This window comes from Rhipicephalus microplus, chromosome 1, assembly GCF_043290135.1.
Source record: "Rhipicephalus microplus isolate Deutch F79 chromosome 1, USDA_Rmic, whole genome shotgun sequence".
Lineage (NCBI taxonomy): Eukaryota > Metazoa > Arthropoda > Arachnida > Ixodida > Ixodidae > Rhipicephalus > Rhipicephalus microplus.
In genome coordinates, this window is record NC_134700.1 from 237,581,072 (window position 1) to 237,704,690 (window position 123,619).

Here is a 123,619-nt window from a genome sequence, read left to right on the forward strand (position 1 = left end):
CAATGTAATGAACGATAGTGCGCTTGCTTTAGGCTCCAAATGCAATCCCGGTCGGCAGATCATTACGATGACGTGTCTGTAGTGCTGGTTCGTTGGCTGTTCTCTTTGCCTCGTTATAGGAGAAGCGAGGCGTTGGTGTTAACGTTAGACAGGCAACTTCTTCTGAAACGACTCCCCATAATTATAGCGTATAGGAGGAAACCCTCTTTTCTCGCGTCGCCCAGCGCAGGCCCGCGCATCGTGCCTTGTCCTGCCCTTTTTCCTGCCCACCTCAGAAAAAAAAAATACATTGAGTGTGTGTGAGTGTGTGATGTTCGAACGTCAGCAGAGGTGCCACTGTAGGCCGCGTTCCCCGAAAGGTCCCTGACACACATGGCGCTACGCAAAATGTCCTTTCTAGTCAAGTGAGTTAGCAAAGCGTAACTACTCGAACCACCATTTATGAAACGTTGAAGCTGCGATGCTTTTGAATGCTGCTAATGGATACTTATACACAACTGGCTACTATCCTCCGCTGCCTAGTTACCTTCAGAATATGTCTGTAAAGTGAACTCATTTCTGTAAAGTGACATTTAGCGTAGCTCGTGTAATTCGGAGGGGCTTAAATTCCTTGCGAGAGTGTTTATGTTTCAGAGAACCTTGTTTGCCACGCACCCGAACCAGGGCGCTGTGGGATGTTTTGTGCCTGCACGTTGAATAGTTGTGAACAAGGCCAGTGCGTGCCATGCTGCAATGATATTGTATCCTCAAGAGGAATTGTTTCGGAACACTCTCTTGTTCAGCATTACGTTTCGCATCGGCCATTGGTGCTGATAGGAAACCTTTGAGCGAGTACCAAGCGAACGCATGCGCACAGGCAGACCGAATGATCCGCTGTATAGGCTACAAAAGGCCAGAATTAACTAACACAAAGCAGAACCTTCGTGTTCACGGCGAAACCAAAAAACAATAATAGTTAACAATAATAGCAGTAAACAGACAATTGATCTCGACTGTAGGGATGAACGAATTGTCGTTTCGTGTCTATAGTTTCGTTTTTGTCCACGATTAGATCTTGTTTGACGTATGACTGAGGTGTCGGGTAGCGTCGACTGCTGTGAACGTGCTGCAGATCAGTTGTTCGCCACGAAGACTAGAGAGACTAAAAAAGGTGAGCGATCACCCGTTTAAACAAAGGAACGAAGAAGAATAAATCAGTTACGAGTCGACTAAAACATACACGAAATTTTGTTCAAGGGGCTGTTATTTCCTGTAACTGTATGGCCCGCTGGATAACACTCTTTCGGCTTCGGTTATCTTCGATAGTTGTAATGATCGAGACCACTCCCAGTGGGCGAAGAGTACAAGTCCAAACTGAGGGTGACCTGCCATGGCGCACGGTCGAGAAAAATAAATACCTCAAGAATGCATCTGTTCCTTCCCTTCCTCTGACCTCCTCTCAGCATGTTTTTCTTCCCCTTTGTAAAGCCCGTTTCATTTTCCCGTTTTTATTTACGAGCGATACAGCAGAGAAAAGCAAAAAATTAAGACCGTTACCTCTCTGGATATAAGGACGGGGAAAGAAAGCAACACTCACTTAAGCCTTTTAAGCTTGTACTTACTTTGTAAGATGTTTTCAACTTCACAATTTGTACCACATTTCCTGTAAATACATCATTGAATAAATTTTTAATAATTTATCACAACAGAACTCTACTTGTTATTCAGTTGTGCACTTTCGATAACTCGGCGACGTTATGCGGACAACCGAAGTCCCTGGCGAAGCGAATCGTGTTGCTGACAAGTGCCACGTCCCGTCAAGTGGATCGGCATACGCACCTGCAACACAAACAAGGTCTACCGTCCAAACGCTGGGTCAGCGAAAGAGTCCGGTATGCCCTGCAACAAGAGCTAAAGATCTTTGCAGCCATACATGCCTGAAGCAACACGACTGAAACAAAAAGCAAGACAGAGATTTGGCACGCGGCTCTCATCTTGGCAGTTCGTACATTTCACTCATCAGTTCTGTGGCCATATTTTACATCAGATTTGTTATTTACAGCTGATCTTGAACCTTCCGAGTTGACGTTCGCAGCATGGCGAAGCGAGCATACGCGCCAGTAATTGGGCAGGCACCACTACTCATGTCAGGTTTCCTAAAAATGAAGACGCTGTATATATAGCCTAGCGGGTCCTCAATAGCTCCTACCACAGTGAAACCATTCACAGCATAGAAGTGTGGTGGGAAATGAAGCTGAGTGTGAGGGTAGGTAAGAAGAAATGTAGTAGAGAAGTAGCACAGCATAGGCATGTATATAGTGTAACAAGGCGGTGGGAAATGGAAGTGGGTTTAAAGTGGATTTAGGAAGAGATATGTTAGGATGAGGTGGGAAAAGAGGAGGGGTGGGAGCAAATCATAACTTAGTCATGTGTAGCATATATAGCAAGTAGTGGGAAAGGAGAGTGAGGGTGAATTATGGAAGAATTAGGAGTGGGAGAGAGAAAGGACAACATAGTACAGCGGATACAAAATTTGAAGACGTGCTTGTGGCCAAACGGAGAGGAGGAGGGCGCGGTCACAGATGAATGGGTGCAAAGTAGCCACCGCAAAGTAGCCTTGGTGGGTACTTGCACCAAGCTGGCTCTTCTACGACCCCATCTGGTGACGCCAATTTCGGGTTGGTGCCATGGCTCTGTGGCCACAGTGAACCTCCATTATGGCGCGTAAAGTAGCTGTTTCATTATTTGCACATAATATACAGAGTACGCCAAACGACTACCTTTGTTCTAAGCTTTTATGACGTGTCAGCCGGCGCATGTGCTTCCCGCGCCAGCTGCCTGGTGCTCATCGATGCCCCTCAGCTCAACGCCTGCCGCGCCAACCAAGACGGAGTGACGCACCCTGCCGTCAAAGCCGTCGCCGTCGAAGCTCCCTGCGCCGGGCAAGAGCGTCAAGCAAAACTCGCAGCGGCAGCGCAGGCGCGGCGCCAGATGGCTCGCGCTGCTCCGCGCGCGCCGCCACTCACTCGCTTAGTCGTTCCCGCTGTCCAGCGCGTCAGACACTCTTTCCACCCGCTGACCACCCGACCACCTTCATGCAAGACAACAGCGAGACCAGGCGCATAGTCGTTAGCGTCCCATTTCTAAGGAGCTTCGCTCATCGCTTGTATTCGTACATGGAACTGCCAGTTTTTTCAGCTGCTTTTCTCTGTTATATTTAGGCCCGCAAGGCTATCTCAAACAACAAAAACTCACTTTTGTTATGTTCCGGGAACATCGAACAGTTTAGCGACAATGCGATATTTTTTTATGTGCTTCCTTGGTCTCATTGCAAACTTAATCTGTGATGTTAACTCTCGAAATAATCATCCACGTGAGTAGAAAGTAGTTCCACTCGTCAGCCCATCCGTCATCTTTTCTATACAGACTGGCGTGACAGTGGCAATAGAACCACTTCCGCTTCTCTACCTCTCAGCGCTCTTGTAGTTGTCTTTGTTGAACGCGCCCCCAGAAGCACCAACTGACTTTGCGTGGCTTCTCTTGAAGCAAACCAAGTAAATGAATCCTGTACTTACTAACAAACTCATGTCTGGAGCTATGAAGGTACGACCAATGTCAACGAGGTCCCTTGCACCACGCAACAACAAAGCATATTTGGTTAGTAACGGCGTAACGTCAGAGCACGGTGATAGTCTGCTTGGATTTCCCATCACTCAACTTTCTCCCATTTATGTGGGCGCGTCGGCACGCGTTAGATTTACGACTACACATAAGAACTTGGAGGACGCTTAAGCGTAATGAGACCGCCTTCACCAACTTATCATTCGCTTCTTGGCGGACACATCAACCATGCCGCGTTGAAGGAAACCTACACAAGTGTGTATAACTTTGTTCGTTTGAAACTCTTCTCGGATGCTGCAAGTACATTTACGAAGAGCGCATTACACCATAACTTAATATTCTGCGGAGTAGCATGGTGTACACCTATAGGCATCAGTGAAACCTTACGCGCATCAACTCAGTTGGTTCGTGCAGTGGCTGACGATGATGCTGTCGATGAATTGTACCTCAGCCTCTTGTAATGACTTGGCTCGGTAGCTTTTAACCACCCACTCAGTGCTCAATTCAGATGGCTAAAATGGTACGATGTGCACCTCGCAATGAGTGACGCCGCGGGGTTTTAGCGCGATAGCTTTGAAGAGCTCGTTTCGCAAAAATGTCAGAGTCGGCGTCATTGGTTGTGCGCGAAAAATCATCAACTTATGCGTGACCGAAAAATCTAGAACGATGCAAATAAAATAAATGATAAAAAAATTCCCGGATCAGACTGGGGACTGAACGTGGGTCCTTTGGGCACGAGTGGGTATCGAACTCGGGTCATTTGCGTGGCAAGCGGATGTTCTACAACACAGTTACGCGTCTGCTCGTAAATTCAGTGAAACGAACTTCCTCTGCTTCAAAATGCAGTGGAAGTATACCTTTCATGCTTTAAAACCACACGGATTCTGTATACATGCTTCACAATGCAACATGAACTATTGCAGTAATAATACGCGGTACAAGCGCTCATTGCCAGCGGGCGTCAGAACACATGATTATCAGAATGGCTCCGTGGTTTAAAACTGGTCACCCATACTACAAAAGGCAGACACGCTACTGCACATATTCCCTTAAGTCAACGTATAGTGGGCGCATAGCAAGTTCGAAAAGGTTTCGTGCACTAAGTGTCTGAAGTACGCACATAAGAACAGGATATCGCTGTCGCGTTCAACTCCCAAAGGCGAATGTTTTAGGGTCCCCTAATTTTTGTTTTTGTCTTTTATGAACGGTACTGGAAATGCCGTCAACTTTTTATTTAAAATTTTCGCAGGTGACTGTGTCATCTGAGAAAAAATGATTGCGTCATCTGCCTCCTTTTCCACTTAACCCCAGCTCATTAATTAGTGTAAGTCACTGCCATACGGCAAGACATAGAGGATTGAGCTAATGTGGAGCGTTTGTAGGAAGTGCCCTTGCAGTTATGTCTCGACCTGCAAGGCCAACTGGAGCAATGAGCGGAAGACTTAGCGAAAGTACAACATTTCACCCCATTCTCTCTATTTCGCCTTCTCTCACTTTCATTTCCAGATAAACAGGATGAAACTCCCGCCATGTTTGAATGGGTTTGTTCACATACATACGGGCTTCTATGGCATCATGAAAGCGGGTACAGGAACTACACTCCAGTGGTCAAGCGAGTCGACATCCACCGAGCGCGAAAAAAGGTATGCGAGTGGTCCGTCCCAATTGTACGCCCCATGAACTATGTAGCGTCGACTGGTATAATTTAAACAAAATCGAAATGACACTCAAGCCGATTGGCAAAATGAAACTGAGCGACCGACGAAATGACAACGCCCGTCTTGTTACATTGAGAGACGCCACATTTTCTTCGGAGTCTCATGGGGTGCGTAGGCCACCACTAAAACTGACTAAGTGATAACACCGATAAACTGGAAGGAATCGACGGAGGCGCTGGTTTACATTGACCATGTGGCCAACGCAAGCACACGGGTAATGACGCGGACCTTCCGCGCTGCATAAGCCCCTGGAATCGAGAAGCTCCGAAAAAGGTTCCGGTTGCATGCAACCGATGAAAACGAAGTAACGTCAAAGTTAACGCTAATAGATAACTCTTATTTTTACTCATTGATTTTTAATTCAAGATACTGTTAATATAATATGAGATCTAAACAGGGAAAAGGGGTTCCAGCAGTTAGAACAATAAGGAAAAGAATTCAATTACAAATGTTCACAAAGTAACATAAAATGACGACTTGAAACAGTGACACATAGAAACAGGAGAAGATTACAGCATGTTCTACGAGAACGTGTATAATGACAACATTAATGTAAACGTAAATTAAATATAGGTTATACAGTGCACAAGATGTTCAAATAGAAACGGAATGAATAAAATAGTTATCATTACAAATAAATGAGTTATTAGCGTAGCTTTCCCATGCTGTGTTAATAATAAAGCTGCGTCAATTATGGCTGTAAACTTGTCTAGCGAGTTAGTGTTAGCAGTTGAGGAAGGGTTGGGGTTCATTACAGTCTCTTATCTCTGTCGCAGATTAAGAGTATTTATAGCAGTTAGGCTGCTACGTATATTCCCCGAGCCTTAAGGCGTTAAGGGGTGTTTGTTACGAGTACGTTTTGCTGTGGTTATCGAAATATATGTATTAGTGTCAATATTTAACTTGTTTTGTAGGAGGTGATGCGTAAACTTCGATGGTGCTACTTCGGCTCTATTTTCTATCATAAGGAGGCCAGACCTGTCTATGATAATGCGGTAGGTGAGTCTTAAATTATATATTTGTTAAATACCAATCTGATGGCCTTTCTTTCGAACTTGCAAATAAAGAGGGAAAATAAACAAACTGTCTTTTTTGCTTTTCTTTTCTAAGAGAAAGGAAGGAAGAAAGAAGCGGAAGGATAGGGAGATTAGCCAGTTCCTAGACTTTATGGCTAACCGGTCCGGAGAATTGGTAAGGGGAGTAAAATATGATATAAAGGATATGTCGCAAAAAGGGGGAGGGGAGGAAGGGACAGCAAAATAAGTAACATAAAGAGAATACTACACTGCTCTTAAAGTCACTTGGGCACGAAAAACGTAATAATGCTTTCAAAGCCTTCTGGACTGAAGACAGACTCGGTCAGTGTCCCAGAATCCTTTGTTCCGACGAAGGGCGATTATCTAGTCTATCTAGTGCATCAGAAAGTTCTTGTCTTGGCACACTGAAGCGGCTATACAAGAAAATGGGCAATAGTTTCTTCGCAGCTGCAGTTGTATATAGTTGCTGGCCATTCCAACAAGAAATGAGTATGCATTTGTGTCACAGCTGAGGAGACTCTTCAGTGCCTCCTGTGGCTTGGCGTGGCCTTTTTTGTCTATAGACTTGCACATGTGTGCAGTGCTGTACGCATGCTAGTTAAACACACCCCAATGTAAACAGTTCTAGCTAGGTAGACATGAAGCATGTGTTTAACTACAATAATAAATAACAGCACTAATCAGCAGCCGTAAATGGTACTGAACATCACTGTCATCATATCCCTAAAAATCGACACATACTAATTGTAAACCTAATAGGTACGTCAGCACGCTTACATATAATTCTTTTTTACAATTTTCACTTGGTGCTGCCTGTCTCTTTTTTAAGCTAAAATATCGTCAGAAATAGGGTAGCACGGCCATCATGTAATACGAAAACGTGTGTACACACTTAAAGTTGTTTATTTTTATCTACCGCAGAGCCATAAAGTTCACATACTGCCTCACACTTTGTGCGAATGTTCATCCCTCTGTCGGTTCATGGGTCCTGCCGCATGTCGGCTGCGGGGTTCAGCGATTTCAGCGCCCCTCGGGTACTGGGTGCCGGAATCCTTTCAGTTCAATGTTCGGCGTCCCATTTCGACCGGTGAAACGAGCCAGCAAACGTCCCAGTTGGCGCGGCACAGCGAAGCGCAGTTCCTGACAGCCCGCGGGAGCTAAGCTATCGACACCACCCGCACGCACCCCACCCCTGCGACCCTCGCACACTGAGCTGGCTCCATGTCACCCTCCATCGTGCGTCGCGGCAAATCCGCTCATCTGCGTACGCGTGACGGTAGACGCCGAAAACGAAAACCCCGGCGATGATGTCGAAGTCGTTGTCGCTGTTCATGATAGCTCTGATCACGGCGACATGTCCTCTATCGGCCCAGGTGATCGACATCGGCAGTTGTCCGGCGGTCAAGGTGCAGGAGAGGCTGGATCCGAACAAGGTTAGAACTGCCTGCCACTTTGTTGGTGTCAGCGCGGTCCGAGCACGTTCAACATAGACTCCTTCCTTTATTTAGGCGCAAGATACATATTATAAATGAACTACCAGCGGCAAGTTCATTGCCAGCGGCAAGTTCAAAGAAGAAGGGAAACTGACGTCGTGATCCTGTATCTGAACCATAAAGAATCCTAAATGTAAATTGCCGAAGTGTGGTAAACAAAGCAACTGAATTAGAATTATTGCTTCTTACTCATGATCCAGACTTAATAACACTTACAGAAACATGGTTGCATAGTACAATATTTGATAGTGAAGTAATTCCACCTGGTTATAGTGTGCTAAGAAAAGATCGCGAAAGTAAGGGAGGAGGCGTTGCAGTTGTACTTAAGAAATGTCTCAAAGTAATTAGGATGCCAGATATTCCTCAAGTGGAAGGCTTATTCTGCAAAATGTACCACAATAATATTCAATATATTGTAGCTTCCATATACAGACCCCCGACCTCGTCCATTGAAGTCATCAATGAATTAAAAAAATATCTGTGCACTCATGCAAAGTCAGGAGCTCGGATAATTTTATCAGGAGATTTCAACCTACCAGATATGGATTGGACCTCTCTTTCAACTACTAAGCATAACAATATCATAGGAGAAGCAATGCTCGACGTTGCTTTTACTTTTGATTTGTTACAAGTTGTTCACGATTTCACTAGGGTGCAGGGAAGTTCGAAGTCAGTACTTGATCTCTTTTTTGTTAGTGGATGTATTTAGTCTTCGGCCACCTGTGAAGTAGTTCCTGGTATTTCTGACCACAGTGCTGTACTGTTGACCCTAGCAAATGGCTCTATGGCACGGAAACAAAAAAACGTCATGCTTTCAAAATTTTTTGCAAGCTGACGATACATCAATTATAGATCTACTCTCCCTCAACTTCGACTCGTTTTTAAACAGTACTGCTGATGTGCAAGGCCACTGGGACTCATTTAAAGATTTGGTGAATGAATGTATTGATCGCTTCGTTCCATGTGTTGTTAAAAAGAAGAAAGAAAGGAACCCCTGGATTTCTCGGGAAACGTTGCATCTCAAAATGAAGTTAAAACGATTAAAAAAGCATCGTAGTCTTGGGAATATCGCTGGTATAAACGAAGAGATTTCAGAAATTGCCACTAAACTAAAATACCGAATCCATATTGACAAACAGCTGTATTATGGTGAATCATTACCAAACTTCATTAAAACGTGTCCTGAGATATTTTGGCGGAGCATTACGCCTACATCTACTGAATGTAATGTTTTTGTAGTTGATGGAGTTGATGTGCATGATAGTAAGGTTATTTTGAATGCCTTTAATCAACAATTCAAATCGGTTTTCACCATTGACAATAATGTTCTTCTCTCATTTGATGCAGATTATCCACCTATACCTGACGTTGTTATCAGTGAGCACGGCATTCTAAATATGCTACTTAAACTCAATGTTAAAAAGACACCCGGACCGGATAGCATTCCAAACGCATTTTTAAAGCGTTATGCCGAGTGGATCGCCAAATATCTGTATGTTTTATTTTCAAAATCGCTACACGAAGGTCGAGTACCAGATGATAGGAGGGCCGCCACAGTCAAGCCTCTTTATAAGTCGAGTAAAAAGCAACTTATCTCGAATTATCGTTCTATTTCATTAACGTCAACTACCTCTAAGCTTATAGAACACATAATACATACGCATATCTCTGAGTTTCTTAGTAAGCATAATATCTTAACAAAACACCAGCACGGATTCAGAAAAGGCTATTCAACCTGTACTCAACTTGTCGAAACAATTCACGATTTCGCAACTTCAATTAACAATGGGACACAAACTGACGTCATCTTTATGGACTTTTCAAAAGCGTTTGACAAAGTCTCACACAAGAAATTACTTTTTAAATTAGAGAAAACACTTAAAAATCCGCGCCTAATAAGATGGATAGCAGACTACCTTATAAACCGCAAACAATTTGTTGTTTTTAATGAATTCTGTTCAGAAGAGGCAACCGTTGACTCTGGCGTCCCACAGGGTACGGTTCTTGGACCCCTTTTGTTTTTAATTTTTATCAATGATATTGTGAATGAAATTCCTGTAAAAATCAAGTTGTATGCAGATGATTGTGTCATATATTCTGAAATATCCAATGTAACCAATCAAATCATTCTGAATAGTGCCTTTTATAACATTGTGAAGTGGTGTGATTTATGGCAGATGTCAATTAACTTCGATAAAACAGTATTTATACGAATAACTTACAAGAAAAAACCCCTACTATTTAATTATTCCACCGCAAGTTTCCCCCTTTCTGAGGTAACTAACATTAAGTATCTTGGCCTTTGGATTACCAATTACCTTAGCTGGACTAAACATATTGACTCCGTAATTACAAACGCTAACTGAAAACTATTCTTCCTTCGAAGAGCTCTAAAACATTCTAATTCCACGGTGCGTACTCTAGCGTACAGGACTATCATTCGCCCAGTGTTAGAATATGGAGTGATTGTTTGGGACCCCTTCACTAAAGCTAACATAACTAAATTGGAAAACGTGCAGAAAAAGGCAGTCCGCTTTATCTTTAATAGCTTTGGACGCACCTCTATAACTGAACTCCTACATCGTGCCAATGAGCCTTCAGTTACCGAAAGAAATCGTTTAATACGACTGCAATTTCTTTACCAAATAATTAAAGGGCATTACAAGCTTGATGTTTCCAATATCATTTCCTTTTCTTCTGGGTACGCCACCCGCCAAAGGCATCAACTTACAATAACCCCTTTCCGGTCCCGAAATAACTACTTCAAATATTCCTTTTTCCCTCGTACAGTAACTCAGTAGAATGGACTAACTAATAATCAAGTGATGGAGCCGTCCTTAAAGTTGTTTGCTGCAAATTTGACCTGATCGTTCACATCATGCCGTTCTATTTTTTGTTTGTTTGTTTGGTTTATGCATTCTTGAGTGCCAACATTGTGAAAATTATATCTGTAAACACCCTGCTAAAATATCTGTAATAGGGATTGCAGTATTAATAAATAAGTAAATAAATAAATAAGTTAAAACTATAGCCGTGCGAGGGTTCCATTAGAGGGATGGGAGGGGGTAAGTTTTTTTCTCACACTCCGTTGGTAAGTCCGAACGAAAACGATATGCGCAAAGGACGCAAAAATGAAAATGGAGAGATGACGTGCTTTATTCAAAGATATATTTCCCAGACTTATCGAGGATGTGCCATTGGCCTTAGACTTTCTGAGGTAAAAATTGAAAGTAAACCGTTCTTTAGATATGTAGTAACTGGGGTCCTTAGTCGCTGTCATCGAAAATACATGCGCAATAAAAAACATAACCGTGAAAGGTCCGAATGAGTCAAGGTATGGGGCGAAATTGGCGAATCCGTTTTAATGCGTCCTACCCCTCTCCCTCTGTGCGCACGCGTATGACAGGAACGCAAACAAGGCGAAGAACATCAAAACCAATGACCAAGGAAGCACAAATGGCGCTACGACCGACTGGCTCCTTAAGAAAGACAAGGTAACTCGGTAGAAGACGGACCGAGTTCAAGAGCCTTAGCGTTGCGAGAATTCCGTCCTCTGCTTCGGCCGCAGCGCCACTTGTGGACGGCGTGCGTAAAATTTGTCGTCATTACACTGGGAACATCTCAACAACTATTAGCGGAACGCACTACACAGCAGACAACTATAGCCTTCCCGTATATTTCTAGTGGCTGTCTGTATTTTAGCTCACCTTTGGCACCCTTGGGATGGTGGCCAACGTGCTTGAAGCCTTGAAGTTCGTGCTTGTATGCTCCGACACTCCGACAAAGCTTCAACGTATACGCGCGTGCCAACTTACAGAGTCACAATGTTTTCAACGCGCACCAATCTTCATGGTACAGAAAACTGCATGTGCTTGACGCTGTTGTCTTCAGCATGACAATGCGGGCGCTACTTCTATGCCACTAACATGGCAACAACACTTATACGCGTGAATCATTACAAAGTAGTCGCATAAAACGGACTACATGGGACCGCGTGCCGAAATGGAGACTGCAAAAGCGCGAGCGAGTTATCTGCTGTCCGGGGCCTTTCTAGGGGAGATGTCGCCTTTTTTTTTTTATGCCCATATATGGACATGCCCGCGGTTATCACTTCTACGAGTGGTTCGTGGGTTATCACGATTTCGGCGCAAGAGGCATCATCGAATAATAGAGCAAAGTGAAAGATGCTAACGTTTTCAACGCTCCTAAGACAGAAAAGAACGGCGTCATTCATGGTATACGCCTATATCGTGATAAAAGACGACCTGTGATGGAAAGCGATAATCTGACATGCCAGCGAACACAGAAAGTCACGTATCCCCCCAAGTAACGTTTTTCACAGCATACAAGTTGAAGTTGATGTCCCAGACGGTCATTTCGGTACTCGTGTGGTCCGCGTTATCCTGCAGTCGACTGCTTCGCTACAGCAATGTCTTCTGGCGATATTCTTGTGGTGTCGGTGATTTCGATACAATTCTCAGATCACTTTCAGCAGCCGTGACTGTAATTTTCGCGAGACCTTGGTATACTAGTGTCAGACGCGCATGGACGCCTACGGCTCGAAGTAGTTTGGCATTGTGCCAACAAGAGTATAAGATGGCGGCCCAGAAACGTCGTCGTTGACATGGTACGCTCGCCACCGTATCGTTGGGCAAGAAGCATTAAAAAAAAATTTCTCAATGCATGTGAGGAACACACGATAAAGTGCTCAAAAGCCAATAAAAACAACTTCTGCCAAATTCCATGGCGGAGCAAAAAGAATCTCCCCTGGACATATGCGCACTGAGCTTTAAAAGAGTTGATGACCGTGTGCTCGTAGCTGATTACACTGGACTCACTAATTACACTGGACTCGCTAGACGATGACACTTTGGTGATACCTCTAGGGTATAGTGCTAACAGCCCCACATGAAGCCAAAGAGGCGTCGAATACGCTATAGCGAATAACGCTATAGCGTTTTCGACACCTCTTCCGCTCTCTTTGAAGCAGAAACGTTATTGTTTTAGCGTTATTCGATAGCGTGGATTTAATTAGACGGGCTCAGAACGTACTGAAGAGAACAGTGCACCCACATTTTTTTTTTCATTACTGCAACGTAATTCTACATTGTACCGCTTTAAGTCAATAAATAGACTGCATGCACTCCCATTAATTAACGCGGAGCAGTACTCTGTATAACAGAAGGCGAGTCGTAGCTGCTCTATGAGTGTGCAAACATTCACAGTGCTTGTGGAAAGTAAATTATAGCTCTGTAATGGTTCTAGCGCGCTCGCATCTGCCAACTGGTCCGTGTGGTTTCTGTCGCGCCATGCCGGGCGCAGTTTTCAGGCAAGTGGTTCGAGATCGAGCGCACCTTTGTCAGGCGAAGCAATCAGCGGCTGCACTGCGTCAGCGTCGAGTACTACTACGACGGCCAGGGAAAGTTCTCTGCGGTCAACAGCGCCGTTCTGCCCAAGTAAGCCTTCACGGATACGCACGAAGCACTTGATGCGACAATTATCTCACTCACGTGACTGTCTTTTTTCCTGCGCCTAAGAAAAATATTACCAAGCAACGCATTTTAGACAAGGGTTCAACGTCACTCACCGTTGGTGGCCAGTTTTAAGAACGGCTTTTGTACAGATTTAACTTTTCGCAAAGCGTTCTCGTTGGAAGGATGAACGGACAGCGGCATACCGTTCTGTAAGGGGTAATGGATTTAGGGAGGCACTAACATAATCCACTCGAGGAGGGTATAGTATATAGGTTGAAAAGCGGCAAGCTTCAGACAGAAGGGTTTTCTTTCCGCTGTCCCACTACGAGGCGAAGCTTACGCATCTGTGGCATTCTAGTCTCGTGTAAGTGACCGGTGTGAGATACATTACGTTCATCGAAGACTGCCGTAAACTTTTTTTGGCTAACACCCTTCCACAAGAAGCTTCCACTTAGCATCACTGCTTAAAGGGATTATAAATTGCATAAAGAATGATTATATCCTAGAAACCGCGTGATACGTTCATAATTATAATATATATGTTTCTGCATTTTTCACTTAGTGGCCACACCAACCGCGTCCTGGGTGAACTGACGATCCTCAACCACACAGAACCAGCCAAAATGTCAATGAAGTTTTACGCCAGAAGTAAGTATGCCATATAAATGACAAAGTTGAACTGTCTCGGACGCATTCAGCTATTCGTATACTATTCCAAGATATCGCAATAGAATAATCTCCGTTTCCAGTGTCACGCCGTTCTTTTAGAGTAAGTCAGATGTGTGGTTACCAGCCATCCCAGATTTCGTAGGACCGTCCCGACTTTTCATACAGCGTGACAGCTTGGGCTAGTTGGTATGACATGACGATATTTTTAGCGCGAGAACAAAACGACGACAAAGAGACAAGTCGGACACGAAGCTTGCTTGCTTGCTTGATCCTTACTTTTGTGGCTCTCACCCACTAAGGGAGATTAGCCAAGAAGCCGGTGCTTAATGCAAGCCAATACCTTTAGGTTATCCAGGCTATGAGAATAGGATTACTTTGTTTTGACTGTGGGATTAATTTGGCACAATGTGAAAAAAAGGGGGAAAGAGAAATAGCAGAATTTGTTGAGTATCTGAGGTGTGATCGTTATATTAAATTCTTCTGAAGGTTAAATCATTACAGTGTAATAGATAAATAATAAATGTTAGATTGGCTAGTGGAAAAAAAATCGAGAGCTGGTCGATGGCTCAGCAAGGTAATCTTCTTGTGTTACATAGGAATTCGCAGAGAGCCCCGCAGATGTTTCTGTCACTGTGTCCTAATGAAGCGGCCCCAAAAGACAAAATTTAAGAAGTAGTAAGAGATATTCCTAGTTTTTTAAATAACATTTCGAAAAAATTTTTTTCTTTGATTTTTGAAACGGTGACATGTGAGAAGAAAATGGTCGATATGATCGGGTTCATTACAGCTTGAGCACAGAGGGGATGGCACCAGACCAGACCTGTTTAAGTAGCGCTCCTGTATTTCGTGTCCTTCTTGTCTATTTGTCGCCATTCTGTTCTCGCGCTATAACTATCGTCATTTCATAGAGTGCCCCGTCACGGTGGTCTAGTGGCTAAGGTACTCGGCTACCGACCCGCAAGTCGCGGGATCAAATCCCGGCTGGGCGGCTGCATTTCCGGTGGAGGCGGAAATGTTGTAGGCCCGTGTACTCAGATTTGGGTGCACGTTAAAGAACCCCAGGAGGTCGAAATTTCCGGAGCCCTCCACTATACGGCTTCTCTCATAATCATATGGTGGTTTTCGGACGTTGAACCCCACAAATCAATCAATCAACTTTTCATACAGCGTCCCTAGTCTCGCGCTGTCCCTGTCAGGACATCTACACGTGCCGGATTTGTTTTGGACCGATCAATTGGAAACTTTTGCGCGATCCAACGTACGTCACGCTACGGAATACGAAGCTCCACGAATCGCATGGCGGAAGCAGTGTTGTTGTGGCTAGCGGTGGCTGCGAATGACCTAAGCAAGAATAAAGGTTTCGAGCTTCACGTAGCCCGCTGAAGTACTCCACTATATAGAAAAAAGGCCACAACTATAAATAAACAATGAAATGCTCTGGTGGATACCACCATGAGGAAAAGTGATTTCGCTGGCTCCCTATGTAAGTGTGCGCCCTCTCCCCTCCTCGTCCTGACTTCCTTCACTAAAGAGTCGGTAACCATTGTCAGATATCGCTGAATACGACCCGTGTGCAGCCTAATGCTCCATTTTTTTTATTTATTTATTCCAGATCCAGAGCAACGCCCTTTTTGGGTACTTTACACGGACTACGACAAGTGTTCCATCGTTTACCGCTGTCGCCGCTCACTGTGGCTGCACACTAGTACGTGAGTTCAAACCAAATCAAATCAAAGTTTAGTTTCGCATAGCGTGGTTAAAGCGTGAAGGATACACAGAAGAGGGTACCAAGGTCAGGGGCATACTGGGACAATATTGGGGCCCTCTTCTGCGTTTATACCTTATAACGCGATATTAACGTCATCCCTTCCCTGTCCAAAGCGGTGCCAATTTTTTTTCCTTTTACCGGAGGGGGGGGGGGGGGGGTGAGTCATTGACGACTAGTGAGTTCCTTCACGGGTGCATGGAGGCTGGAAACATATGCGTTGTGTTTTGAATATGCTTGCTCTTGTGGGAGAAACAAGGACAGGAGGAGCAGACGGAAATTTGGAGTGGAGGCTGCAGCCCCCTCTACCCCTGCTTACACAGCACCTCCTGGTTTTTATTTATTATTTCTTTTTCCGCTCGCTATAGACCGTTTTCAACGTCTAGACATACAATCTGTGAGCATTTATGCTGGCGCACAGTCAACTACGCTGTAACAATGGTTTTAGTTGATGACTGGGAATTTTTGCTCATGTTTGTGCCATTGTAGAGATATGTTTTTATTTAAACTTTCTTTAGGAAAGCTGCATGGTGTAGAGGTTTGTTATGGTGCCACAAAGAAGATAAATAAGATTAGGCGGGAGCATTATGTCAAGCAGCTACCAACCTGTGTAGTTGTCGTCCCCCGCGCAAAGAGTAAACCACTTCTCGGAGGGCTCAATCCGACACCCTTTCCAAGAAGGCCTCACTTGGTATACGCACTTGCACGAGGCCTTAGCGCACCGTTCTGCACACGTTTCCTCCCACATGTAAGCAGGGGCACTTCAATTAAGTTGCTTCTCTCTCTCTCTCTCTCTCCCACATACAGTTAAAGGGCCCCTTACCAGGTTTGACAATTTTGAGCCGACAAGCGAAATGCGTAGATGAGGCGTTCGCGATCACGTCTGCCAAAATTTGCAACGCTGCGTGCCGCGAAAATGGTGGTAACGGTAGTGGTTAGAAGGAAGAGGAAAAAGGCACCTAATTTCTGTCTGCCTTCAGGCGACACGGCGCAGTGCCTTATAGGGGTGGGGAAAAGGAGGGATAAAAAGAACAGAAGGAAATAGATGAAGAAATAGACAGGCAAGCGACGGAAAAAAGAAGGAGATAGGAAAGTGGGGATCTGGTCGAAGCAGTCCAAGGGCGGGGCGCCACAATGCGAGAGCTGCACGGCGTCAGGAGACCGCGGAGGGCGAACCAGTCAGCGGGAGCTACGCGAGGGCACAACCGTCCAGCTTGAAATCCTGCGAGCGAATCGAAAATGGGTCAAATTTCAAGATGAACGTTGCTCCCCCTCCCCTTTGTAGAGAATGAGGGCATGACGTGCGCGTATGAATGGCTTCTAGTACACTCTACCTACGTACACGGCAATGCAGTGACGTTGGTCTTCTACGCAGACGACCATGCTCACGTTGCCAACAGTGGCACGTGACATGGCAAAATTATTTAACACGACATGCGTAGTTTATGTATTCGTTGCTTGAAGAGATCAATAAATCTTTCGATAAATAATGAGACGCGATAAGGAAATGAGAGCGTTCTTTTTTTTTTTTTGCTTTTTTTTCCCCCGTGAATTGCAACGAGATACGGGGCTGATGTGCCGGCGTTCCGCATGCGTTCGTGTCCCCGCGGTCAGCGCATCGTGCAGACGACAGCCGTGGAACGCTCCTACACGTTCGCGCACTCATTGTGCTCGTCTATTCTACCGCGTCTGAGCCAGCGTTTCCAAACCATCCCGCAGAAACAGGCAGTGAACCTCAAAACCATAGAGTTTCCTAAAATTAACTAGAGGGCACTCTGGCGCTGCGATCGTTCAACGACCGTGGGAATGATGGGTAGCGCACACATTTGCCTAGTCTTCGTACTTGCGGGCGGCGAATCGTACTTGCGGCTTCGTTTATTGCCGTGTTTCGGTTTTGTTTTGAAAGAAACATTGAGCCCTTTTGAACTTCGTGAGCCGATTTGGAAAGTAAGTCTAAAAAAAAATAAAATGAAGAAGCGAAACCGCTGAACATTTGGTAATACTTGTTTCGTAAGAAAACAGCTTCAAGCCACACGAACACACACGGAGCCAAAAGCAGGCCAGAAGTACGAATATTAGACAAATGTGCGTGCAAATGTGTGTAATACTACAGTGTTTCTTCTAGTACACTGTAGTACTACCCATCATTCCCATGCTCGCTGAAGCGCCGTGCGTTGCAGCTCCCATAGACACTAGCGCCAGAGTTCCCTCTAGTGTACATTAGGAAACTATGCTCAAACCAACACTGGTCAAAAAAAAGGCAGATCCCACGTACAGTGGTAATCGATGATATGCGAAGCGCGAATGAGAAAGGTTGATCTTCACAATCAGCACAACGTTACAAGGTGGAGGTAAATGATGCCGTACATGACTTCCGTGTCATGATTATCATGTTTGGATGTGTCGTTTACCTTCGTCATCTATTCACGTCACATGATACGAAATTTAGTATATGTGGAGCTAGCGAAACGACCACGCTATGAGCGTGGTATGTTGTCATCTTCTTACGTGACACGCGTGTCAGGATTATCATGTTTGCACCAGTCATATATTTCATCATCCCTCGATGTCACGTAAAACGAAATTTGGTGTATGTGGAGCTAGCTAGCAAAACGGCCGCGAGCGCATCATCGTTGACGCGCGCGCACGCTGGGCACAGCGACGCTACGTTAGCAAAACGCGAACACTCTGTACAGTCTGACGTCAAGCGCGACCGGCGCGGCCCGACAGCAACCGGCACGAAATGCGACATGCTGCATTTCATGCAGATGCGTTACCCAGGCAACACTGCGTCTCCCTCTTTTCGTAACGGAGGGACGCCGGACGCGCTGAAACGCGCATGCGCCAAAACAACGCAGCGCGGCGCGCGCTTGCGAGTATGTGGCAGGACCGGTGCCTGGCGTGGCAACGCCGGTGAGCACGCGCACCGCGTCACGTCTAAATGTATTGGCGCCTTGACTGTGGCATGTAGTGATGTTCTCACATGACACGCATCTCATGGTTATCATGTTTGCACCAGTCACATACCTTCGTCATCCACTGACGTCACGTAATACCAAATTTGGCATATATAAAGCTAGCGAAACAGCTGCGAGCGCATGATGAGTGTAGCATGCAGTCATGTTGTAACATGACACGCATGTCGTGATTATCATGTTTGTGTCATTTACCTATGTCGTCCGTTTGCGTCGCGCAATACCGAGTTTGGTACATGTGAAGCTATCGAAATGGCCGCGAGTGCATCATGAGCGTAAACTGTAGTCATGTTGCTAAATGACACGCATCTGATGTTTATCATGTTTGCACCAGTATCATATCTTCGTCATCCATTCGCGTCCCGTAATACCAAATTTGGTATATGTGACGCTAGCGAAACGCCTGCGAGCGCACCATGAGCTTCGCATGTAGTCATGTTGTTACATGACACGCATGTTATGATTTTCATGTTAGGGTCTTTCGCTTGTGTTCGCCATGCCATCATGTCAAACCATACCAGTTTTGCAACATGTCATGAGAACGAAACCACCGCAAGAGCTGCAGGACAATAAAATGTAAATCATGACATCCATGTTATGATTTTCATGTTATGACTAGTCAAATATGTTCTTCATACAGTCGGGTTATGCCACACAGAGTTTGGTATCGATACCATTATCGAAACGGCTAGGAGAGCTGAAAGTCGTAGGCGGATAGATAGATAGATAGATAGATAGATAGATAGATAGATAGATAGATAGATATACGCGCAATGTCGCCGAAGTTCAATAAGAAATGCTTCGCATTTAAAAAAAGGGGGGGGGGAAGAAAACGCCGCTCACGTGCACGGGGGTTGGGCTTGTTCGGGCACGTCATGCGCACGTGACCTCTTGGTCGGATGCCGGAGAGAGTAGGGAAGCGATTTGGGTTGCGAAGGCTACGCGGAGAAGCGGCAAGGGTTTCAAGCTCACCTCCTCTCATCCTCGTTTCGCGCCGCTTCCAAAAAAAAAAAAAAAAAAAAAAAGATTTGTCAGCTCTTAATGAACCGATTCAAAACATTTTAACGGCAAAATGTCCTTCATCGGACACCGAACTTCCACGGTCTAACTAAATTTTGGTGTGGGGCCTGGTGAGTGGCCCTTCAAGGCTCAACTTAATGCAGTGGTCGATGAACGAATTCGAATGTTTTCGATAAAGGGACACTGAAGAGCAAGACTATCTTTGTTGTATCAGTAAATTACTCGGTTACAGGACGTTTGGCAAGCGAGGAAACGCACAAAAAAATTGCAGTGGGCGACGCTGCCTTGAATTTCTCGCACTAAACGCCATGACGTCATAGATTTTCACGGAGTACCTACAAGGTCACTAGTACTTCATAATAAGTAAGAATAAAGCAACTTTTCCTCTGAAGAGACCGTAGACATAGCATACCAAGCTACAGGAAATTTCGCTGAGCCAGTCACAAAAATTCTTCAGGGATTTCAAAAATTTTGAAATCTCTGGGAGGAGGGTGCATTAGTGCCAGTCTGTAACATGGGAGGGGTGGTGTGCCATAATTTAACTTCTCTATAAGAGGGGGAGTCAAATCAGTGTTTTAGGCATGAAAGCCTCCGAGGCAATTTCCTTGTGTGCTTGAGCACAGATCGTGAATGTATACAACGCCACCTTTACACTCCTAAAATTTTTCGAGTAGTTTCAGCTTGTTAATTTGTTCTTTGTTCACCCAGTGTACGTTTGGATCCTCTGCCGAAATCACACCGTGACGGAGCCTTACCTCGCAAACCTGCGTGGTTATGTCCAGCAGTGGACCGGCATTCCAACACGCCTGTTCAGCAAGACGCCCTGCAAGTAGCTGCTAATTTGGCTACAAATGCTGATATCAGTGTGGCGTCGAGCACCGGCACGAGGTTCTGGTTTGCGCAGTCAGACAAGCAAGCTCCACTACCAGATGGCCAAATAAATGAACAACAGACCAGTTGGAAAAACTTTGTAACTTTTCTTCATTGATAATGATTCACTGTACAAATGATAAAACCATTACGAACACGAACAACATAATATCTTGAGCAGACAACTTGGCAAGAAGACGCTAACGAATCCCGAACAAAGGGTGCAGCGACGCGCTCTTTGAACGACGACCATGTGTGTGGTCCAGGTGGTGCCATTCGCACGCAGCGTCCCGGGAGGGTCACGAAACGACGGCAGAGGGGTTGGCGAAAGAATGGGCAGCCGTTATATGTCTCAACAAACGTCAATGAACAAGACATCGTGCGCTGAACACTCGCAAAAGTATGGGCGAGTGGCCACAAGAACCAAGGGCCAAGAGAAAAAGATGACATATTGAAAAAAAAAAAAAAAAACTTTTTACAAGTTGATTGCTTTCACACACGGCACTCAAATCCGTTTTTCTGGTGTCAGATGCACTACACCAAGTCAAGAGGGGGAGCAGTATGGCAGTTTGTTTCCGCAAGAAAAGTGCGGGCTCCTGTTTTATGCTGTACAGTATTATACAAATGCATGCGGCTGCGGCTCGGTTGCAGCATGCGCAGGCTCCTCCTGCTCCAATGCTCACAGCGCACTTGAAATTTAACGCTGCCAGGCAGCAATATGTCTAAGACGTTCTACTTCAGAACAGCTGGATTGTGATTACAGTGCATTTTTGTTCACTAAAAACACACCTCCAGTATATTAACAGCATTAACACATTTAAAGAAGACCAGCGAAGATCACCGGAGCGTAACAATCACCCCACACTGATTTCAGAGTCATTCCTTTTCCCTGTTCTGGTGCCGATGGTCTTAAACACACTCCTATCTCTCCTATACCCTAATTAAGCATGCCTGAATGTATTGCGAATATTCGAAGTGTTCATGGCACTTTTGTTTTTGTAATTACAACATGCTAACAATGCTGCTGCCTGGTGATCAGCTCACACAAATCAAGCCTGCAGGAGAAGCCTCCTCAACTGAGCCTTGGCCAGGCGCGGTGGGCACACATTTTTCTGCAATGGCCACGAGTTAACTACAAAAAACGCCCGATAATGACAAGACAGGGAATGCGATGACCCATGGCTCTCAAACATTGCACACACAAATTTCTGCACCAAGAAATGGACTTTTCAGGAAAGGAGGTGGCAAAGTACACGTAGATATAAAGAGAACTGTTTTAAAAAAAAAAGCTAGTGAAACTGTACAGCAAAACGCACACATCATCGTTCATCGTTTCTCCTGTTTGCTCATGAACAGTATAAGAGATAGATGCAGAAAGGAAGAGGTATGTTCGGTCCCTGCGACAGTGCGCATGTAGCCCTCCATCACTTAAAAAAAGAAAAGTTGTACACACAAGCACCTGTTAACAAGAATGTGCTTATGAGCGTCACAAGCACGAAACGTTGGGCCAGGGGGAGTACAAGGGAAGAATGACACGCGGGAAGCAAGAACTTCAGCCATACAAAAGAACATCCAGGACTCTCTTGACCAAACATCCAAGTCCTTCGCCAAATGCATTTTAGCATGTACCAGCAGAACGCAACACCACAGCCCCTTCCTTCAAGCTCTCAATGCTATTCCCCGTGCCGTCACATGCCCTCAAGTAACTCTTTCAAATACAAAGCTTCCCAATAGAACCAAAGCTATGATGCAGTGACCAGCACACTGCCTGCCTGCTCCAAGCACTTGTCCTTGCTTTGTACAAACCACATCAGTGCTCCCAACTTGCCGTGGCAAAGAAGCCTTGACATCACTAACAAGCAGTCCCCAAAACTCACCCAAGAGGCGTGCATTCAACAAGTGCTTCTGTCAACACTTTTGCCAGCTTGACTATGTAAACAGACAGGATTTCAACTGCATCAATTTTGTGTACAGAACATTGCTTGGAATGCTAGGTACCAACAAGAAACTTGCTTGTAATCTACACTGGTAACAAATTAAGACAGTCATGTAGCCAAAATTAAAAGTGTGCGTCACCACCACAAGTTGATTGCACATGCCCACGGCGCACAAGTGTAAATGCTTGCGCGGAAGCCTAGCTGTACTTAGAGCACGAACTGGACACCAGAGAGGTCCGAGCGCTGCGTTTACATAAAAACAGATAAACAGCTTCCACAACAGTAGTATCATCTCATTTTCAATTTCTCAATTTCATTTTTAACGCAGCTTCAGTTCCAAGTCTACCAAGTGAAATACTGCCAGCCACATCCACGTGCAGAGTCACCAGAAAAGCTCCCAAAGAAAAATTACTTGGCACTTCTAGAGGCTGACATGATATCCCTCAAACAATGTTTCCTCCTAAAAATAAGCAGAACCAAATTTATATGACCAGTAAGTACATTGAGCCTGTCTGTGTCAATTTGGTTTCACACCCGTGTCCGACGTCTTAACACAGACCGTGCGTACAGACATGCAAAACCATTTTGCTGATGACTAATATCGAGAAATATTGATACTATAGGCCTATAATGAAATGACTCGTGTGAAACAGCAATGAGTGACTGCACGTGACGTCGCACGCGATAAATGTAGAAAACATAACAAAATAAAAAGAAATTTGCCATGAACCAAAATCATGGTGTACATGTACCACAAGCAGTGGTGGCTGAATACTGAAATCTCACCACGAGGGGTTAATGATGTGGCAAGGACTAGGCTATGAAAACAGCAAAATAGCCACTGCATCCAACTTGCAGAGTAGCCATAACAAAAATGACACAATGTCATCAATATAGATGCTGCATTTCTAGATGCCCCATATACACACTAGACATACAGCCATTATTATAAGCTTCACGGAGATATTGCAATGGCATTCATAAAAAGCAGGTTACCTCAATGTTACGCGCTGAAATAAAAGTTTAATCTCAATAGAAACAGCTACCATTTTGTGAAACTGTTGTGCCAACTGCCTTTGGAGAAAAAGGTGGTGGTAGTTATTTCACAGTACAAAAGCACAGGTAAGAACATTTCACTTTTTTACTAGTATAACCTACACTAATTCAAGATGTTTAAGTACGATCTTAGAGGTGAGTTTCAAACTACTTTTTCATCAGGCTCAGTTTGACGACAATGCACAGCCTACTTCCGTCAGCTGCATACAAAACTCTGATGTGATAAAAGAAAAAACATTTTTACAGCTTTTCATTGCGTGAGGAATTGTACCACGGTGCTCTTTCATAGAAAGAGTAGAGTGCTGCTGTAGGCAGTTATCGGCCCAAATCTTTGCCTGGAGATCTTGCTTCATATTTCATCTATGAAGCTCCCTGGTTTAGGAGTCCGATGCCTTATCCGTTAGGCCACGAGGGCGATATCTATGAAGCTCGAAGTACAGGTTACACACAGAAACCTGGTTGGACAATATGGCGTGTAGGAGACAAAATGGGAAATGATATCAGTTTTCCCAAGTCCAGCTGATAAGATCAAAAGGAAGCATAAGCGACAACCACAGCTGTCATAAATTGTGGAAACTTACCAAAGTTACAGAAAAAAATTAACGGATTTGGTGCATTTATTTTTTTCAGTTTCCTTTTTTCCCACTTTATCATGCCAACATCCTGATAGCAGATCAGTCGAATGCCTCTCCCTCTATGCATCACCATTGCTATTGGCAAGCTGTGCCAACCTTTGGTGTTCCACACCATATTGTGATTTCACACTCGAATTAGTCTCGCTTCTGCAATATCCACTTTTATGATGTCTGCTTGCCGAATTTCTGCTCTGCCAACTGTCCCACACGTACACTTCAAAGCAGTTTTAGCAGGGGGGCAGACGACAAATCTTTCGTTCAAAACAAGAAGCCAAGACGACTTGATTTTCACAACAACGCCGATACCCGATGAGATAAGCAAGAGCGGAACCTAAAGGATGAGCGCAGGTTGCAGACACTCAACCTAGCCAGCAGAAATGGGCGTGAAAAAGAAAGTGGAGCTTAGGCCAATTAAGCAACCGAAAAAAAAAAAACAATTTAATTTTGTCATAGGAACCAAACAGAAAACCCTCCACAAACTAAACAAAGGTAAGTAATGGTTATGTAATATTTGACAGCTGGCTTGCAATGGAATAACATGAGTGCCCGTTTTAAAATTTTTCTCAGTCCCTGATGAGTTGTTGGACTTGAACGGGCAATCTCTCAACCTTTTGCACCTCCTAATTTGGGGTGATGTTGGCTACTGAAGTAAAGATTATGAGAGAGAATTTCCAAAGAGCGAGAACTTTGAAGGCCACTGATAAAGGAACACACGTCTGGAAGCACTAATCAAGTAAAAACATTTTGATCTTTAAAGAACTGGTGTTAAGCAGTGCCCACAATATGACACAATGATGATAAGAATTGCCATAGCACTTAAACCTTGACCAGAAAATCAAACAATTCAATTGTAACATACTGTGGTCAGCTCATTTCAATTCGTTCTGAAGAAAAGAAAATGTTGTACTAGCTAAAACTTACGTTAAAGTACTGTTCCTGCAGATTGCCGAAGGTCTGAAAATGGCATTAAGGTCATAAAAAACAAGAAAACACTGCATAAGCTTACCTTGCAGCTCGTATGCAAATGTATGAGAGTATGGGAAACATGGAAAGTGAAGATGCAGGTACTCTAACGTTGCAACATGTCTGTTTTCAGATATATATTTTTACACAATTTATTAATTTCAGGACCCAAATGCCTTTTCCATAATCAGTAAACAAGAAATAAAAGGACCACAAGACTTGGGCACATGTGCACACCAAACAATAACAACAAAGATAAGGAGCTCATGTATTTACACAATAAACAATGTGGCTCTACAGGTGCCAGCCTAGCCATGATTGTGCCTGCTCCTAGAGCAGTAGGTCTAGGGCTTCTGGATTGGCAAACAGGATGCTACCAAAGCAAAAATCATACTGTACACAACAAACTTAAACCCACAGTGCTACGAGAGCAATCTGGTGACTCTGCTGCAGTAAGAAGGTAGGAAGATGCGCACTTAATGAGTGCTGTTGCCTGCTTTAAAGAAGATCGATAAAATGAGGCCCGATATGCCAGTAATACATGAAGAAGCATGGCACAACTGCTGGGCATATTCAGTGCACGGAAGTTACAAGTTTGATTCATTATTGCCTCTTGCCTTACGATCTCCTACTGTGTGCAGGAATTGCCACTTCATCTGAACAGCGTTAATAGCAGCTGCTACAAGAAAGCAGCAACTAATGTGCTGCAATTTGAAACTAATAAGTCACAGCAGGATGTCATAACATCAGTGTTGCTAGGCAGTAGCTATGTTTGTCTCAGCTTCTATTTGAAACACTTGCGAAAAGGACAGAGGCATTTAAGGTTCAATTAGCTCAAATGGATGCCAATCAGTACTTTCTTGGCTGATGCGAAGACAAACTTAGCCTCGGATTAAGATAGGTCAAACGGGTGCGGTCCAGACTTTTCATTAGCTTGTCTGATGTTGAGGCATGTAGGCAGTAGGACATGTGTGATCCCAAAATTTCTTCCAACAGCAAAACACTGTGGAGGAGGGGGACAAAAAAAAAAAAAGAAGAGAAGGGCAAGTGCCTTTCGTGCCTCTTTTGGAACACTGTCAAGGCCCACTATTCACCTCGCTGCATCAAAGGTGCTGCGTTCCCCTCTTCACGAGCTCTATGCCACTGAAATCATAAGTACGCAAGTCACACAAATATGCCAACGCAGAGGTTTGTCTCCCGACCGAATGGGACCTCGGTCACTAGCAGTCACCGCGACGCCAATGATGGGTTTTGTCAAGATGAAACGCACAGCCAGCATACTATCATCATACGCTTGGCATACAGCGATTGGCTCACTCTGGACTGCTCTATACTTGCTGCTGGCCTTCCTCCCACACAAGATGACCTGCGGTTGTAGGCAAAAGTACGCAAGGTGCCACCAATGTGGGTATAAAAATGCGAAGGGTGGGAAAAACATCCCAAGTCGAGAGCACAACAACAAGAGATACAGGGAGAGCGCGGCAGGGAGTGCTAGGTCTGTGTGTGCCCTCGGTTCAATCGTGGCGGTCTTCGCTAGCCGTGGCTCGCCCCGCATCAGGCTGCGCCCGCGGAGTCTCTGGCGCCCTAAGCACTTCTTCTTCCTCCTCGTACTCTTCCTCTTCCTGGGGCGGCCATAGCTGTGGCGACCACTACGACCGGTCGAGGCGGAAGGCTTCCTCAGCGGCGGGGTCACTGATCACTGCCATGTCAGGATCAGTCAGGATCTGTAGACCATCGATGTCGATGGGGTCGAGGCCTGCACGAAGGGCCTCCTCCGCAGAGAAAAGGTCAGCTGAGTCAAACGAGCCTAGAGACTGGCCGTCCAACTTAGCCTGCTGCAACGCCCCTTTCAGCAAAGCTGCATCGTCAGTGCCAGGTCCTGTGAAGTGCATTGCAACGTCTAAGCACAACCAATTGAAGCAGATAACATGTGCGGGGAGCCACAGATGCACAGAAGATTACTGCAAGACAAGTGCATTCACCGACTGCAAATCCAGGTGCCGAAAAATTCAGACAGGTCTAATGATTTGAACAGCTCCGCTGCACCTCAACTTTACTCTTAAGCTTGGTGTATGAGGAGACCGAAATTTCGGTTAATATACAGCACTGTGACCAATCTGACTTCAGGTTCCCAGTTATGCACTAATTCTGTCAGACAGTCGAACTGATATACAATCGCTGACCAATCTTCAAGACCTGGTGGGGACCGCAAAATAGTCTGAAAAATCGCCCAGATTGAAAAAGTGGTTAAGACATGAAAATAAAGCTTATTTGGATTAGAGAAGTCCAAAAAGGTCCCCAATAATGCCATGCTTCATGCTGTACTTGGAGACGAGCAGATTTGGTTGTATTTGGGCTACGATGATATCGTTAGAGCATTGGCAACTGCTGCCACTGATCCTTGTGGGAGGCCCTGTTGGTGGCTGCATGGCACCAAGCAAACAAGACTCGATGCTGGTCACAAAAAGATGCATGCGATGTCTCCTCTGTTCGGTGGAATTTAACGACCCAATCTAGAGTTTCTCAAACTGCACTTACATCGCACAGTACGCAAGCCTTCAGCATTTTGCCTTCAGCATTTTGCCTTCAGCATTTTGCCTTCATCGAAATGCTACCGCCCCAGTTGCATTCAAACTCACGTGTTTCTGGTTAGTAACTGAGCACTGTAACCACCGAGAGCTACTGAGAAACTGCAACAGCAGAGAACCTGTGCCACACGCGATGGCTTGAAAGCACTTGACACATGACCATTCTCTAAATGACAAAAAAAAAAAAAACAATTGCACACACACACACACACAAGAAAATCCTACCAGCGTATTAATGATGATGATAAGGCTGACTTAAATAGAAAAGTTGAATTCCCTAGAAACCTTTCCAGACAGTTTTGACAGCCAAAAAAGATGGGACATGGCATCCGAGACTAGGAAATTACGCTTACTTCCAATCTTGGAGGCTACACAACTAGCCACTGGAAGCTGAACTTTACTAAGCTAATGAAAAATCCAACCTCGTGGTTTTCTAAATTTGAGTGACATGGCACAAAACGAGCGATTTAGTCAGAAAAATTAAACTTTAAAGCACAAATTCGTCCAAAAAATCTGTTGCAAGAATGCATGAGTGCTATGAGAACCTTGTGGGTGCATTTATGAAGTCTGAATTTCAGTAGCCAGAAAATTCATCGTCGACTTAGCGATCTTTCAGTTTAGATACGTCACCAATACCACTTGATTATGGAACCTACAGACCTGACCGGTCTAGTAGTTGCCAACTACGACCTAGGCTGTGTACAAGCAGACACAAGCCACCAAGTCATAAAAGCTCCATTTGCACAATATATCATGCAAGTTTTTTTCGTTGTCCAACAATAGCTAACTCATGTGTCAAGCAACGACACTGCATTCAATAAGCTTCACGTGGCACAAGGGGTACCCTCCATGCCTGACCATAAATAGTGTGGTAAAGGAAGCGGCAGACAATAACAACTCCAAAGAGGCACGAGATGACCTGGTAATCAGAGCGAGGCTTACAGTGTTGCTCTCAAGGATGGCATTACTGAGCGTTTACCAACCACCCTATTTGTAGCGATGTGACGACAATGACATAAAGGACATAATCTTGTAGCGGACTTACCGCATCAATGATGTGGGTGAAGTGCCGCTCTCACTAGCTACGAATCACAGAAAGTGTGAAAAGAAGAAATAGCCCCACAAAAATGCACCACTGCAAAACTGCAGCCATAGACAAATCTTTGAAACATAGGTAAGTGCATGTTCACACAGCAAGGCAATTAAAACTTGGAACCTATTCCTGGATAACTACTTTCAAAGATAGTTTTTGCATGATGAGCTTTTCCAGAGTGCCGCAGAACCCCCCACTTTTCATGTACATTTAGCATGAGGAAAATTGGGATGTGCAGCAGGGAGAGGCAGGCTGTCTTGATGTGTGCAACCACAGCCTTAACAGCTACACAATGGCTTCTTATCTTTAATCTCCAAGACCAGAGCTGTTGATACCGAATTTGTCAGAATACATAAATAGGCTGCTCCATGCACGCGCCACTCCACGAGTTGTGTACTGCTCCTGCCCATCATACAGTGTTGCGTGCTTTAGTACATGCAAACAAAACACCGGATGCAGAAAAGCCTGTTTTATCTCCTGCATAACAAAAAAGAAAGCGTGCCAGTTGCACTGTGAAACAGTTATCAATATACTAGCCACAGCCCGCACCAAGTGATGCCTCTTCTGCATATCAAAGTGCTCATTGTACATTTTCTTTACAAATGGCCAACATAATGCAGCAGCAAATCAACATTTATAAAAACAGTCACATGAAAGGCAGTGCGCCATGATCCACAAAGCAACCGCATGGCCGTTAACATACTTTCAACAGCGAATATCTTCCATATCTCAACTAACAAAATTACTGAACTGGTCCTCGCACAGGTGTTACAAACTGTGCTCATGAGTATGAATTACCAGCACTCCAAGCTCACTGTCACCACGGCCGCAAATGACAAATGTTATGGCGCGCACTAAACAACGAGTCTCTAGTGCTGCTATCCAACATGTCTCTCACTAAATGCAGACACCAATGTGCGGATAAAACATGCGATGGCTTCGTTAAAGTGATAAATTACGAACTAATGAAGGGTAAAACAAGAGAAGATCACACCGACTGCTCGTATAACCCTCAAATTCAGAGTTCTGCAGAACCCAGTTTGAGAACCCATGCAATATTGCTTTTTCTGGTGATTTCAGAATGTATTTCAGACTTCCAATGACTACCACAATGTTTGGCAGTACCCTTTGAGTTACAACTATTATTCGGCAACTGTACACAGAGTTTGTCTTTGCTTCCCAAGCTCAAAAAGTCAAGGTTATCTTTTAGATCGAATCATCTGAATTCAATGCCCATTTAAACTAATTGCAACAACGAAGAATCACAGAACTACTGCTGCTGCCTTCAGCAGACGCACACACTCACACAAAAAAAGAAAAGCACCTGTTAGGATGATGTCTGGGATGCTGGTAGGCGTCTGGGGTGTTTGCGGAGCCCCACTCGAAGGACTGGCAGCCGTTTTTGCCGAGTACTGCAAGTCGCCCGTGTAATACATAGAGTCGTGAGAATAAGGCAAGGAACAGCTTAAGGCATCACCAGCCATTCCTGACCCTGGACCCATGTCTGGGAAGAACACACCCCCCGAGGAAGCACTGGTTGGGATGCTTGGGTTGCTGCAGTACCTCCCGTCAGGCATCTGCGAATCCCACGGTTGTGAGACAGCATATGAGCTGACAGTAAGCCACCTTGAACAAAGCATCAGACATGCATAAGAGGCTACGAGCATTCAAAAGGTGGGCCTATTCCTTGGGCTTGGAGTAAGGATCAGCCAAGCCGTCACTTCTGCTGAATTCCACTCTCGCAAGCTCCAAGGTTGCAGGCCATTGCCAGCCAGATGTATACTTGCTGAAACATGGCTGAAGCATGAGACCTCCCCAGAGGTCGAGCATATTTCGCAGGTCCCTGTCCCCATTCTCCATGAACTGTTCCATGCAATATGGTTATGACATGTTGCAAAGTGCACTCCATTCACAATGGTGCATCTTTCCCTTGATTGAGCGAACACTGTTTAAGGGGGGACATGCCTTTGACAATGAACTTTCTTGTTTTAGATAGGATGATGAAAATTGGCACAAACACTAAGAATGGCTTCACCGTGCATCCGAAAAATTTCTAGGCGATAGCAGAAATACTTAATGAGAGACAAATTATTTTTCAGTTGAACCTCGTGGAGGGGCTGGAGGATTTATAAAAAGACAAAAATGGTTGGTAATTACTGTATGCGCAGACGAATGTATGGTGAAGGGGGCTGCGTTCTCAAAATAATTTTTTTGCAACACTAAAACTTGTAGTTAACATTTTCTCCAGCGACACTGCAATGAGCACACTTGCACTACAAACAAGAAACCCTATAAAAAATTCTTTAAAGAGTAAAATGAAAAACTAAAATCACAGCCCCTTGAAGCACAGTTCAAGGAGCATTACAATATAAACGGAATCAAAATCTGTACAGTGGTTGCCCAAATATCTGCTTCACGAGCTGAGTATAATGCCAAAAAAACAGTATTGAGAAAACTGCGTTTAAAGTTTCAACTTCTTTTTATGCCTCTAAAACACCTAAAGATTGTGATCTTAGGTTTGTCTTGTGATATTTGACTTCTCAGGTATCTGGTCTCTGACCAGTGTGCCTTGGTTGCCCTTTTTTCCCCCCATAACCTCCTTTTCATGTTTTACAAAGAACAAGTATGGATTTCAAACCAACTTCTTTGTATGAAGGAGCGGCGTTATAGGCATGACAGAAAAGTTTGTAATTGAATAAGACCATATACTGAAATGATTACACATATTTCTTGTGCTGAAATTGTAATTAGCATAATTGAGTACTTGATTACAAATATTCACTGAACATTTCTTCATTTGGAGAGAGGTTTATTGCATCAAAAAGATGGATCACATCATGATGGTTTATGCCTTCTTTTCAAATAACAAAGTTATGGGCAGAAGACTGGTGGCACAGTAATTTTTAGCAGTATAATTAATGACGCAAAATGGGCATATAAAAATTCGTGCCCCTGATTCACACATGCTCTGTTGCCACTCTAGCCGTGAAACGCACCATCATACAGCCGGTCACGGAAACTCTAATCTTGTTTTCTTACCCCATCTTTAATTCTCTCTCCTCCTTTCCTTGCAGACGCCGAAATGTGCTTCCACTTAGGGCTGCAGAAATACAGTCTTTTGCACTCCTCATGCTTCTCTTCCAATCGCTCGCTGCATGTCAGCTTTGTCTTCGTTGAACGTTATAGTATTTCAAAATATCAATGTTGCCTTTTTTACCTTAATAACGGTTTCACACCACGCGCTAAACCAAAATTTGGCCTTGAATAGTGCTCATATGCTCATATAGGTGCTAATTTGTAAATAGGCATTTATAGGCACTATAAAAACACCATAAAAGCCCTACTTAACCTCTAATCCATGCTCATATATCAAATTGGCACGACAGGAACGCAAGGAACAAAATAGGCATTTGCCTTGAATTCGGTCTCTAATCATCATGGTTGGTAGAGCGGTAGCACCGGCGGTGACCCCTGGCGGAAGACAAGCCTTGGTGGCGGGCGAGAGAATGGAGAGAGTCTTTTCGACTGGTGGCGTTTAGCAAGAACAGTTGCTGCCGCAACGTGTGCCCAGTGCACGGCACCGCAAGCAGTCTGCCTGGGGGGGGCTCGCGCGGTGAGTCAAGCGTTGGCGATGCCGCCTTTTGTGTGCTCTTGTGTTTGTTATGTTGCTACATGCTGAGTAATATTGTGCAAGGATGTCTTAGCGTGTTGGTCACGATCGGTGTTATAATTATTTGGCTGACGATATCGTCGTTCTAAATTAGTTAGATAAATGTGCGTATCATTTGGTTCGTTCCAACTGTGTCTGCTGTGTTCTTTCACTCCAAGAGTGTGGCGTGGCGCTCGCTTGCCATTTCGAGACCCAACAAGACATGAACTTGTTTCTGGCCCCTTTGGTAAACAGTGAGGGGCGATGGCATGCACAGGTACACAGGCATTTGAACGGCATTGCCGATTTGCCCAGCTGAAATTTCTTTTATCTGTGCAATGAAATAACGTGGCATTGAAAAAACACAAGAAGCTCGTCGAACGACTCTGGGAGCTTCTGAGAAATGGAGGTTTGCCGGCGAAGGGAAGATCCAGTGTGGCACATGTAACAGTAGATCCACTGCTTGCTCACTTTGAGCTCAATATTCCCTTTTCGCTTGCAAGCTCCCTCGCTTTAGGCTCTATCAGTTCCATGCTCACTGCCAAATACACGACCCATTGCCGTAGAATGAACTCAGTCAGGGCGAGTTTCATTTCTGGGACTGCCGCATTATTTGGGCCGCAAAAACTTTTTTTGCTTTCCACCCCATGAAAAGGGTGCTCATTTCGGTCATTGCCATACACAGATGCCAACTGCCTCCTGGCTGCAATGCTGCGGATTTTCACAGCAGCTGCGACACCACTTCTCTTGAAATCAGCCAAGTACTGCTTCCGAGGTTCACACGTGCACACATCCACTGTCATGGAAGAACACGCTCAAAACACTCAGTAACAAAGAAAGAAATGGCTCCAGTGCTCACACTCACACTTGCTACGTGAAGATAATAAAGTGAATCTGCAGCCACGCAGCAATTACAAAACAGAAACTTAAAAAACAACTTCGTTTTTCAAGTCGGTTTTAGTTTCTATACGCAAATAGTACAAGGCGGATATTCGAAATGCTAAATGTTTGAAAACAGGAAAAATCATCATATTATATGCGGGTTTTTACAATAATGAAGAACTTGACTAGACACGTAATATACACTCTAGTATGCCACAAAGGTCGCTTTTACTGAAGACAGTGACTTGCTACAGCATTGCAAGAAGCAGGAAACAATCTTACATAGAAATGTTTGTATTAGCTCAATACATGTGCCGCATTTACTCTAAAGTGATGCTAGTTTTATTTATTTTTTTTTTTCCAGATTTCTGCTATCTGATGTCAACCCTCATGTTATAATGAAATACCGAAATATAAAGTGTTCTTAAAAATTCAATGCTGCACAAAACTATTTCATTTTAAAAAAGTATTTTTTCTTCGCAGAAGTCGCCCCTCCTGTTACAATTGTAACAATTGTGTCGCATTACATCGTGGTAAATACGGTATCATTGAAGGCAATAAGAGAATGACTCTAGCGACCAAGTATTCATTGAAAAAAAAGGTAAAGAAGCAAAAAAGTGACAATATATAGAGCTTGGCAACTATTATAGGTGCCTATAATATATATATGCATATAAAAAACCTGAATAAACAAAAAAAAATGTGAACTCTGGTACTTTAAATAGTTAATTACCATATTGGCAGCACATTTCATCAGACCTCATACCCAAGATATGAGCCATTTTAATCATAGTTTTTTTTTTTTTAGGTAACTTGACTAGAATGGGCAGAAGCCAGCGTCGCTGTTAAAGAATGGCGGCAAAAAATGCTTACACATAGCATGACAAAGAGTCTACACCACATTGAAGCTTTTGTCACAAATGCTCATATACAAAAATGTCGTTTAAAACAGCCAAGAAAACAGATATATGCAGGAAGGAAACTACCTGCCTTCATTTTTATATTGCCACAGTTTAATCATCGCAGAAGACGCGTGCAACAATTTGCGTTCGTAAAAACCGCCACACAAGTAGCAAGAAAGCTGCACCATAGAACGCCGTCCTGCACGTGCCACGAGGCTACGCCATGGGACCGGCACGAGACTCGAAGGGCAGAGGTGGAGAATGACGAAGTTGGAGTCAGCGAGCAAGGGACATTTTGGCTGACCATTTTTAGTTTTGAGTTTACAAGCACAGGTTCCCCCTAAATAAGTAATTTATATAGTACCAGGTGCTATATTTATTGGTAACAATATTATTTATTTATTTGCTAGCTAGGGTGCATGCATGCAAGATTTTGCAAACGCACACATGTTTAGCAAAGCAATGCTTTACTAGCTGTGCACAAACAGGCCTTCAGCTATAAAGGTGCCAAGATTCTTTCCTCTAACAACATACTGTTCGACTTTGACCATACATCATGAAAATTTGCATGCCACAGCTATCAAATAGTAGCTGTCTAAATCAATGGCACCTGCAGACAGAAAATTCAACACGCAACCCCAACATTTGCAGCAAAGCTCATACCTGCCAAATCATAACAAGCATTAGGAACTTTTACGGACACATCTTCCAACACTCACCACAAAGTATTGGCTCTGTGTTGCAGCGGCAGAAGGCGAAGCAGAGTCATCAGTGCTGCCAGCTGCAACGCGGAACTGTTCCATCTGCTGCTGTAAGGGTGACGTGCTGCCCATGGCAGATCCCGTCCGGTAGCCACCGGCCCCATACGGACTGCCCACGGCACTCGGAGAAGACACAGGAGAGGGCGCACCATGAGACGCCGGGGATGCAGGCGCACTGCCCGACCGCTCAGATGGAGGCGCACCACCTTGGTACAACTGCCGAGGCCGAGGACTGGTAGGTGCCTGCTCAGCAAAAATGATGAGAAAAAACATACACAAAAGTTATTTCTCTATTTTCTACTCACTTGACAGGTTTATCGATTAGGTTTCCCAAAGCTGCACCAGAGCTTCGATACAAACCACTTTAGAATGAAAAAAAAAAGGGGGGGGGGGGGGAGCCTTGCAGTAAACCTTGCATAAATAAACATCCAGATGTTGAATTCAACAATGACAGAATTAGGTCTCCCTCAAAAACATTTATCTTTCACCCAACTTCATCACTCACCCCCAGCTGGGCAACACTACGAGTCGTACAACTGCTTCTCACCTTCAGAAAATAGGAAATATACACCTCTGACACCAGATACATAGAAGGAGTGAGACACTTGAGCAGACATGACTACATGCAAAATTCTCACACTAACCTATACTGAATACTGAACTGTACACTAACTATACTGAACTATACACTAACCTATACTGGAAAGAGAAAAAAAAATGACCATGTCAAGTCCGACTTGTAACTTGGAAACACTTGGAACACAACTCAACTACACTAAGCTTTTCGAACTAGCTTTTTGGCTGCACATTTCATCCAACCTCATCACTCACCCCAAGCGGGCAACGTTGTGTCTCTGCTGCACAACATTGCCCGGCTTACTGCGCGGCCGCCGACACTAGTAGCAGCAGAACGAAAGCAGTGGGAGCCACGGAAGCAACAACGGCCACTGAACAATTTCCTGCCATTGATTCCACGATAGCAGAAGTGAAAATTGTGGACATAGAATCACAAATGAGTGTTTCAAGTATGTGTTTTTCTTTTAACCTTTCGAAGGCCAAAAACATACATGTACGCCATCCACTAACAGCTATAAGACAAAAACTTACATCAACATCTTCGCCCGTACCCTTAAAACGATGCCCTATTGGATCATTTCTCTTGCTTGCCATGCACTGCCACACTGTGGGAATATGTGCAACTTTTTCCTTGCGTTATTGTCTGGCTCTTTCTTTCTTTTTTTTCTTCCCCTTTGCTTTAATGCTTTACTACAGCAGTGCATCAGCTACTTTTGGTTTTGTTCTTCTGCCGGCTACCTCTTGTTACACTAGCAAAACTGATGGCTTTTCAGTTTGGAAGCTTTCAAACGGTGACTGATTTGTTACTCTCTAGCTTGTTGCTGACTTGTAAACAATTACTCCTGTTTCTCTGCAGGTGCTGATTGACACTAACGGTGACGCAGTGGTTGCTTTTTCTTTCTCAGGGACTCACAAAAACAACTTTTATCTTGTTGACAACAAAACGAATGATTACTGTAGGTTTGAGGTTTGTTTTTACTTTCCGAATGTGCTCACAACTAGGCAGTTTTCTTCAGTGCGCTCGCCTGCACATTTTGCTGGTTCCCTATAGAAGAACACACCAGTTTCTCTGCCACAATTGAGTCTAGCGGCAATTCCTCACAGCCGCCCGTTGACTGGCACATCGTTTTATCATGTAAACGTCAGCCCATCATCAAAGGATTTACTTACGGGTTAATATTCAGATACTGATAAGTGAGCAACATCTCAAAATATACGACAATGCTGACTAGATCAAAGTGATTAAGGAATTCAGCAATAAAACATACACCTTTTCGAGATGAGATTCACAAAAAGGAAAATCATATCTCGAAGGTTATTAATTCCATCAACACAGCCCACAAATGGGTCGTAACAAGCTGGTGCCAAAGTGATTAGACCACATCAGAAGGCTTTTCTTTATTTTGACATCTTGGGGAATACAAAAGAGCACAGAAAGAAATCAAGATTTTTTTTAGCAAATCTTGTCTCCATATTGTGCCCATACTGCATCAGTAGCTCACTATAGATAGCTTGAATTGCCACTTTCTAGACATTCCACACCCTTCACAGGCATACTACACCATCTTTCATGAAGGTTGATTGATATGTGGGGTTTAACGTCCCAAAACCACGATATGATTATGAGAGACGCCGTAGTGGAGGGCTCCGGAAATTTCTACCACCTGGGGTTCTTTAACATGCACCCAAATCTGAGCACACGGGCCTACAACATTTCCGCCTTCATCAGAAATGCAGCCGCTGCAGCCGGGATTCGATCCCGCGACCTGCGAGTCAGCAGCCGAGTACCTTAGCCACTAGACCAGCGTGGCGGGGCCATCTGTCATGAAGGAGGACTGTAGTTTTATATTCTGTATGTAGCTTTTCTTTTTTCAAGTGTGGCTTTGATTTGTTGCACAATTGTCAAAGTGGAAAGCAAAAACTTCTGCCGCTGGATGTGGCGCACACGTTCTTTGAAAGATTACAGCTATCAGCACTCCGGTGTGTTTGCGGCTAATTTTACCAATTTAAAGAGACACTAAATGCAACTATTAAGTCGATGCTGACTGTTGAAATAGCGGTCCAGAAACCTCGTAGTGTTGTTACTTTTGTGCAAAGAAAGTGCTTATCTTGAAACGAAATCACGTTTTAGAGGTCTGCATCAGGTTATCGCACTTCAAATTACCCGCCTCAAGCAGGACGTCTCACATCACTGTTGCCTTGCACAATGTTGCCTGGCTTACTGTGCGGCCGCCGGCACTAGTAGCAGCACAACAAAAGCAGCGGGAGACACAGCAGCAACAACAGCCATTGAACAATTTTGTGCCATTGGCTCCAAGATGGCAGACGTGCTTCGTTCAACTGGGCCCTGCTAGATGGCCTGACCTGTCCAGTTTAACCAGGCTGAAATTGAACTTTTGAACCATTCGCATCATTCCCCATAGTAACGTCCGAAGGTTCTTTTTTGCATGAGTCAAACAGAAACGAACAAGCAGCATTTTATTATGTGTTACGTCTTTTGATGCACAGAAGGTTCTTTATTTAGTGCAGCAGGTTAAATTACCAGTGATTTCTTGTAGGCTGTACAGGGTTCGTACAGGTTTCAAAGCGAAAATTCAAGGATATTCAAGGACTTTCCAGAACTTTCCAGGACCTGTTGCAAGCTTTTCAAGGGCTCAAAGCAGCGCGCTAAGTTAGAATTTTCCAATTTACAATTTAAAAAAAAAAGACAGATCTTATTGCACTTACAATAAATATAGGAATATCGCAATTGTAACAAAATAAAATCTAGTCTTCATAACTTCTCGTACCCTCTCCCTCACTCTCCAGACGCAAGAAAGTTGCGCACTGTTGGTATTCATCAACGCGCATGTATAGTTAGGCCTTGAAGGGGTGGTGCCACAATATTTGTGGCCTGTGCGCTCTTTCCGGCAAGCTTTAATTACAATAGCTCCACAAGCACAATACATGCACCAAAATTAATTTATTCTTGCTATATAATTGATCGCCTTTTTGATATGGACAATTTTCAGTTCCTGTTAGTGGGCACCAAGCTGGTCAGGTAGGTAGCAGTATAGCTGATTTAGTCACGTGATCAGTGCACACACCATGCTGAGTATCATCTGTTCACGCACACAAGTGCTACACAAGCACATATAAAACAAATGCTCCGCTATCTGCAGCCTCCAGAATGCTCTGCCGGCATGCACGTGGCAGAAGTCCGGAGCTCACTCACCTCACTACAAATCTGGTGTGACATCACTACAAGTATCGTTGCCCTTCCTATAGAGCTACGTCAGTGTTGAATGTGCTCGCAATGGGCCTTAATTAGGAGAATGAGCATTTACGTACACTTGGGAAGTGACTTGAAATATATCCTCAATGTTTTCTAAGTCCGACCATTTGTGTGGAGAGTTCTAGCATACAGAAGAAACCCACATGACGCTTGCTATAGCCTCACAATCAGATGGCACCACCCCATTACGAGTGGTGGCTTGTGCAGTTGACACTTGCAGCACGCTGCTGGAACACCAAGGAGTAACAACTGTTACAGTGGTTAACTTACACTCATCCTGTGGATACTTGTGTGTTCTTTTCTAGCATCCTTCTTGGTGTTTAAAGGGGAACTCCGCCATTTTTCGGGTAATCACTGATTTTAATAAAACTTTGCACGCGTGTCTCGTCGGTACAGTGGTAATATGTGCAAAATTATACAAGCGTAACTCATTTAGTTTTTCCGAAAAAACAGTTTAAGATTGGTAGCCGATTGTGGAATCACATTTTTACATACGGGCCACCCTTTGTATGTGACGAAAGGACCTACTCTTCTTCAAAAAACCCGCCTTTCCCAGCAGATGGATGCAGCACGCGCTTTCTTTTATGAGGAGAAGAAAACGTGAGCACAGTTCAGCTTTGTGAGTTGCACACAGCAGCGTGTTAGTAGGCGTTGACATCGAGTCTTACAGTATTGAGCAACGATGAAATCGATTTGGGGCACATCAGATGCTTCACGCACCGGTGGGGCGAAACCAAAAAGCAATAGCTTGATTCCGGACCGAATGACATCGACAACTTGCTTTTCGCACGTAAGAAGAGGCACGTGAGCTATGTTTAGACCCTAGCCAGTCGTGGCAGGGCCAGGGTGTAGCGGATCTCGTTACGTCATTCGATACCCACCATGGTGACGAAGCAGCTCCCTGTTTGGCTTCTCTTTTGACTTATCGTTTATCGCTCAAGTAAAAGTATTGGTGAGTGCCTGGGCAAAATGAACCACCCAAGCATTTGCGGGACTATCAATACTATTTGAAAGCAGCATTATCTCAGTATGGTCGAAAATGCACCGGAGTTCTCCTTTAAGCAGCACACTTCCAGTGTCGAGCTGTGATAGTTGTTCATCAGCACTCGTACTGTGCGCTTTCTTTTCGTGCGTCCTTCGTGCTTGAGCGGTGTGTTGCATGTATAGAGTTGCTTGCCCTTGTTCGTGTGACATTCTAATTTCTTGCTATCACATTCACTGCTTCACCCTCGCCACAAAACTAACTTTTTTCCCCATGCATTTTTGCAAAATAGAACTATGCGCACCCATGCACATTACTGTTTTGGAAATTGGGAGTTTGACAGGTTGACGCATCGGTCTACTACATTTAGAAGGTCGTGGTGTTGATATGAGAATGCACTACTCATGAAATTCAAGGATTTTGAAGGATGGCGAAAAATTCCAGGACTTTTGAGGGGCTTGAAAATGCATTCTTTAAATTCAAGGGTTTTCAAGCATTTCAAAGACCTGTACGAATCCTGCTGTAACACCGACGTCATAGGGATCATATTTTGAGAATGTCCTACTGCGGCACATGTGTTCTCGTGAATTTACCTTAATTTCATGGTAAGTAGGGCACTGCTGTTGATAATGTTGTCGTTTTAGACGTCATCCTACATTGAGCTTTCACTCTCACGTAAACAGTTATTTGACTTTAGCGTCCCTTTAACGAGTAGCAGTCATGCACCACTTTCTTATCAGACCTTGGCTCTGAGAGCAACAACGACCCAGGATTATCCAGAGCCAGGATTATCGGTCAAATTTGCTTTCTGCTTTGGGTTGTCTCAGTTTGAGTTCCAGCAGTAGCTTTCCAAGATGGAAACTCTCAGAAGCTGTAAGAAACAAAAGTATGAATAGAAAACCTAGAAGAGTTTACTGCAAGACAAGAGATGTTACACTGCTCTACATAGAGGAACTACTTTGCCCCATAGCATGCCTGATTGTTGTCGGGAAAGTACTGTTCAATAAAAAAGTCTAATTGCTCAGAGATGGTGCCTGTTAGATAGCAGCACAAATTGTATACCTGATCATTTTTGTGTATCTCAGAATAAAATTCGTTATACTACTGTGACCTAACATACACTTCAATTTTATTTTGTCAATCAAAAGACGTTTTTTTTTTTTTAAGTGAAATATTCTATATCAAGTTAAACAAAAATAAATATTTTAGACAAAGAAAAAAACTCTCAACAAACTAAATGGTTCAGGGATTTAATAACTGAACACAGAACTTTGCTTTGCAGTAGACAGTGATGTGAGGTCTTCTATGCCCCATTGTTATCTTGAACTCTGACGACAGGTGTCCCAATTGTTTTTTTTTTTTTTAATGTAGACCACACTTCCCAACATGTTTTACTGATTCGTTTTCGCTAACAAGCTTGCCCATGATTTCGCTGCCCACTGAGATATGTGCTGCAATTTACCAAAGTATGGCAAAACGCCAAGATGAGAACAGCTTGTGCATGGCAGTCCACAAAAAAGATAGAGCTAAAACCCCCATATTACTATAAGCCTCCTATTAATAAACCAACCTTCACTTATTGCAGTAAGGCTACTTACGAAAGGACGAGAAAAGTATAAGAAATGCACAAGGTGAGTTACAGAAACCTGCCTTATCCTGACATAAAGGCGCCTTATGAAAGGCACCCTCAACTAGTCAAGTATAGGCCCCAGGTGCGAGAGTAGGTGAATTTTTGCTGCAAAATTACCTTAAGCAGCAATAAATTAGCTTTAGGGCAAGAAACCAACAGCAGTATGTGCAGAAGCTGTCAAGCGTAAACAGCAGAAATGTTTGCTTAGGCATCGGCACTTTTTGGTGAATAAACGTTTTTCGTCTGGCCCCTTTTCTGCAACTCTCGTCAACGTGATGGGGCGGTCCAGGTCACTTTTGTTTTTTCAACGCTTTGCATGTTTTTTGCTGCGTTCGGTAGTGTTATTGTGCTCGCTTCAACGCTTGCTGTATTTTGATAGTTTAAGAAGTTTTACGGTCATCGCTTTACAAAGTTGCATTTATTGTAGAACGGTGCGCTGAAGTTAACTTCAACAACGAAGTGGCTACGTCCTGACGTATTTTGTCAACAAGCACCAAGACGGACGCCATATGCCTTCAGTGAAAACGAAAAACGTCGAAGCAGCTGGCGATAGAATTCAACAGCCGCCACAATGTGCATCCGTGAATGGCCAACGAAACAACTAGAAAAATACTTGCACCACTTCGGGAAGCTTTGCCGATACGGAAAGAAGTGTTTTGGCAACCATAGAAGGTATCTGCTGGACTGTATGCTCGTGACAAAGTCGGCTATGAGACATTGACAAGGTCATTTCTCCCAAGATGAAACAAGCCAACACCATGAAAGCGCGAGCGACGAGCAGCTGCACGAGATGGGACACTGAGCAGATTCTTTTCACTGCTGGGGCGAATCTGGGGCGGCACGAAAATTCCTGCTGATCTCATATCTCCACCGGGTTCCATCAATCCTTGAGGACTTGCCACGGTGCTTACGTGTATGCGTACGCCGCACTGTTCCATATTTTTTCTTAGCGGGTCACGTGTCAACAGAATACACAAGGCTGTTGTTCCCCGCCATGTTTTTTAAAAGCCATAAAATAGGTCATAAGCTACCTTAACCGAGCCTTACTTGAGTATGAGGAAAGTTCCGCGATAAGTACAAGGTAGGTTCTCAAAACGCTTTTATTTGTATACTTCACAGTATGTGCGTACGCTTCCTCGTAGGTGACGCCATTACTCCGAGGTACCATAAGAAAATGGAACTAAAGGAAAAACTACATATTAAACCGTGTTTCTAGACTCTTACAGAAGTTGCCTTAGTGGTTACGGCTCCAATTGTAGCTTTTTGCATGCTTTTCTGCATCACTTTTCTTGTTATTTACAGCACACTGGTCGTGTAATCAAAGAGCAATATACACCTATTTGTTCATTTAGAATACTTCCAAGTTTCCAATAATTTAAATTCGAGTCGAAGTGGTCAAATACGTGAATATTTGTCTGAATATTTGAAACGCTGAAATATTCACACAAGCCTACTGAAGTGGCAGTCAGACATCATCAGCCATCATAAAAGAAGGTAAGGCATGCAAACATGGACATAAGAGAAGAGAAGGTTTAGACTTCACTGAAACCTTTACAAACTACTGGCAACTGTCACCGAGCCAGGACAGTTTACCATAATTCTTTATTCTATAAACTATTGCTGTTTGTAAGAGGTGGACGCATCACAACATCACCATAAATTGGCTGGCCTTGTTACTGCGGTCACTACGCTACTGCCACAGTGCATGACAACAGGCAAAAAAAAAAAAAGAAAATGCATGCAGGCTGCTTTTTTATTGCTTACCGTATATTGTGAGCAGTATCAATAAGGCTAGATATTTCTAGTCTTATTGCTGGGCGACATTGACAAATCTTGCTGCGCATCATGACATCAAGATACTATCAACGACACCAAACAGAACATTTTAAGAACAACTTATCCCATCAAATCAGCATATCACATATACAATTCCAATCCTTCAATTCTGTTAAGTGGCACTCTTCATGTGCCAGAAACATGTGGCAAGGTTTCTGCATCTTCAAAAATATGTGTGACGGCTCTTCAAAACATATACGGCCTCTTGCAACATATTTCAAGAACTTGCAGAGATCAGATCTGGTGAAGACTCTGTACCAGCAAAACATATTGCAGTCCTGTAAACTACATCAAGAACCTCAACCGTGCGCACTTGCAAATGCACCAGGTTACAACTCACATAAAATGGCTGCCTCATTTTTGCTGAAATGCTGCTTGGGTTGTACCAGTACAGGCCCAGAGCACCGCGTTAGCATTTAAATTTATGTGTTGCGACAATGCCACATTGAATTGGAGTGACAGTAGATTGTTTTGAGTCTATTCAAAAGATATGTATTTGCTTGTTAAGGTATGCTAGGTGGGCATTTTGGTTAAATACACAGAAAAAAAAACACACACGCACATTGAATAAACACAAGAAAAGAAGACAATATAAGACAAGGTGCTGTTGTTGGAAATCAGGGCTTCCTTCCAGCAGGTGTTCCTGCCTTCCTTGACTCAGGTTAAACGGAACGTCAGGCGACCAGGAAAAGGTGTGTGTTTAACAGGAGTTCCATTTGCTCAGAGATGAACAAGGGTCAAGAATCCAAGTATGAAATCGAACATGCTAGAGGCAGTTGTTCTATTTAATCAGCAGTACCGTTTAACAGATCTCCATTTACAAAAAGTGTACTGTAGTTGGTGCGCTTTTTTTTTTTTCGTAACATGTTCCCCATTTTGCAGAGAACAAAATCTTTGCGACTGTTTTCCAAAATTATTTTCTGAACCACAAGAAATGTGTTGCATATTCAGGAAGCACAATGAGACCGTAAATGAAGAAGTAATTTTGTTGCGTGTGTAATTTGGACCTTTTTACTTGAATGTTTTAGCTACTGTAGCTTCTCTAAGAGCAGTGTCCTAAATTTTGGATATCGCAAAATGATCATAGCAAAGGAAGGATAGTGAATCTCTCTGTACAATAAAGACGTGATGTTGCTGTTTGCAGGATTAGTTAGGCCACTTGCAAGCAAGTCAGTAAAACAAACAAGCAGCCCTTTTGCAATTGATGAAATAGCCACAACAATTCACCACTTACACAGCTAATGGCATTCATACCTGCACAATGAATGCCATCTATCTCTAGTTAAAAATAATGGTGTATAACAAAGTTGCATTTTTTAACAGATTAGCCACATTGTTATAACTGATATTCATTGTAAATATGTATTTTCTACATTCTGAAATGGGGGTTGATAGCCTCATGAAAAATTAAATATATCTGATAAATCATTATATCTGTGTTGTTTATAATGAGGCTCAACTGTATTAGGCAGGAATATGGTATTTCCAGTTCTGCAACAAGCTATTTGGGTGGTACTTCTGTTTAGAATGCATCAGTATGCTGTATTGCTTAGATAGCTACCATACACAGCCTTTGTTAAAAACATTTTGGGTGTGAGCATAGGGTATGTAAACATTTCAACACCTATAGAATTCTCGCAGCCCTAAGGCACCAATCAAATATTCTAGTACAAGACAATTCCATTTGATTTAACCCCTTACACACCAATGAGAAGCTGAACTTATCCATATCATTACTACTAAAGTGACCATGAGCATGCTCAGTTTGTTTACTCCTGTATTCACAAACCTTACCTATATTTATCCTTATGACTTAAGTCAACCTTAGCCATAAGTCCGCCCTTAAAAGCTTGTCATACCGGCTTATATGCTCTAAGTATAGTAAACTTTTAATCACGTCATATTTTACAGGTCATCACTTGCATTCCACCAAAAGTCAAATGATGCTACTATTCAAAATTGCTTTCACTTCCTTTGAACCAAAAAAGAATGACATTTGCACATGCCTTCTTTCAATTAAAAAAAACATATTGTGCAGTTAGTTGAGTCATGACATATATGCTCCCTTTTTTTTATGGTATGTGATATATACTATTCAAATTCGATTTTAAATTATTCTACCAAAATCACTATCTGATCTGAGTTCACTTCGAACCAGAAGTTCACCATTCACACAAGTCTACAGCTCAGCACGCTGCTACTTCATGCATATTTTTTGCTGTAGTTGAGACTCAAAGCTATATGTAAATAATAATACCAGGCAGACGTTGTGAGGTCTAACCACATGATTATTTGTATGAGGGCTGCTACAGGACCTACCACTAGATCCGTAGACATTAGAACGAAAAGTAGCAGCAGCACTGACAAAACTGAATGATCTCAGCTGCCTTCCACTATTGACGAAAAGAATTTTATATATACAGGTCCAACTCTAATCACTTTGATTTTTGGTTTTCAGCAAAGACCAAGTTGCAAAGTTCTACATAAAATGACTTATGTAGGATGATGCCGCCATGACAATGATGAGACGCCGCAAGAAGACTGTCCACAGTGAAGTTCTGATGTGAATGAAGGAAGCGTAGAAGTAGTTATCAGCGGGAATAAACATTACTGGCTTTAGAAACATCACATTTCGAATACACCCGATAGCAGCGATGCCGAGGATGCCAGCGAAGCACCCGACAATAAACTTTCACTACGTTTGTAATGAAGGCGACATCCGACAAAAGGAACGAAGAAAAGTTATACTAACTAAAAATGCGATATGTCTGAATTTTTCTGTTTCGCAAAAATATTAGTCGACCTATGCACATACATTCTTTTATTTATTTCTTGTAGAGCGTTATAATTGGGGGTCGGCCCATATTCTTGCTCGATCCATTTTCAACTAAGTACGGTACCTTGTCTCTGTACAGCCTAATGTAAGTGGTAGTGTTAGTGCCGGAGTCAATGTGTTAATTTGTTTGAAGAATGTGCCGGTTTGACTTCCACCTTTAAGGCACCCAGTGAAGGACCTATCCTGCTTCTAGCTTGAGCATATGTGTTGGAATAGCTATTCCTTATGGCCATATCCACCAAGAACAGTTCATGCTTTCATGGCCACACTTATTCCCATTGACAGTATATTACTGATGAATACAAATTCAAATTTTGGCGCTCTCCGAATGCTTATGGACAACTAGTGCCATCCAAAAGGTGAAAAAGGCAGTGTTTTATCACTTTCGCTTTTGAGTTTCTTTTCTACACCGCAAGAGGACTTTTGAAGCTCCTCCACAGTTGACGAGGGGCACGCTCATAGTTTAGTTATGAAGTCACCGTTGCTCGCCATGTTCTCCAGGAACAGCAAATTTCCCCAGATTATGCAAATATAAGCTAAAATCTCTGGATGGCAGCAGCACACACATTCAAGACAACTCCAATTCGTAAGACGAATATGTATGGCGAAAAAGCATCGAATAAATAAATAGCCCCGGAACATCAGCAGGTATCCACTGACAAGTTTCACTTTCTCCTTGGATCGTTCTATCGATGCCGCACATTGATGCTAACATAACCAGCCTGTTCTAAAAGTTACAGCTTTCATCTCCAGGGTGTCAACTTTGGAAAGGACCAGTCGGTGCTAGCTCCATAAAGACTGGAGTTCCCTCCACAAAGATGGCTCGAAGTGGACCGATTCACACTGGAACAGTCCATCTGGCCATTCCCACAGTTACCATAGCCCCACACAGCTACCGCAGTTCGCCCATTTGCAAGTAGCACCACTTCCATTCCTACAAAATCATGCGGATTTTCCATTATGAAGCCAACTTACAAAGCTTTTATTGAGCCAATGCCAGTGCATAGCAGCGACCGAACTTAAGACGCTTTAGCAGGTACTGCTCAATCTTTGAAAACGGAACACATGGAGGTGACGTAACTTAGCTAGCCACTTTGCTTTCACACAATTTTAGATGGAAGCTCTCTTGCATTTGTGGCGTGCAACAGTTTTCCGTACTGCGTATTCATTGCACTTAGATGAAATAAGCAGTTTAGTTTTAATACGATAGCATAGGCATTGCACTAGTCCCAGCAACACCCAAGGTATTGCTGACGAGCTACTGTGGAAGAATCGTTTCAACAGCCTCACCTAAGGCAGGCCTGAAAAACTACTGTGCTTGCTGAAAAAACACATGCAGTCAAAAGTAGACACTGATGTGAACAACTCAGTCAAATCTTGCAGCCATGCACAGAAAAGAGAGCTCACAAGAAGAGCGCAATGCTGCAACTTTACCTTGCACCCTCTCTCCATAGAAAGAGAGATTTATACATTCTCTTCAGAGGGCCGTCATACAGTAGACTGCTGGTATTAGCCAATGGTTAACTTAAACCAAGAGTGTCATTTGAATCAGATGCATTTTTTGCCATGGGCTATCACCACATGCTATTGTGAGCTAAAATTACACAATAGCAACACAAACATGCATTAGAATTCCACAGAATCCCACCACAAGAGAGCGATCCCGTTTCATGATGCACGTGTGGCAGCTTTTTTTCCCCCTTGGCATCCCAAGAAAGAAATTAAAGCATGTGAAAAATCTGTTCAAAAAATTTTTGTGGTGATTATTTCATAAGGCAATAAACTCTGATATTGAAGTCAATTGATGATTATGAGGAAATGTGGCTCAGGAACACTTTAACCTATATCAACACACTGTGTTGCACTTACTTTAGGCTTCATGCGTGACATAACGGGCATTGAAGAGGACTTTTGTTGATGCAGCATTAAAAATGCAACTTTTGTAGACTTGATGTGAACCCTTAGATGTGCAGACAACTAACACTCCCTATCCTTCTTTTCACTTCTTTATATCTTTTAACCTTTTAAATCTTTTATGACAAAGAAGTGTAGGAAACCAGACATGCATCTCATCAACCCCGCTACCTTTCTTAATAAAACATTTTGTGGGGCTAGTTGGTACATGCTTACTGAAATAAAATAAGAAGCGCACCACCAAGAAAAAAAATTAAGGAAAGAACAGAAAGGGCATCCTCGACTGTACGCATCTTTTTGTATTTCAGTAAGCACCCTACCTTTCCTTGCTTATCTTACTTCCTCTGTCTCCCACACATCCACTTGGGAAGTCTGCAGCAATAGCAGACAACCTCATGGTCCACTACGTTTTTACTGTCTGGGCGCAGCTACAATACGCGCTGCGTGTAAAGATATCTGACATTAACGTCAACTTGCTTCGCTTTCACGAAGCTTTCACGAAGTTGTCGCTTTCAGTAAGGTGTAGTAGCACAGTCCAATCCTACTAGAATGAAGTCTGCTACAACAAATTTCCCGCCACAACGAATAATTTTCGATTACCCATCAGCTGCTCATAGAAAACAATGCAAGAAAAATTTCGTCACAGCGAATGCTTTCCTGGATACTTACGCATCAATAAATCTTCTGCAAGTGCTACCACATAAGGAAAAGTAACTTGCTCAGGATTGCCACTAAATTCCACTAGAAACTCGACAATTTCTCGTTGGCTTGTAACTTCCACAGCCATGCAGCTGTGTCGCAACATGCATATCTTCGTCCACCATACATGTATTCCAGTAAACTTTTCGCCATTGAGATTGACAGATCACCATTCACCATGATACTACAGCTGGACTTGACGCATGTGCTGGCTACAACATAAACGTTATAGAAAAACTAATACCGCGTTTTGGACATAGCGTTCAAAACAAAACTATTGCTTGTCGTCACTAGCTCTGCAATCGCGAATCACAATCACGGAGTTATGACAGCACATTGTTAGGACCGTCATCATTATTGAAGTTTTTCGGCCTTTATGAACGGGATGAAAATATTTCGACGCATTCCAAGCAAGGGTGTGCCATAAAGACGGGTTGATTTCCTCTCGGCAAAACCTGAACGAGGAATTCGGGACTGGTTCGAGCAAAGAAAACGCACGAGCCAAGAGAGGCCATTGTGAGCTTGACTCAAGAAAGGCCATTGTGTTTGCTGCAAGAAAGGCTTTCGAGGCAGACAAGGAGGCAGCTGGGCCTTTTTCGAGGTCACCAAGGATCGGGAAATCTTGGAACCAGCATGGTATTTGCAGTTCAAGCTGAAAGCTAAAGCCAAACTGGTTGTGGCTGCATCTTGTGAGGAGAAGCGGAGCCCCGGATATGCGCAGCTAAGCCACAGCTTCTAGCAAACAACGAGGAATGGAATGTGGGCTTGAAGAGAAGGAAAAGGCATTATCTGCTGCAGCCTTTGCGGGAGCCCGCCTAGACGACAAGGGATTAGTTGACTACTTCACCTTCCCATGGAGCACCTAGACCATGGAGCGCCGTATTGGCTGAAGCCGCGGACAATGCGCCCAGGGTTGGCAACGCGGCGCTATATAAGCCAAAGACTTTTGTGTATTACAAGTTCTACAGTTCAAAAGCTCTCCTGTACAGTTTTTGACTTCTCATTCTCCTTTCGAATTCTCAATTACTAACCATGTAAATAAATTGTTGTCGTTTTTACGAGCGCCTCATCTGACTTGTTCGACGATGGGTCCTAGGACGGGGGCCCGCTGCCAAACTGAGACCCGCGGGACCTAGAGTCGCAACAACATGCACGGCCAGCTCATACCTAGTTAAAGTGTAACTACACTCTGTTCCATTCACTCACTGCAAACACTAATGCAGTCATGTCAATGCAATCATTAATGACCACAGAAGTACACATGAATCCAATGTACATCAATGCTACGATATTCTGCTTGCTGCAACGCTGCGGACACAACCGCATAGACGCGATCACGAATCGCACATTTCATTAGCATGGGCATAACCAGCACGCACAGATTAAAAACGAAAATACCGTTTTCTTCAACCACCGCACAGAAAACTACTAATCGCGATTGCTGATAGCAAATACTCTGCGGGGGATGTTGCTAACACAGCCAAAGATTAAATGCAACAAAGCCATAAAAAGCATCGTGGTTTTCCTGTTGTTCACGTATGGCCATGGTAAAGCAAAGCTTCAGCGCTTGGTTTTCAGTGGGCCCGCAACGAAGCTTTGGCATACTTGTTCACAACACCCAGCATGCTCCGATAGTAGTCGGAATGTCGTCCATTTTTCTCAACAAATATCGATCCTTTTTCGGCCGCGTTGTCACAATTAACGATCACACTTTGCACGTTGGTGACCGAAGGATGATGTTACTTTATCGCGTTGATTTGGTTCATTGCGCAGTGCTTGCGAGTCTACTGATATGTTTGACACCCACTCTGCAGCTCTGCAGGTTTTAACACACAAGCAGAGTACTTTACGAAAAGGTCAATTGCCGAGAGCACCAAAATGAGAATGCAAAGTGACCTGGCAACCTCGTTGCAATGCTCGCATTCCCTTCCTTGTTTGCTCATGTACAATGACATGAAGTGCCTAAAAGCATAGCCTTAGAAATGCGTAACCTCGTGACATTTTCTTTAGAGCTCCTAAAGCCGTGGGTCTATCCCTCCTAGCTCGTCATGGTTCGTGACTGCCCAGTTTGATGACTTACTCAGCAGGTGCAGACGGATGGACAGACAGACAGGCAGGCAGACGAACAAACGGACAGACAGATGGACGAGTCACGGTTTACCGATAAAACCCTCTAGCGCTTCGCCCCAATCATCATCATTCACTTGGTGGATATGCTGCAAGTTTTTTTTGTGTTTGTATAATTTTGGTTTTAGAACGCACATCTCTGAGACTACCTTTTTTTCTCGCGTTTTTCACAAAAGAAGCCGCTGCGTGCGACAGAGCCTAAAGTGACATTGCTACCACCAACATGTCGACGATGAGGACTTGTCCCTTTGTTGTTTGCCGGCAGCGTTGACACATATGGCTGGTGGACTTGTGTACACTCAAACCTTGATACTATAATTAACCATTTAGTTTAGTTTCTTGTTTCGCAAATGGCCATTTGCCACTTGCGACACAAGAAACTAAATGTTTAGCTTACAAAACGCTTATTATACCAATAATAGAATACACAAAAATTCTCTGGGATCCATTCATGGTTACAAACATATCAAAAATTGAAAAAATTCAGCGTTTAGCAGTCCGGTTTATATTTAATAAATATCGGTGGACAGATTCCCCAACTCAACTGCGTGTACTAGCGGAGCTACCCACGATTCAAGCTAGGACAAAATACAAAAGACTTGAGTATCTTTACCTCATTATTAATGACTGTGTTCATATAAGCTACGCTGAATATTTCAATATTTTTCGTACTGAAACTTCTAGACATCACCATTTAATGTTTATTCCTGCACTTGCTGTTTCCACCGATTGTTTTAAGTATAGCTTTTTCCCAAGAGCTATCCACGAATAGAATTCATTGAGCGATGAAGCCATTTCAAGTTCATTCATAGATATGTTTTTAAAACACCTAGCACATATTCTCGTTTATAATTATTAATGCTTTATTTGTCTCTGCATTCTCTAGTGCATTCAATGATTAAGTTCTTGGTTGCGTTTTTTTATGACTTCATTCTTGTCCTCTAATTTGTTACTTCTGATTAAATTTGTTAGCTATGATCTGTTTTTAGAAGGATCGCTATGTTTTCATGTACTTGTTTTTCCACTCCTGTAATAGCTTTATGTAAGGTCTGACAGTATCCGTAAATAAATAAATAAAAATAAGCCTAGATATAACGAAACATTTGTTGTAACAAAGTAAATGAAAAATAGATTTGAAACAGATATAGTGTTAAGAGTACATCTTTATAACAAATTTTCAGCCGTAAACTTATTTTCGTGTAAAATGTGACTTTGTTATAATAAGGCTTGAGTGTACTTCTCACCTCGTTCTTGATCAATCCTCAGCCAGAAGATGAACACTGATCTGCTTGTATCCATAAAATGATTACTTGTGTTTAGAGCGATGTCAAGTAAAGCACCATCCTGAACCATTTCCTAGCGGGCTTTGGTGCCAGATAATAACTTTGGGTACGCCATGAGAACTGGCAGTTGTTCCATGTATGAATGCAACCGGTGAGTGAAGCTCCTCAGAAATGGGACACAAACGACTATGTGCCAGATCTCGCTGCTGGCTTTCATGAATGTGGTAGGGCGGGAGAGAATTTGCTGCGCTTGGTGGTGGCACGGATGACTTTCTAGTAGTTAATACAGACACTGAACTTTCAGAATCAATTGAATTTGCTCGATTTGGCAACATAGTGATTTTTGGTACACTTTTATGGAAACCAATGTGTGTTGGGAAAATGCACTAGGCTGGCGAACTTCACAGAAGTGTGTGTCCCTCATGTTTATGCAACAGTACCATCAAAGCTCTTTAATAAAAAGAACCTTTGCAGGTCAAATATCAAATTAAGGTGTCAGCTTCACAATGTGACAGTGTTCAGCAGTCATAATTGTCAGAAATTTATGCCAGCAATTCAATGGAGAGCTCTCTGCAATAAAGTATTTCCAAAGGTCCGCCGCATGTATAAAGTGTGGAGGCAGCCTTCTCAGCCAATTTCCAGCAGATTTTGTTTCGCTCGCATCGTTATATCAGACACAGGGTCGCATCTAGTGTCACTGCTCGCTCCTATGACGGCGACATCACGCGCACATGGGTGCGCATCTGTGCTGCAAAAAACACGCACTGCTCAAAACAGTCTTGCAACTGCACCTGAATCGAGTGAGGAAGAGTTGAGAGTCCGAGGATGGCAGCAGGTCAGCTTCGAGTTTTATGGTGACAATGTTTTGCGTCAGCCTGAGGCATCTGCAACTTGTCACATTTTTATTCATTCCAAAATATTTTTGTTGCTCTGCAACATATATTGCTAGATTGGTATGATGAGCTAGATTTGGTATGCTGCGATGTGTGCTCGAGTACTTTCGAAACTGGCAAGAACTATTTTCCCGAGACATATTAAAAATAATTATTCACGCGGTAATGAAAGAGTTAAACTGTGACGTGCTGACACTGCGAGACGCATACAATGTGCTTCCCATGTGTCACTGCTGTGTTGCAGTAAAGCATGTCTTCTTTTTTGCAGGCGCACATTTCAGCTGATCATGCGATCACTTTTACTTTTTCTTTCTTCCTTTCTTTTTCTTACTTTTTTTTGCTGGCAGCAGCGAGGCTGGGCTGCTTCAGCTGTCACTCATTAGTATCTTTACATTGCATAGCATTGTGGCCCCTAGGAGCCGTCTTTTGTGCGGATTTGTGGCAAAATCAGGATCCAGGATTGGCACATGGCACCCAAGGTTTTCGAACTAACCGCGCTGGTGCAGAGTGTCATCCACTCAAATCTACATTGTAAAGTGCGGGACCACATAAATCTTTCAAATTAATCAGGTTTTACTGCCTTTTTTTCATCTTCAAAGAAAAGTGACCTTGCACTGAAGTCCTTATTTTAACAGGCTTCACACACTGCCCATGCACTATAGCAGCCTTGGCGAGAAAAGCAGCAAGCAAAATAGCACCTCTGTGTCGTGTCACTGTACTAGGAAATAAGCATGCAAGAAGGGCTCGTCTATTTTGTGCTCGCGTGCGAGCATGCTCTGAAAGGCGCAAGCAAACGGTGAATTCCAATGGCAGATTTGTAGCAGTTCTGGTAGCAGTTCTGCTGCTCCATAAGGAGCAAGTCAGTTCTATTGGCAGACCGAGAGTGCTCCCTGTCTGTTGCATTGGCAGATCCACCGCCAGATCCACTCCACTGAGCAGCTTTCTCTACTCCGTGAAAAGGGGCGGATTCGTCCAAAAGTTGCAGGTGCCCCACACATGCGCAGAGCGTCGCATTTGACGTGACTGATGCAATGCGCTGTCGAGCATGCCCGTGAAAGCAAAACAGCCTGAAATGCTGGGCGCTTCCGGTAATGGATGTGCACTAGCGCCCCCTGCCATCTGCTCTAGTGCCTATGTACCACTGGCAAATTTCCTTCTGTTGCCCTCTGCCAGAGTAGAGCGCTCCGGCGCAGAGTCCATCAGCCACTCCAATGTGCCATTCGAATTCACCATAAGTTAGTAAAGATTTTGCAAGCCAAAAGTGACAAAGAGTCGTAGCAGTGCCCATTCGCTATACTTGTACAAACAAGGCAACAGTCAAATGAGAGCAAGCATGATTGTGAGATGACTTGCTCACTTACAAAACATGGACACCGTTTTCAAGCTGGAGTGTCACGGCATCTTTCTTGGGCATAAAAAAAATGCATTGAATAAACAAAGTAACTGGAGTAGAGGCTCAGTGCACTTGCTAACAGTCACATCTGTTTCCTCCTTTTGCTTTTAATGACCTCCTCCCTTGGTTCTTTGCTATGACTGCGTGATATTACTTTTCTCCCACAGAACGTTTACGGAGAGCGTGTGGCATGATGGGAGTACGCAGCTTCTTAGAACCTCCTAAAATTGCTCTTTTTTTCTTTCAATTTAATTTCATATAATATGTGTATTTGCTATGTATAGGCATTCCTGCTTCACTGTAGTGTCACTGCATTGTTTAGACAGACACAAATATGTGCGTGCTATGATTGAGATCCCGTTTGAATAAAATTACTCGGAGCTTCTCTGAATAACCTGTATTATGACCTCCACACAGATGTTATTTAGTTAAACGCAACGTTTCTGGATGACTTACTTTTGACACATGCTCTTTGCCTGACTCAAGCCAGCAGGCAATGACATTTTCAGCAATATCTTGTGTGTGTGAGTAAATGCATGGTTAGGCATTTGTAAAACAAAAATCTAATCATAATTTTACCATGACAAATATAGAATACAGTTTATGTATAAACATTCCAAAATAGTATAATGTAACTGTGCCTTACATGCATCTTTACAACAAAGTTTATTAACAGCCAAAGTTATCCTGCAGTCTATACAGTCGCCAACCGACTTTTTGGACGCCCAACTTCTGTTTTGTTTCCAGCAACATCTCCTTCTCCATAGAACCAGTGTACAAATGGAATGGGTCAATCAAAATTTAAGGTGGACTAAGTTGTCTAGCTCATTTTTACAAGCAGCCTTCTGGGCACCGTGTAGCTGTTAAAATTAGATATGCATTGACTAGGAACCTAACTTCTGCCATCCAAAAATCAGCCCTTGTTAGGCACAATTGCCTAAGGAGTAGTCAGAAAGTGTCAATGACAACAAGTATTTACTATTAGTGAGTGAGGTTCCTACAAGTGGCTAATCAGCAATCAAGCCCAGACTAGGCCACACAATACAGAAAACTGGTGGCACCATCAGAGTTGTTAGCTTTGTGGGCAACCTCTATAAGCTGCCACATGCATGTCTAGAAGGCTCCCCTGTGAACTCACAGGATGAAAAAGGGGAGACAAATTCTGAAGTGAACTTCTGCAATATAGCCTAAACCGATGGAACGACGACGGTTCCTTTCCTGAATGATATTGACGATGATGATGATAATTATGATGATGATGATGAAGAAGACGGTGAAGATAATCACAAAGGCAGCATGTGAAATGCCACTGCGGCACCTACCTCTGTAACATTCTGGATATATATCACTTCAGTGTTACTAAGAAAATGTCTGCAAACATCACGCGAATGTCAGCAAACAAATTTTTTATGCTGCAAGCATCGTGAAAAAATACCTCAATTTTTTTCCAAATTGCCCAGCTTTCCTGACATTTTTGTGGCCCTATCTTGGCGTCCATAAGTTTGGTCAGCGACTGTATAAGGTACTGTCTCTTATGATTAATAGAAGGCTCTAGCAGCAACAAAGGTTACGGTCAAGCAATAGCAAACAAACAAAAAGAGAATGGCAAGCAGGTTGCAGGCTACAAGGAAGCAGTTATTTCATGCAAAAGGACAGCACAGAGGCAGCACACCAAGCATACGCCAGGGGCAGCATTGGTGCAGAAAGCAAACAAAATGGCACAAATGTAGCAAACATGCGATTCCTGCTTTTATTGTTTTTAAAACCCACTACGTGTTCCCATGTATCGGTGTCCCATTGACACTGAGGTCATTGGTCAGTTTTTCACTTTAAATGTATATCCTTCAGGGCCTGCACCAAGCTTGCGGCTGCTGCTACCTCCCTTTAGGACCCAAGGTGTGGAGGGTCACTGCAAACAAACAAATGTGTATGCCTGAACATTATACAGCTGGCCCACCCACAATGTCACCGTGCCATGCTTTCAAAGCCGCATGTAGTAGGTTGCTCTTCAACGTGTAATGTTCCCTGGAAAGTTAGAGGAGGTAAGTGCATCCACCGAGAGGCGCTCAACTCTCGGTTAGCAGGATAATAAAGCTGCACTACTACAAGAGACATTAGATTCCAAGTATTTTTATAGAGCATTCGCATTGGCTACAGTGGAAGTCTGCATCGTAAGAATTTAGAAGACAAGACGATAAACTTAACTGCTACAGCACATGGAAAAGTGTAGGAGTAGGCCAGTTGGTGAATCATGATTAGGAAAGGTAACCGCAAAGCCACACAAGACATGAAAAAAGACACCCCCAAGGATGTCTCTTTTTGTGTGGCTCCCCAGTTACCCTTTCCTAATGCTACAACACCTTAAATTGCAGAAACATTCATTAATTACAAGTAGCTTCATGCCACATGTTCAATACTGCTAGCCTTATATATGGTGCCTGCAATAAGAGCACACATAGCCCCTTAAGCTTATGCTTAGTGTTAAGTGAAAATATGAGCACTGCCTGTGCAGACAAGCAACTGCAGCTGGCAATATTATGCAATGCTAAATCGATGCTCATCACAGAGACAATTCCTGTTACAGTTGCCGACCAATAATCTGGACGCCGATAATTCAAACATGAGTGCTTGCTCTGAGAGCTTCAGGGCACAGCCACTTTTCCCATTAACATTACGTGCATGGACAGCCAGAATTTCATATACATTACAACATGCTGTTTGATAACCTGAACCCTGCCTTTATGACCACTAGTCGATTCAGCCACAATGCAACATTGTAATGCAGCCAGTAACTTCTTGGAAGCAGAAGTAGCAAAGCCTAACCCATTGGCAATCACTGACGACTCCCAAGATTCCAGGACAAGCCATTATCAGACTGCAGTGTGTTCTGGGCATCTATTATTTGTTTACTTACACTTTCAATAGTCCCGCAACCTTGGAAAGCTCATTTAGCTGTTGTGACATGTCAAAAATTTGATGTCACTTAGGATCGTCAAGCAGCTTCAAATACTGTGTACTATGTACACGCTTGATCACTGTGCCGACAAGAGTGGTTGGTGATGAAGCCATGGAACAGCTGGATAAGAAATGTTGTGAATGAACCCACTACAGCTGGCCCCTGTTCCAAATCGTTAAAAGAGAGAGAACTTGAGCAGGATATGGCCATTCTTCTATCTATCTCTAGCGATAGCATGAGAATAGTTTAAATATGAGCTGTCCAGATTTGTAACCAATACAGTCAAACCTCGTCAGTACGTAACCACTTTAACTGTACCAACGGTTAAAACGTCGCTGCGACAAATCCCCGACCGAGTCACATAGACACTAGTTCATTCGCGGACTGCTAAAGCAATGGTCATTCGTCCTACACCTACGGTTTCATGCGTACCAATTATGTACCACAACATTTTCTGCCATAAATGTTTACTTCGCCGCTGAACTTGCAGACGCCACAATGTACCGCTAACGGCATTCCGTCATCAGCTCATAACTTCCAGTATTGCTAATACTTGTGTTCCTGTTGCCAACATTGTGCAAGTGAAAGCAATTGGTTATATAAACATCTACAACTGTTGAACATATATCTGTGCATGCAACATTTGTACGTATATTTAGTGTCATTTTATAATGAGTTGCTCAACAAAAAATTACAACATAGTCACTTTCCTTGGCATGCTCTGCATAACGTCAATTCACGAGATAAGTGGAATCTGCTGAACTTTTTTTTTTTTTGCAATTTCACTTTGAAGTATTCAAAAAATTCTACGTGCATCTTCCCACGGGGGAACTCGAGTAAATGCGTCGCAGAGTGGTGGGAGTATAACGTGAATGTTGCGTGATTGGGTATAGTTTGGGAATGCATAATTGTTATTTTGCCTGCATTATTCTTACGTATTGAATTAAGGAGAAGCATTGCCTTCAACGAGTGGTGGGACGCTGATGTGCGATCCAGTGCCTACATATACGAGGTGGCCAGTCAACAGTTGTGCAGCTAGAGCAATTGGTTTTTACTAGCATTACTAGCAGACACTGCCTGTGTTGGCCTTGCGAGGCGGGAAGGAAGTTGGGGTGGGGGGGGGGGGGGGGGGGGGCTTTTGTGGCTTTTGTTAACAACCATTGTCATCCCACCTTTTAATGCACCCCAGGCACTGTGCATGGTCAGACATGAAAGCCATGTTGACGATGATATGTGATGTTTATTGGCGCAAAGGGCATTTGACATGCAAGCCAGGGAAGCTAATGTCAACCAGGAGGACCTGGTTCAGTACTGCCAGGGTAACATGCCCTCCCCTCTTGCCAACAGCAAGCAGGTGGAAAACCATGAATTTTCAATGAAAAAAAATATGCCTTTGAGAGCTCGCACAAACCAGAAATGAATGCACTATAACAAAGGTTGGCAGACCTCTAAGTGGTTGATGTCCATCCCAAGATCATTCAGGAACTTTTAACATGCATGGTGTTCAACGCCATTATGCAAGCACACGAAAACAGGTTCTTGAGAAACCTTCTCAGTATGCTTCCTCTTTTCTTTTGTAAATGCAATAAGACACTGCTCATTCCACAAAGCATTAAAAAAAGACATTAGAAGGAAAGTGGAAGTAAAAGAAGTATAGCAATAAACATGCAATCCAGCCTACTAAGCATGCATCGGAATGCAATGTGAACCCCATCCATTCATGAATGTCGGTCATGCTTGAGAACCAAATACTCTGCTCCCACACAAAGCCAAAGTGTTTCTCTTCCCCGATCGGGACCACAGCCTCCAGATGAGGTATTCAAGCTGGTTACATTTTCAACACCACACATACCCCAAAGTTCCAAGGATAAAGAGACTAAGCAAAACTGCCAACAGGAACCTCACAACTTACAAGTGGTCACTTACTTGGGATAGGGTAGGTGATGAGGGGGGATAACCCAGAGGAGATCCGGGATTCTGGCCGAGGACCTGTGGTGAATGCGGTTGGTAGTATCCCAGCTGCTGATGTTGCTGCTGCTGTTGATGTTGCTGATGCTGTTGCTGCTGCTGATGCTGTTGTTGATGCTGCTGCTGATGCTGATGCTGTTGCTGGGCCTGCTGGGGACTACCGCCATATCCATCCAAGGAAAGTGCATTTGTGTCCATGGTAAGGCCCTGCCAAGAAAGAGGAAGCAGAAAAAATCTCTTAGTTTAGGTATTGTACAGTAGTTTAAATGGTAAAAGAACCTAACAAAACTTTACATTACTTTGAAAATGTAAACGAGCGCAGAAAGTGAAAGGCCAGAGTTTCTTTCAATAAAACGTGCCCTAACTGTGGTGCTAATGACATCTGTGTGACAACATATTTCAAGATACAGTGGAATCTCGATTACCTGACTATGTGGGGACCACACACACCTGTCCTATACTGTAATCCGGGTATTGCATAATAAAAAAACTAAGAATATAGGCACCAATGTTCAGTCTTCCAAAAAAAGTCACAGCTTCCCCTCAAGAGCAAAGGAACGAATGCGATAGCAAGAAATTGGAATGTCACACGAAGATCAACGAGCAGCTGATACTTGCCACTTCCCGCTGAAGCACGAAGAAGGGAGCTCCAAGAAGAAGGCGCAGGTATAGACAAAACAAGCGTGAACTAACAGCTATCCTACTTGTTACGCCATTGTGCGAGCAATGTGCTGCAAATGTCAATAACGCAGAACACGACGCTCTCCCATATTTATTTTAAAAAGCAGCGCACAGAATGACCCGTCAACATCCCCTGCACTTGGTGGCATCAGACGCAAGATGGGCCATGGTCTTATTTCTTTTTTCCATTCCACGTCACGAGCGGATACAGAAAGAGGTTCCTTTTTCGTGCACATCTCCAGAGCAGTTTTCAATTTAAAATAAAAAAAAGCAAAAGCGCTGTGGGGTGGAAAACTCCTTCGAGATCTGCATACCGCCTGCAGTAAATGGTATCTATAAATAGTTTGCTGTTATTATGAGTGGTTAACGCAGTGGATTGTAGAGCGAGGGGTCACTGGTTCGATTCCCCGGTCAGGTTCCTTGGAATTTTAGGGGCGAAGTTCGTCTTAGTCTAACCTTGTCTTGCGTCATGCGTAACCTAGAGAAGAAGAAAAGGGAAATAAAAGAAAGCAATATCTCCCAAACAGTATAATAGACAGCGCTGTCTCATAGAAGTACATACAAACTGCAGTTGAGTGAGGATATTCTAGATGGCGCTGTACTGCTACTCTCCGATTGGCTGCTGTGCGGGGTGTGCCTGGGTACGCAGAGAATGAGTGCCTCTCTCAGCCTCCTAGATAGTCGCTGTACGCGACGGATCATTGGTGAGGCATTGACGATGCAGGGTGGCGGGTGCGTTGAAGACGCTTGCACTCTGCTTTTTTAGCTCACGTCTTGTCGGTGTTACCCGCGCGCTGTCTACATTCTCGAACGTGATCTGACGCATGTATGAATGCGCGAATGGACGGGCACACAGACCGATGGAAAGACGGATGCTTTGCCCCACTCATCATCATTCACTCCGTGGATATATTGTGATTTTTTTTCTTTTAATTTACTTGTCTTTGTGCCTTTTTTTATGCACACATATACATATATATACATAAAAATACATATCTGGGGCACGGCGGCGATGGAAAAACTCAGCTGAGAGTGTCCATATAATTTCTACCGGAAAAAAAAAAAAAAAAAACGGGTACAGACAACCTGAATAACCCATGGCACGACCCTACATTTCTCCATCAGACGTAGATGAAATTATTTCTAAAAATGGCAGCTAAGGATTTGATCGAAGCAGGCATGAGCAAATCTTTATTCACAACTTTAACAAAATCTAATCCAATGCATATCTTCTTTCTGAAACAGACCCAAAATAATTAATGCCTTTGCATAAAAACGAAACCGAAAACGTACTGACAACAGCCCCCCAGCAGAAGGGTCAGATATAGTGTCATTTCCGTAGCATAATGGCCATGAAGCATATTTTGTGGAGTTCGTAGAGTTCGAATAAGATGGATACTTTCGTGAGCAACATGTCCTTCTGCTAGCTCACAGCCTCTGACTGAGCACAACAAACCAAGTGAGGTCTTCAGCTGTATGTCGACCAGGAAAGTTTCCACGAGTTGAAAACATGAAAATATTCTAATCTCAAAGACTTGCTCTGCAACTAGCTCAAGCTACTCTGTGAGGATAGAGCTCGTCTAGGAAACGGCTCTGAATACACACAAAATTGAGGCGTATTAAGAAGCAATATCAGAGTCAGGAAAACTAGATCACAGGAGCACATTTAACTGCCTGCCATGAGAATAAGTTTTTTATTCTAAGAAAGCATAAGGTACCTGTATCAGTTCTTTCTTTGATCATTGACATAGGGGCATGTCTTTCCTTCTCACTCGTGAATATTTGGGTGGCATTAGATTCACACAAAAAGTTATATCTTTTTATAGTTATATCACGGAGAAAATTTGACAGTGATCATACAACGCAGGGTAGGCGGAGGCTGCATTGTATAACTAAAGCTTTTAATACATTATTTTTTTGCGGGTTTCGCCAAGACTAAGTGATCTGTCATGAATGGCTGGTTGCCTCAAAGCCTGGGGTCGTACAATCGAAATTCCACTGCATATATCAGCGTACTTGAGCCAATCACACCCAGTAAGTGCTTCAAAGTTCAGTAGCTCATTTCTAAAGAGCAAGTTATGTAAAGTATGCACATCGATGAACAGTGTGCCAGCATGTGCATGTTCAGTGAGGATGCATCATAACACATGGGAGTTATTCAAGAAAAATGAACCAGGTGAAACACAAGGAAGTCATCGACACCACATAGCAGTCATAGCAAATTCAAAACGAGCTCTTTTATGCTATCGCATTAAAATTGAGGCCGTCCAAATCATGAACTTCAAGCTGGCGTGGCTCAACTATTCTTCCCTCCCATTAAGAAATTAGGGGACCCTAAAGCTTCACCTTTAAAAATTCATCGCAATAGCGATATCTTGTCCCTAGTGCATACTTCAAACAATGAGTGCATGAAGCCTTTTCCAACTTGCTATTTACACACTATCTGGCCTTAAGAGAATAGGCACAGTAGCATGTGTGTCTTTTGCAGTGTGTGACCGGGTTCGAACCAAGAAGTCATTATGATAATCACACGTTCTGACACCTGCTGGCAATGGGGGCTTGTAGCGCACATTACTACTGCAATAGTTAATGTATTGTGAAGCACGCATACAGGACGCATGTGTTTGTAAGGCATGAAATTTACTCTCACTGCATTTCCAAGCAGAGGAAGTTATTTTCAATGTATCCACAAGCGGAGCGGAGCTCTGTGGTAGAACACCCGCTTGCCACATGAACGATGCGGGTTCAATCCCCACTCTGACCCAAAATTTTTAATTATTTATTTTATTTGCATCATTCTCAATTTTTCGGTCACACATAAGATGATGATTTTTCGCTCACAACTCAAGACACCGATGCCAACGCCGGAATTTCTGCTATATGAGCTGTTTAACGCTGCCATGTTAACATCTGGCTCACACAGTTTCTCTGTATGGCGCTGCACATCTTCCCTGCACTCAAAGAGAGCGATTTAAGATTCCAGCATCAGCTCTCATTCTTTTACATTGTCTTTTGAAGACTGCTGCCTCTCTGACCCACTTAACCAGCTTCGAAAATGGTTTGTCAGAACTGTTGTTTAAATGCAGAGTTTCGTTTTGCGTGCCTCGACACAGAACGAAATTTCGAACAGTTAGAACAATATGTGAAGAAAAAGAAAAGTTGGTTGGAAATTATTCTACCTTCTGCATGTGCAACCTCTGATGCCTTTGAGTACACCTACCATAAACTTCCATGAATTTCATTAAGGTGCATAATATGAAAGTCAGCAATTCTTAAAGTATCAACCACATCATCTGCAACGCATCAAAAAACCTTTCAAACGTTACCAACTTCACCACTAAGAAAAAGGAGCACTCAGTACTATGACGGCACAGTCTCGGAATGGGTATACACTTAATACAGTTGAACTCCTTTATAAGAGACACTGATGTAAGAGACAACTGGTTATAAAAGACACCTCAGGTAAGAGACAAGAACTACTTTCAGGTTCGAGTCTTTTTCATAAAAGGGTTCAACTGTATCAGAAGCAGTAGTTTAAGAACATGTTAGTAGTGTGTGTAGCTCATCGAGTTGAGCAAGTCAGTATACTACAGCAATTTTAATTGAAGCGCTCACAAATACTAGATAGAGCACAGTAGGTCAGTGCCCTGCAAAAGCAGAGGCTCTGCCAGTCAAGGTTTATTCTGTGAGACGCACAAATAAACACCACATGTTACAGCGGCATATGTTTCCTGTTCTATTCAATATAAACAGAGAATTTGGGATGAAATGATCATTTTCTTCACAAAGCATTGTAGCAACAGACGAGAAGTTATGAATCCAGCAATGTGATTTGATTTTCAATGATATTTGACACTAATCATCCTTATTACAGTGGACTCCCATTGAACGAAACTCAGTTAAACGGAAAAGCCACATAAACGAAACTATCCAGGCATGATTGATTGGTCTCATATATATTTAACGGTAAAAAGTTTAGGGTAATCGGAACATTTTTCATAGCTTTCATCAGTTAAATGAAACTAAAACGGCCAAAATCCATGAACGGTGGAAGTGGCCACGGCAGTCTAGCAACCATAGAACAAATGTCAGAGCTAGCCAACTCAAGCCAATCCAGCGATTGCACATGTCTGCGCACACCGAGAAGCATTCGACGCCTCGTCGTGAACTCGAAGATACAGCCTTGAGGAACCTACAGCTCGAGTTCAAGATGAGGACTTGTGCTCAAGTGGTAATGAGGCGGTGTGTGATCCCAAGCCCATTTCAGTGGAGATGCTGTCATCCTGTTTCAGCGCTACTTTGAACACAATGGTGACACAGAGTTCCTGCCCAGCCTTTCAGCAATGCACTCCTAATATGTGAGAAAGCGCTTTCAAAGCAAATTGTTATCACCTCCTTTTTTCCGAGTCAGCAATATTAGCAACATTTTTCTTTCTAATCAACTATAGTAGTATTGCGTATTTCAAAATGTTTCTGTTCAGTCAGCCACAGTTGATGCTTTTGAAATAAAGCCATATTTCATTTATTTTGTGGGCTTTGCTTAAATGAAACGTCTCATAAATGGAACGAATTATCTTGCCCCTTTGAGCTCCGTTTAAGAGGAGTCCACTGTATTAGTACAAACATGTTTTGTAACTGTACATGCAGCCAGCCTATACTCATAGCTTTGCAGGGATACTGAACTAAAATTGGAAAAACTGAGGAAGACATCAAAGTTCTACTTAGACAATGTGGCTATTCCGATAAACAGAGTTTGTTTCTTCCATTTTTTAACAGTTGACTGTACTTATGGTGGATTGTCAGCGCGCGACAGCTACACACGTCACAATTACCAAGGTGCACACAGGGTGCACATGTTACTTCCCTCTTCTTCCTTTCATCCACCTCGCCTTTCATCACGCTCCTCCCCCCTTTTACGAAGCGTTAATGCTTATCTCAGCATGGAGCAATGTTCCCTACCGGTGCTCTTCACAGTGGTTCTGGGAACCAAAGATAAACTGATCGGGTTGGGAGAAGCGGACAACGGCTGGCACTGTTTTCTCGCCAGTTCCGGGCATGTGCGACATAAACAAATATCCTTTCCTCTAGTTGAAGGCGCGACCGAAAAACACGGCAGTTTGTGAAAAATTCATTATTTCCCTGTAGTTCCTGCCAGAAGCGAAGGTTGTGTCTCTCGAACTCACAACGCAATCTTTCAATTTCGTTCAGTATCCCTTTAAGTCTACTAAAAAAACTGGAGCAACCCTTTGCAGAAACACAATTCGGAGCACCAATGAATATCACAGCACATTTCTGGTTCTTTTTATTTTTGTACTAACTAATGCAAGGCAGAGTTATGTGGACACGAGCACATACACACCCGCTAACACACACAAACACAGGTGTACAGGCTGTGCAGCTGAAATTTCATATACAAAAAACATTATTTTTTTCATAGATTCTTTCGTTTGGCTGCACTACAGTACTTACAAACGTTTGTTCACTGCAAAGCAAAAGCTAGAAGCGTCAAGCAAGTACAGTGGAACCCCGATTATGACTTTCAGGGGACCACGTCAAAGGGTTGTATAATCCAGGCATCGTAAAATCGAAAAACTAATAATATAGGCAGTGACACTCAGCCTTGGCCAGAAAATGGGTACAGACCACCTGAATAAGCCTACACCCCGACCTTGTGCTTGTCCAAAGAAGGCAGACTAAATTATTCTTGCCAATGGCAGCATTAATTAGTTGAAAGAGGTGTGAGCAACTCTTTATTCTCAACTTTAAAAAAAAAAAAAAACGAGCCCTACATGCATCTTTCTCCTCATAAATAGGGTACGAAAATTTCCTGCGTGTGAAAATGAAACCGAAACCCTATTGCCCACAGCCTCCCGTCAGAAGAGTCCAACACGGTGGCATCGCCATCACATACTGGTGACGGACCACGAGTTTGCTCAGAATACTTTCGTGCGTGACTGAGGAGTGTGCATTGTAATTTGTTGCCTAGTGAAGTATGTCCCGCTGTTATGACGAACACTGACGTCAGGTGAAAGTTATCTTGCATGGTGAAAATAGCTGCATCATGCCCTTCTGCGTGCTCAAACCTGTTGCTGCGAGTGCCCCAAACAAAAGGCAGGTAATCAGCCGCATTTCAACCAGGCGAAGTTTCCACAAACTGAAAACATGAAAATATCATGCTCTCAGAGATCGGCTTTTCGGCCAGCTGAAGCTACTCTGTGTGGATAAAGCTTGTATAGGTAATGATCCTAAATACACCATCGAGGCGTATTTAGTATCAGGAGAATAAATTTTCTATTTTAACATCCTCTCTCACTGTCTACTTTTCCAATAGTCCACCTAGGGGAACACAAGTTCATACTTTGTACTCGTGTATATTTGGTTGATGTTCAATTCGAAAGGTGGCTTTCTCCTTTCAGACGGAATCAAAAACTCATTGTAAGATGTGAGGCCTGCATAGAACTGCTGCGTAAAACCAATTCTTTTAATACATTATTTCTAGGGAAATTTTGCCGTGACCAAACCGATTCACCATAAAATGTGAGTCATCGCAAAACTGGGAAACATATAATCGAAGTTCCACTGTACGTGTGTTACTGAACAAATTGAAAAAGTTCTTTTTGTTTATGTAATAATTCACTACGGGACAAACTAAGGAAATGTTAAACATCACAAACTTAGTGGCAGACGTCAAGCGTTGCTTCAAACTGTAAATGGTAGAAAACTAAGCAATCATGTTCTCAAAACACAAAGCATTGAAGATCTCACAGTTCTCACGAAACAAGAAGCAGAAGGCGACGTTCCTCAGCGGCCGTTAGCGAAGGGAGCACTTCTGCAGCCACAAAGCAGACGGCGCCTTGCAGCGAGACGGCATTACGGGCGCGCGGGTTGGCACAGGAGGGAGAACGGGAAGGTCAGTACGGAGAGGAAAAAGAGCCCCTTCGTCACAAAGAGCCCAGTGTTATTGGTAACCACCATCCTCTGTGTTAATGGCAGAGGGTGGGGGGACATAAAATGCTTCAGTCCCGCCAAGTCCCCTGCCAGAACAACACATGCTTGCGTACGTGCAAATGCACTCTCATGCATAGCAGGCAAAGAGCAATATCCGGTCAAAAACAGGCAGCAGAAGTGTCAGCAACAATAGCCTCTCGCACAAAATGTCCCCGCCCTGCAACTTAAAGGGACACCCGAGGCAGCACGCTAGCTGAATGCATGCAACAGCTCCTTGACAATGCTCTCGGCACTTATGCATTGCACTGAAAGTACAAATACAGCCCAACTTCATTTCTATTCTGTCAAAAACAGGTAGCAAAGCTGCTCAGGTATATTTTGATCGTCCTACAAACAAATAAAAGATGAAATATTTTTCTATATCAACCATCTATTGTTATGAATATGAGTTTGCATAGGAGCACACCAAGGTGACATGACTACTCTATTTACTCACCCAATGATTCCACTTTTATTTCATTTGACTCAGAATTCAGCCTGCGATCATCGACGCAGGGCAAAAGCTTCTAAAAATGCATTCTGGAGTATTGAGAGTTCTAACAAGTTGTAGGTCAGAATGTTTAGATAGGTTACCATGACAGTAACCACGTTAAACAGTCATCAAACTCTATCAACTAAATTCAAGGGTGCTTTGATGTCAAGCTTCTCTATTACGGGGACTGGCAACGAGGCAGACACTGCCTTCCATTATCCTGCCATTTTCAGGTATACTAAGTTTAGTTCTCTGTAAATGTGACTAATATGCTACATCACATATGCAGCAGCCTCCATTAGTGTCCCTCCACGTTGTGGTGTGCTTCATTTTCCACAGGCAAGCCCTAGACATCCATGTTAGAGATAGTCAGGCACAGTGCTGAGAGAGGCTTGCCTCTCACCACTGCTCTCGAAAGCAAAGACTTTCTTGTAAGAACTGTGAGCAGAGAATGGGAGCTTTGCCTTACTCTGAATTAATGCCTTCAATACCATTCGGTCTATATAGTGTAAAATCTACCACAGTCATGACACGGCACTGCTTGCGCGCTTTAGAAGTGGTGACTACCATAAGTATAGCCCACACGTTCTGAAATACACCGGCATGCATAGAGCCGCCAACCATCTCAGATTTAGCGGGACAGTCTCAACTTACGTAAACATCCTGCACATAGACTAGACCCAGCGGAGACAGCCAAACAGATCCAAATGTTTATAACCACACACAGTGATCAGGTTCTACTGCAACTAATTGAAGTTATTGAGGACAACCTAAAGATTGCTATGTTTGTTAACTAAACAATTAGCCAGATGCTGGCAGACTAGAACTAGGATATATTTCAAAAGAAGTACTATGAATGTACACTCAAACAAAGCTGCAGGTCAAGTAAGCAAATGAAAGCTTTGTGGGCCAGTACAACCCACATTTTCAGATTTAAACAATGCTATCAGTACAATGACCTCACGATGGCGCCTCGCGATCATACCACGATACTCACACTCATAGCTATAAAATTTAATAAACACTGCAGCACTTAAGACATCTGTAAATAGCATGCTTGCAGACAACAGTAATGCATGCAGTTTCTGAAGGAGGCTAATATTGCGAATACATCTTAGCTAAGGAAAGACAGAACTAGATTCAAATCCTACTAATATCATAACTTTTAAGGTACAATGAACTCAAGAAAGCACACTAAATGGCTGTTATACATTATGATGAAACAAACAGCCGTTAAGGGGAGATGCTACTCGAAAAACTAAAGCTTGTTCGAAAATTACTTATTTTTCGTTTTTACTAGTTCTCATAAGTTTTAGTTTCTCTTCTTTCAAGACGAAAAAAAATCAAGGTTGTAATTAAACTCCAAGTAGTTTAAAATTGCTTTTCAAGAGCACAAGGTAGCCATAAGGAAATGAAAAGAGCTCGTTGTCTAGAGTCCCCTGAAAATCGTTACCCTGCTGTTGGCCATTGCATTTCGCATGAGAAGCTCACCAAAGCCACATGCTCAAAATAACCATAATTCACAAGCTCCAATGATGGGAGAAACCATTTTAAAAAGCCTATCTTTCCTATATCGATTAGCTTTCATTTCTACAGTTAAAATGTGTTTTCTCAAAATGCAATTTTGAGCAACTTCTCTGCTTGAGCATCATGTTTCTGGTATAGTAATGATTGCCAAATTAGCACAAAATTTTTTTACATATACTTGAACATGTGAAGAGTATATTTATCTTCTTTAAAACCTTACATCACCTATATAATTATAATTAACATAAAGTAAGCGATTAGCATGAACTGAACATTTAAAGACTCCTCACATTAAAATTTTTCTTGTTAATTTAAATGCATTATACACACTTTTCTTGTTATTTACATTCTGCAGTAAATGCAGAGCAATACGAGCTGTTAATGGCTCATAACCGTAAAAGTTTAGTGGCAGAAAAGGCGTGTCCACAAAAAGGGCTATACTTCACACATTGTCATGATGTAAAACAAAAACTATGCTATTTACTATAATAATGATTACAATTTTATTAACAGCATAAAAAACTATGAAAAGAACAAAAGTTTCGTTGCTCTAGGCTATAGATTAAAGAAACTTTTTGTTTTGAGAAGCATATTTTTCTAACATATCTTTATATTAGGAGAGCATTTTTTTTATTAGGGCCTTTATAAACACACCATTTAACTACAGTGAAACCTCGTTAAACCGTAGTTGGCCGAAGCTCGAAAAAAGTACGTACTAAACGGTAGTACTGCTTAACCGAAATAGTGTCAGGTCGCTCACTTACCTGTCAGAAAAAGAAACCTTCAGGAAGTGCGATGAAAGAACAAAAAACGTTCAGTAATTTATTAACTTCGCGTGACAGTCTGTAATCTTCATTTGACGACGCGGCGGCCTAGCAGCAACGACAGCGGCCTCAAACTCACTTATGCTATGAGCCAGCTTTTCCGCCAGCCCCCTTTTCTCGGCAAATACCCGCATGACGCTGACGCAATGCGCAGCTTCGGCCACTGTCGGACCTGGATCACCCGTGTTGTTGCTTTCTATGTCGTCCTCATCACTATCATTTGGCGACACTTCGACAACCGAGGCAACAATGGCTTCGTCGGATATGCCCGGAGATGTCTGCACATCGCTGTCTGCGTCTCTGAAGTCGGGGAAGGAAATGCCTTCCGTAACGCCGTGCCACTCCAGCACTTCAGCTAGCAGAGTTTTGCAAGCTTCGTCTACAATGTCCGAAGTCTGGTCGATGGTGTCACTGCCGTCATATGCGTCGCCCGCACACACACTGAAGCCAGCACGCTTGAAGCAATTTTGAACTGTCGTTGCTTCAACCTGCCGCCACGAGTATTCGAGCAGGTGAATCGCGCCAATCATGTCGATGGAGAATAATTTGCCACATTCAATGACGAGAAGAAATCTGCGCAGCAGATTCTTCTCGTCATCAAGGCATCATTCAGCTCGAATGATGCCTTGGTCCAAGGGCTGGGCAATCGCTGTTGTGTTTGGTGGCAAAAACGCCAACTTCACAGCCGTCAGGTTGTCCAGGGCGACGTGCGACAAAGCGTTGTCTAAAATAATAACAACTCTTCTGTTCTTAGCTGCAAAACGACGATCGATGAGGCGCACGTACTCCTCAAAGAGTTTTGCCATCATCCATGCTTTGGTGTTGTTGCGATAGCTGACCCCTGATAGCAACCGGGCGCTTTTGAAACATCTAGGCTTCGTCGACTTTCCAATCACGTGGAGCGGAGTTTTGTCAGTTTCAGTCATGTTTACACAAAACTCCACTGATATTCTGTCTTTTGCGTGCTTTCCGCTGGCGCACGTCTTACCTTTGAACGCGAGCGTTTTGTCTGGTAGCAGCTTAAAGAATAGCGCAGATTCATCCATATTAAAGATGTCCTCAGGTGCATAGTCTTCCAAGATGTTCTTCAGGTGACTATTTTGCCACTGCTCCGCGCCATCCACGTCAGCAGCAGCACCTTCTCCCGAAACAGTCCTCGTGGTAATGCCGTGCCTCATCTTAAATCTGGCCAACCAGCCATTGCTGCACACGAAGTTGTCATGGTTGAGCTGCGAGGCAAAAACCAGGACCTTCTCCACGAGCAGGGGTCCGCTGATAGGCAGATTTTTTTGACCGTGCAGCTTTTAGCCACTTCACCAGCCACTTACATTCGAAAACGCCGAACCGCGTAGCCGGCACCTTTTCGCAGTTGCAGCAGCACTGCCGAGCAACTTCTCTCTGGAATTCCAAATTCCACACACCGTGGTTAACGGCTGGTCCTTTTCGCGTGCCAGCGCCGATTTTTTCGTGCCACTTTCAATAGCACGAATTATGTCCAATTTCTCCTCTATTTTCAGCACTCGATGCTTTTGTCCCAGCTTCGGCATGACGCAAGTACGAAGCAGCACAAGCACACATACACAACACGTGAAAAACGATACGAGAGCTGTACGGCACGGATCAACCAGAGAACACCTATGCACGGCGCCAAAGGAACAAAGAAAGCAAAGCAAGCGCACACTGTGTTTGCGAGTTTGTGCAAAGCGCCATCGCGTCGACAACACCAGAAGCCTAGCCGGCCGAGTGCTTCTTGTTGCAGAAAAATCCAAGAGATGGCGCTCACCAACACAGTTGCCATCATCATCAACACAAACAAGCGAGGCGTGTTTTGATCTCTGGGGCTTGCTGTTCTGTCGGGACGCCCAGTGGGGGACGACATGCCGAGGCAAGTGCGCAACGAAAACTGGAAAAACTACTTATTAGCCGATACATACGCGATAAGCTGGTACGGCTTATGCAGATACAAAATGCATTATGTTCGATGGCCGCCGAGTCGGGATTTCACTTCACTACTTTTAGAATAAAACTACTGTTTATGCGGGTACGGTTTAATGAGGTTTCACTGTAGTTGCAAAGCATCAGACTTGTTACAAGGTGGTTAACGGCCCTCGACTAAAGGCACAAAATGGGCACAGCAAATCTTCAACACAGACCGCATGAACAGTGAGTGAGACCTGTGTGGCACACTGCAAAGTGTCAAGGTGGCTCTTGTCTACAACGATACGTGCAACAGTGCAATGCCGGCATGCGCACGCGGTCATTCCGATGACGCTGCACATCAGCAAATGTGAACCGCTGGGAAGCAGGCTTGATCACTACGAGAGGTGTGGGGATGCTGTCCCTACAAGCAGCGAGTCAGGTTTATTTTAGAAGCTGGCCTGTGTAGGCATATTTTTCACTTAGGTACATTTATCACAGAAAAAAAGCAACGGTCTAAGGTAGGCTTGGGCGAATAGTACATTTTAGTGCCGAAGCGAATTCGAAGTGAATGGTGACTTGGTTGAATAATCTCAAATCAAGTTCGAATAGTATGCATCACACATTATCAGGGAAATGAGCATATTTTTCATGACTCAACTAACCTGCACAATATTTCTTAAAACTCAAAAAAAGGAATGTGCAAACAGATTCCATTTGGTTCAAAGGAAGTAGAAGCAACTCTGAATACATAGTTTTCACTTTCATCAACGTGGTTACCATCTTGGAGTACCAGCTGGTTAACTGCACGCACACTTTCTTGGATGCGCGGAGCAAGAAACGGTGGCACCAGACTGGTGTCGAAGTGCCATCGCGTTCCTTTATGTTCCCCCTTAGCACAAATGGCAGAGAGAAGAAAGTGCGGAGAGCAGAAAAGAAGAAGGGGACAGAATAACTGGGTGTCCTCCCATGAACTGACACTTTCTATTGAGGTAAAAAAAGTCACAATAGCCACAATATGGCATCATGTGAAAACTATGTACAGCAGAAGGATTTGACTTTTAGTAGAAAGCAAGTGATAACCAGAAAACATGTTAAGCTTCAATATTTACTATAATTCCACCATATAAGCTGGTATAACAAGCTTTTAAACTTTGAATCACATAAACCGATGTGAAGCTATTATGTTCATTTTGCCTTGGAGTGAGGCTTTGCAGCAGTGAAGCCACCTTTATGGAGATTAATGTACTTATTTGTTTATTTCTAATACTTTGAAATTCGCAATAATTCAAATTTGAATAGAAGCGAATTCGATTAGTCAATGAGCACAAATATTCGTACAAGCCTAGTCTAATATTAGCCTATGCTCAAGTCGCTGTTCCCCTCCACTCTTTTGTTGTTGTTGTTGATGGCACCTGCAACCTAACTTTGCGGCAATAAAAAGAACATTAGCAATGCACCAAGCATCACCGTGGATTGTTCAGACATCTTTCAAGCATATCTTTACTCTAAGACAAAATTACCAGGTAATTTGTAGTCTAACATCGTATCTTCCCCTTTTTCACATTTTTGTTCATTATGCTATCAAGGTACGGACTGCACAATCTGCATTTATGCAATGAAAATTGTGCCGCCAACGTCCTAACAGTATTTGCACAAACACATTCATATCTATTCCATCCACAAAGCAGCAAGGCCACAATAATCATGCAAGAATGGTACAGAAACTCTGCGATTCAGCGCGCAAGTTGGGTCCACAAAGCAACAGCACTAAGGCATGCATAAGCAGCAGAGGGAGTATAGTAGCAAGTGAGCATCAAGCAGGTGCCTAAATGACAGAGGACCCATTGGGAGCAAGGGTCAAACACAAAGCATATTAATCCAATGATAGGCACGGAGACCCTCTTCAGTGGATGCAAAACTCAAGAACATTTCCTTTCCTCAACATGTAATACGGTACGCGCATAAGCACAGCATCTATCTCTGTGAAGCCAATTAGCTAGACGTTTTTTGGGCAAAATAAGGACAAAATACCCCCGCCCTCTTTTCTAACACTTGTTTGCCAATTTTAAAAAGTACAATGAGAGGGTAAAAGTATCCCAACTACTGCAATATCTGGGATGCTCTATACAAGCAAAGGTGAAACAGTAAAAGTGCAGCTGCATTGATAATCGAGTGGGGATATCAGACCCTTACAGGCATAAACTATGCCCAAAATAAACAGACCACCGTATGACAATATAATTTTTAGCTCAACTAATGCATTAGTGCCATAAAAAAAGTGACGAAGCCTTGAAAATGTTCATATAACCCAGGACATTCGAAAAGCTGTCCCCATACAGATGTGGCAGTGATCATTAAGGGGGGACGTGGCAATGAAAATTGTAAATTTGGTCAAGATGTTCAGTTTTTCAATTAATTTTTTTCTGTAATCCTGAGACAATGTTTTACATCAAAGAGGGATTTTAGATCAAAATAAGTAGTATAAGTTGAGAAATAAACATTTTACTGGTGGGCTGTCGTCAAAAGCTATGTGAAAATTGGGCTTAGCAAAATGTGAATTTGTAGCTTTCTCTTGGCAAAGGGCCAACATTTTGGCATCATCATAAAGAGGACAGATTGTAGCTCAAGATAGCCACAAAGATGCATTTCTCCAATGAAAAAGAAAGCCAGCTTCCTTCCGAGTTCCGTTTTATCGGCTTCTAGCTCCGATTTCTTTGAGCTCCATTTTCTCATGTTTCGTTTTTTTGAGCAGTTGCTGTCAGTCATCCCTGTGCCATTTCCAACAAATTAAGCTATAGCCATTCTGTTTCCTGCACTTGGGATTCTGAGGCATTGATGAGCACCGTAAAGCTGTCCATACTTGTGCGCACATCATACAGACTTTCGTAATTGGCTTTTTGTAAAAGTTGTTGATAATACAATATGTGCAGGACATTTCAGAAAAAATTATGTTCTTACTTAAATATTAAAAATAAACCAATAGCATTACGCCACAAAATGAACCCTTGTAAATATCCTTATGCAAAAATTTTGATAAGCTTGTGTCTAATTAGCTAATTAAATTTGGCATGACATTGAGCGTCTATCAAGTGTTGCAACTCGTAAGTTATGTTAGATAGCTCAAAACCGATTTCAGTTATGATATCAGCACAACAAATGACATCTGCATGCCGAATTTCATCCCTTTAGCTTCATAAATAACAAAGATAATTTTCATTGTCATGTCAACCATTAAGCAATAAAAATAAAATGCAGCTGTGATAGAAGAAAGAAAACAAAAGGTCTAATGTGTCTCTCAAAGCTGCTTTTTTTTACCAGGTTTGTTCTTTGTATCCCTAACCCATAGAAACATTAGTAACCCATGTATTCAATCTGCAAATGATCACTGTAGACATAACGGAGGGGTACCCCAGCCTTTGTGAGAAACATAAGACACAATCTTGGAGAAGTGTCGTAAAAAAATTGTACTCTAACCAAAATAAACAGAAAAAAGGTGACGAACTGCTTGGCTGTGGCCAGGGTTGCCTATATGAAGAGGACCGGACATCGACCCGTCTGTAACAGTCTTCTTGAATAATTTCTAACAAATACTCAATGCCGAAGCCTTTCCGAAAATTCAATGCAAGCATTTTTATTTCCCCACTTCACTCGGCGCGAACAACAAAAAAAAACAATTGACCCGCTTATAGCCAATCTTCAATAATCCCTTCAATCCCTTCAATAAGCCCAACCGAATTTCATGACTGCAAGAGCAGTGCTGTGCTTATAGCTTCCTCAATGCCCCCTGAAGAAGGTCTACAGCCCGTGATGTGTCAAGTGTTGTTTCCCACGGAGGGGGCTCCTCCTTCCTCCCTACCTCAACGGTGATCCGGGGTGGGTGGGGTCGTTGGTGTCGGCGGTGCAGGGGGGAGTGTGCACGTACTTGCCCGGGGGGTGCGCCCACCGTGGCAGACTGCTGCCCGCTCGGCCCGTGCAGGCGACCGCCGGATCCCAGCACCATGCTGGTTGAGTTATGGTGCGCCCGGCGCCGCGACGACGGCGACGGCGCAGGGCCAGGGCTCGCATGCCGGCCCCCCGATGGGCTGGTGCAGCCACGTGGCGAGCCTGGGGAACCTGCGGTGGCCAGTGAACCTAGCATTAGTTAGAACAGGAAAGTATTCATCAGCAAAACCTGCAGACATAGTGGTACAGTAGACTCCTATGAAACAAAACTCGTTAAATGAAATTTCTGCTTAAATGGAAGAACTGCCACTAATAGGTTTGGTTTCGTACTTGAATATTATACCCTTGTTTATGTCTCAGTAAACGAAACTGCTCTTAAAGGAAACAGATTTTTCTGGTCCCTTCAGGTTTCGTTTTAAAGGAGTCTACTGTATCTGCAAACTGAGGTGGTCATCTAGGGTAGTGGCATTTTCTCACGGTCTATTACAGGGGCACAGCCAGGATTTTCATTCGAAGAAGGGAGCATATCTTCATGAATATGTGTGTTCGTGCAATACATATGCATACAATAGGAACGAAAATTTCGGGAAAGAGGGAGGTTGAAGCCCCTTCAACGACCCCGCCCCATGTATTGTTCAATGTCAGCGCACATAAAATCACCCCAGTTGATCAAGGTTATCCGGAGCCTTCCACTACAGCGTGCCTTGTGGACTTGAGCCTCATCATAGCCAAACAAAACATTGTAAAAATATTTCGAGTGCCCTCATTTTGTCACTAAGACCGGTGAAACTAAGATAGAGCTCACACAAAATTTGAATTTTCCGGCAGCCTGAATAGAGAGCTTTCCTCTAACAGAGTGGTCATAAGTTTGGAAACTTTCCTGTCCGCCTCTTCCCTCGCTTCATCAAGCTCACATAAACATGGACACTGAGTGCCTAGCTGGCTGATGACCTGTAAACGTCACAAGAGACCTTGAAGCAAGAAACATAGGACGTGTGAGATACGCACAGCAAACACGGCTTGTCCGTAATGACTTGGTCAGTTGTTTTGGCTTAACAACTACTGCACTGATTACAGAATGAAGCCGTAATGTGCTAGATTGGAGCATAAGACAATTATCAATGGAATGCGCTTCTGTGCAACCAGATGGAAAGCTCTGCGCCGTCATCTTGCTGTCACTTTCCGTGGTTGTTGTGATGGCAATGACACATGCTAGGCTGGTTTCGAGAGTAGGCTGTAATGAGCAGTTTGTTTTTTTTTCGTTTTAAATTATTTGCACTGCTTGAGCAATATTCTAGAAATATTTTTTTATAGAAAGGTGCATGTTCTTTATGTAAATACTGAGACAATTAGGGGTGCGCAAATATTCGAAATTTCAAATATTTTTCTAACAGTGTTTTCTATTCGATTTGATTCATGCAGAAACTTTACTATTTGAACTTCCTAAAGACAAATATGGTCAACTTCCAATTGGTAGTGGCCCCTTCAGATTTTCAATATGCTTCACCCCATCACACACATACTACTGCAGAAACTGCCTTGCAGGCCGACGATAGTTTTAGCGCGAGAACAAAACGACGACACAGAGACAAGAAGGACACGGAAAACACGAGCGAGCCTTGCAGGCTCTGCTGCAGAAACAAATTCACTCAAGAAAACGCTGGTTCCAATATGGAGGCGATAGATGTGGCAGAGATGGGAGCTCAATGCTGCTTTGGACCTCAAATTTGGGCAGGAAGTCCAAAAAACCAAACACCGAAAATTTTAAGCATTCAGAATTTCGGATGTTCTTATATACAGTCTATTTCTGATAATCTGAAGTCTTTTAATTAGAATTTTCAGTTAATTAAAAGCCAACAAGTGGTCCCTTCACTTTTGCAAGTACGCCTATAGGAAAAAATGCTCAATAATTTAATGTTAAAAGCCTGTAATGCTGGTTAATTAGAAGGTATTTTTAAGTCAAAGGCCTCAAGAAGACCGTAATTTTCCAATAAAATGGGGAATTTTCATGTACCAAGACCGCAAAGACAGCACTGTTGTTCCTATCGCTACTGCCCACAGCACCACAGTTTATGAAGTGGCCATCTTGTTTAGTCAACGCCGGCATATCGCATTGATCGCATCAGTTAACTAGGTATTTCATTGTGATGTGTCAAGTGCTTCAGCCGCATGCTGGGTTAAAGTCTTGTTGAGGTTAGAAGAGCGCGACTGGACGCTAGCTGAAAAGAGCGCTCAAACACACACACAGCGCTGTGTGTGTGTTTCTGTGTTGTGCTCCATCCACATCCAGTTGCAATGTTCAAACATAGCATGATAAACCAACTCGCCTGCCAATGCACGGTGGGTGTTCCACAGCACAATTTTGAGTGTTGTGGTGGCAATGTTTGGTAATGGGAACTCGCGGCCCTTAGCGATCGCTTGACCTGACGACAAAAGTCTTGAAAGAAGTTGACCAGGGAGGCACTGCCAAGCAAGACCTCGAACGAAAGTACGGCATTAAGCCCAATTCGCTCAGGAATTTCATCAAGTGCAAACAAGTGAACTCGACAACAGTAGTTTTGGGACCGTTCTTAGTGACGTCCGTTCTGAAAAATTTGCTGCCGTGGGCAGCAGCCTCGCTGCATGTGGTCACCTAACAACCAGAAAAATTGTGCAGATGGTTCAGCCAGTGGACAACGACAGAGAAACAAATCGCCACCAAGGACTACCGATGTTGCTGCGGGTTTTGCTCTAGCGCTGCGGCTTTTATGTTTTGTTGAATACAATGCTGAAGAAGCACTTCAACGTGTATAGTGCTTGGAAAACTTGCTAGCTGTAGCCATGTTAGGCAAGACAAGAAGACAGACTGCTTTCTCAGAGAACTGTCAGGTTTGAAGCAATGAAGCTTTTTGTGCATTTTGTTTAATTGAAAGTTCATTTATTTCGAAGTTTTTCGCGGTTCCCGTGAACTTCGTAGGAACGGGAGTCGACTGTATTGACATCTACAAGTAGATTTGGAGCTTTAGACTCGAAGGGAGCACGCGCTTGTCAGCCACATCAATTAGGCTTCGACAGAAATTGAAAGAGAAGGAGAGGCTGAAGAAATAGTATCTTTGCCTTTCTTCACATATAAGGTGTTGTCGGTAACACTTCGGTTGCACCAAATTATGTACGTAAATAGTACAGTTCAGCCTCTGCACTGCCTCATTCTTGATAAGACAATTATGAAACATCACCCATCCAGTTCATTATTAACCTAGCCATAAGGAGCACTTCCATGTTGCTGTCTCTTAAGAATATACTTAAAAATCTTCTCTAACCTTCTTTTTGCAATTTCACTTCAAGGTATTAAAAAAATATTCTAGAAATATTCGAGAAATATTGGATTCAATTCGTCCTCGGATTACAATATCCAAAATTGCTTCGCACCCAAACTTTGCTATACACACAGTTCTAGTGACAACTCATCATGAACTACTGTTCACACTAAAATCTTTACAGGGCAGGCCAAAGATAGCAGTTTTTAGTGGTATATGATGTGCATTTAACACACTTACTGCATCCTATGCTTCCAAAACCAAATTGACCCTGCCACGATTGGAGACATTGTTTTGATCACTATTATCGACACAACCTTGGCAAGCGAACAGCCATGTTCATGTTATCTCACAAAGGAGAATTACAGGACTTGAATAAAAGTTTTGCAACATAGAAATACACAGGTACCGACTGGCACGTCAATTCGAGATTAAAGCTAACCAAAAGATGCAATTATGTGGATCGAAGTAAACAGATGCCTTCTGTATCTGTCGACTGTGAAGTTCGCAGATGTCAACTGCGCAAGCCTTCTCGCCTTGTCCATTGCAGATATTCACTACACAATTGGAATTCGTACGGAGCGTTCTACATCAAGAGTTCTTTACTTGTTTTACTATTCAGCAGGTTATAATCAATTGGAAAAGTTCAACTAGGTGGAAATGAGGAAATAAGCCCAATTTACGTGACAAGATTTCCAGTTTTTTGCCATGCCTTCACTTGCCATGTGACAAACTTGTTGCTGTCGCATTGCACGATCCACACTGGATGAAGAACCGAACTGATACAGGTAGCAGTCATTTTCATTACAAGGAGCACCTGTTATATAGGCATGCATGACTGTGGCTTCCACACTCTGTCTAAATACACCACTCTCAAAGGAAAGCATGAGTGCACAACTTTATGTTTAAAATTTAAACTTTTCTTGCCCCTCAGAAAGATGTCAAGTCTGCACACACAATAACTACTAAGCTGGTTCATTTTCAACCCCCAACATCGTGAGGGGCCCTTTAATGTAAGAATGGTGATCGTATAAATACGAAGTACCTAAGAGTACTAAAGGTTCAAAAAGGTTCAGTCTTGGACAACCATCTCCCATTTATCACCACTCATTTTTGCTGTCTTATCACCAGCAGTCTCTTTATGGAGCACCTTCCCTTCCACCCACCCTTCACCCTTAATCATATACTGGGCTTCTACACAAGTAAAGCAACGGAGTCGAATCACGAATGCCTGTTTAGTGTAAGCCGACTGCACCAGAAGCCTCGCACTGTCAAGCGCCGCAGAGGCAGGGCTCTGACCGGGATGTAGGGGTGGCAGGGACGGAGGCCCCGGGCTGGCTCCCTGCTGCTGATGAGCAAGCTCCTCCGAGGGGTCAAGTGGGGTCGCCAGAGGTGGAGGAAAGTGCAGGCTGGTCAAGTCAGGCAGCGATCCCGTATTGCCATTGCCCATGGGAGGTGCCTGAAGGCTTCCAGCACCCGGTCCCCCTGCCCCCTGAGGAGGCCCACCCGCTGCACCGGGACTGGATGCCAAAGCTGTCCCGTCGCCACTCTCGTCCTGAGGCAGGTAAATACTGCAAGACAACACCCACATTCACACCATGACGTAAGCAGGTCAGGTAAACATAACTAATACGCTGTAAGTGGAAATAACTTCTCGAAATTTGACATATTATTGTCTGCATATGTATTTCTTATTGTTAAAGTATTCACTAGATTTAGTTTTTTCAATTATGTACCCTGCTCAACTACAGACAAGTTCTCTAGAATTCAGTCTACCTAACCAACTGATAGCACCTCTTATTGCTCTCACTTTCTCTTAGTTCACTATTTCTTCGTGTGGTTGTGGCTAACCTAAAACAAGGCCCTCGAATCCTCTCACTCTCCTCATTAAAGCTTCATAAAGAATTAAAATTTGTTCAACCGATCCATGAAAGCATTTTGCGACTAATTTAACCACCAGGCAGCAATAATATCAAGCTTTACTGAGCTTGCTTCCTATAGCATGATGTCTTCCTATGCAACCTTAATTATTTTTCTGAAAGCGACATATTGTTTTCACAGCAATATTTGTGGGCCATATCTCATGGTTTCTTGTATCGTGTGCTCTTTATCTGTGGTACCCTAACAGATATATCAACAGTGTTCTATACAGTGATCTGCTCTTCAGCCACATTAGAAGAACATGCACTGCCATGTCTACCATCCGGGCCATTAATTAGAGAAGTATACTGTCATGTGAATATGTTTTCTATAGCAAACTGACTTGATTCCAGGGACATCACAGGATTTCGGTCGGTGCTGCTGATGCTGCTGATGCTGCTGCTGGGTTGAAATTCCCTGTGTAAAGCCAGTATACAAGGCACAAGTCAGTGAACACTTTAAAATGTGCTAAAGCTAGCAATTTAACAAACCCTTTAAGTGTTGGGACTTTCTTTTCTTATCAATGTTAGCAGAAATTTGGTTGGCCTGTCGGTAAAATAAAGTGAGGCAAAGAGCAAGGCTTCAGCTACAGTGGTGTTCCTTGATACCAACACGCCATAAGTCAGGCACCAGATCGAAAAAACGTCAGTAAACTTTTCTAGAACCACAAATCCATCCTTTATAATCCTGCTAGTAGTGTAACACATTACACACATAATGTTCCACCCTCCCCCTTCATAACTTGGCACAGCAATACGAAAGCACAACCTGCACACACACATGCACATAGCTACTGACAAGCACACAACATACAACAAAAACAATTTTGTTTTCGGTGTTCACACAGCGCATACTGTTTGAGTGCATAAAAGGAAAAAAGAAAGAAAAGCTGTAGTACTCACACATCCCATACTAGAAAGGCTGTTCCCGTAGCAGTCACCTCCCCCTCCCCCCTTGGGATCCCAGTAGCCCTTCATATTCATTCCATCCATGGCCATACTATTCATGTCCTGCATACCTGTGGTGGAAAACACAAATGTGTGGAAACAATCATTGAAAACACTCAGGTGGGGAGAAGCCAGTGAAAGGCTACATGGCAATAGCAACAGGCCACTTCGTGTTGCATGATGAGAAATATGCAAGGAGGGTATTCAGTCACATACACAAGAAATGCTCATCCAACCAGAATGAATGCACTTCACAGAGGGAAAGTGCAGTGAGGAGAAATTCAAAGGCTCAATTCAAGCAGTGTGTACACACCATGTCGAGAACTCGAAACTGAAGGCGTGAATTGTCTCGAACTACTGTAAAAGCGGGAATATATGTCAAATTAAAAAAAAAAAAAGAAAAGTCGACCCTCGTCTTATATACTTGTCATTGGCAGAAAAAAAATATGAAAGTCTCGCAACAATCGGCAGCTGGAGTCGAAAGCCTTCATTGCCATCGAGAGCATCAGCAGAGGTGCCGTTGGGCAAGGCTAGGCAAGGCCTACAGTGTTCTAGCAATGCCATAGTGCCTCGGTTATCTGCTGTCAGTCTGCAGTTTTATTTTTTCTATTTTCTTCAGAAATGAATGGTAGCTGACGGCATTTTACGACAGCCTTTAGAAGAAACGTTATCGAGCATGCCGAGGTGCACGGCAACCTGGCGGCACAACGAGAATGTACCATATTTTACGGTACTTCCCTACAAGCCAACCTTCTATATATAGTGAATCAGTTAATTGAAACAATAAAATATATTGTGTTTACAATTGTGCTAGACGTTTCGTCTCCATGAAAGATGTGGCAAATGTTACCCTCATTTAAAAGGTTATGAAGTAGACTCTAGTTACACGGAACCTGAAGGGATACCGAAAACATGTTCAGTTTCACAGGAGCTCCATTTACAGAAACGAAGAGGGTTACATTAGTCAGGTACGAAACAACCAATTGCAGTAGGTGTAGTTGTTCCGTTTAAGCAACCATTCTGTTTAAGGAATTCCAGTTTTCAGAGAGGGTACTGTCTTCAAGAAGGATGTAACTGCCACCACTCCTCAACTGCCTTTGTGAGAGTACTGTATATATAAAGGATGTAACTACCACCAATACTCAGCTGCCTTTAACATGATCCATATGAAATGTATGTGTCGCTATTCTTCATCTGCTTGCACATGACCCCTTACATTATCTATCCTACCACTACCCTAACCACACAATATATTACATCCAAATCTTTCCCATCTCCACTTCGGTAGAAGGAATGGTACTTCTTGGCGAACATTCCAAGAATCGCCTTCCACTTATTGCTCATGCCCGTGCATAAGAAGGAGGAGGAGAAAAAAGCTTTATTAAAAAAAGCCGGCGGCCTCGGTGGCGCGGATCCCACGCCTAGGTGTCAGCCAGGAGCCCTTGGGCCCTGGTGGCGTCCTCGGCCTGTCGAATTGCCCAGAGCTGTTTCTCTGGGTCTGAGCTGACAGCACAGTCTCCCACTGCTCATCATTATAAACTGTGCAATTCTGTCGGACACTAGGCCCATGCATATGCATGAGCCCATCCTTTGTTTCAGCATGAGCCCATCCTTTGTTTCGGAAAGTTGTGAAGGCCATAACAGCTCTCTGAGGTATGTGCGACAAAGTATTCAGGTAGCAGCTTTCTTCTGTTCTCATAAAGAGGGGAGAGGCTGGGGGTCACTACTACGTAAGATTCCAAGCAGGTCAACTCTGTGCCAGAAACTATTCAGAATTCGTTTTTTTTTTTTTCTTCATTTTCCCACATACTGTTAGCACCCCAAACTTGGCACACCGCACCCATGACATAATTTAGGTCCAACAAGCACATGCACGGGCTTCGAAATCAGTTGCAATTCAAAGATGGCATCTATGATGAACATACATATTAGATTATGGTGCACGTAGCCAACAAAAATAAGGCCTTCAAGATCGATGTCTCTTGTCCAGTGCTGCGGCTACGTTGGTGTGGACTCATTATCGAAAGTGCTTCCCTTCCACGTTTACCGCTATCTGATCACCAAGCTTTTCATTCATTCTTTCATATTTTTTTTTTTCCTTGGTGCCAGTGGGCCCTATGGAATAACCTAACTAAAAAGAAATGGTTGAGCTTCCTGGACAAAATCCAGGGGAGGAAAATCTAGGGGCGGTTGATGCAGAGAACTATGCGTCCGGCATGTTACGCGTCCGGCATTATGCCAGATGGTGGACCAAGGTCATAGTCAAGGCCGCATAGGTGGCAAGTGCGTGCCTTGTGAAGGCCCAGACAAGTCCCCAGTAGGTGATAGAGCATTGCCTCTGTGGCTGGGGCAATGCAGAAGAAGCATGTCGTTTGTTTCTTTTGTTGCGCGAGCCAATGCTGCGTTGCACTACACCATGAACGAAAGCCAGAAGACCTCTGCGGAAGTTTAGGTGCTGTCTTTTTTTTCCTCGTGGAAAAAGTTTGCCCCCCCCCCCCAGTATTAAATTTTAGTGCCGTTCTGGGGTAGTGCCCCCACTACACTTGGCCGGTCATTTCAGCTTACTTGTGTGGGGAGAGGCAGAACTGCTCAGCATTTTACAACAAATCCTCAAACAAGAAGTGAGCTACCCACGGAATGATGCCCACCATTCTAAAAAACCCCACTGAAAAATGGTCAATAACGATTTTATCGCAGTCATACAGGCATATCTCCCGCACTGTGAAACGACAAAAAGCTTGGAATAGGAATCCTTTCAGTTTCCCACAAGCAAAAGCACGGCCTTTGCGATCTGTTGCAGTTCAAAGGTGGAATCTATGACGTGTATATTGCTGGCTACATCGATGTCATGCCTGTGGCATCTGTGTAGCAAAAAAGTACACATTAACATTCATGCTTTCTAACAGAAAAAAGCCGAGAACCAAATGCTGTTCCAACTATACCTGCGTCCAAACAAAACAATTTTTGAGACTAGCCTGTTTCATATTGCACTGTACTCTACACTACGACTCGCTTTATATACATACACAAAAAAAAATGAGCCCACCCGCATAAGCTCACATACCCATGATCTCCTGCCCAAAGCCATCAACTCGTGTGGAACAGTCACGGTACATCTGGTCCAACTCTCGTGCTGTGACAGGGTCTGCAAGGGAGGCAGATAACTTGGTGGGCTGAAGGGATTGTTTTGCCCCCAACAGGCGTCTCATACTAAACAGCTAACAGCATGATTTGGCGGCTCCTAGAAACCAGGTGTTCATAACGCAAAACAGGGTTGTTCAATGACAACTGCTCGAGCTTCCTATGGCGGTAGCCTGTACCACTAATTTAAACGGGAACAAACAAAAAGCTTCAACAGATTCCATTACATAGCTCAAAAGTGCACATTGGCTTTTTTCGTGGCATCTGCTACCAGCTTCATTAAGTCATCTCCTACAGCACACAAAACCTAATTTAAAGAGGTAATGCTATTTTCCAAACGTACCCCGAGCTAGAAGACAAATAGGTCAGAAGTCGCTGCTGAACTACTCTTATAGTTGTTACACAAAGAAAAGCAATTTCATAGTTGACACAAGATAGAGCAAAAGTCCTAAGGCTAAAATGGCCTAAATATGTGTGTTCTTACCAGAAATGGCCCTCATATAAGCCAAATTACATGCTTGCCACAAAGCATTCCCACCGTATTTGCCAAGAAATTGAGGTATTTAAAGTATGTTATGATAATAATATTGACACTCCAATCTCGACCACTCTTCATGCTGACAGCCTCGGTACTCATTCACATGAAATGGCCACACATTGTGTAAGCACTCAACACCCCAAATAAGCTAAGAAGACAATGAGGAAAAATTCAACTACAATAATGATAATGTTCTCACTAAACATTATGCATGTATTGAAGCTTTATGCTTAAACATTTTCATCATTGATCATCACCACTTTCAGCTTAATTAAGTCCACTGCAGGACGAAGGCCTCTTGCAATGATATCCAGTTTACCCTATCCTGTGTGAGCTCATTCTACTTTATCCCTGCCAAAAAGCACCACTTGTACCAACTGTCTGCCTTTCTCAACTTGGGCAACAATTTTGTTGCTTTAACTGTCCCTCTACTTGTCCTATGAATCACATGGCCTGCACAGGTCCATTTCTTTCACTTGATGTCAACTAGAGTATCTGCGAGCCCTGTTTGTTCACTGATCCTTTCTGCCGTGCACCATTTTTCATTCCATTGCACACTACAAGGTCCTTAACCTTTTCTTTAGTTTCTTTGTAATACTCCATGCTCCATGTAATACTCCAAGGTCCCATATGTTAGAACTAGCAGAATAAAGTGAATGCACACTTTTTGCTTTAAGGACAGCAGCAGATTCCTTGTTTGGGAGTGCCTGCTGTATGCACTCCAGCCTATCCTTATCCTTCGATGATTTTCCGTTTTGCGATTAGGCTTCCATGCTAGTGATGAACCTACGGTAGGTATACATATTTTTGAATCGTGGATTCTTTATGTTTTGCCAGGTTAGTGTGCATTATCTTTGTTCCCATCATATTCATTACTAGCCCTACTACAACAGTTTCTTGGTTTAAGTCCACAAGCATTTATTATGACTACTTGTAATATGCTTTAATCTATAACATGTATTGCAATATGTAATTTGCATGAGTAGGCAGGAATATGTAACATGTGATACGCCTTAATGCAAATAAAAGGAATATGTAACATGTGATATGCCTTAATGCAAATAAAATTTTGAAGTATGACATACATGACAACAAACTAGCAATATCAAATTATGACATAAGCCAGCCGTTGCAAGCAGTCGCTGCCGGCAGTTGCAAGCAATCACACAAACATGACTCCGACAACTTCATATGCTAAACAATATTCATGTATAATTTACGCCTATTGCACAAGCATTGTTTCCTGCAGATCACGTCAACTGCGACGAAACCGTTGAACCCTACACAGGTCGAGCATCGTTGAGGAGCAGTCTACTGAACATCAAGCCTGCTTGACCTAGCTCTTTTTCAACCAAAACGTGCTTCTTGAAATACACACATGAAAAATCACTGAGCACAACCTAATGCTGGCATGCGCACTCTCGAGCTCAATGAGCCGACACATGCGAAAAAACAAGGTGCAAAAAATAACCTGAAAGAAGAATGAATAAGTAATATTGTTTAAAATTATCTCACTTAACAAATTATGTGAATTCACATTTTAGCCTCCAATATTATCACACACCAGACTACGCTAACACACAACCCACACAACTGCGTACTGCACACAACTAGTAAATGAACAGCAGCGTCCAGAACACTATTGCCTTTGATGCTGCTTTTATTCAATTTGAAGCACATTCATGCCCTATTAGTTTCTGTTCTGGAGCATTTTATGAATGAACTTAACCACTTATTTTATCATTTGTATGAGAAAGTTTTAACGCAGATCACGATTGATTGAAAAACTGCCTGTGAGACAACAATACAAACTTTAAAGTGAATATACGAAGCCTGAAAGTTACAGTGCCATCAATCATTCTAACGCTCCAAGAAAACATATGGCACCATATAAATACACTCTAATTTGCCAAAAAATTGCACTATGTCCTTTCTTCACTTATAAAGAGGCTTTTCTTTACAGAGATGGTCTGAATTAAGAAAATATATTGGGCCTGCATGTTTCAGGTGTACCTATTTGTTCTTCTGCAGTGCTGAGTGAGACTAATAATAACAATAATAATAAGAAGAATGATGATAGACTGCAACGAAAAGGCTGCTAAGTGTTATGTCCAGGTGCACAATTGAATACCATTATCTAATTCTAGTGTTCCCTAAGTTTGTAGCAGGTAGTCAAAGCAGGTGAGCCAAAATGCCTCCTGAGAGCACTGATGAAAACAAAGGTCTAATGTGCACACAACACAAAACGAAGACAAAAAGTGCAGAATGTCCAGAAAGGAAGTCCTCCCACACCATACCAGCACAAATTTTGCATGCAGAGCAGGCGTTAAGCACCATGCTTCCATCACCAATGGCTGTCCTCTCTGTTCATGCAAATGGCGATGCAGTAGACAGATGGGTAGGGTACAGATGGCAACACCAAACCCTTCTTGACACGATGTCCCAGCATCTTGAGTCCCCAGCCAGACACAGTGAAGAGGAAAAGAGAAAGAGAGAGAAAAGCAAGGCAAGAGAGAGAAGACACAAGCGAGAGAGGGCAGAGAAAGAAAGAAAGGGAAGCCCCCGGTGCGTACCGGTACCTCTGCGCTGCCCACAAGCAGGCCCAACTCCGGGAAAGTTTTCCTGAGGAGTCTGTGCGCTCTGGTGCAGTGCCGAGTCCGAGTTGGTCCTGCGAATCGACAGAGAAGGCAAGGTGCTGAACGCATCTAAAACACAGCCTCCCCTATGGACTCAACCTCTCTTTGCTCATGCACACAGGCAGCTTTTCCAAATTTTTCATATTTGTGTTAGAGAAACAAATAACAATAAAATGCCTTTTTTCAGACAGCACGCGAGGCGAAAAACAGGCACGAACACCAACTCAACCATTTAGCTAGGCAAATGAGGGCACTCCGCAAGCATAAAAATTATGCAAACTCAAACAGCCAAAATGAAGACTTCAAGTTTCAAAACCTCGAAGGAACCTGCTTACGTTATCAATGTAATAAAAAAAGACTTAGCTGTGTTGGTGCTCAGAACGCCACTTTCTGAACATATAAATACTTATGTCAAAATGAAGAGCACGATGTTGTCCCCCGTACTATCGCAAAACTGAGTTGGCTACCATAGGTATGAAAAAATAAAAAATTGTCGTCCAGGGCTTGCGATCAATGCAATACGTGCGGTATGGCTGACACACAAGACCCATCAAGCAGAACAGTCAGTGAACTGTACACACGAAATGATTTGCCACTGACAAGGCCATCGACAGCAGGGCAAGCCATGGAAAAAACAAATTAACTCCACACATGTGGCGAACATACCTATGTAGAGGTATTTGTCTAACAACGTGCTCCCATTAAAAAAACTTTCTCGCAGGCCAGTACATATAAACTGTAGTTGCTGAGTACTTGATCTATAAGCCCTTCATCCAATAAAGACTTGCCATCATTCCATTTCCTCTTCAATCAAATAAACGAAAACTGCCGTCATATTTTTCTTATGTGCGTGAACGCGAGTGTCACAGAAAAAGTTAGCGATTAGCAGTTCTCCACCCACTGGGAAGACAATGGCAGTGGTTGTCGCATTTTCCACGCTCCTATATTAATACGGCTAACATCAGCTTCATGAATCAATTAGCATTAAAAAAAATGCTCACCTTCTCCAACTGCTGTCAGGTGGCGGGGAAAGGTAGAGAGACGAGCTGTACGGCGAAACGTCGGCCTGAGCTCCAAGCTGTCAAGGATATAATAGCTCTTAACTTACATAACACGACAGTTAGCTTATAGTCTTAACCAGAACTTCGACAACTCTGGCTGGTGATAATTCAAACAAATTACAAGAAACATTTTGCCCAAGTTAATAGGTATTGAACGCAATCAGAAGTAACTATTACATTATATATGTAGCTCATTAATTAAATATAGAAAAATGCTTTCCCAAAATATCATTGGCTAAAAAATAAAAGCATTCTCAAGCACTTAAGGATCAGAATATGAGTTGCATAATCAATTTCATGGTAGAAGTTAAGAATGCTGACCTGCTATTTTATGAAAGGATACGCTATGACTATGAACAATAAAACTATTTTGCAATGTTCCACTAGTTTTACACACAAATATGCTGACTGCATGCTTCATCTGCATACATCAGATAAAGGTATAGCAATAATTAATATGTTGCTACCAGATAATGTAATAAATATAGATAAGAGCACAGTATGACCCCCTAGGGGCTCTTCTACTCACAGATAAAATAATAGTTAAGCTTGGATCATACTTTGTTCGACATTACTTTAACAATTCAATTATTCAATTATTTTTTATCTGCTCTAAGAAGGTGTCAATCACAGTGGGCTGACTCGTGGCGCCTGACAGTGCATATACCCAGAAGGATACACGCTTGTCGAAGGCCATCTGTCGACCTTTGTGGGGAGCCGTGGCATGACGGCCTCGTTCACGCACGTGTGGTCGGTCAGGAAGCACTGCAGATGCCTCGCGGCCTTGCCGCATGTCCTCGAGGTGACTGAGCGCCCCCTGCAGGTCAATGCTATGGGCCGGCCCTCCACTCATCTGGTTCACATTGGGCAACGAGCCACCTCGATAGGCACCCAGGGAAGGCGAGATGCTAAGCTGGTGCTTCGAATACGCCCCCTGCACAGTGGCACGTCAAAACCAGTGCAAATATACGTACCAGCTCCAAGCAGCATGTGTGAAAGCGAGTAGCAACAAGAAATAACACTTCTCTTCAAATCGACTGAAAAGTAATGGCTAGTACTGGACCGCTGAGGCTTACTTTGCAAGGCTACTTTTTACCCTGAGAAACAGTGCACTCAGCATCATTCCAAAGGAACCAAACGCATGGAAAAGCAGCACTTATTGAAGTGTTGTCCAGAGAATTGTTGGAGACAAAAAAGAATTATGCCTGAAGTGGGTATGCGCCACAGTTAATAGGTGATCACGAACAAGCTTTCATGACGGGTTGGAGCATTGAAAGACCCACTCGCTATGCAATTCGCATTGTGTGACGCCTGGCTGTCCCATTCATGTTCTAAAATGCTTTAGTACTCACATTAACATGATTTCTTTCCCGACTTCAAGCCTGCCTAAGGCGAGTTTGGAAACGACTTTCAAGTGCTGGCATGGCCGAATGGTAGAATAATGGGCTGGCATGCAGCAGACCCAGGTTCGAATCCCATTGCGTCCTTGGTGTTTTTCATTTACCGACTTTTTCTTATTGCTTGCGATACTGGTTACAGACACCCACGGAGGCAGACAATTACGGCGGCACACTTAATCCATGTTCTGATCTCATAACAACTTTTGCTTTGAAACAAGCCTTCAAAACCAGAATAGGCAATTGCAGCAAAACCTTGTTAATTCGGTGTTCATGGGACCACAATAAATGTCTGAATTAATCAAATTCCACATTAACAAAAGTATCAAGAAAAGAATAAAAATATCTGTTACATCAGTATGCTTTCATTTTCTTCATGAATAAATATGTGAATCCTATAGTTATTTGGTATAAAGGCTGTGTAAGAGCCACAATTTTCATCATCCAGTGACTTTGTCACTGGATTGCGCCAGACTCCCATGCTTAGTTAGCTCGAAACATACTCTGCACTTCTTCATTAATATGCATTGCCATCAACACCACACGCATGTCATGAAATTACCTTTTCACAGGTAAAGTGGCCAGCAACTCACACTTCTTCAATCCCGATCTACAGAACAAGCAACATGCCAACATATGGACTGTAGCCAAAAACTCTTCATCTTCGACCGTTTTTGCCATGTTTAACTTCTGTGACATTGCGCATGAATTGAAACAATATAACAGCTGCCAAGTGCCACAACCACATGTGGATAAAACCGTGGTCACTAAATGATGAAGAGAGCAATGTGGACAGCGTCACCTTATTTTGATTCTCGGTGAATGCCACTTTCGCACTTTTGTGTACCACATTTACCGCACCACATGCCCGGCAAACTTCCAAGGATCATCCAAACCAACTTGGTTGCGGCCAAATGTGGCCGAATCAATGAGAATTCGATGTCATATGCCAGGACCAGAAAACATATCTGGATTATCCAATTCTTCACATTACCGAGTGTCGAATCGACAAGTTTTTACAGTAACTTGAACAAGGCAGACCCTGAAACTGCACTCAAAGCATGGCCACAATAATTGAACACAGAACTGCCATTCAATATCAGCCCATTCAGTGTGCCACTGTGCTGAAACGACTGGAGCGTGCATGCAAACATAACTTGGGTGGCAAAACGGCTTACATTGGCAGCTTGCTGGATGTAAGAGCTGTCATACGAAGTTGCATAACCCTGCATATTTTCTTGCCCATGGTTGTTCTGAAAATTAACAATGAAAGAAAGAGAAATAAACAACTAAGCTTTGTGGGGATAAAAACACATCATAATGCTTGCAATAAAACACAAACCAGCAAACCACTATCTATTGTTAAAACACAAAAGTTGGGATACTAGAAGCGAAAGGGACAACATAATATGAAAGTGAGCTTAAATTTTGTCATCGACATGACATCTCTTCTAAGCAGGGTTAACGCTGCATATCAGCCAGCATGGCTGTGATGGCTACACATTCCACGGTTGGTGATTTCTATAGGTGGTCGCACGATTTTGATTAAACATTTTTCATTCCATGCATTTAATAACTGCATTAGTGAATTCTACGATTGCTGGGAACTTTGGAACTGCTGTAGGTGAGAGCTGCAAAGATGCCGGTGCAGCCTGCATGGCAGGGAGTGAGTGAATGGATGAGTGAGAGAGTGAGTGAACAACTTTATTCACTTCCTGAAGGTTAACGGGCTGGGTTCCCACCTCAAGACTGCCTTGCACATACCTCACCAGAATATACGACCTCTTTGCCTGTCTTTCTTTTAGCTCATAAATACAATTTTCTATCCTCAAGTAACAATTTACTGCTTGAATGATGGAAACAAGTTAAAGTGCACAGAGAATTTTCAGCTGCCCAAGGCATGCGAAAAATGTTCAATATTCAGTGCTCGGATTTTTTTGACATCAACTATCTGCCAGTTGTGCACACAGTTTAGTTTAGCCGTCAATTCAGAATTAGCCAAGAAAACATATGTACATGGGCTTTACAAATAATTCAGACAAAGTGAAACTTCATTGCAATTGGTACTAAACATTGTTTTTTCCAAGTCGCTTATGTTTTTAAAAGCATTCATAGGTGCCACAAATAGTACAAGAAATATGACTAATCATAGCCAATAAACTCAGATATCTAGAGAACATCCTCCTGCAAAGCTGTGCTACTACACGTGCAAGAGCTTCATAATGGCTGAGCAGTAACCGGAAAGCACACATTGGTTCCACTTGCAGCATAAGCACATATTCATGTAAACAAAATTCTGAAAAGGAATCGTGTCTAAACAGAGAAATCATCTCCTTAATTGTTCCACATGAAAAGAGAGTAATTATACTACCAAAAAAAAGGCACTATGCAAAAGACCAAGATAGCAGCTGCCACCAACCACAGAGTGTTTTGTATGGTCTCTGTAAAAGATTCCATATTCATTGTGCGTGCGACACTAGACTACCCGTATTGGCAGATACTCAGACCCCATGCCACAAAGTGAAGCGATTGATTTCTTCCTTGTCACCTACAGAGCCACTTTGAACTTTCTTCATCTTAAGTGATGTATTATGCACAAAAACAACCCCATGCACCTAGCAACAGAGCTTCGTGCTACTTCATGCCCAAAGATAGCGTAAGCACAAAGAGAAAGCGAAAGAACTCAAACCACTGACCTAAAACTCAAGTTTTAATTTTTTTTGTTTGTAATACACCAATTCAAGTTGGAGCTTTGCTGCATGTGCAACTAAAGAGTGCAGAGTGACCCTACTTGAAACAAGCCTGTTCATATATTAAACACTTGAAAAAAATCCCAGATGGTTTGATATTACAAGGGCTTTCCTGCTATAGTACCAAGCTAATAGTGCAAATTGTGCCAGCTTTCACAAGTAAACCACTTGAATACACACACTTTTTGAAATATTCTATCTTCAAGCAGCCGCAGAATTTTTATACATCTGACTCACAAGTGAAGTGTGTGTGTGTACATTGTTGCTTCTCTGCTTCGCAGTGTTCTTCACCTTTGACTTTTTAACACATGACAAGGAAATCCCCACTGAAGCTCTGCAACATTCCCTTTTTTTTAATTACTATTCATGAATGCGAATGCAAGTGAAGGAACAAAAAAAAACTAATTACACTTTTCTGCCTTCTGCAAAGTGCACTTTATCATGTTAGCAAGCATGTCACTATTGTATCTATTAAAAAAAAATCTCAGAACTGCAGTTTGCATTTCCATATTCTATAGCCATTATTGTAAGCTGCAGCCAGCACTAAAGGCCTTGTCATTTCAGCATGTTAGAGCCGAAATAACACAGATGTATAGAAGCCCACTCACTGATGCTGTACTTTACAGCTTATACCCTCAATCATAAGCTACCATTTATACCACATAGACATATGTAGATACCAAGTTCACACCTTAAGCAGATTTTCGGGGGACATTTGACGTTTTAATCAGACGCAGGCAACTGTTTAAGTTCAAGACATTCGCTTCAAGAAATAAATAAATAAATGTCCCAGTGCAACACAACCACACTGCAGCTACAATGTCCAAACGCTTGAAATATCAGCAGACTAATTTGAGACACCAGAAACAAGGGAGTAGGTAACTTTGACGGCACAATCATGTCATTAATTACTTAAATTCATTCATAAGCATCTATTAATATCAGAACTTTTTCATTCCAGGCTTGCAAGTGACACCATTGAACGTGCGTGTAGGCCACATTAGTCGTGCTTGCAAAGTTATCCTATGTCTATCACTGTCTCGAGTGTAGGTATCACAGAGCTGTGAAGTTACCAGATATTCTCATGTACATGTTGTGCAGTTATGCTTTTCCTTATTTTGAGGGAAGTGCAGTACTAGACGGATCACATTTATAAGCAGTGTAAAGATAGCCATAAGCAACACAAAACACAACTCCACATTCTATAGAATGTCGGTAAACAGTTTGCACGGAACAACGAAAATGGTGCCAAATACAAACAAGAAATAGTAAAAATATGACTGATTTTAGTGAGTGGTACTGCATTATGCCCTCTGAAGCTGTGTCAGTGGAAGCGGGCTGCTCATGTGCGGGAATAAACAGTTGAAGAGACAGTGTGACAAGTAAGAGCAATATCTCTGCATAAGCTGTCGGAAAATAGATGACAAGTTCATCACCATAATGAACAAAAACAAAGTGTATATGCTCTTTTTTTCTTGAAAGCTCATATGTATAATGGCAGTTCAAAATAGCGCATTCTAACGTCAATCCGGTAGTAATCGCCTTCCCACACACTGGCAAGAAATGCTAAAGGCAAGAAGGAGGCGCAAGCCACACTGCAACCACTCACAGATGGCAGCTGTTGCCCTTTCACTTCCAATACTTTATTGTGAGCAGCCTCAAAAACACCTGTGCATAACTTAGGCTGGTTCCTTTGAGTCCAATGTAACCGCCATCTTTTTTTTTTTTTTTGCTGCGCGTTATATTATCATCGGCTGTCAAACAATGTTTTTTTTTTTTTTGCTGCTCGGTACGTTAGCTCTAGCTGTCAATGTAAACACAAGTAACGTGAGGCTAACAAACAAAACGTGGAAAGGTCCACGCACGCTGCGAGACATTCAAAGACGGCTTGCTCTTGAGAATCAATCCCAGTACGAGCAGTTTTCATAGACTCAGTTGCCGCTCATATCACAGCTGCCGAGATGGACCACTCGGTGGGATCAGTGGGCCAGTGAATGCGCTAGCCCTTACAGCAGCAATCAGCGTTCCGTTTAGAGCGCGTCTCATCAGAAACAGCAGTTGCAATGCATTCAGCATCTGCGCAGCTGACAGCGCGCAACGAAGCGCCGCGAATAACCAGCGTTCACGGAATTCCCGATCACGCATCGTCTCTTGAGACTTCGTTGAATGGCGGGCCAATCGCAAACCTGCAAGACTTGCATTCGAGGTGCGATTAGACAGACTGCGGTACTCGTATTTCCGATACGGCACGAGGCACGCATACAGCGGCGTCCGCGATTGCGTTTCCTTCCAAAACAATGCGGCAAACGCGTTACGTAACTATAGCCCCCGAGTCGCGACAACGGTCGCTGCCTGCCAGCGCGAAACACGGTGTCGATTAGGTACACTACGTAGCCCAATCGAGGTAGCATGCAGGCACAGAAGGCTCACAAATTCCGTCATCTGCCAAACATTGGGTCTGGTAGCTAAAGGGGGAGCCCGCGGCGCACACGGGGATAAGACGGGTCATCGCGCGCAGCTGTTATCGCGGGCGGCTGTCAACGATACATGTTGTAGGCTCGCCCAGGACCACAGGACAGCGGTATATGGATTAACAGAGCGTTCCGTGAGGACCCGCAAGCACCACGGGAGGCGAAAAACAAAGCGCGCGTACGGCGTTTACCGAGGTCGCTTCTCCCCTTCCTCCCCGCAACGCAAGCGTTAGAAAAAGTGGTGTGCTGCTGGGGTATCTATTGATCTGTTTTTGTAAGGGGGGCCAGCCGCGCAGACACCTCGATGCGTTTCGTTTCGAATTCAGCGTACTGCCGCGTCGTTCGGAGTAATGCGAGCGGTGGTGGGTCCGTGCGGCACGTTGAAACGTCAGCGCGCGATCCAACTGGTTCGTAAGCAATACATTTCAGCGACAGCAGAGCGCCTGGGATCAGACGCGTATCATAGGAACGATCAAGTCCGGTAAACGGTTTCACACAAGCGCGCCAGGGCACTGCAGAGCGCTAGAAACGCACGGATACACCAGCTACGATTCACAGGGACGACGAGCGATGTCCGAGGCAACGGAAAACGGCCGTCCGCGATGTTTTCTTGGTAGTCGCAGTGTGAGCGTATTTGTTGTGGCGCGCCGCAAAGACGCCGCACTGCACAGCATGAATGACAACGGACACTTACTCGGGTTGCCCCCATCACTTCACGCATGATCTGCTCGAACGCCGCCGTTTCTTCAGCTTGTTTCTGATTGTGCAAAGCGATCTTTTCGCTGAATTTCCTCGGATTCGCCATGATAGAAAAGCGCCTCGCTACTACGCGATACCCTCGACCCCGTCCACAGCGACGGTAGGTAATGCGTCCATTGGCCGCACTGGTGCGCAGCGAGCGCGAAAAAAATGCAACAGCAGCAAAGAGCATGACCTACTACACTCCTGACCTGCCCAGAGAGCACCTCTTCCAGCGCCCACGTTCTAGTTCATACCTTCTGCCGCTAGGGCCGTCACCTACGAGCGGCGTGGCGCTAGGCAGCACCTGTTCGCTGACGTCACCTTCACTCTTTGTAGTCAAATTTTAACCAACAAAGCACTCGTAGTGCGAATTTATGATCCACAATTTAGAAATATCCAGAAATAATAATACTAAAAGACATTCAGAATTTTTTTTGCAATAAAATGCACGCGACAACGCATAGGCTGTCCAAAATCATGTAAATCCACGGGTTTCCACGTTTGTCAACCAGTGTGCTATAAATTCTTAAGCGCACTGAACAGCTTACTTGACCAGCAATGTATGGGAAGAAATAGTCACATATATGCCGACAGTTCACCACAGAAAGCAGGCATTCTTATACCAGCGCCTACAAAACAACCGTAAAGAAGCAGACGAACAGGTTATAGGTAGCGCCACCTACGGCGAGCGATTGAACGAGAGCGGGGACACGCGCTCCCATAGGAACCCCGCTATCTGAACAGGTCAGGAGTGTAGTAGGTCATGGCAAAGAGTGTGCGCGACGGCTGTAGCTACTAAAATTTACAGTGAGTAGGTTGACCGTTCTTCGCTTGTTTTCATCTTGCACGCCAAAATAATGTAGCGCTGCAATCGCTAAGGTCATTTGTTGCCCTTCATGAAGGCGCTAGCAGCAGATGTGCAGTTCAGCTGAGGAAGGCTGCGCACGCATTCAACTTTTGATGTTTTGATTGCCCAACAGCTGTTTCCCTTTCTCTTCTTTTGCTCATCCACTCCTTCACATTTTTTTTTTCTTTACTGTAACGGGTTTCCAAATCATGACCAATCAGAACGGGGCAACAATCGTCAGCTAGAGACTCCTTTTTTTCGTTCCAGAGACTTTGCTATTTGCCAAAAAAAAAACGAGCCGTTAGGTATACACTTTTTTTCCTTATATATATATATATATATATATATATTTATTTATTTAGTTAGTTAGTTAGTTATTTATTTAAAAATACCTTACAAACCCTTGTTGCAGGGCATTGTGTAAGGGGGGTTACAAAGGGTGAGTGTCGCGACAAAACCGTAAGGAAACATCAAACTTTGAAAGAACTCAACAAAAAATAACGCGTTATATGTCACTAAAGAGAGAATGTACAAAAAGTCATTTGAAGTTACACATCGGATATATATATATATATATATATATATAGTTCATAAAATAAATCAATTAGCTTGAATTAGAGTAAGGTGGTTATGTCAAACGGGAGAATCAAAGTATTTCGTGCGAACAGCCAACACGGCATTGAGACATGAAAAACAGGCTTCTTGTGATTATCGTGGTATAATGATATTTAATCAAATTCGACAGCGAAACTGAAACCACCACATCGACGAGTGCACTAAGCAAACGATCACAATAATTTCACCATTCAAGACGACGATTACAGCGGTGAATAGTTATTCTTTGTTCTTTAACGTATATGTGTGACATGCGTGCTATAATTGCTAGAGTAGCTCGCCTATCCACACAGCGAAGTCGGTTTACGCTACCTAACTGATTCTGGAAGTCTCCGCACTTCTGGATTTCAGTCTTGCTGCTGATACAAGATCAATTTCATGATTTCGCAATTATCGCATACGGTATGGCATGTTGTCATAAGGTAAGAACCGTATATGTATCCCATAAAGAAATGGCGCGAAAGCGCTATTTGATGAAACCTGCTACCTGATGAGCAACACAGCCCTTCAACCCTAAGGTTCATGCTTCTTCACCAGAGAGCTCGTTTATGCTTCGAAAATAGTTGGATACTCATTCACTCCGTCATTCTTTGAAAGGTGTTGCATGGCAGGAAAGAAGGGTGCCAGCAACACGCATCGACTGCTTTGCCCGATGCAGAATTCTTTCACGCCCAGCTGATTTGATTATTCTCCGTTTGATCATCTCTGTTCATGCTTCTTCACTCGTCTCTGCTTGAGCCGTATCCGTCAGCAGCCTTTTTAGGCGCGCGTGGAACAATGACCTGTAGGGCGATGTTATCGATTTGGATTTTATATGGAACATGACGGCGACGGCAAAAATCTTAAGTGTCTATGTAATTCGTATCGCAGTAAAATTAGCAGTGAGCGTCACGTGACAATCCTGAAACTTAGCCATAACCATAAATGGACCCCCGCTGCGTGATAGTCTGCCACTACTATTGATCGGCTCCCTTTGGTTGCGTCTGATGAGGGCGCTGCGAGTTCACGAAGTATAGGGAGCCTACATGAACGGCCGTTTTTAGGGTGATGTCAGCCATGACCCACTACATGCCGCCAACGCACCGCCGCCCGCCAAAACACAATGTTACCAGACAGCAACGCCGCGCTGTCGCCCCATCTTGGTGCCCGCACTGCGTCTACGCCCGGTTGCGTTTAGTTTTCAATAATACCGCGTCGAACGTTGCGGTAGCGTGTTAAACGCTGCCGGTGAAGCCTTAGAATGCCTGGATGCTGCGTACCGCTCTGCACTAACCACAACAGAAAGGGGGTGCGAATGTTCCGCTTCCCAGCGAGCCCTGGCCGACGACAACTATGGCTGGCTCAAGTAAAGCGAGACGGCTGGGAGCCCACCAGTGCGTCTCGTATTTGCTCTGTGAGTACTGCGTATTTCGTTCACTGTTTTTTCCTGTGGCACACGTATATGTGTTTCGCGGTGTTCGCGAATGAGTAGATAACCGAAGTTGTCGTTGCTGCGTCCACGCGTTGCGAGTAGGAAGCCCACAAACGGGACGCGTCCGCGCGTTCGTACGGAGACGCGCTCGCTAGTCTGAGCTGTTGCCACGCTTGCGTTCGTGTCAGCGTAACCTCAGTATTATGTCGCAAGTGTTTGTGTGTGGGCTGCGAATTTCTTCGTGCGCTCACTTTGAGAACTGGGTCGCTTACACGACCCTGAGAACCGCCGCTGTCAAAAGCCCAGGTGTTGTGTGTTGGCTGGCTCCAAAATGGCGGCGCACAGAAAACTATGCTGAATTTAGTGGAAGCTGGCAACAGCGTGCCCCGTTGCCCGCTGGTTTTGGCTGAGTTTCTTGAAGGCACTTATTAAGATGTCTCCACCCTAAAAACGGCCGTTCATGTAAGCTCCCTAACGAGGTACCGAGCACGGGTCGGGAGGGGCACAATCAGAGAAGGTCGACTTCCCAAAGCTAGCGAAGTCATGAAGTGATTTCTCCTGTGGTTTCTCTTTTGTTTTTCCTTCATGCCAGGCCCGCACTTCCTGCTGAAAACAGCCGGAAAGGACATCACTTGTATGCAACGACGCATCCGGCGCTAATCACGAGAGTATCGCAGAAAGTGATCGCTTGTCAATGCCGCCCCCGAAACTACTTGCGTTTTCTTTTCCAAGCTCTCTCCCCTTTCCTGTCAAGAGTATCACACTGTTAGCGTGCCGTTCGACGACCATTGACAATCTAAACGGTTCAACTGTCGCTGCACGGTAAGAGACACTTGCACCCTTTCGGGCATCTTCCCGCTCCATCGTCGGGCCTTTTCTTGTTTACCGCCGAGCGCCCAGTACCATCAGGTCACGAACGACGTAAGCTTTTACGCGCTATCAGCTCGGGAAATCATTCTTGTCGTTAAAGAGGTCAGTGCCTAGTTTTCAAGAAAGCAAGCGCAAAAGAACATTTAAAAAGTGTAATGAAGATAGCAAGCCTGAGACGATTATGGCTGTTGGACAGAAATACTACCATAAGTATGTCAACTGTATTTGATGTGAACATCCTCAGGATTGCCGTGGTATTCCTCCTACGAAAAGCTTAAAGAGGTCCCTGAACCATCACATTATTTTTATTTATTTGATTTGCATACACGGATACACAAGGACACAGAGAACAGATGGAGATGGATGGATGGATGGATTGATGAGGTTGTACCCTTTAGATCGGGTGGTGGCCAGCGCCACCTAGCCCTAATACTTAGCGAACCACCAACTAGATTCTACTTTTCTTTTTCCATTAAATAGTGAAGTATAGGACTGGTACTTTGCAGTAAATGGTTTAATTTTCACTCGCGCCTTGACTTTAGCCACCAATCAGATAACCTCCTTCTAGTTAATTCTACCCGCTTAAAGTCTATTTTGCCCTCCATGTCTCTAAACCCCAGTGCTTTGAAAAACTCTGCGCCATCATCCTGAACTATAGGGTGAAGCCTTTTACAGAACATTATCAAGTGTTCGGCAGTTTCCTCTTCCTCTCCGCATGCACTGCATACCGTGCCTACCCCTTCGTATTTGGCCCGATATGTCTTGGCTCGCAATACTCCTGTCCTGGCCTCAAACAGTAGAGAACTACCCTGAGTATCATTATACATTCTTTCCTTGGCAATTTCCTGCTTAAAAGTTCGATAGATCTCTAGTGCGGACTTCTTAATCATGCCCAATCTCCACATGTCAGTCTCCGTTTCCTTCAGAGGGAGCAAACTGGCAACTGCCGCCTGGAGGGGCACAACGGCTGCTCGCTCTTTCGGGAGGAAGAAAGAAACAGAGGACAGGAAGATAAGAGGGGAGAACAAGGTGAAAAGAGAGGGAAGAAATCGACTAGAAACGAGTGGCCAGGTCCGTTTGGTCCATAAAAGTAAGTAGAGCTCGGAGGGCCTGGTCGCATCGGGAAGCACAACCTCCCGGAAAGAGATAAGCGAAGTAATTCAGCGATAAGCACACCCTGCTTGGAACACCTACAGGCAAATCCTGCAGTCGTGCGTGGCGAGGAGATTCAACTAGTGGAACGGGAAGTTGTCAACTTCTCAAACGCCCTCTCTTATTTATTCACAAAAACGCCCTCATTTCTTCGGAACGGCCGCTGGCGGCTGCATGACATCATACAGCTGACTGCTGCTGTTAGCCGAAGACACTTCAGTAACGCCGTTTCGATCTGATCCGCGTCACTTGTCATGTGGTACCGCCACTGTTAAGTTTGGCCAGGAAGTTCGTCTGGGCAGACGCCATTGTGCGTAAGCCGGCCGGTCCACTGGGAAGGCTCTCAATCCCTTCAAGCCCAGTCTGACAGACGCTGTCGAAGATTTCAGCAATTATCCCGACCATGCGGCAAGCAAAGGCGAGTTCCCGTCTTTCAAATGCGGACCCTTTTGTCGTCTCTTCGAGCAGAAGCGGTGACTGATGCACTCGGCGACTCATCGGGCGACGGGGAAGCTGGCGTGACCGGCGCCAGAGCTGACAGGAGAGTGGCGCTCCTTTTAATCCCCAATCAAGTAGACGACCGGCCGGCTGCCTGTGCCCGCCAGGCATTGTCCCTGCTAGCCGGAGGATGAGACGTCGTGTCGCCACGACGCCACGACGAGGGAGGACAACAAAGACAGCATCTTTTTGGAGGAGACCGCGGCGGCCACCGCAAATCACCCCGCCAATTAGGCGAGCTGTGCGGCAGACCCTTTGATGTACGTTGTCAGGATCATGGGAACTCTCGACTAGCGGCACACACACGACGAGGAAGTGCCCTGCTGGCGCCACCTTGCAGTGCAGTGTTCACGTGGACCGTGCATGCTCGTCCCCCTCACATGTGTGTGTGATTGGTGTTCCACTCGGAGAGGAGGAGCCCAACAGGGCTTAAAACGACGCCGCAGAGTGCTGGACGTCGCTCTGAACTATGTAATGGTTCAACCACCACGCTCGTGGTTTGTGAAACCACTATCCTTTCTTTGCTGTAAATATGTGTAAATAGTGCCATAAACCATGTTTTGTTTCCGTATCCTCCAGCGACCTTCCTTCAGACCCTTAACACCACGTCCCGGAGTCGAGCTCCGTAGAGAGAAAACGTTTTATTCGAATCAATGGCAAATGTCGGGTGGAGCTCCGCAGTGTGCTAATGTTACACAGTAGCGAGACTATCACGCACCGGAACCACGCGGGAAGAGGGCGGTTGCGTTTCATGACGTCGTTGTCGCACCTCGTTTCTCCTTTGTCACTTTTGGCGGTGGTTGATTCGTGAGGCAATAAACACGGAAGAATAGATCGTTCCATGATTACTTGAAAAAGTGATTGCTGCCTCCTCCACGGCGATGACAATTAAGACCGAAATAAAAAATCTTAAGAATATTCAAGCCAATGTCAGGTATACTATAGTATTAGCACATATAGCTTTACAAAAAACTCAACACAGCACCTGACTGCTGTCCAAGCTTTCCCAAAGCTCCATTCACAACCCGTTTTCGTTCTTTCGACTGCAATTACCCGTTAAAGATCTGTATTTTTTCGTTTTGCGCTTGGCGGTTCACGTCCCCACTGGATGATGAGATATAGAAATGACAAGAGTCGGCTGTTACATGCATGGTGTCACCTTTACGAGTGTACGCGGCATTCGTGGCTATGAAAACGCAGACGTTTGGACGGCTGGTACACTCAGCAGTGCCCATCTACTCCCTCATTTTATTTCCTTACCACCTTCCATGTGGCGATGAACCATGCTTCCTATAATGGTATTCACATATTAGCGGAGCTTTTTTTTTCGCTTGCTATAGCCTAATTTCCAATTCAAATCAAGCGCCAATATATGTCGGGCACTGCACTGGTGACACTGAGTTGTTCCACATGATGACGCTAAGTGTAGGCGGGTGTAAATGGTGATGTGTTTGTGTCCGAATAGAATACGATCGACTGACTATCAAATTAAAGGGAACATATTTTCGAATAGTTTTCCGATGCTGAAAAAAAAAAAAAACGCCAGGCCTGCGCGGGAGGCACAGCGCAGTCACAGCGAAAGCTATAAGAGCGGTCTTTCGGAGCCTTTTCTAAACACTCATTGGGCAACTGCTGCAAGCCCACTTGCTTGATGCCCACTACGGCATTAATAATGAAAATATTAGGGCCGATTAGTAGGCCGACATTCACTATGCGCTATGATATTTTTCGTCATTCTTCTTAGAAGCGTGGTATCCGCTAAACTATTGCGAGAAATTTTGTGCACATTGTTCATGCAGTGGTTGACGACGATGAGGAATTATGCCTGAAGTGGGTATGCGCCACAGTTAATAGCTGAACAAAAACAAGCTTTTGTAATGGGTTGGAGCATTGGACGACTACTCGATACGCTATTTGTATCACAACTGCTTGTTCTTTCGCTGTTTTAAAACGCTTTAAAAGTCGTATTAACGCGATTGCTTTCCCGACATCAAGCCTGCCTAAGGCAAGTTTAGCAACTAGTCTAAAGAACCGGCATGGCTCAGTGGTAGAATATTGGGTTGGCAACCATGGCAGACCCGGGTTCGAGCCCCACTGTGTTATTGGTGCTTGGTTTTTTTTTCTCCTAATTTCGCGTGATGTGGTTACGGACACCGGCGGCGGCGGCGGCGGGCAACGACGCTGCGTGAGACCTGAGTTGTGACCTCATAACAGCTTTCACTATAACATCACAGCATATCCACGAGGTGAATGATGACCAGTGGGGCGATGCGGACGGACTGCCGGACGGACGGATGGACGCACGGACAGACCGACTCATGGAAGCCCGGATGGTCTGACGGATGCTTCGCCCCACTCATCATCATTCACTCCGTGGATATGCTGTTGCATCGTTTTTATTGACACGCAATGCAATGCAACTGGTTACTACTGTATACTACTATACGAGGACACGGGAGTGACGGTACATACGACCTACGGCGTAAGGAGCTTCGCCCCTAAAACCATTTTCACAGTGGTTTTGTCCGTGACAACATAAAACGATATTCACTACGCAGTATTCATAACCCTTAACATTTTTTTTTCACAAATGGGTCATTAAACGATGAAGCCGACTCTTCGCACAGACATAGTTCTTCAGAGAATACGAATTACAAAGTGGGGCTCCCCGATCAGCCTAGCCTGTCGTACTACGTGAGTTCATGTTTCATCCCGCGGGAACGAAATTTTAGTGCGCCCGCACCAATTTTGTGTTTCTCTGTATGCCATCGACACTTCGAAATATCCGCGAACTATTCGAAAAATATTCGCATTTTCGAACTGCGCCTATTCAATTCGAAATCCGTAATAAAATATTGCTATGCTAGAGTCGATAATAAATATTGTCTGTCCTTCTCTCTCTCTCTCTCTCTCTCTCTCTCCCTCTCTCTCTCTCGTGTGTGTGTGTGTGTGTGTGTGTGTGTGTGTGTGTGTGTGTGTGTGTGTGTGTGTGTGTGTGTGTGTGTGTGTGTGTGTGTGTGTGTGTGTCGCTAATGTTTCGAACGCCTCGTTCTGAAAAAAAAAGGCAGCAAGGCCCTGCAGCAACGAACGAACGAACGAACGATCGCGACGGGAAACCACTGAGGTAGATGCTGCACGCACGTCCAAACACGCTCACTTGTGACGCGGCCCTGACTACTCAATCATGAGCTTGCCGTTTTCATCAGCGGCAGAATGTTGCTCTTTTCCACGCTACACTCGCGGGGCGTAGACAGAAATGTTTTACTTGAGGGGAGGTAGGAGGGGGGTTCGTGTGTATGTGCCAAATTTTTAAAGTGTGGCGGATATGATGGGGTCCTTCCCCACACTCCCTACGTGAATGCTGCACAGGCAGAACATGTGTTCCTTCGCATTCTCTCGCTGAGGTGCTCATTCTAATCCGCACATGCAACCCGGTTGCTTCGAAGGTTTGTGTGAGATCCATTCGTAACTTGACTTCCGCTCTGCTTTTCTGACTTCAGATCGGAATAGAGTGTCTCGCTGAGCTCGGCGGGCGAGGGCCGTCTTAGCGTCCTGTAGATCAGACTTTCCGACTGCCTCGCAATCAGAGCAACCGTTGTGGGACACAAACCAAACGTTCTCAGTATCCCGATTGTGACTCAATCATTTCTTAGAATCAACCAATTGTTTCTTACAGTTACGTCACGATCCACGATGATCTAGTCATTCAAATAACCGCTATTCAACGGATATACATGTCAAGATTACAAAGGGAGGGAAAGGTCAGTCTATATGACACGTGTTTCAACAACGATGGTATTTGCCTGTATAAGATCACAGTCGGTGTACGGGTCCAGAACTCGAGCTAGCCGTCTGAAGACGAATCAATTGGTTGCCCTCGCAACACAGTCTATTATAGGAAGTGGCCTAAGCGAACGGATGAAGCCTTCGCTCGGTCCAATGATGAGCGCGGGTTACGTAAACGAGTTGAATGCCAAGCGCGCCCCACTGTCGGTAATTTGATGGAGTGCTGCCGTAAGAACTGGGTGATGCCGTTAACTCGAGGAGATTGCAAGAACGCACGCGTCGATCCAGTCGTCCCGCGTAAGCGCTGCCTGAAGCTTGAATAAATAAACTTCGGCATTCCTTTTGCCTATAGACTTGCCATGCGTTAAATATTAATGCGTGAACCAGCATAGTTCGCGTCAAAGCCGGCGAGAGTGGGGACTCTGTTAGCGTTACAAAGGCAATGAAAAGCTAGTTCTTAGGTGGGAGGTGCACGGAAGAAACCACTTCAAGAAACGTGCTTTAGATTGAACCCGACCGGCTCACTGTGGGTCATATTGCGGAATTGCCATCACTTGAAGAAAGCAGCCACTGTTTGCCGCGAGAGACTATTGACAAGGTAACTTTACATTTGCAGCCACGTTTCGAGCAAGTATACATAGCACATGCGCACTGGTTGTCGCAGCTGATGGTGATCGGCAACGGCAGAGGTGATTCTGTCGTGGTCTTCCTTTCCGCCACAAACGACGTCCCCGGCCAAACCTTGCTGTCTCTTAAAAGCCATGAGAAGTCTGGTCTATGAAGCAAGTAATGGAGGAAGGGTACGGACTATTATTAGTTGGTTTAAGTGTCGCCATAGTGCATGGACTGCAGTTAACCTTTGTGTTTTGCATCTTTAACAACTATAAAAAAACAGCGTTACGGTATAGACGCATATACGAACTAAAACAGTTGGCTTTGTGCATACGACGTTTCGTGGCCTTTAATTCACGTCGCCATATTCCCAAAATGGTGGCACCCAATGTCTTACGGAAAATAGTCCATACAAGTATAGGGTCCTCCCAGCAGTGCGGTGCTGCAGTCGGCTGCAGTGGAGTCCATGAATGAGCGCTCGCAGGGTACCCCTTCAGTAGGGGGGGGGGGGGCGAAAGTTTGTAGCAGCACCCCTCCCTTTCCTATCATATCGATGTATGGCGCGGTTGACTTTGCGCCCAGCCGCACACCCCTCACCTACCCTGCCCCCTCGTCCCCCCCCCCCCGCCCCTGGCATACGCCTGTGGGGATTGTGCATATCCTATCATTTACGCTTTCGCAATTGTCCTTCACAATGTCAACTCTAGAATAGATACGAAAGACAATCGCCAAGTTTTGTCTCTTTTCTCTCTCTGGATATATATATATATATATATATATATATATATATATATATACTTTTTTATAAACGTGAAGGAAAATTAGTATGTCCCTGTGTGAGATGCCTTTCCACCTACCAGATTCGCGCACACTACATATTTAGTCCCTATTTGGCCAGCAAGAAAAAAATGAGAGGAACAATACATTTACCAAACAATACAATCAAATGTGTCTGTGCAATTATCACAGATTACTTGAGCTTCTTCCTTCCCCTCTGCTTTCGATTAATTGTTCACGTCGTTATGGAGGGAAAAGGTAAAGCCAGCATACATGCAACTGCGTTGTATATTTTTTTAGGCAATTTATGCGACTGTTCTCGTTTAACAGCATCGGTGTAAAATGCCAATTGCTTTTTTTTTTTCACAACATGTGAAACGCGAGGCATTCACCTTGACCTCTAGCTGGCAACGATCACAATAGTTCATCTCGCTTCTTTTTTTTTTTTTGTACATTAACCGACAGTCACCAAAGGATACTGAGCGAAAGCCTGCCGCTCAATCGCTTCCCGACTGTCATTGAAGGTGCGTATCCGAGATTAACATTTCAGTCTACAGTATAGGTTGAGGGCTCAAACCGTCAGACAATGGGGCGGATGGAATGCTGAAAATTACGAGAAAGTGATCGGTGGAATAATATAAAAGGCAACATGCAACGGCAAGAAGGTCAAGATGCGTCATCATTGCGCTGGAATTCTTCGAAAAAGGAAACGGAAGCCATGATAAACAAACAGACCACATTGCTCGAGCGCCGACTGTGTCGAGAGCGCGTAATTTCTGTCTGCCATGGAGGGAAAAATGTCAGTAGCGCATAAATTACGGGTTATATATATATATATATATATATATATATATATATATATATATATATATATATATATATATATATATATATATATATATATATATATATATATATATATATATATATATATATATATATATATATATATATATATATATATATATATATATATCAGAGATAGGGCATATGTATGTATTAAATGTTGTGGTATAGCCCCGCCACGGTGGTCTGTGGCTGAGGTACTTGGCTGCAGACCCGCAGGTGGCTGCATTTTCGATGGAGGCGAAAGTGTTGTGGGCCCGTGTGCTCAGATTTGGGTGCACGTTAAAAAACACCAGGTGGTCGGAATTCCCGGAGCCCTCCACTACGGCGTCTCTCATAATCATATGGTGGTTTTGGGACGTTAAACCCCACGTATCAATCAAATCAAAGTTGGAGTACATGTCACATGTGCATGGATGTATTCGATCATTTCAGTGAAGGCACGTGTATTCGCGACTCCAACTGAGCGCTCGCCAACGGGCGGACACGCCTGGAAACGGCACCAACAGGGTGAACAGTGAAAGGAAATATGTTACCACGTTGCGCGCTGTTACCACGTTGAGAAGCGGCGACGTAATTCCTTCATTTTCAGCATGCCACACGCGCAAACCCGAAAAAGAAGAAAGCGATGTCCGAATATCGTTTCAATGTACCGCAATGAGTGGCATCGTGTTGGAAAGATGGCGACGTACTGTTCCATCCCTTCCCGCAGGATGCATTGATTGATTTGTGGGGTTTAACGTCCCAAAACTACGATTTGATTATGAGAGACGCCGTAGTGGAGGGCTCCGGAAATTTTGACCACCTGGGATTCTTTAACGTGCACCCAAATCTGAGTACACGGGCCTACAACATTTCCGCCTCCATCGGAAATGCAGCCGCCGCAGCCGGGAATCGAACCCGCGACCTTTCCCGCAGGATGCAGACGACGCGCGACGGAGAATGACGCAAACCATGACGCGCATTGGGAAGGAGGCGACAGACACTACAGCAGTTCGTACTAATCGATTCGCACGAGACGACTTAATTCTCCTCGGCGAGTACGCCATTATTTATGTACGTGTGTGCATTATTATCAATAATCGGGCTTCTCTAATCGCGGAGTATACAAATTTGCTTATACGACTGCTTCGGAAAATTTGTTGCGTTACGTGTGCGAGTATATTTTTCGCATCTTCTCGTTTTCTGCGCAAGTCGCAGCGCTACCAGAGAGAAAAAAATAGCTCTATGGTGCTACCCATTTTACACTTAAGCTGTGGTAATCCCTCCCTCCCCCCCCCCCCCGAACATTTTTTTTAATTTCGCATGTGCGTATACATACACGCACACAAACGGGCGCGCTAAGGTCGCGCGTGCGTATGTTCATGCTTATGTATGTCACGTCCGTGCATTTCGTAGTGCGCGCGCATGTATCTGCTTTGAATAACAACTGCTGCCATCACGACATGGATTGGTGAACGAAAAGAAAGGAGCACTCCTACTGCAATCGAAGTGACGATTTGCCTTATCTCAAGATACACTGACCCTGGCATAGATCCGCTTTGTAATCAAGTAAGCGGCATGCGTATTCAGCTTTTCACGGGAGAGCGGAACTCAATGAGATACGTGCACGCAATCGTCAGCACGAGTCGCAGCGTAGTTACCTGTAGCAACGCAGTGCATAAGTGCTACCACCTTTTGGAGAGGCCCACGCTACACATGGGCAGTTGCCTTCTTCAACCTTGGGCTTGCTTGACAGGTTCTCCAACTTGAAGCAAATGATGCAATTCGCCGAAGATCGAGATTTGATGTTCGCGCGCACTGCGCAATTATCTCCGCCATTTCGCTATTGAAATCCTTTTTGCCGATGAGAATGAGGCGGTTCGTAGCCAGCGCCCTTTTCCCTTCGACGAAGCAAGGCGATCCGACACCACAATAAAGAAACTTCAGCCCAGCGCCAAGCGAAAGTGCCGCGTTGACCCTGTTCAGTGTAGCCATCTTTGTTTTTTCGGCCAGTTTTGCCAGCACACGGAGCGTTTTCTGAAGTTTGCGAATAGTTTTAGTGAGCGAATTTGTGTAGCATACAAATTTAGTAGCTGCGTAGTAAGTAAAATAGTAACCTGCATTGAACTCCCTTGTTGAGGCAAAAGTACCATTTTCGACAAGTGACGTGAACTCTTTGTTGAGATCGTTCGTGCGGTTTGGCGAAGTGATTATAAATGAAAAGAAGATAAAAGTGAGCCCCGTAACTGTTTCTCAGGGGGAGGACACCTCAACAGTAGCTCACGAAGGATGGGGGTAGAGGAGGGATTAAAAGGATAGGATTAAAAGGTAGAGAGATACAGACAGAGGAGGGAGAGAGCGATGCGCAGGGACAGCGAACGACGGAAGTAAGGAGAAGACAGGAAAGATGGACACGGTTGCAGGAGTCCGAGGACGGGGCACCACTGTGCACAATAACTTACTGGTTTCAACCATGTAGACTGCTGGCACAGGCGTCTGGATGAAATTGGCTTCGACATGACCTTTGGCCTCACAGCTAGAATGAACCGAAGTCACAAAAGCGATGCTACACTGGATTCGCCTTGGCATCGCTTTCACTCGACGCTATACTTCAGCTTACCGGCCGCTCGGGCAACCCGAATGGTGAACGCTGCCAAGTGTCAGTATCGTATCGACTTACGCAGCTGCCCTCTGGTATACGTGTCCCAATTAAAGGCGCTGGCAGGCATAGGGGTTAGGAAGGAAGGGTGAAACAGGCGAAAGACAGGGAGGTTACTAGTTCCTAGACAGGCTGGCTACCCGGCGCTAGGGAAACTGCGATTGAAAGAAAACAGAGGAGACGCTTGGAAAACAAAAATAGACAAAAGACGTAGATTCCGGTTCTGTTTAAAATCACACTAAAGAGAAACAATCACTTCGTTTAAATTGACGAACTGCACTCTGAGAACAGTAATGTCATATGTTTGACTTTCATCGTCATCAGCAGTCTGATTACGTACACTGCAGGTCAAAGGCCTCTCCCATGTTCCACCAGTCAACCAGGTCATGTGCTTGCTTGCTGCTGCCACTTTACACCCGCAAACTTCCGAATCTCACCTGCTCACCTAACTTTCTGTTTGACTATGATAACTTAGCGAAGACAATCAAGGTTGAAGTTTCACTTTTGAATTTCGCGCCGATGTTTTCGCGCATGACATTGAAAATTTCAAAATGTTTCTGTCGTATTTTCACGACATTTGCTCAATGAAATTTTCTGAAACTTTGAGTGCAAGGTCTACAGCACCAACAGATGACATTGTACTTCCCCTTTATTAATTACAAGCTACGCACGACATTTTATACACCTTCAAAATTTATTGCGTCACGGTGCTTGGTGTGGCAATCTCAAGATGGCGTCTGCTGCCGTATTTTCTTTCCGCGCGTTTCCTCTCTAATCAAGCGATGCCGCGGTTAGAGTGGTGTTTTCTTGACTGTGAGATTGTATACCTTACGGGAATAATTGTTTTGCTTTAAGGCCCTTCTCTAAGCCTGGTCATCCTTAAAAAAAAAAAACCACAGCAACGCTTTCAACATCTTCTGTGTTGAAGGCGGACTCAGCCAGCGTAGCTGGATCCTTTCTTCCGTAAAATGGCGTTACGCACTGAAGAATTGCAGTGGGTAACGCAGCGTCCTGCGCTCCCAGCGTTTGCACCAGACTGGTGCCCACGCATTGTTACGCGCCTTCTCAAATATCAGTCCGACTCGATTTGGACACTTACCTTGGTATAGCAGTCATCACTATCCAAAATAACCATACGTGATCCTACCACGAAAATATCTTCCTCTGTTAATTCTGTAAGTCAATCGAAAATACTTTCCTACAAATCTTTATTTTGGACTTTCACTTATTGGCTTTTTCTTGGCACCGTTTAGTACATCCACCGAGTCTCTACTGCGCGAGTCCATTCGGCGTGGTTCCTTATTTGCCAAGTAAAGAAAATGCGTTAGTCGCAGTCTACCCGTGGGATGCCATTTATTTCGCTTCTTTCTAGCGAGTCTATTCATATTCACCTTTATTGCAAATGGCGGGCATTATTAATTTCATCATCATCATCAGCCTGACTACGTCCACTGCAGGACAAAGGCCTCTCCCATGTTCCGCCAGTTTACCCGGTCTTGTGCTTGCTGCTGCTAATTTACACCCGCAAAATATCTCATCTGCCCACCTAACCTTCTGTCTCCCCCTAACCCGCTTGCCTTCTCTGGGAATCCAGTTAGTTACCCTTAACGACCAGCGGTTATCCTGTCTACGGGCTACATGTCCGGCCCATGTCCATTTCTTCTTCTTGATTTCAGCTATGATATCCTTAACCCCTGTTTGTTCCCTAATCCACTCTGCTCTCTTCTTGTCTCTTAAGGTTACACCTACCATTTTTCTTTCCATTGCTCGCTGCGTCGTCCTCAATTTAAGCTGAACCCTCTTTGTAAGTCTCCAGGTTTCTGCTCCGTAGCTAAGTACCGGCAAGATACAGCTATTATATACCTTCCTCTTGAGGGATAGTGGCAATCTACCTGTCATAATTTCAGAGTGCTTGCCAAATGCGCTCCACCCCATTCTTATTCTTCTAGTTACTTCAATCTCGTGATTCGGCTCCACGGCTATTACCTGCCCTAAGTAGACATAGTCCTTTACAACTTGAAGTGCACTATTACCTATCTCGAAGCGCTGCTCTTTTCGAGGTTGTTGTACATCACTTTCGTTTTCTGCAGATTCCTTTTAAGACCCACCTTTCTGCTCTCCTTGTCTAACTCCGTAATCATGAGTTGCAATTCGTCCCCTGAGTTACTCAGCAATGCAATGTCATCGGCGAAGCGCAGGTTATTAAGGTATTCTCCATTGACTCTTATCCCTAACTGTTCCCATTCTAGGCTTCTGAAAACCTCCTGTAAGCACGCGGTAAATAGCATTGGCGAAATTGTGTCCCCCTGCCTTACACACTTCTTGATTGGTATTCTGTTGCTTTCTTTATGAAGCACTATGGAGCAGTTGATCCCCTGTAGATTTCTTCCAGGATGTTTATATATACTTCATCGACGCCCTGATTCCGCAGTGTCTGCATGACGGCTGATATTTCTACTGAATCAAACGCCTTCTCGTAATCTATGAGTGCTATGTATAGTGGTTGGTTATATTCTGAGCATTTCTCTATTACTTGATTGATAGTATGAATGTGGTCGATTGTTGAGTAGCCTGTTCGAAATCCTGCTTGTTCCTTTGGTTGATTAAATTCTAATGTTTTCTTTACTCTGTTAGCAATTACCTTTGTAAATAGCTTGTATACTACAGAGAGCAAGCTAAATGAATAATTTCACGTAATTTAATCTCACATGCATACGTCAAATTATTCATTTATCTAGTAATAAATATTCCCCACCGCCGAAATGAAATGGCTGGGCACTGTCTGCAGGCCCAGCATTTTCATTTTCATTAAAGATGAAGTGGAATAGACGGCATGTGCTCGGAGGAGTATTCCATGGCAATGAAGTATGTACATAAAAAAACAACCTTTAACTTCTGAAAACGACTGAACTATATTTGAGCCAACTCCGAAAGTATACGCGCCCTTTCAGAAATACATATTTTTTGCCGTTTTCCTTTCTTTTAAATACTGTGTCATTTCGACTGCTAAACGCAAGTATCTTAGCAAAATTTAAATTTTAGTGCATCAGCGATCCTTTTTGGCCGAAGAAGATTGAATCGAAAAACAAAATCATGGAATGGAAGCTGGTTTAACAAACACCCTATCGGCAGAAGGGAAGCCAAGGCTCGCCCTACTTTATTCCGGAACGATAGCCTTGTCGGGGGTGCTCGCTTGAAGACGAAGTGGTTTTTACTCGGTTAATGTAAATGTTAGACTACTTGCAAAATAAGATATCGTTGTTTTGGGCGAACGTAACATATCGCGATTAGCATTGATGAGTATTAGCCCCGAGAACAAACACCGGCGTCGCCACAGTCGCGTTGAAATGACGTCACGGCAAGGACTCGTCTCCTCCGCCGCCGACGCATGTCGCTTTTTACCGAGCCCGCCGTGTAGCCGCTCTTCAGCGATGCGGTGGTCATTTCTTCTAAATTTCGAGTAGTAGATCACTGAAGCTACAAAGTAAAGGTCTTTATTGCCGTTTGAAGTTAACTAGGCTGCAGAAAGTATGGATTCACTTTGAAAATGAAAGTGCAGGACAGCGACCCATTAGTTGTTTTCACCGTGCACGTACTCGAAGAAATCAATGCTAAGAAAATATTCGCGCTAAATGGGTCTGAACTAATTACAACTTGGCATATATTGTGCGAACAAACATTTGTGTCGAAGTATTACAAATGAAATTAGGACGTTTTCAGTTTACTCGCAGCATTGTGATTTAACGTGCAAGTTATGTCTGCCTCTGAAAATAATCTATCTCATTAGACAGAAATCCACTCTGGGATGCAGGAGACTTTAAATGGATCTGTCTTTCATACATAATCACTTATTGTAGTGAGAAAAAAAAAGTGACGCTACAAACTACAAAATGGTTTCCCGAACTCTGAGACGTTGGTATACTCGGATCTCGCGTACAGATTTCTTCCCATCAGTCGTCAGGATTACGTAGTCGCATACCCTGATTCACGTGAACAGTTGACTCAATCTACCACCACGTCATAAACGTCCCTTCACGTGGGAGCACTGCTGATAGCAATCGTTTGCAAAACAAACGCCAGAAAGTCGAAATGAACTGTTTCGATGGCACACTTTACCTCAATGTCGCAACGACTAGTCTCGCACGTCATGTTCATATACAGATTGATGCTGTTCTGGGGTAATCAGCCGTGAGAATTCTTTTTTCATCAGGTTGCTATCTGAACTTGTACTTAGAATCGTGACAACACAGTTGCTAGGATGCTGCACGCAGACACTATCTGAAATCACTATCATTTTCTGCAATTAACCTCAACTTGGTTTCGTAGTGAAACTGAGTACCTAAGTTATTACCAAAAACATGAAGCTAAATAATGTGCTTAAATATGAGCAACTACACACGATAAGATCTAACGAGCGGCAATATAATCGGGCAAGCGCAAAAAAAAAAAAAAAACGCGGTCAGTAGTTACTCCGATGCGTCCGATACAGATACCAACATTGGAAGCGAAACAATCACATCTTTTAAAGGAATCGCCCGTGAAAAACGCCACCTGATATGCAAGTTCGCTGTCGTATACGTTTCAGAAGCGCGACAATATTGCGAGGCACGCTGCAGAGTAATTGTCGTCATCTTGTATTTTTTTTAATCTGCTGCACATGCATCGTCTTGCTGTTCACCCCAGTCGGAGTGCGGCTGCCATGGCCGACACTCAAACTTATCTTCGAGGTAAGCAGCGGGACGCCATAACAAACCTCATCAAAGCTGATTTTGATATGTTGGGTTTAACGTCCCAAGACCACCATATTGTCACGTTGCTCCATGGGATGTCGACAAGGTCTATTGATGTCCGAGCAACAGGGCTCTAACCAAGCGCGTCGGTTGGGCTTGTTTTCTAGAGCGGGGGGGGTCCACGCGCACTTCTTTCTTCTTCGTGGTGTGAGCTTTCACCTTGGCATACGACTCACTACTAGAAGTAGGTGGCAATATTCCTCCTCAACAAAAAAAAAAAAAGAAAGAGCATCGTCCCGATGCTGTAAAGTTATTGAAAAAAAAAACCATAACAAAGTAGGTTAAACAATGAAAAAGGGCACCAATAATCAAATGTTAGACGCGATAAGTTCACCAATGGTGAGGCAATTGTTAGAGCACAAATAAAAAAAAAACACAGGGAAAGTGGTCTTTTAGGAACGCGCAAAATAGGGCTTCATGCGCACCACGTGAACTATGTCAGAGGTCGGTTGTTTTCGTTGTGCCCATCGTGACGACGTAGCGTCCGGAACCACTTCGTAGTTTACGTCGCTCACGCGGCGTATTACTTTATACGGACCGAAGTATCTGCTGAGCAACTTTTCGGAGAGGCCACGGCGTCGAACAGGGGTCCAAACCCAAACTTGGTCTCCCGGACTGTAAGATACGTCATTGTGACGCATATTGTAACGTCGTGCATCGACCTGTTGCTGCTGACCAATGTGTAGCCGGGCGAGCTGGCGAGTTTCCTCGGCACGCTCTGCAAATTCTTCTGCGTCAGTTGTTAATCGATCAGCGCCTTCATAAGGAAGCATCGCATCCAGCATCGTCTGAACTTCGCGGCCGTAGAGAAGGCGAAACGGTGTAAATCGGGTTGTTTCTTGAACGGCGGTGTTATAAGCGAACGTCACATAAGGCAAAATGCGATCCCATATTTTGTTTTGGACGTCGATGTACATGGAGATCATGTTTGTGACTGTCTTATTTAGTCGCTCGGTTAAGCCGTTGCTCTGCGGATGGTAAGCAGTCGTCGTTCGATGCCTAGTGTTACTTAGCCGAAAAACTTCCTCAATAAGCTGTGCAGTGAACGCTGTTCCTCTGTCGGTTATCACTGTAGATGGAGCACCGTGGCGCAGAACAATGTGGCACATGAAGACCTGTGCTACCTCAGAAGCCGTGGCTCGTGGTATCGCCTGTGTCTAAGCATAGCGGGTCAAATAGTCAGTTGCAACAATGACCCATTTGTTGCCGTCGGACGATAAAGGAAATGGGCCGAGAATGTCTATGCCGACTTGGTCAAATGGCTTGTGGGGTGGATCAATTGGCTGAAGTAATCCAGCCGGCTTGCTTGGTGGCGACTTTCGACGCTGGCATTCACGACAGCTTTTAACGTACTGCTTCACGCTTGCTGAAAGTCTGGGCCAGTAGTACGCCTCACTTACTCTGCCGAGCGTTCGCGAGTAACCTAGATGACCAGATGTGGGCTCATCATGGCACGCGGAGAGGACTTCGTCCCGCATGTCCTTCGGAACGACGAGGAGGTAAGCGCGGCTCGTAGAACGGGCGTTTTTTTTGTACAGGACATTACCTCGGAGGCAGAAAGACGTCATGACACGAAATAGATGGCGAGGTATAACGGCGCTATGACCCTCCAGATAGTCGATGAGCGGTCGAATCTCTTCATCCTCTCGCTGGCGTCTGCTCAAGTCAGATGAGCTAAGGGCGCCCAGGAAACCGTCATCGTCGTCTTCTTCTTGATTGACTAAAGGTATGGGTGCACGCGACAGCGTATCAGCGTCTTCATGCTTCCGTCCAGACTTATATACGATGGTAACATCAAATTCCTGTAGACGCAAGCTCCATCGGGCCAGTCGTCCAGAGGGATCACGAATGTTTACCAACCAGCAGAGGGCATGGTGGTCCGTCACCACTTTAAATGGACGACCATAGAGGTACGGGCGAAACTTGGTGATCGCCCACACTACTGCGAGACACTCTTTTTCTGTGGTCGTGTAATTCACTTCGGTACGGGACAGTGAGCGGCTGGCATAGGCAATGACTCGTTCTTTGCCGTGTTGATGCTGGACGAGCACTGCGCCGAGGCCGATGTTACTGGCGTCAGTGTGCACCTCTGTGTCAGCATCATCGTCAAAATGCGCAAGAACAGGGGCTGACTGCATCCGCTGTCGTAGCTCGGCAAAAGCAGCCTGTTGTTCGGTAGCCCATACAAACGGTGTGTCGTCGCGTGTAAGGCAAGTCAAGGGTTCCGCTATCTTCGAAAACCCTCTAATAAATCGTCGATAGTAGGCGCACAAGCCCAGAAAGCGCCGAACAGCCTTTTTGTCTGTAGGATGCGGAAACGCGGCTACAGCGGCTAGTTTGTCGAGGTCGGGTCGAACTCCTTTCGCGTTGACTACATGGCCAAGGAATTTGAGCTCTTCATAACCAAAGTGACACTTCTGCGGTTTGAGTGTAAGATCTGCTGATTGAATAGCCTGTAGCACACTCCTGAGGCGATCAAGATGTTGCTGGAAGGTTTCAGAAAAAACGACAACATCATCAAGGTATACGAGACAAGTTTGCCACTTCAGACCAGTAAGCACAGTATCCATCATTCGATGGAAGGTTGCGGGCGCTGAGCACAAACCAAAAGGAAGGACTCGAAATTCATACAGGCCATCAGGGGTAACAAAGGCCGTTTTCTCGCGATCTCGCTCGTCAACCTCGATCTGCCAGTACCCGCTTTTTAAATCCAAAGAGGAAAAATGGTGGGCGTGGCGTAATCTGTCTAACGAGTCGTCGATGCGTGGCAGCGGGTACACGTCCTTTTTAGTCACGCTGTTCAGCTTCCGGTAATCGACGCAAAAACGTAGCGTTCCGTCTTTCTTCTTGACTAGGACGACCGGAGAGGACCACGCACTGTTGGAAGGCTCGATGATGCCGTCGTCAAGCATTTCTCGAACTTGCGTACGAATGGCTTCTCGTTCCTTCGCTGACACACGGTAAGGCTGTTGGTGTACTGGGCGGGCGTCGTCGTAAGTGATGATTCTGTGCCTAGTGATCGAAGTCTGGCGCACCTTAGAGGAAGCAGCGAAGCATGACTTGAATTCAAGCAAGAGTTTTCGCAGTGCTGTCTGGTTCTCTGGTGTGAGGTTAGAATTAATGTCGATATTGTTTAGAGACGTATCGGCGGTCTCCACTGCGTCCGACGAGAAGCAGATGGGAACGGTACCTAATTCATCTGCAAACGCTAACGAAGTGCCCCGGAAAAAGTGTCGGTGTTCGTTGCTGAAATTTGTAACGAGCAGTTGAGATCGGCCATCACGTAGCTGTATGATACTCCTAGCCACACAAACACCTTGAGTCAGCAAGTGTTCAAAATTACTTTCTGCAATCGTTCCACCATTTCGCAATCCACAGCATGTGACGTCGACAATAACACTGGCTCTTGGAGGAAGCGTTATACTTTCAGCAGAAACACGAAGAATGTCGGCACGTTGTTGGTCGTCCTGCTTGTCGATTGCTCGGTCGGCTGAGAAGGTGATGCGATTCTCTTGAAGGTCAATGACAGCTCCATACTCCTGCAGGAAGTCAACACCAAGAGTAACGTCGCGTGAACATTCACGGAGCACAAGGAACCTTGCTACAAAAATATAACCGCAGACCCGAACTCTGCTCGTGCAGGTTCCAAGCGGAGAGACGGTGTGGCCACCAGCCGTTCGAATCACAGAGCCATGCCAGGGCGTGATTACCTTCTTTAGTAGTCTGGTCATTTTCCCGCTTAGTATAGAATAGTCAGCCCCGGTATCAACTAAAGCACCTACTGCATAGCCGTCTATCAGCACCGGTATATCCAGAGAAAGCCGCACATATCGCTCAGTCGAATCCACACCCTTTACTGTTAGCGTCGATCAGAGGTCTTCAGCACGTCGACTGCCACCGACCTCGCCTCCAAGGGTCGCTTGCGTTCGTTTTCCCGGCGGGGACTGGGGGACCGTGCGCCAGCATGGCGCTGTGGCGAAGATGAAAAGCGCCTCGGCGACGGTGAGCGCGGCTGCCGTCCAGAAGGCGGGGGCATGCGCTGTTGAGCCAGGTAATCCTCAATGTCCCGGGGTCGCTGGCCATACCGAGGAGGCGCTGAATATACTGAAAAGCCGCGCAGCCCGAGGCGCCGGTATGAACACTGGCGGTACAAATGGTCCGCTTCACCGCAGTGGAAGCACAAAGGCCGGCGATCAGGAGTGCGCCAAACATCAGATTTCCGAGGCGAAGCACGTCTGTCGTCAAGGTAGTGCGCCGGTTGTTCCGCAAGATGCACAGGGTTGGCGTAAGCGGGGGCGCGCGCATCGAGGCACTCTACTCGTAGTACCGTAGAGGCTGCGCCGACTGAAGTGAAACTGTAGGAGGTGCCTGAACAAACAGCGGGGAAGAGGAAGCTGGGCGCCTCAAGGCTTCCGCATAAGTCGCACGGTGGTAGTCAGCCGGGGCCGGTGTGGCGTTATCCAGACTCACAGGGTCACGCAGGGCATGATGCAGCTCGTCCTTGACGATACTTGCAATAGAACTCACCGTAGGTAGTGGTGGTGTGGCAGACTTTTGCAGCTCCTCGCGTACTATAGAGCGGATAAGGTCGCGCAGACACTCGGTGTTGTTCCCAAAAGTCGTGAGAACTTGAGCAGTGGACGTGCTCGCTTGCCGGTCATACAGTGTGGATCGATGCTGAAGCATCTTTTCCATCGTGACGGCTTCAGACAAAAACTCGGCGACCGTGCTCGGAGGGCTCCGTACAAGGCCAGCGAAAAGCTGCTCCTTAACTCCCCGCATCAGGTGACGCAACTTCTTTTCCTCTGTCATACCTGGATCAGCCCGTCGGAACAGGCGCGTCATATCTTCCACATAGGTCATGACAGTTTCGTTGGGCATCTGGATGCGGGCCTGGATCGCTCGCTCCGCTCGTTCGTGGCAATCAGCACTTCTGTAAGTGTCCAACAGCCGGCGGCGGAATTCGGGCCACGATGTCATCTGTTCCTCGTGATTCATGTACCAGGTACGTGCTCCATCCTCCAAATAGAAGTACACACGCCGTAGTTTGGCCGCGTCGTTCCAGTCGTTCAAAGCAGCCACGCGTTCGAAGTCGGCCAACCAGTCCTCGACGTCTTCGAGCTCGGTGCCATGAAACGGTGTCGGAACCTGTGGACTTTCGAGGGTGTACCGAGTCACCGGGGGGTTTCCCGTTCCTGTTAAAGTGGTTTGAACGGACGTGCTCATCATACTGGTGTCAACTGTAGGGTCAGCTTCGGGTGGTAATCCCCTGATCCTGCGGCTTGTCCGATGAACGGGAGTGTGGACTCGCACTGGGCTTGTGGTGCTGCTTCCAGGAGGGGTCTGAAACATCCGTGAGGGGCTACCCCGCACCTCCACCAATTGTCACGTTGCTCCAGGGGATGTCGACAAGGTCTATTGATGTCTGAGCAACAGGGCTCTAACCAAGCGCGTCGGTTGGGCTTGTTTTCTAGAGCGGGGGTCCACGCGCACTTCTTTCTTCTTCGTGGTGTGAGCTTTCACCTTGGCATACGACCCACTACTAGAAGTAGGTGGCAATATGATTATGAGAGACGCCGTAGTGGAGGGCTCCGGAAATTTCGACCACCTGGGGTTCTTTAAACCTCATTAAAGCGTGTACGCTGGAGCGCTAGGCACTGTTGCGATTCTACCGAAGAAAAAACAAATGGCAGCATATCCACGGAGTGAATGATCGAGAGTGGGGCGAAGCATTCGTCCGTCCATTCGTCAATTCGCCCGTCCGTGCGTGCTTCTGTTCGTGCGTCCGTCCATGCATCCGCCCCTGCGTCTGTTCATGCGTCCATCCATGCATCTGTGTGTCCGTTCGTCCATCTATTAACACTGCAAGTACCACCATCTCGCATCTTTTCATCATATATTCCCCATATAGAAGCACTGCCATCCAGCGGACATTCCAAGGACTAAACGAGAGCTGGCACACGCACACTTTCTTACGGCTTGCGTTTCGTGTCCAGTTCCCACCTTTCATGGTATATACTAGTTCACTGTATTCATGGCACTACGGCCCAACGCTCGCTAGACCTTTCTAAAACATAGGAGGTTACGCCGAGCGAGTAAAACGTAGCAACCCTTTCTTGTCTTCTGTGCGTTGTTGAACAATAAAAAATACACAGCGTGCGCGTTAACTAAAAGCCGAATTCTACTGTCTCTCATTCCCCGTTAGTAGCCATTGGCATGTACATTGAGCACTATCTTTTATTGTTCAACAACGCACAGAAGAAATCTCTCGCCGGCACAACCTTGGAGGTCAAAATGTTATACGTGTTACATACTACAACGGCTACGAGAGACGAACGGGTGCCGCTAGAAGCAGCTTCGCTCCTAAAAAAAAAAAACGCTTAGTTTTTCGCTGTTTACCAGAAGCATCATTGATGCTGCTTTAGTCATTTATTTTAGGTGTGATGCAAGCAAAAAGAGTGAACGCTGGTAGCGCGGCGGCCTTCTAAGCGAGCGTCTGTTATGTGTACGCGCGCCACACCAAGATTCGAAGAGTCCGTGCCGTGACGTCATGCAAGTTTTCCACCAGGTGGCGCCACTCCACCTTCTCGGGGCTAATAGCTTGCCAATACTTTTGAGCTTGTTGAGGAAATCGACAACATATAGACACACGTTGAGCATAATCTTTCCGCAATAACTTGCCATAACAAACTCGTTGGGCGTATGAGGAAAACGCCTTTTTTTTTTCTTCAATGCACGCTAGCCTTCTATGTGCCTGTGGTGAGAAGGCAAAGGTCTGGATTCATTTTGAGCAAGAATTTTTTTCCCTGCATGCTTTTCTAGCATGAGTTCCTCTATAGCAACATTTATGGAATCCTCGGTTTTGTCGTCATTTCTTCACTTTTTCTACACTCCCTGAAATGACAACTAGCCGAAATGGCGCAAATATACACTATGGGTTTTCTATTCCTCGCTCGGACCGTTAGAGAAAAAGAAAACGCAAATACTGCACAACCAATAGCATATCCGAAAGCGAGGCGCCACGCATGTCGCTTGCGTCGACAGCGCCACCTGACGCCTTTAAAGTGTAGTAAGCTCAAAGCGCGGAGGTCCACGCCAGCACTGTTCTCTGAATCGGCGCGCTTGCGCCCAGCGCGCACAGCTGTACGACTGCGTGACACACGCTTCTGCGAAGGCGCACGACTCATAAGCGGCCGAAACTCGTGGACGCAGCTTGGATCGGCGTGTCGTTAATAAGCGACATAACCGCGGAAATTCAGCGCTGGAAAAGGAACCGGTGATGGCCTGACAAGAGCGATGTGCGATGCCGTAGTCGCGCCGAACGTGGTTTGCGTTGTCGTGGAGGAGGCGCTCGGGGAGATCCCGGAAAGGAAAAAAAAAAAAAAAAGCTTGTATTTTTTGTCTATTCTTTCCCGCGCAAGCACAGCTGGCGGGTCTCGAGCCACTGATGCTAGAAAACGCCGCCAGCCACGGAACCGCGGCTGCGGGCTCTTTGCCGCTTCGCTAACAGCAGCCGTTCTCGTGGCTCGTTCCAGCACGCCGGATGCTATCGGACTATGGTGGGGTCATTTGTGGGTGCGCGCGCAGTGTTTTGGCCGTCTTCCAAGACGCCGTGGCGAGGGAAGCAAACAAAAAAGGACTAAAGAACGAAAGTCTCCGAAAAACCGGTTCCAACTGAACTACTGTTCTGCCTCTTCCTGCCGACTTATTTGTTGATTATGGTCAAGGCCGCGACGCTCGGTACGACTCTGAAATGAGCGCGATTTTCTTTCTCCGTATATTAATATACCCACCTTTCCTCGTGAGCGTCCGATGAAATGCGTGCGGAATCCGTGCCGCAACCCGCGCCCTTTAGCGAGGACCGCGCGGTAAAAAAGCAGCCGCAGCTGTGTTTTGCCCGTTACACCAACAATGCAACTCGCGGACATCTTTCTCTACTCAGAAAACAATAACACATGTGACAAATTATAGCGAAGAAAGGGAAAAAAAAAGCGAAAGGAAGACATCTGCAACGAGTCGAGAAACGTTGCCATTTTTATATATAAATA

The 123,619-nt window shown here is 44.3% G+C and overlaps 2 protein-coding genes across 8 annotated transcripts; one reads left to right on the forward strand and one right to left on the reverse strand.

Annotated features, from left to right (window-relative positions):
- Nucleotides 1–7,553: 7,553 nt before the first annotated feature.
- LOC142813051 (apolipoprotein D-like) lies at nt 7,554–20,712 on the forward strand. Its single transcript, XM_075891661.1, has 5 exons — nt 7,554–7,788; nt 13,171–13,304; nt 13,885–13,970; nt 15,604–15,696; nt 20,460–20,712. Exons 1-5 carry the CDS (start codon nt 7,660–7,662, stop codon nt 20,582–20,584), a joined length of 567 nt encoding a protein of 188 aa, XP_075747776.1. The 5' UTR covers nt 7,554–7,659; the 3' UTR covers nt 20,585–20,712.
- A 1-nt stretch (nt 20,713) lies between these two features.
- On the reverse strand, nt 20,714–96,871 carry LOC119159495 (CREB-regulated transcription coactivator 1). 7 transcript variants are annotated; one of them, XM_075891656.1, is made up of 14 exons: nt 96,680–96,871; nt 91,943–92,017; nt 90,113–90,301; nt 89,308–89,384; nt 88,244–88,338; nt 85,056–85,136; nt 81,947–82,062; nt 81,388–81,461; nt 80,394–80,695; nt 75,743–75,999; nt 59,413–59,661; nt 35,046–35,330; nt 30,218–30,470; nt 20,714–27,091 (listed from the first exon to the last, which is right to left on the reverse strand). In XM_075891656.1, the coding sequence occupies exons 1-14, from the start codon at nt 96,788–96,790 to the stop codon at nt 26,862–26,864; spliced, it is 2,394 nt and encodes a 797-aa protein (XP_075747771.1). In that variant the 5' UTR covers nt 96,791–96,871; the 3' UTR covers nt 20,714–26,861. The 7 variants fall into 7 exon arrangements, with proteins under 7 accessions (XP_075747771.1, XP_075747772.1, XP_075747769.1 ...); XM_075891657.1 differs by having other exon boundaries at nt 75,809–75,999; nt 89,308–89,372; nt 90,047–90,301; nt 96,680–96,870; XM_075891654.1 differs by having other exon boundaries at nt 89,308–89,372; nt 90,047–90,301; nt 96,680–96,869.
- Between the last annotated feature and the right edge of the window lie 26,748 nt (nt 96,872–123,619).

Coding starts and splice junctions, on each gene's coding strand:
- LOC142813051 (XM_075891661.1), top strand. CDS start 7,660: ATGATGTCGAAGTCGTTGTCGCTGTTCATGATAGCTCTGATCACGGCG. Junction 7,789..13,170: donor AGAGGCTGGATCCGAACAAG/GTTAGAACTGCC, acceptor TGCCGGGCGCAG/TTTTCAGGCAAGTGGTTCGA. Junction 13,305..13,884: donor AACAGCGCCGTTCTGCCCAA/GTAAGCCTTCAC, acceptor TTTTTCACTTAG/TGGCCACACCAACCGCGTCC.
- LOC119159495 (XM_075891654.1), bottom strand. CDS start 96,790: ATGGCGAATCCGAGGAAATTCAGCGAAAAGATCGCTTTGCACAATCAG. Junction 81,462..81,946: donor GCCTTTCTAGTATGGGATGT/GTGAGTACTACA, acceptor GGCTTTACACAG/GGAATTTCAACCCAGCAGCA. Junction 76,000..80,393: donor TGCCTCTGCGGCGCTTGACA/GTGCGAGGCTTC, acceptor TGGCCACCGCAG/GTTCCCCAGGCTCGCCACGT.